Source organism: Microtus oregoni, unplaced genomic scaffold (assembly GCF_018167655.1).
Source record: "Microtus oregoni isolate MIOR12 unplaced genomic scaffold, Mior012 000028F_ref0000031, whole genome shotgun sequence".
NCBI classification, from domain to species: Eukaryota; Metazoa; Chordata; class Mammalia; order Rodentia; family Cricetidae; genus Microtus; species Microtus oregoni.
Window position 1 is genome coordinate 4,367,380 of NW_024543087.1, and position 137,794 is coordinate 4,505,173.

At 49.4% G+C, this 137,794-nt stretch overlaps 4 protein-coding genes, 1 non-coding gene and 1 pseudogene across 8 annotated transcripts in view; 3 read left to right on the plus strand and 3 right to left on the minus strand.

Annotated features, from left to right (window-relative positions):
* The window catches only part of Csrnp1 (cysteine and serine rich nuclear protein 1), an 11,897-nt gene extending 10,784 nt beyond the window's left edge, over positions 1-1,113 (plus strand). The window contains exon 5 of the mRNA XM_041677533.1: positions 1-1,113. This exon is cut by the window's left edge and continues 959 nt beyond it. Within this exon, the coding sequence (XP_041533467.1) occupies positions 1-19 (19 nt within the window). The 3' untranslated portion in view covers positions 20-1,113.
* A 1,919-nt stretch (positions 1,114-3,032) lies between these two features.
* On the minus strand, positions 3,033-37,301 carry Ttc21a (tetratricopeptide repeat domain 21A). Of its 2 annotated transcripts, XM_041677370.1 has the most exons (29): positions 37,275-37,301; positions 35,517-35,646; positions 34,324-34,434; positions 33,565-33,731; positions 31,271-31,393; positions 30,088-30,245; positions 27,622-27,706; positions 26,036-26,134; positions 24,509-24,701; positions 22,944-23,041; positions 22,601-22,801; positions 21,723-21,852; positions 19,966-20,123; positions 19,553-19,768; positions 15,473-15,711; positions 14,437-14,509; positions 14,228-14,338; positions 13,795-13,933; positions 12,777-12,883; positions 9,788-9,976; positions 8,518-8,628; positions 7,992-8,073; positions 6,727-6,877; positions 6,345-6,506; positions 6,044-6,236; positions 5,721-5,945; positions 5,115-5,235; positions 4,935-5,002; positions 3,033-4,859 (listed from the first exon to the last, which is right to left on the minus strand). In XM_041677370.1, exons 1-29 carry the CDS (start codon positions 37,299-37,301, stop codon positions 4,782-4,784), a joined length of 3,945 nt encoding a protein of 1,314 aa, XP_041533304.1. In that variant the 3' UTR covers positions 3,033-4,781. The 2 variants fall into 2 exon arrangements, with proteins under 2 accessions (XP_041533304.1, XP_041533305.1); XM_041677371.1 differs by lacking the exon at positions 31,271-31,393.
* Positions 37,302-37,465: 164 nt separating this feature from the next.
* Gorasp1 (golgi reassembly stacking protein 1) lies at positions 37,466-49,099 on the plus strand. 2 transcript variants are annotated; one of them, XM_041676849.1, is made up of 9 exons: positions 37,466-37,554; positions 42,602-42,682; positions 43,071-43,274; positions 45,696-45,782; positions 45,913-46,043; positions 46,261-46,474; positions 47,025-47,175; positions 47,507-47,659; positions 47,824-49,099. In XM_041676849.1, exons 1-9 carry the CDS (start codon positions 37,495-37,497, stop codon positions 48,039-48,041), a joined length of 1,299 nt encoding a protein of 432 aa, XP_041532783.1. In that variant the 5' UTR covers positions 37,466-37,494; the 3' UTR covers positions 48,042-49,099. The 2 variants fall into 2 exon arrangements, with proteins under 2 accessions (XP_041532783.1, XP_041532784.1); XM_041676850.1 differs by lacking the exon at positions 37,466-37,554 and adding an exon at positions 37,614-37,725.
* A 10-nt stretch (positions 49,100-49,109) lies between these two features.
* Wdr48 (WD repeat domain 48) lies at positions 49,110-82,791 on the minus strand. Of its 2 annotated transcripts, none has more exons than XM_041676848.1 (19): positions 82,724-82,791; positions 74,561-74,701; positions 72,812-72,890; positions 71,851-71,933; positions 71,620-71,749; positions 69,817-69,905; positions 68,875-68,976; positions 66,189-66,413; positions 64,752-64,826; positions 62,928-63,030; positions 61,810-61,907; positions 59,381-59,488; positions 59,006-59,102; positions 57,396-57,491; positions 55,978-56,083; positions 55,164-55,251; positions 53,069-53,145; positions 51,508-51,697; positions 49,110-50,933 (listed from the first exon to the last, which is right to left on the minus strand). In XM_041676848.1, exons 1-19 carry the CDS (start codon positions 82,769-82,771, stop codon positions 50,838-50,840), a joined length of 2,031 nt encoding a protein of 676 aa, XP_041532782.1. In that variant the 5' UTR covers positions 82,772-82,791; the 3' UTR covers positions 49,110-50,837. The 2 variants fall into 2 exon arrangements, with proteins under 2 accessions (XP_041532782.1, XP_041532781.1); XM_041676847.1 differs by lacking the exon at positions 82,724-82,791 and adding an exon at positions 82,369-82,609.
* A 9,631-nt stretch (positions 82,792-92,422) lies between these two features.
* On the plus strand, positions 92,423-92,529 carry LOC121464585. Its single transcript, XR_005976530.1, has one exon. It is a non-coding gene; the product is annotated as a U6 spliceosomal RNA (small nuclear RNA).
* Positions 92,530-98,111: 5,582 nt separating this feature from the next.
* Positions 98,112-99,032, minus strand: LOC121464519 (annotated as a pseudogene).
* Between the last annotated feature and the right edge of the window lie 38,762 nt (positions 99,033-137,794).

The following is a 137,794-nucleotide window of genomic DNA, read 5'->3' on the forward strand; positions in this document are numbered from 1 at the left end:
GGAGCCTGTGCCAGTGTAAGGACCAAGGTGCCATTTCCCTGCCCCCAGAGCCCTGTTGCTGCTTTTTGTGTGATTTTGGGATTCCCCAAGGTCTTTGTATGTAACGGTCTCCCATGGGCTGGTCCTGGCCATGGGTGCTGAATGCACCCTCTTATTTTTACATTAACACTCTGAAGTTATTTATTTTTTTATTCTATACTAAAGAGAGGGCAGGGAGGAGTGTCCCTCTTTCAATGCCTGGTCTCTTTGTATTCAAACAGAGGTCTTCCACCTCCCTGTGTGTTCCAGAAGGAGGAAGAGGGGTGGGGCTCTCCTGGAGCCTCAGGAACTGTCTTTCTGCACTGTGATAGGTTCCTTGTCCCAAGACAGCAACAGGGCTGAGAGCAGAGGCTTATGGGTTCCTCTGAAGCCTGGGAACTAGATCTTCTGGACTGTGAAGATGTAATTTATTCCTGTAATTTATTTGGGGACTGCGGGCGGCATCAGTGGTCGAGCCTCTCTGGCAGGTGGGCAGTGTTGGGGCAGAGCCCCTTCAGTGTACGCTGCCTGCCTGGGCCTTGGTGTGGTCTGCGTGGGTTGAGCCTGTTACCCACGTCAGCTGTCTGGCTCCTGAGCTGAGGGTGTGCGTTGCACCAGCCTTGACCAAAAACCTTTTTTGCCCCTGCCTGGCCACCACTTGTCCTGTGCCCGGTTCCCTTTTCCCCCAAGGCCATGGGTTATAGAGCCTGTTCCTGTAGGATGGGAAGCCAGAGGCCCCAAGGAGGGGCAACGGGCCTGCCTCAGGGCATGAAGCGCACCCCAAAGTGCGCCCCATCACTGTCTCAGGGCTTTCTGGGCACTGAACTCGACCCTTTGCCCACCATGTGCCCCTCGGCCAGTTGGCAGGGGGTGGCTCTTGTTGAGGGCTTTTATGCCCTTCATTAGCTGACGTTGGATTTTGTATGCATTTTTATATTGTCTCTAAGTGTCAGAACTATAATTTATTCATTTCTTTGTATGTGTGTGTGTGCCAAGAGACACAGGCTCAGGCCAGGAGGCCTTGCCAGCCTGTGTGCTTGTGGGAACACATTGTACCTGAGCTGACAGGTACCAATAAAGACGCTCTATTTTTAAGTGTGGTCTCTGTGGTGGGGTGGGGAGCATGGTGCACCCCCAGGAAGCAGTGGGGCAGGGCACTGCAGGGTAGCATGGACAGCGGCTGGCCGTGCTGATGCCGCAGGGCCAGAAAATTGGGCTTCCTTCCAGGCGGGCCAGTCAGCCCAGAGGCAGAAAGCCAGCTGAGAGGTTGGCTGGGCAAATGGACGTTTTCCCTCTGCGTTAACCCATTCCTTGGCAGTGCCGTCTGGGCCGCAGAGGGGAATTGTAAGGCGGCAGAATTGTCACTTAGGCTGGGCAAGGGCACCCTCCTTTGCATACATACACACTGGTCTAGGCCCTGGCCCAGAAGCTACTGTCTTGGTCCAGGAAGGGCAGAGCAGAAAGATGTGGCTAGGGGAGGCCTGGCCTGGTGACAGGGCTCGGCAGCTGTAGTCCCTGGGGACTTGTGCTTGCTCCGGAAGTGTCTCTACCAGCCAGACCTGTCAGACCTGTCCCAAGGCAGCCAGAATAGGCCTTAGGCCAGCGGCGCAGGCCAGGCTGCGCCCTACTCTGGAGAACCCCAGTCTGGAGCTTGAAGGGACTTGCACAGTCCTCCAGGGAATGACCGCAGGCCCCCCTGCTGTGTGCTACCCAGCTCACTCCCTGGTGAGGGGCTGTGCAGATTGCTGGGTTTCTCCAATCCCGTGCAGTGACTACTCTCAGACTGATCGATTCCTACCCGGGCAGCAGCTCGAAAGCCTGTGGTGTATATAAGCCTGTGAGCACACTGATACCCATTCTGTTTCTCTCTGACCTTTTCTTTTTCTTTCTTTGCGCTGGTGTTTTGCCTGCATGTATGTGTTAGGATGTCAGAGATCTTGAGTTAGACAGTTGTGAGCTGCCATGTGGGGTGCTGGGAATTGAATCTGGTCCTCTGAAAGAGCAGTCAGTGTTCTTAATCACTGAGTCATCTCTCCAGCCCTGAGACAGGGTTTCTCTGTAGCTTTGGAGCCTGTTGTGGAACTTGCTCTATAGACCAGGCTGGCCTTGAACACAGAGATCTGGGATTAAAGGCGTGTGCCACCACGGCCTGAGGGCTTGGATCACCGCCTACAGAGGGGCCACGCGTACTGGCTAGTTTATTTAACTTCTCAGAGTAGAGTCTCCTGGTCCATTCTGACCTCCCCGCCCCTTCCATTACCAGGGCCTGGAGACCCTTGTGCAGAGATGGCGCTAGCATGCAGCATTGTGTCTCTTCTGAGAGTGCGTGGTGACAGCCCCTACAGGCTCCTCCACAGACTCCGTCCCTGCTCAGCTCAGACTGAGGTCTTTAATTCCCATCTAGGGTCACAGGGTCAGTTCTGGGAGTTTTGTTTAAATGGAGACAGATAAAACATGATTAACATCAATCTCTTACAGCAGCACGCTCCCAAAACTCAAACACAGACCGCCTAATAAACCTGTCCCAACAACACTTGTCAAACAGCAGAGGAAAAGGACCGATCGTCCCTGTCGGGGAGGGTAGCATTCTAGATCCATGCACATAGTCAGCAGTGTCACAGAAAGGCCGGGGCTGGAGTGCACAATGGAGTACCAGCGGGCACCCTCACAGCCCTGCGTTCTAGCTCCAGCACCGGAAGAAAGATGCAAAACAAGATTTAGCAGCCACCCAGGCAACTGAAGGTCTAAAACGCTCTTGTCAGGTAGGTGAGGGTGACCTTGAACTCCTGATCCTCCTGCCAATACCTCCCAAATCCTGGGATTATAGGAAGTTGTCCCGACACCACATACACACACACACACACACACACACACACTCCCCCTCTGAGACAAGGTGTCATGCAGCCCAGGTTGTACCTGCTTTGTTGTGGACGGTGATGTTAATCTCCACTTCCCCAGTGCTGGGTTATATAATAGGTCATCCATCGCCACCACACATCTATGTTCTACCCACACTGAGGCCTTTATTTTGAGACTGCTTTATTCATTAATTCAGCCACTCTATTTTTATTTTCTGTATAAACATGAGCTTACGCATGCCGCAATTCTTGTGTGGAGGTCAGAGGACAACTTGTGCAGATTGATTCTTTCCCACTACATGGGACCTAGGGATTCAAGTCAGGTCATCAGAGTTGGGACAGGAACCCTTGCCTGCTCAGCTGTCCCACCAGCTCCAGTCTTTGGTCTTGAGATTGCAAGACCAAAGAGCCCTGGCTGGCCTGGAACTCCCTATGCAGACCGGGCTGGCCTTGAAGTTTTCTTTAGAATATAGCAATATGCTTAAAAGGGAAGCCCATCCTTTTTCTTCTTTTTGGAGACAGGGTTTCTCTGTGTGGTAGCTCACTTACTGGAACTCACTCTGTCGATCAGGCTAGCCTTCAGAGCTCCACCTGCCTCTGCCTCCTAAATGCTGCTGGGATTAAAGGCGCACACCACCAGCTGAGACCTATCCTTTTCTACAGCGCCCAAGAATTCCTAACTGTTGTGCTAGCTATCAATAAACATAGGTAAGCACATCATTACTCAATTTAAGGGTAGAAGGTGAGTTCAGGGGTACTGTGTGTACCTGGGGATCATGATACCCTCACTTCCAACCCATTATAAATAAATGATTTTCTAGATATTACTGGCAAAGGATGATGCAAGATTCAGGAGATGGAGTCTTTCTTTTTTGAGATGGGGTCTTACATAGCCCAAGATCACTCAGTTAGGATGAGCTTGACCTTCCAAAGTGCTGGGGTTACTTATGTGTGCTGGGGGTGTGTGTCAAACTCAGGACGTCATGCACACTGAACAAGGGGTCCACCAGCTAAGGGGGCCTGATCTTAGAATGGAGCACGTGGGAGAGGCCTCCAGATACCCAGTTCAGAGTCCCCACTTCTCCCCATCCCCCCAAGGCTGGACTGACCCATAATTCCATCCTGAGAAACAGGGAGAGGTGTACTGGGAACCCAGCAAAGGTGAGTTCTCTTACCAGGTAAAATGATCTTAGCATCTGAATAGGGACCGCTGCACTGTGCCTGCCGCCTGCCCGCTCAGGCATTAAATGGGTTCCTAGAAGGAGAGCTGGCTGGCCAGTATCTTTCACAAAATCCAAAGTGTGGTGATTGCAGGGGCAGGATGTGGCTGGTGGGAATGTGACTTGTCCCTACCAGGTGAGGTCCAGCTTGGGGGAGGTGGATGAATACAATGAAGACAATGGGCCTTGATAATCTGTTGACCCTCTTGCACAGGGTCTTAGTTCAGGCCCTTCTGCAGGTGGTTCTATGGTCTGAGCCCACTGCCAGGGCAGGCTCAGTGGACATCATGGTAGGGAGGGGTAGTTACTTCTCTAGTTCCGAGATACTGGGAGATACTGGGGCAGGGGACACTCTGAAATAGCTCTAGGGTGCTTTTTCCCAGCCATCGCTCTACTGGGAGATCTCTTTGTTCTGCTTCTTCAAGAGTCTGGCACAAAAGTGAGCTCCATGAGGAAGGGGCCAGAGAGCCCCAGGGAAAGTTGCTTCTTAGGCCTTAAAGACATAAAGCTTCTAGACACCTTCAGGCCAGATGAGGCATGAGTCCAAATAAACCACAGACAATACAGAAATGGCGAGAATATGTCATTTTCCCAATTCTTTCTCCACCGGTGCACTTCCTGCTTTCCCCCATGTAGTGTGTATAGACTGGTGACCTCTACCGGCTCAAGCCCTCTCCAGGCACAGCTAGGGCCTCAAGGACCCTTGGGCTTTCTCCAAAATTTCCTCTCTGATCTTGGGATAATTGGGGTACTCCGTCAGAACCTGGTACAGAGATAGACCAGACGTGTGGAACCAGGCAGGGGGTCCTGCACCATCCCACTTGTGCTGACGACTTACACTGTGACAGACTTCGATGGCATCCACAAATTTCTTGTCTTTCAGGTAGTTGAAAGCCAGTTTGAAACCTGTCCGGAGGTAGGGAGGATGCCTTGGTAAGGGGGAGCCCTCGGGCTCTGTCACCCCCTAGGATGTGGGACTTGGGCACTAGCCCCCGGGCACCTTGGCCTGTTGTCTTACCAATGGCAGGGCTGGCTTGGTGACTGTACTTCCAGGCCAGCTCATAGTTGGTGGCCGCATCCTTGTAGGACTGCTCTTTTTCCATGATGAAACCCATGTACTCATAGGCCTTGCAGCAAGACTGCAGGGAAAGCCAGTGAGCATGTCTGCCTGCCCCAAAGCAGCCACCATGGTCCTCAGGCTGGGACCAGGAGGGGGCAACGGGATGGCAGTGAGCCCTATTAACCCAAAGTACACAGAGACACCCAAGAGCACCCTCAACATTTTGAGGGTTTAACTGTGTACCCACTCCTTACTCAAAAGCTGGCACGACCCCTTCATAGAAAGCCCCTCCTCTAGCATCCTATCTGTCAGAAGCTAATCCTTGCGCATCCCTCAAGCCCACCGACCTCCCTCGCTCCTCTCCCAGCTGTGCCTGACCCCACTAAACTTGGCTTCTTCCTTGACCTGTGGCTCCTGGTTCCAGGTTTGTCACTGACTTGCCCCTCTGACACCGCCTCTTCCCCCTGACTCCACCTCTTCCCCCTGACTCCACCTCTTTCCCCTCTGCACCTCTTCCCACCATGCTCACACCTCCCTTATTCTCCCATCCCAGTGGATCCTTGCCTTGTTGTATTGGAGGCAGCGGCGAAGCAGCTCCGAGGCCAGGTCGAACTTGCCGCCTTGGCAATATATGTCAGCTAGCAGAAGCCAGCTCTTTTCCAGGTCTTCGGCCTCATCCAGCGTCCACGGGACCTTGGCGAGGCGCTTCAGCTGCGTGCGAGCCTTGGGGACTTGCTTCAGTAGCATGTAGGCCTGTGCCATGGCCAGCAATACAGGGATACTGTCCTTCTGCACACGCGCAGAAGCGTGAGTGGGACACTGGGGCACTTAGGCTATCACCCCCATCTTGACCCCTGCCCACCAGAACCCATCCCTGGCTCTCGCACCTCAGCCTGGGCCATCTCGATAAAGGACCCGAGAGCAGCCTCTACATTCGCCTTCTCCCTGGTGGCCAGCAGGCAGAGGCTCTGCAGCAGCCGCAGCTGGGTCTGCCTGGAGTCCGAGTGCGGGTAAAATTCCCGCAGGAGCTTCTCTGCCGTGCGCACCCCGTGTTGCTGGGACTCTTTCCTACTGATGGAGCTGTAGGCATGGGGCTCGGGCTGACAGCCTGCTTCCGTGGCCCTCACCTGGCCTGGCTGAGGCCCCTTCCTGTGCGCCCCCACCCCGTGCTTACCCCAGCCCTCTTACTTGCTGTCAGCCATCAGGCTCTCGAAGGTCTCCCCACCGACAATCTCGTTATCAGGGTTCAGACAGATCTGGACCATGTAGCAGGTGGCAATCTGGCCCCAGGTGCTGTCCTTTCGGGCTTTGTTCAGAAATTTCAAGGCTTCGTTGGGCTGTCCAATGTGCCTACAAAGAGTGCAGGAAATGCCAGGAGTCGGTCAGAGGAGCTGTGTAAGGCGCGTGGAGACCAAGGTGCGTGGACACATGGGGGGCACTCTGGATATCTGTTCTGAGCGTTTCCTGGAGGCTGCTCTCTGCTTCCCCTCTGCTGAGCAAGACCCTGGCTATCTGCTAGGGAGGCCTGTTATCCTACCACGGCCCCTCAGTATGCTCCAGGCTAACTCACCAGCAGTAAAGGCCTTGGCAGTAGTTAAACCCTGGCTCCAAAGGCACCCGGCTAGACACCTTCTTGGCCAGTTCAAAGAAAGCAGGAGCCTCTTCAAGCTTGCCACTCCGTCGTAGCAGATCAATCAACTTATTCAATACCAAAAAATTGTCTAGAGAGTGAGAGAGCAGAAATCTGCAGCATGCAGTGGACAACACCACACCAGGCTGGTGTTCTGAGGACTGAGGCGGGAGGAGGGAGCGCTGGACCTTGAGGAGGTCTCAGGAGACACTACTTGTTTAGGCTAATCAGAGACATTGCATACACAAAAGTGAGTAAATTATACAGTGCTTGAATATCGACATGCTTTGGTCAGGAAGGCACCTGCCGAACAAACACGAGGACTTGAGTTCGAATCACCAGCACCCATCGGAAAGCAAAGTGCGGCGTGGCAGACTTTGGAGGATTTCTGGGGCTTGCTGGCTATCTCCAAGTTCAGCGAGAGATCTTGTCTCAAGGGAACAAGATGAAGGTGCTAGAGCAGGGCACCCATGTTGTCCCCTGTGCGCTCTCTCTCTCTCTCTCTCTCTCTCTCTCTCACACACACACACACACACACACGCACCCACAAATGCACAGACGCAGCACTTACCCCCTACCTGGCTCTGTGATGTCCTACCTGTGATTTAACTACAGGGTTGAGCTCTCTTTCTGTCCCCGTTTCGACAGAAGGAGACGCTGAGAATGGAGGAGTGAGTAGGTTTTCAAAGGTTGCATGGCTACTGAGCGATACCAGGCTTCACACCCAGGCAGCCTGACTGGGAGACTCTGCTGCTAAGTACAACTGCTTGGCCTGTGGGGACCGCAGAGGCTTGGGCCTCTGGCTTGGGTTTCAGGTTTGACCCTTGAAGCTGCTGTTTCATTCAGTAGCAACTAGGGGTGTGGCTAACCAACCTAGAGAGAATGCCTACCGGCTTCCAGGTGGGTGTGACCATAGAGGGGACTGTGTTGAGCCCCAGTATTTGCGATATAGGGACAGACAGGCTGTCCTGGTTCCAGTGCCAAGCGCCTGGTTCCAGTGCCAAGCGCCTGGGTCCAGGAACTGGCCCCCTTGGACTCAGGAAGGGCTGCCACGTTCTGGGTCTTTATCAGTTTCCTGCTTCTCTGGAAACAATTGGGAAGGAAGGGGCTTCCTCTGCCCAGCCAGGAAGGAGGGGAGAAGGCCCACCCTTCTCTGGGATAGCCATCCTGGCTGGGTGGGGAGGCGGTCTTCTGGCCCCGGGTACCTGGAGCTTTCTCCAGCACTTGGCGGTAGAGACTGATGGCCGCTTCGTAGTTTTGTTTTCTGAACATCAGGTCAGCCAGCATCTATTAGAAGACACACAAGGGCGGTTTCGTGGGGGCTGGCAGGGAAGGAAAGTAGGAGACTCCCCAGGTAGCCTCCCTGGTCCAGAAAGCCTGTGAACCCCCGGAGGACTGCAGGTGTCTTTCTACCCTGCAAGGCGGAGAAGGCAGACCAGGGAGGGTGACTTCACAGCCACCCGACCTTCACCTTCACCTAACAGGGGGTGTGGTTTCCCCTTAAGTTGGTCCAATCGTGCCCCGCCCCCAGCCTAGCCTCGAGGACGCTGCTGCCCCCTGCTGGCCTTCCCATGCCTCCCCCCCCCCAGCTCCAAAAGAAGGACAGAGCAGGAGGCTGGGACAGGGCCCCAAAGCTCTTAGGGTGGGACGGTGAATTGTCTGAGGTTAAATAATTAGGAATCTGTCACGGGGCCCCTCGGGGCGGTGCGCAGCATGACAGGCAGCTCCTACCACCGCAGCTCTCTCGTGCGTCTGCTCCATCTGTAAGAGGGGGCCACAGCGCTGTTCACACAAGTCCAGCTGCCCCTGAAGCAGGTAGAGTTGCGCCAGCTCCAGCGCCACCTGTGCGGAGACCAGACAGGAAAACAAGCCAGCTCCGCGTTCGCTGCAGTCACCTTTGGCTCCCTCCGAACCTCCGCGTCTATTGGCTTTGAAAGCAGGCCTCCCTCTCACCTAGTTCCCCTGCCATTCTGTTGGTTTTACCAACGGAATGAGCTGGGGCCTGGCTAAGCCACTAATCTCATCCTTTGGCCTCTGCTGCTTCCTCTGGGGACTCCTCTGTGTCCTGGATTCCTGGACAGATGACAACGTGCTAGAATCTCCTTCTTGCTACTCTTTTCCTCTTGCCTGAGGCCAATCTCAGGCAAGGGTCATGCCCGCCCTACACCACAGTCACCAAGGCCTGTCAAAGGGTGAACAGTTACCAAGCTAATTTTTTTTATTATTATTTTTTCATACAATATGTTTAACTATGTTTTTGAGACATGTCTTTCATGGGTCATGTACCCTAGGCTAGCCTCCATCTCATTATGTACTCAAGGATGACCTCCTGCCTCCTGCCACATGCTGAGATGATAAGTTTTATGTAGTACGGGAGGAGGGGGCACAGGTGGGGGACACCAAACCAAGGTCACTCTTCCAATGTCCAGGCTCTTTAGAAGAGTGTGAACTTAGTGTGAACTGTTTCCTCATCTGGCACCACACCCCTGCCACGACTTGGAAACTCAGCCTGGGCAGGATTCCCACGCAGCCTGGCAACCACGCACCCCCACCAGTGGCACCCCCACCAGTGGCACCCCCACCAGTGGGAACTGACAAAGGCCAGGCCAACGAGACTTCCAGGGCTGTCTTTCCCTATTCTAGCCTTCATAAGTGGCCCAAAGCTGGCCTTCCTAGCCTTGCTTAAAGAATGGTAGCAGGTGAGGGTCTGGGGTCAGCCAGAGCCGCTTCTTGCCCCAGAGGCTCCAGTGGGCTGGCCTTCCTGCCTCCCCTCTGGCTTTATACCTGCAGCAGCTCGGAGAAGGCCTCTCTTGGCAAGGACACTCACCCCAAACTCCTGGTTCTGCCTCCACCTTCCAAGGGTTGAGGTTACAGTTGGGTACGACCCTACTTGGTTTGTAGTGAATGGTGACTGAAGCCAGGGCTCTGTGGGCGCTAGGCAAGTGCTGTGCCACTCGGCCACCTCCCCGCCCCCCACGGTGTTATTTCGAGGGCCATGCACCTTGTTGTCCGTTGGCGAGTAGGAGAGGGCATCCTTGTAGGATTTCACGGCGTTGTCGTAGTTTTTCTCTGTCACGTAATGCTCCCCGGTCTGGATGCAGATGGAGGCTGCCAGCTGCTTCTGGAAGGGGAGCATTTCGGGTTGCTCCAGGGGAACCCTCTTCAGTATCCGGGACTGGAGGTCCAAGGCCTGGGGGAACCAGTGAGGCTGGTCAGAGACCCCCAGCTCAGGTGCCAGGCCACAGGACTTCCCAGTGTGTTCTATAGCTGGCAATGTCAGAAAGCACCTTGAGGAAATCTGGGCCACTCCCTCAGCACGCGGGAGGGAGGCCTGCACTGCCTCCTAACCCGCCTGCCCCTGTCTGCCCCCCCACCCTCTGCCCAGGAGGAGCAGAAGTGGAGGGCAAACTTGTCTTCACTTGCCTGCCCTGCCTCCACCACACCTTGGGGCTGTGTGTCGATTTGCTTTGGGCTGTCTTGCAGGCTAGAGCAACATACAGTAGGTGCCCAGAGCAGGCTGGGCATTTGTTACTAGTGGTGTTTATTGCTTTGTTTTTGAGATGAGGTCTCACTATGTAGCCCTAGCTCATATGGAACTTGTTAAGTAGATCAGGCTGGCCTCAAACTCAGAGACCGTCCTGTTTCTGCCTTACAGAGCTGGGATTAAAGGCATGTGCCAACCAAGTTCAGGCTGGCTTTTTGTTGTTTGAGACGGGGTTTCATTATGTAGTCCTGGCTGATATGGAACTTGTTATGTAGAAGGGGCTGGCCTGAAACTTACAGAGATTGTCTTCTGCCTCCAGAGAGCCCCGGGCTGGGTTTTCATTGTTGTTTGAGACAGGGTCTTCCGTACTCATGCTGGCCTGGAACTCATTATATAATCAAAGATCCTGTGCTACCATGCGTGGTTTGTGTAGTACTGAAGGGAGAACCAAGGCACTTGTGCCTGCTACCAACTCAACTATGTCCCGGGGCTGTGCTTTGGCGGACACATTTGCTCTGCGTTTATCTCCCTTCTGGAAAATGAGGCAGTTCTCTCACATCCAAGAAGTGAATGGAGGAGGTGAGAAGCAGGAAAGATAGCCAAGTTGCAAGAAGTGTGTGGGAACTAGCGCTGGCTCCTTAAGGACAAAGAGATAAGTGGATTGGGTGGTAGACAAGATAAGGCACCTTATCAGGGCTTGACTAAAGGCGTGTCTTTAATCCCAGCACTTGGGAGGCAGAGGACAACCAGGACTGTCACACAGAGAAACCCTGTACCTCAAGTGGTCAGAGGCGGGGGAGCTCTGCCCTGGGAACAAGTGGGAACCTTTTCTTGCAGGTGGACAGTGAGGAAGGCCCGACAGGGCATGTGGATCAGGGCAGCCCCATATGGGAAGAAGATGTGTTGGTACAGGCCAGACTTCAATCTCAGTTCCATCTCCTTGACTTATGATAAACCCATTATAAGGTGAATACATGCAAGTAAAAGATGCATTGGTCCAGCTATGATATCTCTGTACTCGGGAAGCAGAGACGGATCTTTGAGTTCAAGGCCAGCTTAGTCTATCCCTTTAATAAAATTCCTTGTGTTGTGGTGACCTCCAACCATAGTTATTTTTGTTGCTACTTCATAACTGTAATTTTGCTACTGTTATGAATTGTGATGTAAATATCTGTGCTTTCTGATAGGTGACCCCTGTGAAAGTCATTTGACCACCATAGGGGTCATGACCCACAATGATCTACACAGTAAGTACTAGGTCAGCCAAGGCTATAGAGTGAGATACTGTTTCAAAAAAAAAAAAATTCAAAATTCTTGGGCTGGAGAGATGGATGGCTCAGCACTAAAGAGAACACACTGCTCTTGTAGAGGACCTGTGTTTTGTTCCCAGCACCCAAATCGGGCAGCTCAAAACCAGCTATAACTCCAGTGCCAAGGGATCTACTGCCCTGTTCTGCTCTCCACAGGCACAAGGCATGCATGCAGTGCACATACATATGTGTAGGTAAACAATTATATTGATAAAATTAAATCTTACGAAACAGCATTGACTAGAGCTGGGCAGTGGTGACGCAAGTCTTTAATCCTAGCACTTGGGAGGCAGGTGGATCTCTGAGTTTGAGGCCAGCCTGGTCTACAAAGTGAGTTTCAGGGCAACCAGGACTACACAGACAAACCCTGTCTTGGGAGAAAACAACATTGACTGTACCGAACGCCTTGAGCACCAAAGCTTAGCAAGAAGAACATTGTAGAGCACTGGGCAAGCCTGGCAGCGAGTGGCCCCTCGGAAGCTGTTGCTCGCTGCCACTGCCCACTGCTAGCATCTGCCAGGCAGTAGAGTGTCATCTATCTCTAGCCCAGGAAAAGTAAAAATTCAGAACTCGACCTACAGTTCTGAAAAGTTCTAGAACTCTCAGCCAAATCACCTCAAATCATAAACATCTGTACTTAGCTCTGGGTTTTAGTCTTCATGCCTTGAAAGGTTTTCTCAGTCAGATGGGAATGTCATAGTGTTTAGCCCAAAGCACCACTGTGAAAACTTAAAAAAGAGCAGAGAAGCCGGACATAGCGATGCTTCCCTGGATACCAGCACTCAGCCCGCTGAGGTAGGAGGACTACTGTAAGACCAGTCTGGGCTACATAGTGAGAGCTCTAGGCTAGCTGGGTAAACTAGGAAGACCCTGTCTCTAAAAGAAGGAAGGTAGGTACTGAGCTAGGGAGGGCAGGAGGAAGGAACAGAGGGAGGGAAGGAGAGGGGGACAAACATAGCTTCACAGAGCTTTCAATGCATGGCCTTGCTGCCACTCTCACGCCGACGGTCACCTCACTCTTCCTAAGGACAAAGTCACTATCTCCTGGCCCTTCTCAGCCCAGCCCAGCCCAGGGTTCTCAGATGTGAGTAGAGGGTGATGGGCCTCTCTTGAGGAAGGTCTGCACCCTGACAGGCCCATGGGCTGAGCCTCCTTCTCCCTGACATCAGGAGCTACAGAGACCTTGGGTCAGTTACCTGGTTCAGTGTTCCAACCACATCCTCTTTTTTATGGTTCTTGTAAACCTTTGCCAGCAAAAGCAAGCACTTGACCTCATTCATCAGGGATGGAATGTCCTTGACCCCTAGAGAGGGAGAGACACACAGTCAGCTAGTCTGGCCCCTAGGTTGGTGGAAAGGGCTGGGTTCAAATCCCTAGCTAATGTGGACAGGGGTCATGATGTGGGAGTGTCATATATCAATCTGTTGATTTCATTGCTTAAGCAATAAAGAAACTGCTTGGCCCTCATAGGTTAAAACATAGGCGGGAGGAGTAAACAGAACAGAATGTTGGGAGAAAGAAGCTGAGTGGAGGAGTCTCCATGATTCTCCCACTCCAGGCAGATGCAGGTTAAGATCATTCCTGGTGAGCCAGCTCGTGAGCTACACAGATATTAGAAATGGGCTAGTCCAGGTGCGAGAGTTAGCTGAGAAAAGGCTAGATATAATGGGCCAAGCGGTGTTTAAAAGAATACAGTTTCTGTGTAATTATTTCGGGTAAAGCTAGCAGTGCGGGCGGCCGGGTGCCGGGGACGCAGCCCCACCGCTCCTACTACTACAGAATGATGTGGGAGTGTCATATATCAATCTGTTGATTTCATTGGTTAAGTAATAAACAAATTGCTTGGGCTCATAGCTTAGAACATAGGTGGGTGGAGTAAACAGAACAGAATGCTGGGAGGAAGAGGAAGTGAGCTCAGAGAGAGGCCATGCTCTGCTCTCCCAGGCAGATGCACACGATGAAGCAAGCCGCCAGGTCAGACATGCTGAATCTTTCCCGGTAAGACCGGAGCTACACAGATTATTAGAGATGGGTTGATCGGGATATCAGAATTAGCCAGTAAGGGCTAAAGCTAATGGGCCAAGCAGTTTAAATGAATACAGTTTGTGTGTTGTTATTTCGGGGCATAAGCTAGCGAGGCGGCCGGGGTGCTGGGGATGCAGCCCCGCCGCTCTTATCACTACAGGGTCAGAGCGAGTTCGAACGCCGCCTCACCAGAGTCTCGTTCCAAGGCCTGCTTCAGCACCTTCTCTGCCTTGTGATATTTCTTCAGCTTCAGCAGCAGCTCGGCCAGTTCGCAGCACAGGAAGTCCTGCCCACTGATCTTCTGGGCGGCCTCATAGTAATTAATGGCCTTCGTGCACACGGGAAATACTGGCCTCAGCTTGGCTCTGCGTGGGGGTTGCTGACACCATGTCCCTCCAGCAGCCACCACATCAGATCGCCCCATTCCCGCCTCCCAGCGGGGCTCAGGCCTCAGGTGAAGCAGGGACGGCAGACAGTGCAGACTGGTGCGCTCACCCCCCTCCCCGTCACGCTCTCAGCAGGAAGCTGGAGCGAAATGCTGTCCCTTCCCATCTAGACCCCCAACTCGTGGGCTTTCTAAGCTCTTTCCCTGCGTGGCTGGCCCTCCCTAGGGGAGCCTCACCTTGGCGTACTGGTGGGTCTTCATGTAGGCTTGTCCGATCCTGCTGACCAAGGAGGCATCGTGAGGGTTCTTTCTATAGGCCTCATCGTACACCTCCAGGGCCTTCTCAGGCTGGTGGGGAAAGTATGGAAGGGGTGTCTTTCTCTCCTCTCACCAGAGAAGTGATCCTGGGAGCCAGTTAGCAAGGCCCGGAGAGTCTCTCTCCTTACCTCCTGAATGTTCATGAAAGCGTCGCCCAGTAGCAGGCTGCTGTGGGGGCCGGGCAGGTGTTCACAGAGCTCCCTACGGGAGAAACCAACTTCCTCTCTCAGGCCTGGGCCTGGCGAGTGTCCATCCGTTCATCATCTTGAGTCCCAGAGATCCTGGAGAGCACTAATAGCCAGGCTCGCACCTGCCGTCTGTCTGGGTCATGGCCGAGGGCCACCCCAGCCCTCTGGTCTTCTCCATGAACAGCCATACTGTTTTGCATGTTTGGACTTGGTTGTTTTTGAGCCAGGGTCCATGTCTCAGGCTGATTATGAACTCCTGGTTCTCTAGTTTCTACCTCCTAAGTACTGGGGTTACAGCGGCGGGTCGCCCCACCCGGTATTATGTCACACTGAAGACTGAACACGGAGCTAACGGGATGCTAAGCAAAGCACCCAGTAACTGGGCTACACCCCCAGTTATACTTCCTTTTCCTGAGACGCTGGGTTGGAACCCAGGTCGTGGGACATGTCTGGCAAGCACACAGCCACTGAGCCCCACCCCAGTCCCACACTGCTTCCCTGAAAGTCTAATCCCTGTTGGTCAGTTCCTACCATCCCAGCTCCTTGAGCCCCAGACTGCCTAGTTTTTCCCAGAGAAAGGGGCTGGGAAGGACCTCTTGAGGTTCCAATACCAAATTCTAGGAGTCAGGGTCGGTGCTTCCGACTTCCACGCTTTCCTTGCCCACCCCACACTGATCACCCCTGAGGCCCTGTACCAAGGAAAGGCAGAGAGCAGGGCCAGGGTGTGAGTTGTTCTCACGATTCCGTTGGCACCAGTGCTGGGATCCGGACCTATATGCTCCCACCATAATGTAAAACACACAGCGCAGGGGAAGGGCTGAGGTCCTCGGAACTCACCCTCGGCCAGGGAGATCTACGAGGTCTAATGTGGTCTAATGCACTCTGGAGACCAAGTTGAAGGCATATAACAGGAGGCAACCCTCCCCAGCCTCCAGGGGAAAGTGTGCCAGCCGCCTGCCGCGTGGGTGGAGCTTACATGTAGCAGCCTATGTAGAGGCGCATGTCCTTGCGTGTGTGTAGGTAGATGCTGGCCATCTTCTCCTTGGCTTCCGTGTAGCAGGGCTGCTTGGGCGTGATGCCTCTCAGCATGCTCAGGGCCAAGTCCACGTTGCCTTTGCTCAGCGCCAGGTCTACGTTGGCGACTGTGATGCGCATCTCCTCGGGCGTGCCGCTGAACTCATTGATGGCATCCTGCATGATCTTGGTGGCCTCGTGCTACAAGGTGGAGGACCAAACAGACCCTCTCTTTGTTAACATCTATTACAGGTGACCCGAGGACATTTATACCTCTGTTCCTGTGCCAGCCCAGGGGTGCGCCTGTGCCAAGAAGATACTCGGCTACCTGCAGAGCAGCTGTGGAGGCAATGGCTGGTCATTAGAACACAGAGATGCTGCTGTCATGACTGTGCCTCCTCTAATGGGGACAGCTCATCCAACCACACCTTTTCCACAGGAGTTTCGCTGGGAGGCCAGTCATGATGATCAACACCCACAATTCTAACACTTGAGAGGCTGAGGCAGGAGGATCATGAGTTTCATGCCAATCTGGACTACCCACACAGTTTTAAAAAACTCTGGTGAAGGGGTGACAACGCGGCTCAGCAGGTAAAGGTGCTGACTGCGCAGTTCAATCCCCAGGTGCATATGGTGGGAGGAGGGAGCCAACTCTCATAAATTTGTCCTCTGACCTCCACGCATGCATGCATATATGCATACATGTTCATATATGCATATATACAAAAATAAATAAGTGTAACTTTAAAAGTTAAAAAAGCAAAAGCAAAACTAAACAACCAACCAAGCAACTAACCAATCAACCAACCAACCAACTAACCAATCAACCAACCAACCAACTAACCAATCAACCAACCAAGCAACTAACCAACCAACCAACCAACAAAACAAAACTAAACAACCAACCAAGCAACTAACCAATCAACCAACCAAGCAACTAACCAATCAACCAACCAACCAACTAACCAATCAACCAACCAAGCAACTAACCAACCAACCAACCAACCAACTAACCAATCAACCAACCAAGCAACTAACCAATCAACCAACCAAGCAACTAACCAACCAACCAACCAACAAAACAAAACAACCAACCAACCAAACAAGCAACAACAACAGAAAAACCAAGTCAAACAACCCTAGATCCCCAAACCTCAAAGTGCTAGGCTGTAGTGAGAACACTCTTTGGCACTGTTGCCCCAGACTGCAGCCTCCTCTGGGAGTGCCTTTTAAGGAAGTTGGGCAGAACCCTGGGCTCTCAGCTCATGGCCCCTATCTTTGTCTGACTGCAGAACTGACTTTCAGCTTATCCCCTGCTTGTTCTCCTGAGTCGAGGATGGACGGAGGAAGAAGGTGGTGCATTTGAGACCTCTATCAGCCTGGATTGGAGCTGGCCACCCGAGGGGTGCCCCGTGCTCCCGGGCGCAGGGGGAGCTGTCTCACTCTATCCCGGGCCCCACTCCGTCCCCAGCCCCACTCCCCTACTCTCTGTCTCCAGTGGGAACATCTGGGTTTGTTGTCCTTCACCCAGTTCCCTTCCTGATGCTTGACAGACCAACCCTTAGCTTTAGGAACAGCTGAGCTGTCAGCTGACGTTGGATAGGCAGTTCCTGGTTCTGCATAGGTAGAGCATCTGTCTCTACCTGTCTTGTGTTCCTTTGGGTAGTTTTGCTTCCATGTTCACACATTTACCCAGAGAGTCGTGCGTGTGTGTGTGTGCGCGCGCGTGTGTGTGTGTGTGTGTGTGTGAATTACAGCTGTATGCTCGAGCACGAGCAGGCATACCAGCACATGTGACCACACGCCATGGGTCAATCTCAGGTGTCATCCCTAGGAGCCACCCTTTTGATTTTCTGAGAATCTCTCATGGCCCTGAAGCTTGCTCATTGGAGTGGGTGACTGGCTAGTGAGCCCCAGAGATCCTCCTAGCTCCACTTCCCCCGATCTGGAATTATAGTCATGTACCCCCAAGCACGACTTTTTGAACAGAGGGTTTCTCTGTGTAACAGCTCTGGCTGTCCTGGAACCTGCTTTGTTTATAGGCTTGCCTTGAACTCACAGAGATCTGCCTGCCTTTGCCTCTCCAGTACTGGTGTCTTAGGGTTTCTTTTTTTTAGATTTATTTATTTAATATGTACTCAGTGTTCCACCTGCATGTATCCCTGAAGGCCAGAAGAGGGCACCAAATCTCATTACAGATGGTTGTGAGCACATGTGGTTGCTGGGAATTGAACTCAGAACCTTTGGAAGAGCAGGCAAAGCTCTTAACCACTGAGCCATCTCTCCAGATTTTAGTTAGGGTTTCTATTGCTGTTAAGAGACACTATGACCACAGCAACTCTTATAAAGGGAAACATTTAATTTTGGTGGCTCACATAGTTCAGAGGTCTAGTCCATTATCATCATGGCAGGAAGCAAGGCAGCATGCAGGCAGACATGGTGCTAGAGAGGTAACTGAGCATCCTTACATCTTAGTCCAAAGGCAACAGAAAGTGAACTGTCTCACTGGGTGTGACTTGAGCGTATGTAAGTCCTCGAAGCCCTCCTCCACAGTGATGTACTCCCTTTAACAAGACCACACCTACTCCAACACCTCCCATTAGTGTCACTCCCTTTGGGGTCCATTTCCTTTCAAACCACCACAGCTGGGATTAAGGGCACATGCCACCATGCTGCCTCCCCGCTGTGGGACAATGGTTTTACCCTGTAAAGACTTGTTTCTTGTACTTGTTTAATAAAATGCTGACTGGCCAGTAGCCAGGCACAGGCAGGAAATAGAGGTGGGGCAATGAGAACAGAAGAATTCTGGGAAGAGAAAAGAGTCAGTCTGCAGTCGTCACCCTGCCACAGAGGATGCAAGATGTGACTGCCTCACTGAGAAAGGTACAAAGCCATGTGGCTAACACAGACAAGAATAATGGATTAATGTAAGATGTAAGAATTAATTAATAGGGGCTGGAGAGATGGCTCAGTGGTTAAGAGCATTGCCTGCTCTTCCAAAGGTCCTGAGTTCAATTCCCAGCAACCACATGGTGGCTCACAACCATCTGTAATGAGGTCTGAGGCCCTCTTCTGGCCTGCAGGCAGACATTGTATACATAATAAATAAATAAATAAATATTTTTAAAAAAGAATTAATTAATAGGAAGCCTGAGCTACCAGGCCAACCAGTTTATGATTAATGTAGACTTCTATGTGCTTACTTGGGACTAAACGGCTGTGGGACTTGGTGGGACAGAAACATCGGTCAGCACCTTCCCTTTCCTCCAGGATCCAACTCAGGTCCTCACACTTCCATGGCAAACACTTTACCTACTGAGCCATCTTCACAGTCCTTTGTTTTGAAGGGGGAAAAAAAACCCTTTCAGGCTAGTTTTCCATCTCAGTCAGGTGCATCACAAGGGAAGGATATGGGCCTTGGTCACAGAGATGGTCCAGGGCAGACCGCATCCTGTGAGCTGGCAAGGCTGCTGAGGCCAGGGTATCATACAGATTTCAGCTCCTCCAAGCCTTGCTCTTGCCTCTTGCGGAGGCAGGGGCATCTCTGCAGGTTTGAGGTCAGCCTGGTATATATAGTGAGTTCCAGGACAGCCGGAGCTACATTAGAGAACCCTGTCTCAACCAAACCAAATCAACAAACAAAAGGGCTCAGATCATAGCCCAAGTGAAGTGAACCTTAGACAAAATCAGAGCTTGGCCCCAGGCTGGTCTCCTGGGGCCTCCAATGTGCCCTGGCCCAGGGAATGGGAGCAAAGCGTTTTTTTTTCTTTGTTGTGTGTCTATGTGTTTGGTATGCACGCATGTGTGTATGCATGTAAGTGTTGGGGGGTGGAGGCGTGATTGTGCAGGTGCACACTCGTATGTTTGCATGAGCAGGGAAGAAATTGACATCAGGTATCATCCTCTGTGATCATTTTATCATCAAGGTCAATCTCTCTCACTGAACCTAGAACCCTCAGACGCACTGGGGGTTCTGGCAATCTGGACTCTGGTCCGATGCTTTCATGGCCTAATCCCCAGCCCCATGCAAGGCATTTCTCACCAGCTCCCCATTCAGTCGGAGGGCCTCTACTAGCTCCAGCAGGATGGATGCCCGCTCACTGGGCCGTACAGAGGGGCCTCTGTTCTTCCTGCTCTCTTCCGCCTTTGTGGTGGGCAGTTTTACAATCATCTTCAAGGTCTTTATGGCCTCAGCATAGTCACCAGTCTTGTTGAGGGCCCTGGCTCTGATGAAGTGGTAGAGGGGGTAGTCTCGGACCTAGGAGAGGCAGAGCGGAACTGGGGCTAGCTTACCTCCGCTGCTCACAGGGCAGCCTGGGGAGCTTCTCCGGGGGAACCAATGAGCCTGCTCTGCCTGTGGGCTAGCAGAGTTCCTATGCCTTTATATGCTCCCCCGCCCCAGCAATGGTCCAGAAAGGGGTGTTCGATTGGCCGCAGAGTGTAGAGAGCTCCCACCTGGAAGTTGTGGCTGACACCCAGCTCTAAACAGTGGGAACACATGGCAAAGTTGCCCTGAGCCAGGTAGATCTGGGACATGAGGAGGTGGGCATCCACAAAGGTGGGATCCAGTTCCAGGCAGCGCTGCAGGGTGCTCTGGGAGTTCTCCAGCTCTCCTAGGGACACAGAACCAAAGCCTGCATAAGAGCTTTAGGAGCCCCCGAGACCCAACAAGTAGAGGAAGAATGGGTTTCACGTATGTGGCCATTCGGAAATCTGGTATTTACAGAAATCTCTGTCAAATGTTGGTATTTTACCCAGTTTTAGAGAGAGAGAGAGAGAATATGCGGTGTGTGTGTATGTGTGTATTTGTGTGTGTGTGTGTGTGTGTTGCACGCCAGAAGCCAACTTCAGTACATTCCTCAGGAGCCATTCACCTTGTGTTGAGACAGGGTTGGTCTCTGGGCTGGAACTCAGCATGCAGGCTAGGCTGGCCAGCCAGCCCACCCCAGACTTCCACCTGTCCCTGTCTGCCTCTCTGGCACTAGGATCACAAGCAGGGATCAAGCTCAGGCCATTGCAATCACAAGAAACATGCTTTAATGACCGAGTTCTTGCTCTGCCCTGACAGGCCTGTTAAAGTCTGACTAGACCTAACATCTGCACGACCCTGTAAGTTTTGTTTCTGACCCTTGTATTTTATCTTTATTTTTTGTGGTTCTGGGAATCGAACCTAGGACCTCATGCATGTTAATGAGGCCCTATACCTGCTTGGGCCTTCACATACTGTCTTTTGGATATGGGATTCAGGATGTAGTCTTGTAAGCCAAGGGTCAAAGTCTTCATTTAAACTCAAGCCCATGAAGGTCTGAACTCCTGACACTAGACTTAGGTGCCCCCTCTGAAGCCAGGCAGGCTGTCCTGGTTTGATACTGACAGCTTAATGCCAGGGTGCAGAGGGCTAGGAGGGGCAGTTTCTCCTTCTGTAGCCAGGCCTCTCCATAGCTGCTGCCTAGAAGCCATCACCTGTAGGTGGGGATACACCTTTTTTGGGTCCCAAACTCCCTCATCTTTTCTTGTGTGCTGTGGAGAAGAGAAGAAGAGTTCACTATGGCAACCTCACCTCTTAGAGACCTAGCGTTGGTCCCAAACCTGTTCACTATGGCAACCTCACCTCTTAGAGACCTAGTGTTGGTCCCAAACCTGCTGGTAGCTGCCAGCACCTCTGGGACAGTTCTTCCCTGGCCTTGGACCCAGAAGACATTAAAACTATGAGTAAACCTGGCCCAGAGAGCCTTGAGGACGAAGTCTTAAGAGCCCTCAGGTGAGTGAAAGCCCTCAGTGTAGAGACAGTGGGAGACGTGGGAATAGTCAGTTCGCAGGCAGGGAGATGGTGCAGGCCCTAAGCAAAGTGCTTCAGGGGAGGGCTGTGTATCGCAGAGAACAACTGGCTGCCCACAGAATGTTCTTCCCTTTCCTCTCTCTGATGCCTAAACTGGGACACAGGAGAAGCTAGCAGACCTGACTGTGGCCTCAGTGAAAGCCTTGCCATCTGGGGCCTCATGGAAATACTCTTCCTATCCCACATGGCCTTCCAGTTTCCTCACAGCGATATTCTGTGTGCATATGTATGTACATACGTGTGTATGTATGTATGTATGCGGGTATGTGTGTGTGTCACATATACAAACAGGAAAAGAATCCTAGGCAAGGAGCCTGTGGCTACAACCTAAGGCAAAAGCTCCACCAGGTGTCTGCTAGCGTTTGCTGCTCACCTGAGAGGAACTTGACCTGAGCCGTCAGAAACAGTGGGTCCATCATGGCCGGGGCTACCTTCACCACAGGACTCAAGATCATAGCGACTTGTTTAAGAAGTGGAGACACGAGCTGGCCAGGTGACCGAGGCTGTGGGAAGATCAGAGGCTAAACGTGTGGCTGCCTTATTTCTTCTCCTACCTCCTTTTCTTCCTACCACCGCCTCCCCTCCGCCCTTCGCCCAGGGTCTAATGTAGCTCATGACAGCCTTGAACTCCCTGTACAGCCAAGGATGATCTTGAACTCCTAACCCTCCTTCCTCTGCCGCCTGAGAGCTAGGATTACAGCTCCTGTCAGGACAAGGACAGGTGCACAGCCGGCCGGTGTGCTGCCCCACCCAAATACGGAGCCTGTGCCCCAGCTTCAGACAGACCTGGGAACTTGTGAGAGAGAGGACACTGCGCATCACCTGGGACATCCGGCTCTGCACCACAACAGCCTCTGAGGTGATCTGGCTTCAGCCTGTTCCTGTTTGAAAAGACCTGGCACAGGCTGGGGCTGTCACTCAGGGGACAGAGCACTTGCTTTGTGGAAGCCCTGAGTTCCATCCATGGCACCCCATAAACTGGGTGTGGCGGTAGCTCTCAGGATATGAAGGCAGGAGGATCAGGGGTTCAAAGGGCATCCTTGGCTACACAGCAAGTTAGAGACTAACCTGGGCTACAGGAGACCCTGTCTCAAAAATAAGACAACAAATAAACACCACAGAAACACTAGATTCCTGCCTGCTTTCTCACAGTTCAGCAGGGCTTGGTGGCTAGCCAGGTAAAGCCCTTGTTTCTGTCCAATCACACCTGTACTTCAGGCCCCTGCCGAGAAGATGGGTCATCCCCCTAACCTGCTTGGGGCAGAAATGCAGATACTCCTTGGCAATGCAGACCAGAAAGAGGGGGTCCAGCTTTTCGAAGTACTCGGGGCTCAGGGCCAGGCCCTGCATGCTGGAGAAGTGCAGCTCCACTGCCTCCTTCAGGAGCGCGGTGGCCTCTTGCTCTGGCTTTTGCTTCTTAGATGCCACAAGGGCTTGCAGGAAGACCAGTACCTGTGGAAGAGAGGCTTGGGGCCTGGAGCCGAGCTGGCCCGGGAGCAGGAGCCAAGGCCGGCCCGAGCAGTGCGGCCTGCCATTGAGATCGCCCTCTGCTGGAGACTCCACAGGGAAGCCATCCTTGCCTATTAGCTCTGACCTCAGACTTCCCGAGGGACTGCTGCACCTCCTTGAGGAACTCCAACTGGTGTGCCGCCTCCTCCAGCTGGCCCTGCAAGATCTGGCACCAGATGCTCCCTGTAGATGGGACAAGAATGAAGCTGAGCAAGCAGCAGAACCAGCAGCTGGGCAGATTCAGGGGCAGACTGAGACGGGAAAGGGAGGGCCCAGGCAGGAGGTCGCCTCACATCTTCACAAACTGCAGGAGCGAGGCAGGTGTGGGGCAGAGAACTGAAGCGGAAAAGGCCGAGAGAATCATCCCCCATCCATGTGTTGGCTTAACAATGGCTCCAATGAGAAGCACCATTAACCATGTGTGGTTTAACCCTTCCCATGGTTTTCTGAGTATTTGTGACTAAAGTACACACAGCAACACACAACCCGAAGATTTACAGATTTAGGGGCTCAGAGCATAGCATGCATGGAGCCCTGGGTTCAGCTCCTAGCATGGGCAAGACTGTGTATGTGCAAGCACATGCGTGAGTTCGTGTGCCATGCGGTGCATGTGGAGGTCAGAAGGCAACTGTGGGAGCTGGCTCTCTGCTATGGGGTCCAGGAGACGGAACTCGGGCTGTCGGGCTCGAAGGAGGCCACTTTACTACTCAGCCATCTTGCCGTCCCTGCTAAGAATTTAAACATGTTCCAGAGGACCTGAGTTAGGTTTCCAGCCCTCACAACAGAGGGCTCACAACTGCCGCAACTCCAGCTCTGGGGGATCCAACACCCTCTTCTGACCTCTGTGGGGGTGTGTGTGCATACACATACTCACTCACACACGTACACCCCTGTCAGGTATACTCACAATGTCAAAGGACCAAAGGAATGGGTTCTAATCCATATTCTCCTGATTATTAAATAAACATATTTTTATATCTTTACGTTGGTGATGTTTCAATCACATTGGATTTGCTATTTGTAGCCCCCCTTCTTTTCTTTTAGGGTGACTGTTTCTATAGTGGTGGTGTAGTAGGGACTGGGGTGCTTACACCGGCCAGGCAAACACTTACTAAGCCATGCCTGCCTATTATATAGACTAGGATAATTAACTTGTTTTTAATGATTATTTTCGAGACAGGGTCTCATGTAGCCTGGGCTGGCCTCCAAAGCTCTACATAGCTGGGGATGACCTTGAACTCTTGATCCCTGGCTTCCACCTGCTGGGATGACAGGTGCACACCTACACACCCAGCTGATTGTGCCCTTTACTTAAGGGACAAAACAGAGTATTCCACAGGGGTTGGAGAGATGACTCAGGGTTAAGAGCACTGACTACTTTTCCAGAGGACCCAGATTCAATTCCCAGCACGAACATGGCAGCTCACAACTGTCTATAATTCCAGTTCTAGGAGACCCAACACCCATGGAAAAACGCCAAACTTCCCATCTTTGCTGATGTAGGATGTGGGTGCTCCAGCCACAACATGGATAAGTCCTAGGCTTCCATCTAAATCGGTGGCTTCACTGGAAGATCCCCATAGGACGGTACCCCCTAAACTCACACACAGTCTGGAGAGCAGGACACCACCCTGCCCAGCCCGTGGAGACCTGCCAAGGCAGCCAGCCGGTTCTCCTCTAGCTTCATGGCCTCCTTGTACCACAGGCATGCTTCCTTCATTTGCTGCTGCAGGATGAAGAGATAGCCCAACTCTGTGGCCACAAGGGCACAGGAAGGTGTGCTCATGAAGATGCGCTCCAGGAAGCTGCTCACAAGTCGCTGGACCGCCTGGTGCCTCCCGCACTGCCAAGAGTGGACAGATGGGAACAGAGAGTCAGTCCAGCTGCCTGTGTGAAGATAACGCCAGAAGTGGGGGCATTACAGCAGACTGGGAAGGACTCAGAGAGTCCAAGAGGTCCCTAGGATCTGTGTGTAGCTAGCTATCCATCTCCTGAGGAACCTGCCTCCAGTCATAGTGTCCTCCAAACACATCTTGGCTGGCCACAGTACTGACTTTTTTTTTTTCTTTGAGAGAGGGTTTCTCTGTGTCCTGGCTATTCTGGAACTCTCTCTGTAGACAAGGCTGGCTTCGAACTCACAGAGACCCACCTGCCTCTGCTTCCCGAGTGCTGGGATTAAAGGTGTGTGCACCACCACTTGGTAGTAACTAATCTTAGTAGTTACCAACAGGTTGCTTTGTGTTTGTGACAGGGTCTTATGTAGCTCAGGCTGGCCTTTAACTTGCTACGTAGCTGAGGCTGGCCTTGAACTCCTGATCCTCTGCCTCAACCTTTTGAATGCTGGGATCATAGGCATCACCACTCCCAACTTATTACCAGAAGGTGGGGTTTGGTTTTGTGGGTTTTATTGTACTGCATTGGTTTGTATTATATTATATTTATTTATAAATAGACTATTTATTTACATTTTATATGGATTGGTGTTTTGTTTGCATGTATGTCTGTATGAGGGTATCAGATGCCCAAGAACTGGAGTTGCAGACAGTTGTGAGCTGCCATATGGGTGCTGGGAATTGAACCCGGGTCCTTTGGAAGAGCAGCCAGTGCTCTTAACCACTGAGCCATCTCTCCAGCCCCTGTTTTTATTTTTTATCTAAAGCTTGTTGAAAAGCTATTTGAGTTTGGTGATGGGAAGTGGCTGTGATGAACCATGTCCCATGCCACATAGGGACACAGCTGAGAAACTTAGACACATACATGGAGGGGGACAGTCACCCAGCAGCGCTTAGCAACCCCGTTCTGGAGTGAATGTTCTTACAAAAGACAAGTTCTTTGGCAACTTTGTTTGGACCTTCGATGCCAGAGGTCCAGGTGGACTGTCCGTTAGGTCACTCCTATGAGAAGAATATGGATCCTGGAACAGGGCTGGCTTCCTTCGTTCTGCATGGCAGAGGCAGTGGTACCTTCCCCCATGGCTGAGCTATCACTCTAGAAGCCCTTCAGACCCCATCTCTCTGGTCACTGTAGCACCTCTGTGGGGCATCTTGGTGGAGGACATGTGGTCATATCATATCTCTGTTATCAGGGGAAGGGGAAGGGGTGGGTGCTCAGAGCACAGAGAGAAGCCAAGGTCCTCTCGTGGGGGGCATGGTCAGAAACCGGATGCTGCCCACTTACCAGTCTACTGACCACAAGAATCTTCTTAAGGTGGAGGCTGGGATTCTGGGGTTCTCCAGTCTCTAGTGCCTTGATGAGATTTTTAACATGATCGGTAGCCTGCAGGGACAAAACAGAAAACGTGGGGGGTTGGGGACATACCTTAGGTGGTTAAGTGCTTATCTAGCATGCATGAAACCCTGAGGTACACAGCATATAACCAGGCATGGTGGCTCATGCCTGTAATACCAGCACTCAGGAGGTAGAGGTAGCAGGGGGTGGGAGAGAGGGCATCCTTACTACACAGGAAGTTCCAGACCCTGTCTATAAATGGAACAAAGCAAAACTGAACCCCAAAACACAAAACCAGAGTTGCGCGGAACGTTTTTCAGTCTTGGCTGCACATTAGATGGGCGATTGGGTCCACTCCTCACTTAGCTCTGATGCCACCCTCTGGGATTCGGCTTTGCCTGTCCCAGATGACCAAGACAACAAAACTATTTCAAAGCCCCACAAAGTGGAGCCTGAAGGGTCATCATTCCCTCCAGGGGTGACCCCGGCCCTTGCCCTGAGGGTGAGAGGAAGCTGCCCTGACAGCCCCACCAAGCAGAGGCCGTCGCTCTAAGTGACCACACGGTTGCCCTTAAGTCCCTGCCTGCAGCCTGCAGCAGTCAAGTCCTCAGCTCTGTTCTGAAATGTGGGTAACAGGGCACCCCTGTTGTTCCACTGGACCTTCTACAGTGCTCTAAGTGGGTGTTGCTGTCCCGACTCCCCAGCACAGCAGAGGAAGGGGTTAAGAAATCTGGGAGGGGCACCCAGCCACCCAGGAGCTTCCATTGTGCATTTGACTCTCCTGCCCACACCAGGGGCTCAGAGGAAAAGTCTGACATCATGAGTTCTAGCCCTGGGACCCACATGGTGGAGGAGAAGGTTGGACACCCTTCAAGTTATCCTCTGACCGCTACTCATTTGCCCTCCTGCCCTCTGCCCCCTGCCCTGCCGGCCCCCAACACAGATCCAGAAAGCAAGAGAGAGGGAGAAAAATGGGGAAGAAGCCCAGATGGGGCTGCTCTCCTCAGTGAGACAGGATTAGAAGTACGCAGCCAGGGCAGCCAGGGAGCTTGCCCGGGAGGTCCCAGAACTTGAGGTGGGGGTGTAGATGGGGCACGAGATGCTGACCCTGTTGCTATCAGGCCTGGATGAAGGCCTGTCCAGGGTTTTCCGCTGGTACAAACTGTCCCTCTATGTCACCCCAACCCAGAGACCCACCATCTCAGAGCTCTGCCCATGGAAGGAACCAGAACTTCCTTCCTCCTATGGTGACCCTCTTAGTTTCTGCTTTGCCGGCCTCATCAAAGGATGGTGTATTTCTGGTTATTCCAAAGGCAAAGCCAGAGTTGGGGTGGAGCTGGGGCTACAGTGGGTTCCTCTTTGTATCCTGTCTGTCCGGTGCTCCCTTCTCACTCAGTGCCTCTCCTCCCTCCAGCTCTTTCTGTCTGTGGGGGTGGGGTGGGGTCTTGACCTGACCTCGTATCTGATCATCCTGCCTCAGCACTGAGTATGAAGACTCGTCCCTGGCTCAGCTTCTGAGCCGTGGGGTAACTCACCGTGGCCGTGTTTCCTTCCCTCGCAAGCTCGTGCACAGTTAGAATTTGCCAGGCATCAATATTGCTTTCGTCTTTTTCAAGGATTCTGGAATCGGACAAGAAGGACACGGACTGACAGTGTTCACAGCTCAGCGAGGATGGGATATTGGAAACATCTGATTGTCTTTTAAGAGCCATTCCTTTTCATTTTAGTTTTTTTTCATTTTAGTTTTATTATTTTGTAATTATATGTATGTGTGTATGCCTGTTTGATCCCCTGAAGCTGGAGCTACAGTTGTTATTGTAACTCAGGCTGGCTTCAAAATCCTTCTGCTTCCACCCTCAGAGAGCTGGATTACAGGTGTATGCCACCACACTTAGCTCAGGGTTACTCAAATTAACAACAAAATTGCAATGTGATTGGGGTAACCCACACTGAAAGAGGTCTAGCCAGGGCTAATGATTCCGAAAGCATGGAGACCCCAAGGCAGGAGCTCTTACTGTTTTTCCATTTGGAAGCCAAAGCCACAAAGCAAAGCAACACAACTTTTAGGTGGCTCAGGGGATAAAGGCAGTTGCCACACAAGAGAGGTTCTCTCCCTAATCCCCAGGACCCACATAAAGGATGGAAGGAGAAAGTCAACTCCACATTGCTGTCCTCTGACCTCCACACTTGCCATGGTACATGTGAGATTGCACACACACAAACACACACACACACACACACACACACACACACACACACACACACACACACACGAGAGAAAGAGAGAGAAAGAGAGAGAGAGAGAGAGAGAGAGAGAGAGAGAGATTACTGCAAGAGCAATCAGTGTTCTTAAACTATGAGCCATTTCTCCAGCCCATCATTAAACTATGGTTTAAAAATTGAAATTGAAGGGTTGGAGAGATGGCTCAGTGGATTAGGCACTGATTGCTTTTACAGAGGACTTAAGTTTGATTCCCAGCACCCACACAGTGACCCATAACCATCTCTAACTCTAGTTCCAGGGGATCTGATGTGCTCTTTAGACCTCAGGCACCAGGCATGCAAGCAGTACACAGACATACATGCAGACAAACACCTGCATGCATAAGATAATAAAGAAAAACCGTGGTGGCGCCTGCCTGCTGGTCCTCACGGTAGCTGCTCCCACGCCGTCACCACGCCTCATTTTGGTGGCTCAGTCTGCACAAGGCCCACAGCTGTCCCCCTTCCTCGCCCCTATACCAGGCTTTCTTTTGGGTCCACGGAGACTTCTTATCAGCTATGAATGCTTGGCCTTATCTTAGCTCTTATTTTATCCTGTTTCTCTTTATCTACGTTTTGTCTTTTTACCTTTCTTCCTTCCTTCCTTTGTTCCTTCCTTCCTTTCTTTATGTCTATCTTATATATATCTTACATTTCCTGCTGTCTCCATGTCTGGCTGGTGGCCCTGGGCATGTCCCTCTCTTTCTCCCTCGTTCTTTTCTCCTTCTCTCATTCCAAAATTTCTCTTCCTACTTATCCTCTCTGCCTGCAAACCCCACCTATCCCTCTCCTGCCTAGTCATTGACTGTTTAGTTTTCTATTACACCAACCGGGTGCCTTAGGCAGGCAAGGCGAAACATCTTTACATAATTAAACAAATGCAGTATAAACAAAAGTACCACATCTTTACACAGTAAAGTAATATTCTGTGGCATAAACAAATATAACACATCTCTAATAATCCACAACACACTCCTCCAGTCAGGACCCAGGAAGACGCAATGAGTCAATGTTAGCTGCTGCCCTCACCCCTCTGCCCCGGAAGCCGACCCTGTCACCATTCACAGCTCCTCTGTCTCCTCTTTGCCCCCTCCACTGTAACAGGAGCCACTTTGGAGGCAGAGCCAGGAGGACATTGAGTTCAAGTACAGTCTGGCCTTCATGTGATACCTTGTCTCAAAAGCATTAAACCTAAATCTAGAGAGAAGGCTCAGTAGGTACGGCATTAGCACAAGCCTGAGGACTTGAGTTTGACCCCCGGACCCATACAGTGGGAGGGGAGACCCGACTCCGGGAACTTGTCCTCTGACCTCTGCACACATTCACAATGTTGGTGATAATTAAAAAGCAAAGCAAAATTTAAAAAAAGAAAAAGAAAACCAAGCCAGGTGTAATTTCAGCAGGAGGATTGCCATAGGCTTGAGGCCAGCCTGTGCTATGTGGTGAGTTTCAGAACAACCTAGACTACAAACCAAACGTGAAAAACAGGCCAGTCGTGGTGGCTTAAGCCTATAATCATGGCTACTTGGGAGGCTGAGGCAGGAGGATCTGCCTAGGCCACAGAATGAGTTCAAGGCCAGTCTGGGCAACTTAGTGAGACCCTGCCTCAAAATAAAATTTTGAGAGGGTTGAGGCTATAGCTCTGTGGTAGAGTGCTTCTGTAGCTTGAAGAAGGCCCTGGGTTCCATCCCCGGCACTCCAGAATACCTAAAAGGCAGGAGGCCTGGGTCTTCCCTCACCTGTGTCCAGTTTCGACTGTCTGGTCCCAATCTTGTCGAGCCAGGAACAGCCTCATCTTCAGGACTAAAGCCGGCAGGAAGTTCCCTGAGGCCATAGTGACCTGGTTCACCACCTCCAGGGCCCCGGAGAAGTTCTGCTGTATCAGGTAGTATGTTGCCTGTGGGAGCCCAAGAGAAGAGCCCCCACCAGTGATGCAGGGGCAGGTTCAACCTCAGGGGATGGGGGGCAGGATGGGCAGTCCAGATCCTTCTGACCCGCCTAGAGCCCAAAGATCCAGAGTTTAACTGTAGGGGCCCAGCTGTCAGGTAGCCAGCTGGGAAGATGTTCATTCTGTGTGACCGGGGACTCAGTGTTCATCACCGTTCCCCTGGGGTGTCCCGCCAGGAGCTCTGAGGGCCAGAGCAGGACTTCCAGAGAGGCTTGAGGGCTGGGATGGTTCAGCTGGCAGAGTGCTTGCCTAGCTCGGGTGAGTCCCTGGGTTCTATCCAGGCTTGGTGGTGTCTCCCAGTCCCTCCTGTCCCTCTGTGATCTAATGATGATGTAGTCATTTTGTAAGGACAGACAGACAGACACATAGAAAGATAGTAAGACATCAGTTTTCTTCTCTCAAAGACGGAGCCAATGAAGGCCACAAAGGAAAATAAAAAAAATCATTCAAATTAAGATCAGGAAATGCAAAACGGGCAGAGTGCATGCCTCCCTTTTCTTGTGGCTGCTACGTCACTAACAAGTGTGGGAGATGGGGTAGGAATGGAAGGGGTGAAAGTCGGAGGTGGAAGAGGCCAAGAGGAAGCGGCCTGACCCGTCCCAGGCAGACGGAGGAAGGTACTGCCAGGCCAGGAACTCAGGGCTAGCCTTAGCTACACAGTGAGTACAAGGCCAGCCTTGGGTACATGAGAGCCTATCTCAAGACACCAAACAGGGACTAGAGATGTAGCCCAGTGGCAGAGGGCTTGCCTGGTGCGTGCAAAGCCCTGGGCCCAATTCCTTAGCATCCAAAACAACACAAAACAGAATGAGGACTGCCACTCAAAGCAAGGACGAGTGGGCTCTGGACTGGCGTGACCGTGGGCTGGGTGCTGGCCCTTTCTGGGCCTGCATCTCGGATCTAGCCTGAGTTCACCTGGCAGCTCTCTGGCTCCAGTGAGCCAGCCAGAGACTCCCCCACTTCCCTCTGCCCACCTTGCCCATCAGCCCCAGCACATCTTTGGTGTCCTGAGTTCCTTGTTCCAGGTACTTGATGGATTTCTTCACGACGTGGGGCTTATTGGAGGTGAGGTCCACCCAGCCTTTGAGCACATAGCCCTGGGGAGAACAAGCGGGGAAGGTAAAAGTCCTGGGTCCTTCACAGCCTCTACCCGAGCTAGCTCCTTCCCGCCCTCTACCATCTCCACATCGCGGGTGGGCATCACCTCGTGCAGATCCCAGGGGGCTACCTCCTCTGCCGGGTGGTCACTCCTGCCTGCATTGCCTGTGATATCCTGCCGCCTCTCACCTTCCAAATCAGTCCGCATCCATCTCCTAAGGACTCACGGTTTAGTCTGGCAGCTCCCCCCTCCCCAGGGACCTCTCCTTCCTACATCCCCCTTGCTCTCCACACCCCATAGCTCTCTGTCACTCCTCACTCAGGCCCCTTTCCCGTATCTGCAGGGACTGGCCACCACAGTCAGGTCATCAGCCCTGGGGCTAGGGCAGGGGCTGCTCTTGGTCCTCCGACCAGCACACAGCTTCTTCCAGTCACAGGGAGGGCTAAGCCTGGGAAGCGGCATTGGAGGAGAGGGGCACTTGGGAAAAGCCCGGCCTTGAGCACCCCTTGATAGTCCAGGGCAATGCTTCTCTTTTCTCTCCTAAGGAGACAATGCCTCCCTCTAGAGCTGCGCACAGTGCATCTGTTCCAGACATGTCAGTTCTCACCCCTCCCCACAGACGAAGGCTTACAATCGTGAACATTGCTACGAGGTTTCCGAGAATGTACAGCCTGAAAGGCTTCCAGTCTCAGCATCAGCACCAACATGAGGTACTGACCACTCAGGTCCATCAAGACACTGCAGAGAGGGCAGAGCCCAGGGTGTCTGACAGCTCACTTGGGTTTTCAAAAGAACCAGGGAACCTGGACTTTCCCTTCTTGCTTCTTTCCTTTTGAGACAGAGTCTTGCCCTGTAGCCCAGACTGGCTTCTTGCTTGCCTCTCAGGTGCTACGGGGACAGGCACATGCTACCATCATGCCATGCCTGATTGCCTATTTAAATTTTATGATTAAAGTGTTTTATTACATTCATGTATGTAAATATGTATGTATATATTAGTATGTGTGTGTATGCGTGTGTTCACACATGTGCCACCATACGGGTTCCAGAGATCAAACTCAGGTCATCAGGCTTGGTGGTAAATGCCTTAACCTACTGAGCCACCTTGCTGGCCAAATCGTCTGATTTTCTACATGTCAGCGACTAATTCAGGATATTTAAAGAATACGGTGGCAGAGGGTGCTCGAGAGATGGCTTAGTAGTTAAATGCATTGGCCTGCTCTTCTAGAGGACCCTGGTATGAGTCCCAGGACCCACATAGTAGCTCACAATCATCTGTAACTCTAGTCCCAGCCATCTAGCATGGTGCACGGACATAACAGTGGTCAAAATATCCATACACATAAAAAAATAAGTTCAAAACAAAAAATAAAAAAATGTTGTATTGGGATGGGTACATACGGCATGGTGCCTGCCTTGGTTTCATTCATTGGATGAGTGCACCTCCAGCGCTCTGGAGGTGGAGGCAGGGGAGCAGAAGTTCAAGGCTATCCCTGGCTACAGTGTGAACTACATACAACCTTGTCGGGCTGCAGGGTCAGGCTTTGAGTACAACAGCCAGTGCCACCATCACCAGAAGCAGCTGTAAGTGCTTCTCTCAAGAGCAAGGCTGTTGTGTTTGCTCACAGAAGGGGTTGGGAGCCTCATGTAGACCAGCTTGCACCTCACTGCTGGGTGCATGTCATTTTGCCCTAATTGCAGGTGGCCTTGTGGTCATGGGAGGTGCTAAGGTACATATTGGGGGGGGTCCTTTCAAGAGAGACTCCGTCTATGCGGTTATGGGGGATTGGTCATTCAGGCTGTGGTGAGGTTGTTTTGATTTGTGTGGCTGCTTTGGGGTCAAGCCCAATAGACTCACTGTTCTACCAAGTTGGACTTCAGAGGATTTGGTACTTTGGTCTGTCCTTGATGGGTGAGAGTGTGCTTGTTTGTGTCTCTCAGGAAAAGTTTATGCACAGACCCTGTCTCAAAAAAAAAAAAAAAGATAGGCCATAGGAAAGCAGTCTAGAAACAGGACGCTGCGCACGAATGTGACGTGGCTTTAGACAAGGTACAGGTGTGAGGTTCAGTGCCCGGATGTGGCCCTGGTCCCAGGGCTCTCAGGGAGTAACCCTGATGATGTGTCTGGATACTGCTTTGCTTGGCTGTGGCCCTGAGATGCTCTCGTACCTCTTTGGAGCCATTGCAGACCTTCAGCATGTGGTCAACATATTCCCTGGCCTTGTTGTGGTGGCCTATGAGCCAGAGGAAGAGGCTGGCGTAGTACAGGGCAGTGTCACTGGCCGTCTTGCGGATTTCCTTCAAGCTACTCTCCAACTCCTGAACTGCTTCTCGGTCTACATCCAGAAGAGAAAGAGGCCGAGTGGAGACCAAGGGGTTCTCATCTGCACAGGCGATGACTGCCCCACGGGAGTGTGTACGTGTGGGCTCAGCTTACTGTCTGGAAGGCACCCCTCCCCACCCCACATTCATTGGTGTGCTGAGCAGACCAACTGAGCCCGAATCCCTAACTGAGGTCCATGCCCTATCCTGAGCAAGAGATGGGAGTCTACATTGGCACTTCTCTCTGACCTAGAGACTCGAGATTAAAAGCACAATTATTTAGAATGGCTGGCTTTCTTTCTTTTCTCTCTCTCTCTCTCTCTCTCTCTCTCTCTCTCTCTCTAAGAATCTTGGTGAAGAATGAAGGATGCTTTCTAATGCTTCGTCTGGAGGGATGACCTCTCCTGTTATGCTTTCTGCTTGCTCCCTTTCAGGTGGTTTCAGGTATCAGGTCTTCTCTGAGGCCTGTGGGGTGAGCATGAGAGATGGTCTGTTTTGGCTGCCTAACAGCAGATCCAAGTGGGCCGGTATATGCCCCTCCTTCAGTAGCCCTCCAAGGGCTTTGTCTGTGCAGTGGCTTTTCACCTAGGGGCCCGGTCCACTCACCAATGGTGTCGCAGCACTTGTGAGCATAAAGCAGAGCCATGACAGAGCACAGGGACATATCTGGGTGGCTTTGGATGCTCTCCAGCTCACTGATGGCATCATGGATATGGTCTGTAGAAAGAGCATCATACACTGTTCTGCTCTGGGGTCACAGACAGACAACAGAGGACCCTCTTCGGTAAGTGCTACCTGCATTCACACACACAATCTAGGGACAGACTGATTTGAAAGGTCCCCAAGAACCCACACTTCTGGAGGGTGAAACTCTCTGAAGGCCATCGGCTTTGTGGTCCAGGCTGTCAAGGGGAGGTCTGTGTGTGTGTCTGTGATTGGAGGTCAGAGGATGACCTTAGGTGGCTTGGGTTTTGTTTGTTTGTTTTGTTTTGGTACAGTGTTTCTCTGTGTAGCCCCTGGCTGTCCTGCAACTTGCTCTGTAGACCAGGCTGGTCTCAAACTCACAGAGATCCGCCTGCCTCTGCCTCCCGAGTGCTTAGGATTAAAGGTGTGCACCATCAACGATCTGTCTAGTAAGTGCTCCTTACTGGTGAGCCATCGTCTCTAACCCCCACTTTGTATTTTGTCTTTGAGAAAGGTCCTCATGTATGTCAGGTGGCATGGGACTTGACTTGTAGCCTAAGATAATATTGAACTTCCTAGTGCTAGGACAAGCACACATCACTACGCCTGGACCACCGGCTAAGAGCCTTGGAACCCAGAGGTGTGCCGTAGAATGAACCTGGCAACCCTAGGGGACTGGAGTCAGTTCTGAAGAGGGACAGGGCATTCTCAGTTCCGTTTATCCTGAATGTCCCCAACATCGGCCACAGGCTACTCAGACAGGTCTCAGCATCGGGGCTCTGTTTAAGTCCCGCCCTCTCACGTCTATGCCCCGCTTTCCTGTGCTCAAGCCTCCCACTTCTTTCCTGAAGTTCCAGCTCTCAGCTTCTGAGCCCAAAGAGAATTCAAGTCATGTAGCCCCCTCTCTAACAACTCATTCTGCAGATAGGGAAACTGAGGCTCATGGCAGGTACAGTGAGCCAAGATCTCAAAATCCAACCTGAATACGGACTTCACGGGTTGGTTATCAGCAGGACTCTGTGGGCAGCGTGAGGCTGTTTCCATGGGAACTAGGCATCGGGATGCTGCCGGAGGATAAGGGCGAGGATGGTACCGGGGTCAGTGCAAGGCCTTACCTTCCCCGAGAACTCCATAAGCTTTGAAGAACTGCAGTACAGGGTCATTGCTGTACCTCTCTAAGCCCACACTCGCAGCCTGCTGCACATGGTGGAAGTACTTTTCCTGGCTGTAGTAAATGATCGAAGCCTATGAGGAAGACATGGTTGGAATAGCATCGGTCCCCGGTCTCTGTTCTGACCCAGGCAGGCCACACTCCTCTTCAGTTCTACACTCAGGAAGGGAAAGGCAACAACCAGGCCTTGCCTTCTCCTTCTGCAGCCCCAGGAGTCGCTCCAGGTAGTTTTTGTAGGACAGAGTTTATAGGTGATTGGGTGTGGCAACAGATTCTGGCTAAGATGCAATGTAAACAAACTCAGGCTTGTTAAGGGTAGGGGGAGGAGTACGGAGCAATAATTGAAACGAACGTAGGAATAGCTGCAGGGACAAGCTAGGGACTGTTGTCATGGGCTCTATGTCCATCATCGTCGTAGTCAAAGAAGCTGAAGGCCAGGGAGATACAGCTCCACAGAGATCACACTGAGATTTCAAAGTCAAGTCTCACTTCCTCTAAGGTTTGTGGGTGTTGAATTGAGGATAGATGTGGTTGGGTCGCAAAAGCCTCACAGGCCATTTGAAAGAGCCTAGACATCAGCTCAGGGCACCAAACAGGAAGCAGTTGGGAGGTTTAAGCAGGGGAGTAGTGCTCTCAGATTTTTTTTTTTTTGGTTTTTCGAGACAGGGTTTCTCTGTGGCTTTGGAGCCTGTCCTGGGACTAGCTCTGTAGACCAGGCTGGTCTCGAACTCACAGAGATCCGCCTGCCTCTGCCTCCCAAGTGCTGGGCTTAAAGGCGTGCACCACCATCGCCCGGCTTGCTCTCAGATTTTTAAGATTGTTTTGACAGAGTCTCCTTTTGACAAACTGGCACCAAACTCAGCTACTTAACCGTGCATGACCTTGAACTCCCGACCCTCCTTCCTCACCTCTCAAGTGCTGGATTTTCAAGCTCGTACCACCAGACCTGTTTTGTATGGTGGTAGGAATAAAACCCAGGGCTTGTTGCATCCTCTAGAAACTGAGGCTCCAGGCACCTCAAATGTAAAGAAATGAGTCAACGTAGGGAAACCAGGTTAGGGGTGTCTAGGGGAGACATGGCGGCTCTGGCTTAGGAAATAAAATCAAATAGGGAACCTTGGAGACATCTGGCTTGTTGGGTTAGGACTAGGGTTGAGAGGTGGACACAGAAGAGAGTAACAGCTCATAGCATCTACTGAAACGGGGCGGGGACACGGGAGAGGCTTGGGAGGGAGGCTAAGAGGAGGATATGACAGGATAATGGATATGGGTTTAGTTTGGGGAGCACAGGGACAGGGTCAGGTCAGGGCGCTAATTTGAGGCTGGGGGTACAGAGGACACAGGAAGCAAAACATTGGCTAGGGAGTTGGGGAAGATAGGACGACTCATTGATGCTGTCAGAGGAGTGGACAGAGGGGTAGGGATGGTTAGGGGTGGAAGTGTCCAAGAGTAGAGATGGCCTGAGGGTAGCAGGGCGTGTAGTCAGGCAGAGGTGGGCCAAGAGCAGATGATGAGGGAGCAGAGAGGTGACCCCGGAGTAGAAATGGCCAGAGAGGAGAGAGGTGACCCCGGAGCAGAAATGGCTAGAGAGCGGAGAGGTGGCCCCGGAGCAGAAATGGCCAGAGGTCAGAGGGACAGGCCAGGGCAAAGCTGTCTTGGCAGCAGAAGACGCCCGGGCACAGGCGGCCCAGCGCTCACGCACCATGAGGGAGGAGTCATCGCTGCTCATTGCTGCAGCCCGGCTCAGCTGATGCCTGGCTGAGCAGGATTCCCAGCTCTGGCTGCCCAACTCGCGACCCGGCTCGCAGCCGGAAGTCCGAGGCGCGCGCGTCCTTGGTAACCTGTTGCTAAGAGCTGTGACATCCGGGAGGGCGTGGCCTGCCCCACGTGACCAAGCCACGCAGCGGAGGGAGAGGGCGGCCATGGGGCTCGGGGCGAGCACGGAGCAGCCGGCGGGCGGCGAGGGCTTCCACCTGCACGGGGTAAGCCGCTGAGTCGGGGTGGCATCTGGAAGGGTTGCACAGCTCCGGGGCCCGCGGTGACCTCCCTGCCAGCTTGAGTAAGTTCAGTGCACCCGAGACCCGAGGCCCCTTCTGGGAGACGCAGTGCAAGGGGCTGGAGGAGCGCGAGGGCTTCAGGAAGACTGCAGGAGGGTGAGGTGGCCTGACTGGAGTCAGGGTGGGCAATGGGACCCCAGAGTGAAACACCCCGAGACTTGGGGGAGGCCTTACGTGTCACTTTCAGGGAGGTACGAGCGAACAGGCTTATGGGAAGTAGAGACAAAGTGGTTTATAACCTGGTTGGTAAAAGAGGTGGAGAAATATGGTGTTGGGGATAGGAAGGGCTTTGAACCCAGCTCCCACACTCCTCTTCCTTGAAAAGTGGGTAGATGCAGAGCTGTGTGCAGGCAGGCATGTTTATCAGGTTGGTGCCCGGCTGTTGGTCAACCTGCCTGCCTGCCTGCCTCTGACAGGGTCAGTATTTGTAGCTCAAGCTGGTCTCCAACTCTCAGTGGCCTTCCTTTCTCGGCCTCTTTTACATTTTATTTATTTATTTTTATTTGCGATGGTTTCACTATGTAGCCCTGACTGGCTTGGAACTTGCTATGTAGAACAGGCTGGCCTGGATGGGACCTACAGAGATCCACCAGCCTCTGCCTCCTGAGCCACCGTGCTTCTCTGGTCTACGTCAAAGGAAGGCTGGCATCAGGGCTAAGAAGTGGTTCCTAGCAGGAAAGCCGTGGTGGCTTCGCAGACTGAAGGAGACAAGATTTGTGATTGGGGATTGGCAGACATTGGAATGCATCCAACCAGGGGTGTTTTAAAGCATATTCACACAAGGGATATGGGCGGTGAGGTTGTGGGTGCCAGGGAAGGCAAGTGGGGGGGTTTGTGGAAGGGGGACAGGTTGATATCATCAGAGAATGAGAACCATTCACAGAGGTGTATTGTGTGTGTGTGTGTGTGTGTGCGCGCGTGCGTGCGTACACACACACACACACACACACACACACAAGTGAGAGTGCCTGTCCAAGTTGGAGTTACAGGCATTTGGGAGCTGCCCCCCTTGTATGCTGGGAACTGAACCTTTAACTCTTTAACTGCTGACCTGTCTCTCCAGTCCCTTTGTTTGTTTGTGTAACCAAGGATGGCCTTGAACTCCTGGTCACCCTGCCTCAACCTGAGCACCTGTACACCTAACTATAGACGTGTTTTTGAACATATGCTCTGTGGCAGGCAGAACTTCAGGCACTAGAGGAAACACGGGAGACAGAGCATGTCTATTGGAAGCCAAACTCTAGAGGAGGAAGGTGGGGTGCGGGGCTCACCGCTATCATACTGCTGTTTAGAGGTAAAGGCAGGAGGACTTAACGTGTGAGGACATTCTGTGTTATACATGGAGACTCTTATCTCGGAAACATACACGGTAGGCTGAAGAGATGACTCAGAGTTAAGAACCCTTGCCTTCTGGACAACCCAGGTTCAGTTCCTGGCATTGTGTGTTTGCACAAGCAAAAGTAACTACACTGGGTTGTTCACATCTTCTGTAGCTCCAGCTCTAGGGTATCCAGAGTCCTCTTCTGGCTTCCATAGGCATCCACATACACCTGGCATCTGCACACACGGGTGTACAGGCATGTGCTTGTGCACACGTGCACACAGATCTTAAACATACAGATAAACATGTGCTACATGGTAACTGCTAGCAAGAAAAATAGCTTAGGTTAGGGATGAAGAGCGGTACCCAAACGGGAAAGATGTCTGCTCAATGTTTGAAAGTAAAGAGTGGAGGGGAGAATAGCAGGGGGCAGGTGGCGAGAAATCACACCGACACTGGCTGTGTGCAGCGTGGTGTGGTCAGGGGAGTGTGGAGGATGAGGTCAGGCGTCCTAGGCCTTCCATGTTGTCCTGAAGACTTGGAGAGCCTTTGGTTTTGCAGTGTGGGGGAATCCAGCCTAGGCCTCCTGGATGCTGGGGATGTCCTCATCTAAGTCCCCAACTTTTGAGCTCCTGGATACTGGGGATGCCGCTGAGCTAAGCCCCCAGGTCCTGAGGTCCTGGATGCTGGGGTTCCAACCTAGGACTCCTGGCTGCCCAGGATGCCGCCCAGTGCCTTCCCCAGGTCCGGAGACTTGGTTCTGTATTTGGAGATATTGGTTACTGTTTTAGATTTTATTTTCATTTTTATGTGTAAGAATGTGTGTATGTGCCTGGTACCCACAGAGACCAGATTCGGGTGTTTGGTGCCCTGGAACTGGAGTTGTGGATGGTTGTGAACCACCTTGTGGGTGCTGGGAACTGAACCCAGGTCTTCTACAAGAGCAACAAGTACTCTTGACCACTAAGCCATCTTTCCAGCTCCTCTCAGAAGATTTTAAGTGGGGGATGAATTTACCTACACACACACACACACACACACACACACACTTTTTTTTTTTTTTTGGTTTTTCGAGACAGGGTTTCTCTGTAGCTTTGGTGCCTGTCCTGGAACTAGCTCTTGTAGACCAGATTGGCCTCGAACTCCCAGAGATCCGCCTGCCTCTACCTCCCGAGTGCTGGGATTAAAGGCGTGCGCCACCACCGCCCGGCACACACACACTTTTTAAAGGGCTTTTTTTCACTTGTATTTGTGGGTGTATGTATGCATGTGTGACGTTTCATGTATATGTGGAGGTTGGTGGAATTGGTTCTCTCTGTCCACCATATGGGTGCCAGATTTGGTATCAAGTGTCTTCACCTGCTGAGTCACCTCACTCCCTATTTATGTATGTATGTATGTATATCTATGTATACATATATGTATACAAAATATATAAAATTTTATATATATATCAGAGACAAGTTTCTCTATATAACACCCCTGGCTGTCCTAGAACTTGCTCTGTAGACCAGGCTGACCTTGAACTCACAGAGATCCACCTGCTTCTCCCAAGTGCTGGGATTAAAGGTGTGTGCCACCACCATCCAGCTGCCATTTATTTATATTTTTAAGAGCTGAAGAACGGGGAGGTAACGTGTCTGAATTTTGTCATTCCCGATCTTCCCAGGCACGCTGGTGATGCCCTTGCCCTCAGCACTCAGGCAGTGCGCAGTGGTGGACGATTCACACACACAGACAATGCTGCTGTCACTAGGTTGTGTTTTCTAGGCTCAGATGGTCAGGTTACATCTCATCTATAAACTGGAGCAGTGAAACAGCCTACAGACCGCTTTAAAGCATAGGAGACGTTAGCATCTGGGATACTTGGCACCCAGCTCCTGTCGATAGTCTTTCCCAGTTCATTCCTTAGGGTCCTTGGTTGGGAGGTAAGGTGTGGGGTTAGGAAAGGCTGAGCATGCTGTAGGCTGGGGGTGGGGTGGGGGCAGGGGCGCACTGGGAGGTGTCAGAGCAGGGTGGAAAGGCAGCGGGTTTTGCAGGCACAGGTTAAGTTGGGCAACAGTCTAGATCATTTCAGCGGTTGGAGCTCTAGTGGGCAGTGTAGACAGTGTGGAGGACAGATCCACAGGCCTGAGTGGGTGGAGATCGTAGATGGGCAGGGACACCAGGGCTTCTGGACCCCTTTACTGTGGTGGGTTGCTCACATCATGTGAAGGACAGTGACACTTGCCTCTTAGGAGCAAAGTGGCCTTACCCAAGGGAGTTGGGGTGGTTTGGAAGTGGCCCTGCTTTGGGGGGACGCCCCAACCTCTAATATATTCTAGTCCTGTGGTCTTCCAAAGCCTCTAAAGCAGTGGTTCACAACCTGCAGGTCGTGACCCTGGATGGGTTGAACGACCCTTTTATAGGGGTCTCCTGAGAGCATCAGAAAACAGATACTCACATTCTGATTCATGACAGTAGTGAAATTACGGTTCTGTGTAGCAGTGGAAACAGTGCTATGGCTGGGGTCAGCACAACATGAGGAACTGTGTTAAAGGGTCACGGCATTAGGAAGGCTGAGAACCGCTGGTCTAAGAGGGGCAGAGGGCAGATCTAGAAGTAGGGCCCCCAGAGGGATGGAGCAGGACTTGAAGTCCCTAAACAGGCCAGGGGCAGCTTGCCCTTGGGGATGGGCCAGCAACCAACATGGGCTTACTCCCATTGGCAGCTGTGGCAGCTCAAGGAGGTGGCACTCAGGGACTCAGCTGGTGCTGCCGTTAGGAGGGGGTTGCCATGCCAGGGCGCAACTGGCCTTGAACTGGAAGCACCTCAGATACTGTGTTCTTATCCGGCTCCCGGAAAGTTCTCCTTCATCCTGGGGAATCCAGTGAAGCACCAAGGATCTGAGGTCACACAAGTCCTGTGCCTTGTCACCTGACCTGTCATCTTGAGGCCTGGCTGATGCCTGGCCCAAGGAGTAATCAAGTGTTCCTAGCAACAGGCTGGAGCCAATGGCTTTGGTGCATCTTTAGGATTCAGGACCTGAGGACAAAGGCTGCATTGAGCAAGGCACTGTGAGGGTGCTTGTTGTGTGTCCGGGGACAGCTTGAGATGGGGAGCTGGCTGTACTGGCTGATCTTTAGTGAGCTGGTAGTGGAGATGGGCAGGGAGCACCCAAAGGGGTGGGGAACTCCTGGAGCTGAACTCATGTAGAAGCTGATCCTGTCCTGTCTGGTCCGAGCCTGGGATCTGCTTTCCTTCCTTCCCCATCAGGCTGCCGTCCTTGCCTGCTGGACAGGAGCGAGGCTGGCCACTCAGGGACCAGCAGGGCCTGACAGCATTTCTCCTGCATGTCTGGGCTCTCCTGGCCAAACCCCCTGACCTCCTGGCCAGCTGCAGCCCAGATTTTGGGTGGGAGGCCGTATTCCCGGGTGTCCCTTACTCCCAGGGCGGTGGGAGTCTTTTCTGGAATCATCTGTATGTCACAGTCAGGAGAGGTCATTTTCCTCAGAGGAATCTTGTGTCTGAGGAGGTAGTGAGCGGGAGCTGAGGGGAACCTTGGCAATGGCCAGAGAAGTTATGCATGCCTGAGTTTTTTCCCCTGGAGCAGGGCTTCTGGAATCTGCGTGAGTCGGGGCGGGGCCATGACTTGCTTCTGCCCTGTGACAGGTACAGGAGAACTCGCCGGCCCAGCAGGCAGGCCTGGAACCCTACTTCGACTTCATCATCACCATTGGGCACTCGAGGCTGGTGAGGGTCCCCGCTTCTCCCTATCCCCACGGGATGCCCAGCCTGCTTCGTCGTGGGTGGTCAAGGGCCAGAGGGACTTCTGGAGGTAGCCACCAGCCCTAAGAAGGCGCCTTTCAAGGCATACAAGGCCTTTGTTCATGGGCCTACGAGGCCTTTTGCTTGCTTTGTTGTGCTTCCTGGCAGGCTTAGGGAATGAGGCTTGGTAGGACTTGGGGTGCCTGGAGCTGGGTAGTGACAGTCATGGCCACAGTGGCTGCAGGCCCAATCCTAGCCCATGCAGCTGGACCTAGTATTGTTCGAGCATGCCCTCACACAGGCCCTCCACGTCCTGACCTGTGTGGAGGGGTGGGCAGCCTCAGACTGAGCCAGCCCCTCCTGGCCCATGCAGAACAAGGAGAATGACACGCTGAAGGCCCTGCTGAAGGCCAATGTGGAGAAGCCGGTGAAGCTGGAGGTCTTCAACATGAAGACCATGAAGGTGCGCGAGGTGGAGGTGGTGCCCAGCAACATGTGGGGTGGCCAGGGCCTGCTGGGAGCCAGCGTGCGCTTCTGCAGCTTCCGCAGGGCCAGCGAACACGTGTGGCATGTGCTGGTGAGTACCGGCAGGGCGTGGGACTGGGCAGGGCAGGGGCATGCAGGGGCCGGCTGGCCAGGGCCGGTGGGTGGGGCAGGGAGCAGAGGGCAGAGCAAAGGCCTGGGATATGGCTTTGCCCCAGTGTCCCTGTCCCCAGAGGACAGATGAACATTGCTTCTGTTAGCTGTGTGACCTTGGGCATTCCGGTTCCATTTTGTTGTTTTGGGACAGGGTCTCACTTTGTAGCCCTCACTGGCCTGGAATGTATCGACCGGGCTGGCCACAAACTGCACAGACCCATCAATCAGCCTTTCTCGCCCGAGTGCCAGATTAAGTGTGCGCCGCCACCACACCTAGCACCTTTGGGCATTCTTAACTCTGTACCTTAGTTTCTTTCTTTTAAATTTTGTTCTATTATTTTGTGTATATGGGCGTTTTGTCTGAATGTATTATCTGTCGTCTATGCGCCACGTGTGTGCAGTGCCCCTGGAAGTCAGAAGAGGACCTTTGGTCCCCTGGGGTTGGAATTACCAATGGTTGTGAGCTGCCATGTGGGTCCTGGGAATCAAACTTGGGTTCCCTGTCAGAGCAGCCAGTGCCCTTAACCTCTGAGCTGTCTGTGCAGCCCCAAGCCATGGTTTCTTTTGAAGGGTAGGGCAGAATGAGCTGCTGGAAGCCGTCCACAGTATTGATGGTTGCTCCAGGTGGATAGGGACAGACTACATGGTAGTTTCTGTGACCCGTTGCTGTATAGCAGCCACGTGAACCAACCTCAGTAACAGCCGCCCCAGATGTTAGCGTTCGGTGACAGACACCCACGCACACCTGGCACCTGTGTGCTTCGGTGGCACCCGAGTTCTCCGATGCTCAGTCTCCCGAGTTGGCAGAGGGAGTGCCCTGATGGAAGGTTTGCTGGTTGGGGTTCTAGCTGCCTCCCACGATTTCTCTGGGGCATCTTTGCAGTCTGACTGAAAAGACAGCTGTGTAGGAAATGGGCCGGTAAAGCAGCCACCCGAGCACTCCTTAGGAGCAGTGGTGACGTGTTCAGGGGTGCCCGGCTTTTCGTGTGGGTTTTGGAAGTGCACCTCTTTCTTTTGTGGTGTTAGAGCTTGCTTTTGTTATCTACGAAGCTCACGCTACCAAACCACAGCCTGGTTACAAAACAGCTCATAATTAGTGCTTTTTTTTTTTTAAATCAATCTATCTATCTATCTATCTATCTATCTATCTATCTATCTATCATGTATATAACATTGTCTGTGTGTATGCCTGCAGGCCAGAAGAGGGCACCAGACCCCATTACAGATGGTTGTGAGCCACCATGTGGTTCCTGGGAATTGAACTCAGGACCTTTGGAAGAGCAGGCAATGCTCTTAACCTTTGAGCCATCTCTCCAGTCCCCTAGTGCTTTGTTTTTATTCACAAATAGTTACATTTATTTTGTGTGGGTACAAGTGGGCACATGTGTGCCCTGGTACACGTGGAGGTCAGGACAACACTCCTTCAACCACGTAGGCTCCTGGGGGCAGAGCTCAGGTCCAGTTTGACATTCTCTGCACTAAGCTGGCTCGCTAGCCAATCCTATATATATATGGATTTATATGGATGTATATGCACATGGATACGTACATGCTCATTTGTGAGTGCACGTGGAGGCAGAAAGACAATCTTGGGTTCATCCCTGGGAATCTTGTTCACCTCCTTTGAGGCAGTGTCTCTCGCATTGGCCTGAGCTCAGCAGCTGGACCACACTCCTGGCCTGTGAATCCCTGGGCTCTGCCTGTCGCCACCTCCCTAGCCCTGGCGCAGACCACCTGGATGCTAGGGCTTGAACTCAGGTGAAGCCAGTGATTTACTGATGGCTCCACTCCCCACCCCCTAATAGCTGTCCTGGGCCACATGTGGCCATAGGCCATGGGCTGGACACCCGAGCTCCAGTGGAACTCTCCTAGGAGGAAGGAAGGAGCCACTTTCTTAGTCCTCATGTTTCCAGACTCTGTCTGCAACACGGGCAACAAGGCAGCTGAGCTCAGGGCGCCAGGCTTTGTGGCACATACTTTACCTGCTGTGGCAGCCCGGTGTCACACCGGCACCTTTTCTCTCACGCAGTTCCTCCCTTCAAACCCCGGAGCTCATGCTTACACTCCACCCACAAACCAGCTCCCTCGCCCCTGGCTTTCTTCTGTGGTTCTGTGGCTGGCTCCGTAGCGTTTTCCCAGGCAGTGGCCTGTGACTGGTGTGGCTGTGGAGCCGCAGGTCAGGTGCTGCCCTCTGCTGGCTAGACTGTAAACCTGGGGGAGGCAGAGAAGTGGGCCCTGTAAGAAGGAAGTCTCTCTTGAGGCTGTGCTTGGCAACAGAGGACAAGGGTCCTTCTTCCTAGAGAGACAGCCCCCTGCCTCTTCTCTCGGCTCAGCCGTGAGTCTTAGTTTTTCTCCTCAGGATGTGGAGCCCTCTTCACCTGCTGCCCTGGCTGGCCTGTGTCCCTACACAGACTATGTGGTTGGCTCTGACCAGATTCTGCAGGAGGTAAGGAACCCGTGCAGTCTGTTTCCAGGCCCCCTGAAGGGTCGTGGACAGATGTGTTGTGCATAGGTGTCTCATTTGAGGCTTCCAGGCCAGCGCTGGGAGCAGCCCTCAGACGCTGTGTTTCTCCTAGTCTGAAGACTTCTTTTCACTCATTGAGTCCCATGAGGGGAAGTCCCTGAAGCTGATGGTGTATAATTCTGAGTCCGACTCCTGCCGGGAGGTGACTGTGACTCCCAATGCAGCCTGGGGTGGAGAGGGCAGGTACTTCCTGGGGTCACGGGGCTACAGGGCTAGATGGGTGGGCAGTGGGCTTGGGCTTCTTGCATTCCTTGGAGGAGACGGAACTGTACCCCAGAGTCCTGAGGTTCATCCCTGCCCAGGAGTGTCCTTGCTCAGTCATGGTTGTGGGTGGGGGTGGTATAGGTAGGGAGGGCTGTGTTGTGGACAACCCTGATTGAATGTCTGTGGCCTTCCATAGTCTGGGGTGTGGTATCGGTTATGGGTATCTACACCGAATCCCAACACAGCCCTCCTGCCACTACAAGAAGCCAGGCGGGACCTCCCCGTCTGGTACTCCAGCAGCTAACACTCCACAACCTAGTGACGTGCCTCTTGGTGCGCCACCACCGTGGCCCATCCTTCAAGATTCTTCCAGCCCAGAGTTGGGTTCCAGGCACAGTGACTATACGGAGGTATGTGGGGAGACCTGTCATGGTAGGGATGGGAGGAATTTCTGGGGAAGCCTCCTCATGGGCCTGTGAGCTTCTTGTGCCTGGAGGAGGCCCATCTGCCCCGGTATGCAGTAGAAGCAGAGAGGCTCTGCTTGGGTTCAGGGAAACACACTTCTGACTCAGTTGCCCTGGGAGTAGAGACAAGGCACTGGTGGTCATTTTGTGAGTGGGAAATTGAGACCCTGAAATGGACAGAACCTTGTGCTGCAGTGAGGGAGGGATGGCCCGGCCAGTGGAGGACACGTTAGGATGCATGGTCGCCATGTGTAGCTGGATTCAAGTGAGGCTCAGGGAGTATTCCCAGGTATTTGTGGATACCCCCCAGGGTGTCAGAAACCTTTCTTAGTGTGTCTGTTGGAGGATCTGGCCTGACCCCACCACTCATAGAAACCAAGGGTGATACTATTTATAGTGCCGGGGTGGGCCGCAGTCAGGCTGGACACCTGTTTCTATATTGAATCTTTATTGGTACTGTCTTGACTCCCACTTTCTTCCTTCCTGGCATCTCTAGGCCCTGACACAGGTCCCCAGTGGCTTTACGGAAGGGCAGCTCCTTAGTCCTGAGAGTCCTAGCCATGGTGCTGCTGACTTTGGGGGATGCCCACGTTCCATGGAGAGCCCTCTTCAGCCTCCACCTCCAGTGCAGCGGGTCATGGACCCAGGTATGGGACAGGCTCCAGGGGAGACTGAGGCAGCTGGAGCCCTGGTGCTGAAGTGGGCTGCAGGCTCAGGGTTACTCTCGTGTAGCAGTGCCCCGGCTTTCCTCAGAACCTGCTAACCTGTGTCGTCAAGGGTAGACGGATAGAAGCAGAGAAGGGTCTGGGCCCATTGCCATGGTCTACCCCATGATGTTCAACAGCCTCCGTAGGGTTTGGTGGAGGGTATTGGTAGGGCCAAAGGCAAGTTAGGAACATGGCAGGGGGAGACAGGCTCCCAGATTTCCAATAGTTGGGGTTTTATGTGAGCAGAGAACTGAGCTGCTCTCTTCCCCAGGCTTCCTGGATGTGTCAGGGATGTCTCTCCTGGACAGCAGCAATTCCAGTGTGTGCCCCAGCCTGTCATCCTCCATAGTGCTGACCTCCACGGCTCTCTCAGCCTCGGGACCAGAGGACATGGGTTCCAGTAGCAGTTCGCACGAGCGGGGTGGTGAGTGACCTTCAGTGACGCCCCGAGAAACCCTGGTTTTGGGGAGGGCTGCCCTGAGATTCGAAGGTGGGTTAGGGGTTCACATGCTGTCTAACCTCCACCACAGCCTGAGTGCAGGGGAGTGACCACTGAGCTTGGGCCTCCTTGGCCCTACTCTGTTTCAGGGGAAGCCACATGGTCAGGTTCCGAGTTTGAGATCTCCTTCCCGGACAGTCCCGGTGCCCAGACCCAGGACCACCTGCCCCAGCTGACTCTCCCTGACGGACTCATCTCTGCATCCTCACCGGATGGGCTGTCTGCAGAGCTGCTGGAGGCACAGACTGAGGAGCCAGCAGACACAGAGACCGAGGGGGTCACCCCAGAACCGCAGCCTGGGCTGTGAGAAGGGTCCGTGACCTTTGGTGTTGCTTAGCTTGTCTGTGTAGCTCCCAGAGGCATGGGTTTTGCCGCGGTCTCCTAGGGTCCCACCTTTACCTCAGTACATGGTCCTTGACTGAAGGGGCAGGGAAGCTGGGAGCAACAGCATTGAAGCCTCATGGGTAAGGAGAGGCAGCAGGGCCCGATCTTGAATGAGTGTGAAGACGAGGGACAAGAGAGGCTATGTCTTCCAGCAGCCCCCCCTGAACTGAGGTGGGGTTCCAAGTCCCAGGGTCCTCCCTTCCCATTCTAATCTTTATGCTGGAGGAGAGAGGTGTATACTTGGCCACTTTCTTCTCAAGTTGGAAAAGGCCCTTCTCAGGGATCTACCTGTGCTAGTGACACCTTCCCCTCCCCACAGGAGGGCACACACTCTAGCTGTGGTGTCCCGTGACCCCTCCTACCAGGTCCCACATACAGACAACTGCCTGAATGCAGAAGGTATACAGTCAGGTCTGATGGCTCCTCATCGAAACCCCTCTACCTCTTTGCTAGAGACCAGGTGAGAGTGGGTACAGGCCTTCTGTCTGTCCTTAGTATGAGGGAAACTGTCCCGAAAACTCTAGGCGCCTTGAGTTTAGAGGTTGTGGGCTCTGCTGGCTTTCTACAGGTGGTGCCAGGCATGTCCTCTGCAGCTGCAGTCTCCTGCCTATCTGTGTCCACAGACCGCATGTAACTCTTATGTACAGGGCACTCACTGTGCTCAGAGGCACCGGCCCAGGTCCCAGATGGGCACTAGGAATACATTTATAGCCAGGTCTATGAAGGAGGCATCCCAGGGCCTCATGGTGAGTGCCAGGAATGTGGGCACACAACAGGGCCTCCACCACAGGGCTGCTCTGGGGCCAGCTCACTTTAGCTCTGTAGCTAGGCACTCTGACCCCTGGTTGCCCTAACTGGAAGATTCTGTTCCCCGAGAGACCCCCATGAGCAGGTTAAGATGGATGCTGAGGGTGTTTTTTCTCCCCGTAGTCTGCTGTGCAGGAAAACGACAAGTGGAAAATAAACGTGTAAGACACCGAAGTGTTTTAACTAAAGCTTTATTCTATACAACCTGAAATACAGACTCTGACCCTTCCAGCATTGCAGACTGTCCAATTTTCTGGAAACTTATTACTTATTCTGACTAGAGGGGAAAAGAAAGTACAACCATGCTGGGAGGTAAAATCCACCACAGGGGCACAGCTGCCCGCCGCTCACTGCTGGGCCATGACCAGTAGAACCCTTAGTGCAGAGGCCCTTCCTGCAAACAGTGCTGAGGGCCAGCACCCCACCCCATCCCTTGCTTTAGTTCATGACCGTCACTAAAAACACGCACCCCGAGTGCACTGTTCTGTCTAACACAGACAATAAGGACTTCAGTAAAAACGCTGTCAGTTGCTCTGAGGGAGAACATTTTAATGCCTGGGAAATGTCTTTGCTCACCTGAAGGTGTGGGGGCCATGGCATGTCTGTGCTCCACAGTTAGCAGTAAGGGGACCCCGTTCTGCAGTTGTGCGGATCAATGCCTCAATTTGTAAGGAACGGACCTGGACCCATCAGCTGCCCCCAGCAGAACCGGTGAAGATGTAGAAAAGCCAGCCCTCCCCAGTCCCTGCTCCTGTGGGGGACAGGCCACGTGGTAAGGAGGCCACTGGACTGGAATAAACTGCCCCTGAAGGCACTTGTGCTTCTGGCTTTGTTCAAGGCTGTCTTCTGGAGTAGGGAGGGTGGGACCATTGATTTGTCTGAATGAGAATGGCCTTGGGAAGAATCCAGAGTTGAAGTGTTTATCCCCAATAAGTTAATACTCTGTACAAGATCCAGTGAGTCTACGAAAGCTTTTGATTGTTAGAAAGACAGAGGAAAGATCTGGAGGCAGGTATAACAAAAGCCCGCGTATAAAACTGGAAAAACAAACATGGATCACGATATAAATATCAAACCAACTCACTGTGAGATCTCTTTACTCTAATAACATAAACTCTAGGTAGCATTCAAATGAAACCGAAACTTGAGCATGGCCTTAGTTTTGACAGCGTCATGCTGCTCATCCAGGGCAGGAAGCTGTGGCTCCCGCTGGTTCTGCCTGTGAGGAAGACTGGGTGCTGGAGGAGAAAGAGTGGCCACAGCTGCTTGTGCTGTTGTGCGGCCAGGTGACTACGGGGCAGTACTTCACTACACAGGCTACTGCCTGCAAGTCCGAGTACTGTGCCCTAGCCTTGGAGTGGCAGGTCTTCCTACAGAGCAGAGCTGAGATTCGGTATTTCGTGGCCATCTCTCCTGAAATGGGCTGGCTCTCGAACTGCGCAGCAAGCAGTGATGGTTCCCATTAGAAATAACTCTTACATGATGATGAAAACAACTTTTGTTCTCTGTAATGACAAATTTGGAAAAAGCCTTCATAGGTACTGCATGAGTGGAATGTACTTAGAAAAGTTGCAGAACTCATGGGTTTGAAACTGAAACGTGCTGACAGATGGCCCCGCTGATGTTCTCTACCAAGTGCTAAGAGACAAAGGTGGGTCCTTCCAAGGAGTCAGCCAAGTCTGCACTGGCCTGTTGCAGGTTCTCTGTACATCTCGAAGTGTCTGTCCTTGCACTGATCCCTGGGGACACCTTAACCTATGCATGGAGCCTGCTTCTATATTACATCTCGATTAGTCACGTCATCAAATCGGCCGGCGGAGCTCCTGCTCCCAGTAGGGCTTGGCGGGCTTCCTAGGACTACTCGGGGCCACAGAGGAAGGTTGATGAATAACCCAGGAGCACGGCCCACTCTTCACGTGGACTTCTGACGGTAATGGAGCGTGAGGTCTCCACCACTCTTCCATATGAAGTGCTTTACTGTTCGAAGGTCCATATTTGGGTCCAAAACCTGAATAGCCAAAGTGCATTGAAAACATTAAGGTCACTAACAGCTAAAGGCATCCTTAACCAGGGGCTCTGCCAGGTGGCCCAGCGTGCTCCCCACTGCCCTGTCTCTACTTCCATCCATGGAACCCGAAGTTGTTTCTGCTGCTCCACCAGCAGCACCGGCTCAGCCCTGCCTGAGGACACACTATGCGTCTTGCTTGTAATTCCATCTTTTCTCCACCCACCTCCATTCCAAACTCTTTAACAGGACAGATGCCACCCTGCAAATCAAGATGCCACTGCCTTGGTGGCGGGGAGGAGGCAGAAATCTTTAATAAATAAAAAAGAAAAAAGATGCCACTGCCTCTGTTAACCAGGCACATTACAGATATGGGCATCTGTAAAGCTGGGTCCTCTTCCTATGCATCTATTTCCTTAAGGTGTGCTGAAGAACTTTTCCGGGAGACATGGCGGGGAGCGAGAGGCTCTTCAGAGCCCCTGGAGGCCAACGGCTTAAGAATCTAAGCACCCGGTATTGGACTTTGTGGTTATCTCTGCAGGGAGATGACGAAGCTATGCTCTTCAGGTCCACTCACCTGGTCCTGGCACAGAAGTTCAATTTTTTCCTCTGCCAACACAGCAATATCCTCTTCCTTCTCCTGCTCTGGCTTTTCGTTATTAGAAGAGCTGGTGGTCTGAGACTCGTTGTCCAGGTTGATGATCTTCTCATAGACATGCTCCATCACCTTCCGGACCTGCAGCATGTCACTGGCAGAGAGTCTGTCTCTAGAAAAGACAATGACATGTTTTGACATCACGAAAACTCCTATTTTTCATTGTGTCAACAACTAAAGTCACACAGACATCTAAAATCAATATATGTATTTAGTCATGGTCTTGATCCATTTGAGAGCTGTCAGAGTTCCTATGGTGCCCTCTAGGGCTCATGCACACACAATGGCTACCTGCATTTTACTCCAAGTACTGCCTGAAGCGAGGGCAGCCCTGGGTAGACCCACCGATTAACTACCCAGGGCTCAGTGTTACTTCCCACTGCTGTGCCTTCAACTAGAAGCAAACAACAAACACCCCAGGCTAGACACTAAGCCACAGCCTGCTCCAGACCATAAACCCAGCAGCTGGCTTGTTGTAAATTACACAACCGGAAGCCCTTTTTACTAAGCCCATATCTCTGGTATGAGTCAATCATCAAACCTCTCAGCAAGGTTTAAATTCTTCAAGGAGCCTGAGGTTCAGTCATTAAGTCTACTTGAAGTGATGTCTGCATATTGTGATCCAGTGTGTGCACGTGTGCACGCAGGCAGAGGTACAGATGGAATAGAACATTTAGCCACATGGTGGTCACTCCTCAAGTGTCTTGATTGGCCAGTGGGAACTGGTTCCTCTGTGTGAGCTCGCGAATCCAGTGACAGTTTAGCAGTCCTGCTGGTTGTGCTTGCTAGCACATACGCGCTCATGGTTCACACTTCCTTGCTAGATCTCAGCCTCTCTGCAGTTAGCCTCTCTTGGAGCCACATCTACCTATCAGGAATTTCTGGTGTGTGTCATGGCACGCTCTGCGACCTGGCACACAATCATGTCTTCCTACTCCACCCCGAGCGGGAACATGCACCCCCATACCCATTTTTGGTATCTTGAGGCTGTTTCTGCTTGGGAATTGTGTCTTTGGCAGTCCACCCATCTGTACATGTTCTGGTGATTCCTTCTAGAAACCTCCTGGAAAGCTCTGCTCAGAAGCTGGTTATTTTCCCATTCTCTTTCCTCCCTAAGTATCTGTAAAAGCAGCTACTACACACAGGTTTGTCCTTTAGAGACAGTCTCCCATGGCCTTGAACTGATCCTCCTCTGCCCACCTCCGAAGAGCTGGGATTACAGGTGTGTGCCGCCACATACGGCTTGCTTGGTCTCGGCTGGGCTGGAGCTTACTATATTGCCTCGGCTGGCCTCCTGCCTCTGCCTCCAAGTGCTGAGACTACAAAGGCACGAATCAGCAATTATGGGCTAATCTAAATTTTGGCAGGAGACTAGCTCCACAATAACCAGCCTCCGACCTAGCACCTGTCTCCCTTGTTACGAAGCGACCATAAGGACAGAGGCATCTGCAGTGACTGGGATAAGGAAGCAATAGTTACTTACTTTTTTAAAGTTTTTGCTCCTGAAGATGCATGAGGTTGGAGGTAGAAAGGAATTTTGTTGAATTTGGGCATATTTTTCTGAAATATTAAAAGTTGAAGAGGTATAATACTTTCTATTAGCTGATGAAACTAAAATGCTGTCAATAGGGAAACAAGATTTACAATGACTTGATGTAATCTATAGTAAGTTATCAACTGAATGTGCCTTAAGAGAAAAACTTATCACCAAGTATGTTTAGTTTATAGTAAAAATAGATTAAGACAAATTATATGCAATATTTGTGCCAAAAATAGGTTTTGTGGCATGGCCTTTCTAAAATTATTATGCAAGGCATTACAGGAAAACAAACCTAAAATTTTAAAGCTGTATAAATCAAAACATTGGGGCTGACGACTAAAAGTCCAACCAGAAGCTTAAGCGTCCTGAGAGAGCCCGAGAGCCTTCACTTGCTGCATGGGTGGCCGTCACCAGTGGGGGCTCTTCTGCTATCCCCCTGACAGACAGAGGTCTACCATGAAGAAAATACCCATTCTCAAATGATGGCTGACATCATCTGGTCATCCTTCTAAGGGCATAAGCCATGCCACAGGGTCAGTAACAGTTCTACATTCAAAGGAAGCAGTAGTTTATGGGAAGCTTGGACAGAGAAGGCCACAGGTGTAACATTGGCTTTAAGTTCTTGGGGTTGTATATCTGGGGTAGAAAGCAAATTTTTGAAAGCTTTAAGAGATTAAATCCCTTTTCATATGGCTTTAGGAATATACAAAATAGTCAAGAGGATGTAAAAACATCTAGAAACAGACTGAGCAGTGTCTACAGGAATTTAGTGCACGAACTGACACAGCTTCCAGATTAGCAGAGACAAGAGACTCCACAGGCTGCACCGGCACAGTTAGAGCCTTACCGTACACCAAACACAAGAATAAATAACATTACAGAGCCAGGCAAGACAATGAGAAGGTACAGAGCCTAAGAAAGGAGGCTCTCCCACCCCTATCCTGGATTAAGAAATACCTAACAAAACACGGAAGAACCCAGAGTTATAACTTAACGTGATTACACAAAAACCAGGTTTCCACCTGGGAAGAACCTTGAACAAAGTAAAAGTTTAATGAAGGCACAGAGGAGTCAGGTTAATATGCAACGGAAGATCACCTACAGGTCAGTCGGAGAATGACCCCATTAGAGGGACGGCAGAGAGATAAACAGGCAGGAGATGGGGAGATGCAAATGGCCAATATGAAAGACTCTTAACCTCACCATGAATAAAGGGAAACACCACATCAAAGTCATCAGACAGTATTTGCCTATCGCACAGCAAAGCTAAAGTGTCCAGTGTTGTGTGGCTGTGGGAACTGGACATTCGCACACTTGGCTCAGAAGTAAATTGCCTTTGTGAAGGGCAATCTGGCATTATCTATCAGAATTTAAAATGTGCATACCCTTTGATCCAGCAATTCCATTTCTAGGAATTTATCCTAAAAAGCACACAAAGATACATGTACAAGGACATTCACTGCAGCACTGTTTGCAACAGAAAACATTGGAAACAACCCAAGTCCACTAATAAGGGGCTGATCAAATAAAGAATGCTACATTTACACAAAAGAATAGGGTGCTGTCATTGAAAGGGAATAGTCCATTGAGTACAGGCCTGAACAGATGTCCAAGACACACTTTTAGTATAAAAAGTTGCAGAACACTGTAAGAGATCTTGTGCAAAATAAAATGAGCTCTACACTTGCACATGCACACATAATATATGCTCGTGTAGGTGAAGAAAGGAGCCAAGGCTGTGTCAGCCTCCTAGAAGGTGCTGGCTCTGAGAGGAGGGTGGGTGGCAAGAGGCACCTCACCCCAAACACCAATCTTATAGAATAAGCATATATTATCATCATAACTGAATCCTGACAAATAAAAATCGATATGCAAACCATTATCAGATGCATCTACAACTTGAGAACTTCAGAAAAGCAGAGGGACTCCACTTGACAGGTGACTTTTGCTACAGTTTAAGACTGTGCTGTCTACAAGAGTCCTTAATGTCACAATCTGGGAAAAGTCAGAGGGCGAAGTGGGGGTGGGGGACACTTACATCCACAGTGATGTCAATTACCCATTGTGGTACTGTTTCATTGAGAAGCATCGCCTCAGTCTCGCCCCCGGAATCCCGGCAGAGCAGCCTAGACACAATCCATCAGGTAGTCAGTGTCATGACAAGGGGACATCAGAGGAGGAACCCTCACAGTGCTCACTGAGGACAGCAGAGGTGGCAGTAGACAGAGCAGGGAGACTTGGGTCACCTTAGGGCCTAACCAGTGCCATGGTGCATGACACGGACTTCACCTGCATTGAGGGCTCTAGTTTGGTTACTACACTTGGACAGGACAGACATCTTCCACACTTCTGACAACTATGCAACACTAGTGACAGTTGCCCAGCTCCCCACAGCTGTGCTGGGTGAGCCACATCAGCTTTTCCTTTCCTGGGGGGGGGGGGGGGGGGTCCAGAGAGGATTTCCCCGGCAGCCCAGGTTGAGTCAGCGCAGTTAACGGTTCCCAGGAGCAGCCCAGCCTGTCTTGTCTGGTCCAGTCCCCTGTGGGCAGGAACTGCTGTAATGCTTTCTGATCTCTGCCTGGCAGTCAGGAGTGAGAGGAAGTACCACCAGAGACGCCGCCTGGAGGCAGGAATCTGAGGGGAAGGGGCTGTGACTCTTGCCTTGGCCCTTCTGTCGCATCACTCACTGCACCGAGCATTTAACTATCTCAAGCAGACGGAAAAGCCAACTCCAGACATTCTTACAAGTTAGTGACACACTGCTCACGTCTGAGCCAGCACTTCCTAGCAAAAGGGTTGGACTATCAAGCAAGGTCTTTCTCAGGCAGGCCTCTGGTCCTTCTCATCCATACCTGAACAGTGTGCGACCTCCAGCTTCGCCAAAGATCACAGGGGTGTGGGGGGGCACTTGGAAATACCCATTTCCCTTCTGGACTCTGCTTTCCTGCTCCCCGCTCACTAGGAAAGACAGGCAGGCTGTTAGTGCTGAGACCACAGCTTCTGAACACTCATTACAACAGGCTGTAAACATGGCTCAGTGGTTAACAACACTGACTGCTCTTCCAGAGCACCACAACCACCTGTAACTCAAGTTCTAGAGGACCCAGTAGCCCTTCTGTCCTCCATGGCACTAGGCACACAGTGCTGCACATGGACTCTAGCAGGAAAACACGATACATTTCAAATTAAAAGTCAAAAAATTAAAAGTTAAAAATCTTGTTACTTAGAGTTAGAAAAATTGGTGGAGGAAGCTGGAAAATGGCTCACAGATAAGACTGCTCTTCCAGAGGACCTGAGTTCAATTCCCAGCACCCTGCAGCTCCAGGGGATATGATGCCTTTGTGTGGCCTTCACATACATTCCCACATATGGCATACACATATAAAAGTTTTTTAAATATTAAAAAGAGTAATAAAGGTAAAAAAACAAACATTAAATTCCTGAAAATAAGAATTTGTATTTTATATTGACTGTATTTTAGAGGATCTGATCAGAAGTCAGCATGCTACCAACTGTAAATAGAGTCCCTTTGAAGGGTTTTAATACAATGCAGCTGACCCACTGCCTGCCCTGCAAGCATGTGCCCTGCCAGCCTCCAGCCCCCTGTAAACCGGAGCACAGTGGCACCACCTGCCATCCCAGCACTTGGGAGCTATAGGTGGGAGGAGCTATGGCAACTGCGAGCTAGTCTGGACTACAAGAGTCCTGTCCAAAAACAGGAAAGAAAAGAAAAAAAAAGGGAAGGGAAATATTATTTATAAATAGTTGTCTTGCCAGGCAGTGGTGGTGTACACCTTTAATCCCAGGACTTGGGAGGCACAGGCATCTCTGGGAGTTCGAGGCTAGCCTGGTCTACAGCATGAGTTCCAGACAGCTAAAGCTACACAGAAAAACCCTGTCTTGAAAAAAACCAAACCAAACCAAACCAAATCAAAACTAACAACATACCAGGAGTCTTAACTGCCCCCCGCACAGAAGGAGCTGGTCATGTTTCTGTTTTATTTTTGCAAGGATTAAAGGTGTGCACCCCACCACCACACAGCATGTTTCTGTTCTGAATATCAAACATGGGGTTTCTTTCACCCTGTGAAAGCTACACCCCACAGTGGTCTCATCTCTGTAAGCTGTCTCAGTCCACTTGACATTCACTCTGGTGCAGAAAGGAGACAATGAACTGGGCACACCACAGATACACGTCACACTTCAGCACACTGTGTTAAGTACCCTTTGACCCCAAGCAACTCTTGCTTTTGTGAACATACACACTAACCGTGGTTGACTTCATTTTCTTCTTCGTCCATGGGAGTCACATGTGTTCTTGGCCAGTACTCCAGAAGTGCCTGTAGTAGGAGTCCTCCTAAGTTCACTGCAAGTTAACGGGAACAGGAGAGAGTGTGTCATCTCCAAGCTCAGACAAGGAAGAGCGATGTTCGGATGTTACATCTGATGTTGGAGAAGCCAACTACAGTCAGGGCAGGCTAGGAGCAGGGCAGCTGGAGACACCCAAAGGGAGAGCAGGTTCTCGGGAGAGGGGGCGGCATTGAGTGCCTACAGCATTCCACACAAATCTGGTGGCTTTTACAGTGGCACTGTCTTTTTTTTGTGAGTTCAGCCTGGCCTTCGATTTCTCATCTTCTTTCTTCCTACCCCAAGTCCAGGGATGATTGGGAGGTGCTTTCATGCTGGGGTGCGGATGCAGGGCTCAGCCCGAGCTCCGCTCTGAGATGCTGACGCAGGGGAACGGCTCTGCTCTTCACGAGTCACATGGTCTACACAGTAGCTAAGGCTGCCCTGGAGCTCACACTATTCTCCTGCCTTAGCCTCCTGAGTACTGGGATCACAGGCATGAGTCACTATGCCTGGCTTAGCTATTCCTTAAAAACTAAATAACATGATGTTATTTACGGAGATACTCTCCTGACACCGGCAATACTTTATCTGTACATATGTGCTGGTTTCTATACACCAAGTTCTTACAAGAATGCTGAGGAGGGGCGGGAGAGATGGCTCAGAGATTAAGAGCACTGATTGTTCTTCCACAGGTCCTGAGTTCAATTCCCAGCAACCACATGGTGGCTCACAACCATCTGTAATGAAATCTGGTGCCCTCTTCTGGCCTGCAGGCATACATGCAGACAGAACACTGTATACAAAATAAATAAATAAATCTTTTTTTTTTTAAAAAAAAAAAAGAATGCTGAGGAAGATACAATAATTGTCCTATGATGTGGGAGTGTCATATATCAATCTGTTGATTTCATTGGTTAAGTAATAAAGAAACTGCTTGGCCCTGATAGGTTAAAACATAGGCGGGAGGAGTAAACAGAACAGAATGCTGGGAGGAAGAGGAGGTGAGCTCAGAGGCCATGCTCCTCTCTCCTGGGCAGACACGATGGAGCAAGCCGCCAGGTCAGACATGCTGAATCTTTCCCGGTAAGACCGGTGCTACACAGTTTATTAGAGATGGGTTGATCGGGATATCAGAATTAGCCAGTAAGGGCTAGAGCTAATGGGCCAAGCAGTGTTTAAAAGAATACAGTTTGTGTGTTGTTATTTCTGGTGTAAAGCTAGCCGTGCGGGGGCTGGGCAGGACGAAAAGCAGGCCTGCAGCTCCCTCAACAGTCCTATATGCTGGGCAGTGATGGAGCACACTTTTAGTCCCAGCACTCGGGAGGCAGAAGCAGTTTAATCTCTAAAGTTAAGGCAGCCTGGTCTAAAGAATGAGTTCTAGGACAGCCAGGGCTATACAGAGAAACCTTGTCTCAATCGAACAAAAAAACAAACAAAAAACCTCACACCAAACCACAACAAAAAAGGGGGACACTACAGAGATGACTGGCCAGCAATCCCTGCCTAGCTCCACCTAAACACTTAACTCACATTTTGGGTCTGAGCCGTCGGGACTGCTGAAGCCAGCGTCTTTTGCAGAAACCCAGGCAGCAAAGCAGTCACTTTCATCCAGAGTAATCGTCAGCATCTGCCAGAGACAACAACATCAGTGCACGCCCTCCCTTCTGCAGCACCTGAACCTGCAGCATCTGCACACTAGACTAAGGCATCAAGCCATGCTTCCATGGGAATCAATGCCGCTATGGCTCACGTTACTCAAATGTCAGAGGCTTCAATGACAGTTTATTAACATGGGGGAAAAGGAATTGCACATTACTTAAAAACATTAAACTCCATCAGAATAGTTAGGGTGTGCTAGGGATCTGCAATTATCCAAAATTACACAAATACTGATTGCTAACTCACCCCTGTTTTCAGATCTACTGAGAACCAATTTGGAACATACACCATTTTAAATCTTTTCTTAATTTCGTCTTCGAAGTCCACTTTGCCCAAATCTTCCACTTTGCATGCCTGCACAAGGGAGCACAAGGTCAGGGTGGAGTAATGGGTGGAGTAATGGGTGGAGTAATGGATGGAGTAACGGACCCAGTGACGCTGCACACTTCCAGATTTCACACTTGTTTACATAATCCTAAAGTGTACTTTAAGAAGAACAGAGCTAATGGGCAGCGTGGTGCACACCTTTAATGCAGCACTCGGGAGGTAGGGCAGGTGGATCTCTGTGAGTTGGAGGCCAGCCTGGTCTACAGGCCCCTAAGCTACACAGAGAAACCCTGTCTTGAACTCCTCCCTCACCATAGGAGCCGATTTCTTTTATTCTAAGGTCTTTAAATAACTACCTGTTAGTAAAAATTTAAACTAATGAGCTGAAGAGATGGCTCAGTGGTTAAGAGTACTTGTTGGTCTTGAAAAGAACGTGGTTCAGCTGCCAGCACCCACCTGGCTCACAATCATCCAATTACTCCAGGTCCAGGGAATCTAGTGCCCCCTCTCATCTCCCTGGGTACCAGGCACACACGGTTACTCAGACATGTATGCAAGCAAACACTCATACACATTAAATTTTTTAAAAATTTTTTGAAAATGAAAACAATCTTTTCTAGGGGGTGGGGCTGTAACTTAATTCTGCTAACACTAAACTGCCTTCACATTCATCCAGTGCCACAGTCGGCTCCTCACGGGCAGGCAGACATGGACTCTCCCACATCCCACTGCTCCCTCCCAATGACCTAGGGAGAGCTCACACCACGGCAACGTACTCAAGCCCCGGGAACGTCAATTTCCCAGAAGTCTGTCATTTACTGCACTGCACACACACTCCTTGATGCAGGCCAGCACCCCATCCCCAGACCATCTCCTTTCCTCTCTGGAAACCCAAGTCCTGGCTCCACTCAGATGCAGTCATCACAGGCTCTTGTCTTCATCTGAGCTACAATAATGCCCACACGGAGAACACACAGGATACACTGCCCGTATACCTCCACCACATAAAGTCTGCAGCACAACGGATCATCCCTGCTATCTGGAAGAGCACATGAGTGCACAGGCAAGCGTGGACAGAAAACCTTCTGTCTTTCTCCCAGCGCAAGAAAAAGGTGCCCTTCTGGGTGTGTTCTAGCCCTTCCTTCCTGGGAACCTGTAGAGCTTCTGTTGTTGTTTCCCCTCCATGTCAAGGTTTTTCAGTGTAGTCCTGGCTGTCCTGGAACTCACTCTGTAGACAAGGCTGGCCTGAAACTCAGAGCTCTGCCTGCTCCTACCTCCTGAGTGCTGGGATTGCTGTGTTGTTCTATCTAGTACCCCGAGGACTGCGCGCTGTCTGCCCACGATAGCTCACACCATTCTGTCCCGAGAGCTGGGCTGTCATCTTCTCCCTCTACCACTCCACCCTCAGCAGACCCTTTCTCCTTCACACTCTCCACTTTCTTTCTTCCCATCCTCTTTCCCACCCATTTTGCTGCAGCAGAATGGTTCCTGTGCGCTGAGCTCTGTGTTGCAGGGTTCTGAAATATGCACTTGACATCACTAGGAAATGGGTAAAAGCCATTTTGGGGATAAAGTCCAGCAGATCATGTGACTGGCCACTGGCTACAGACTAGAACACAGCTCTGCCGATTCTGCCATGTCCCCAGGCTTCCTTGTCTTCTTTACCCCCTTAGGTTTAGGATACCAGATCATGTGACTTCAAACCTTTCAAGGTTCATTATCTGGACATGGGAAGCTGTTCACACTAGCTCAGAGCTCCACCCAAGCAGAGAACTAGATCTCATTCGGACAGTAGGTTTCTGCTGAGAGCAGCTAACCAGACCAAGAGTGGGCAACTGAGGCCACACACAGAAAACCAGTAGCTCAACTTTACAGAGATGCTGTTCTGACAAGACTCTCGGGTGCCATGGAAATAGTCAGTGCAGGGCAGCATGACCTAGGGTTGCACCGGGGTGAGGTTAGGTAACCAGGGAAGAATCGAGCAGTTTTACCGATGAGTGATTGAGGCTTCTCTGGATCTGCTCAGCTACATGGGGCCCCTTGTGAAAGAAAGGGCAGGACAGAACACCCATCCCTACAGTCAATGAATTATGCAGCCTGAAATGCCAATAGCACAAAGGACAAGAACTCTGGTGGACCCTTTTAAAGTAAGGCAGCCTTTTTTTTTTTTTTTAAAACAATTTATAATATAGCAACCAGGGAAATGGTTTAGGTGCTTAAAAATGTAAACTACCACATCATGCTATACCTAAAGTATCCACCCCAAATAAATCTTGATTGTCATGTACAAATAAGGAAAACTAGGGGGAATGCATGGTCCCATAACCACCAATTTCAAAGATGCTTACCTTCAACACGTCCCAATATGCCACGTTGTTATTTGTATCTTTGGTTAATATATGTCTCTTATCATTAAGGATGTGACATTGAATGATACTAGCGCCACCTAAACAAAGAAAAAAGAACAATTGGTGAAAGAAAAAACAATGCCTTTCTACTCATCCTTAGAATGTATGTGGTCAGGTGCCAACTCTGGAGCTGGTTCTCCTCTTCCATCTTTATATGGGCTCTGAGGAGAGAATTCAAGCTGTCAGGCATGAGCAGCAAGTACTGGTCAGCGTGCCAGCCTGGCATGTGCTCTCGCTTCTTTCCGTCGTCTCGTTCAGTCCTTCTGACCAGTTTCTACCCATTCTTATCTAGCGGGAAGAGCTGTAGGAGGCTAACCCTGGAGCTAACATTACATAGACATTTTTTTTCCTCAGCTAGCCAAAGCATAGAATTTGAGGCTCACATCTGACTATCTGGTGTGTGCTGTGCTGAAAGACAAGATGAGAGGTATTTTACACGGCTACTGTACAATAGGGTAAGAGACGAACTTGAGAATGGTGCCAAAATACACATGGCATGAAGCTCTGGGGTATACTGAACACAAAACTTGTCATGCTCTGTTTGCAGCAGTCAGAACTGAAGACGCTGTGGCAAACACAGGCAGAACACCATAGCTGTCACTCACACAGATCAAACACACAAAGCCATCACTGAGTCTGGGAAGGTGGCAGAGGGAGGCCAGATCTCCTCAGTGCACATGCAAGTACTGAAGCCCCACAGAAACCCCTGATCTGCACTATTCTAGACATCACTCAAAAAAAAAAATTCACAACCACACCCCTGTGCACATGGGTGGCACTTATGGGACCAGGAGGTGACTAAAGAAATCTTGCATGGGAATGTGCTGAGGTAGTGTCCAGCGAGCAGGAGAGATGATCTGGGAACGGACAGGATGAAGATAGATGGTACACGTGTATGAAACTGTCAAAGAATAAATCAAAAATATCCTTAACACCTCCCCCTTCTCATCCTAAGCACACGTCCCCAGCAACACTGCAGTCACAGAAATGCGGTGCCTTTATTTCCACCTCTCTTGACTCTACCTCATCACAAGTGTGTGCTGCTGTGGTCTTCTTACCTTTAATAACCTGGTCGGGCTGTGTGCAGAGGGGGGTTATGGGATTTGTACAGTCGTTGTCATAATCACCAGAGGCTCGGAAATTATGAATTCCCTTCAGTGTCTAAAGGAACAAAATTATCATGTCATCATTTTATGCTCTCCAGCTTGTCACTCTGAGTCAGCGAGGAGACTGAGAGCCGCAGAAGCAGCAAGCGCTCAGGGGTCACACTGATCAGAGCACACCATCACAGCAGGGAACCACAGGGCCAAACAGCAAGAAATCCCCAGCAAACAGTAATGAGGAAAAAAGACAATGAAAACAAAAACAAAACCCAAGGTCCCTGTGCTGGTCTGAGTGAGAATGTTCTCCATACACTCATGTATTTGAACTCATGGCCCTCAGTTAGTGGAACTCTTTAAGAAGAATTAGGAAGTGTGGCTTTGTTTGAGTCTAAGTGTCACGGGGGGTGGGCCTTGAAGTTTCCAAAGCCCACACTAGGCCCACTCTCTCTGCCTTCAACTTTTAGACCAGATGTGCACTCTCAGCCACATGTGCCACACCTGCCTGGCACCACATTCCCTGCCACAACTGGCCCCCCATAAACTCACAGGGAGAGCACTACCAGGTGTGGCTTTGTTGGAGGAAGTGTGTCACTGTGGAAGCACACCTTGTCAAGCCATGCCCAGTGACAGTCCACATCCCGTGGCCTTCTGATGAAGATGGAGTCAGGACCATGCCCGCCTGCACATTGCCTCTCCCCCTCCAGATGATAGTGACCTCTGAAACTGCCAGTGAGCCACTCCAATGAAATACATAAGAGTTGCCATGGTAGCTGGGCGGTGGTGGCGCACACCTTTAATCCTAACACTCGGGAGGCAGAGGCAGATGGGTCTTTGTGAGTTTGAGGCCAGCCTGGTCTACAACATGAGTTCTAGGACAGAGAAACCATGTCTCAAAAAAACAAACCAAACCAAACCAAACAAAACAAAACAAAACAAAAAACTCAAACAAACAAACAAGAGTTGCCATGGTCATGGTGTCTCCTCTAAGCAATAGAAACCCTAACCAAGATAATAGTCATGGACTAACCTCTTGTAACTAAGTAAGCTTCCAATTAAATGCCTTCTGCTCTAAGCTGCCCTGGTGTTTATCACAGCAACAGAACAGTAACTAAGTCCCAAGCAGGGCTGTGTTCCAGCGAAGACTATCACTGATGGGCACAAGAACAGGCACACAAGCAAGGTAGCTGATCTGCACATAAACCCTTTCCACTAGCTCCCAGAGTCAGCTATGCAAAGCAGCTTAACTCCTTCACTTGGACTTGGCTGCCCGATCTCCTTCTACCCCTGCTCTCTATGCCATGAAGACAGGAAATGAGTCAGAAGCCAACTTCCTGCTCTATTACCTTTAGAAAAATGGGTATATGGTCTGCCTACTTCCTTCCTTTTGTGTTTAACTGATACAGCCAGCGTCTTGCTATGTAGCCCAGGCTGGCCTTGACTGTGCAGCATTCCCACCTGTCACGTGCTGGGCTATAGCTGTGCGCCACCACAGCCACTCTCAGGTGCAGCTTAGAGGCCAGCACCGTCTAACACGGACAGCTGAAATCAGGCAACAGTCTCTGCTAAGCACAGCAAGCACATAGCCTAGCTGGTGACAGAAAAAGAAGCTTAATGTCATCCAGGAAATTTCAGGGTTACTCTCACTCTCAGGGATCACGCCTGAATTCACAGAGGCACATGGACAAGGCCACACCAAGTCTCTGCTGCTGCTAACTGGCGTATCTGGGATAGCAAACCAACCACGCCTACAGACTCACCACAGCACAGTCACACACTTACCCACTTGTTTACTGTGGACTTGGTTGTTGCAACCCAGACTGCAGGAGGGGGATCTGCTGATCTGTCAAGCTCCATCTGAAAGCCAAACACAAAGTCTTCTTTGCCAAGAGCTCATGCCTCTGCTGTTATCCCAGAGACGAGCTATTAGCCTGGTGACACACCAGGAGTACCAACCAACTCCTCAGCCAACAACTAAACAGTGCCTGCACAGGCTTCTGGCAGTGAGCTACAAACACACAGGGAAGGGGGTCTCCACCAAAGGAGTTCAGTCTGGTAACGAGAAAGTCTCATAAGACTTATGTTATGTTAGGGCACGCAAGTATCCCTCGCACCAGTGAGCTACATACAGCTGTCCACTCATGCCTGCGTACATGTACACAGTTAGATGTTTTTAGAATCTCACTATATCAGCCAGGCTGGTTTTGAACTCAGAAGCCTCCTGCAACAGCTGGTATATAGACAGGTACCACTGTGGACAGGCTTAAGATTTCAATTTAGATTAACTGTAGGGACCTAAGTGGACACACTCAAAAGGATGAGGGCTTTCTGGAGCAAAAGCAACACTGTTTCTGCTATTCCAGTTTTTATATTGTGTCTGTGTGCATGCACACGTACACAATTCTCTGAGACAGGCTCTTGTTATGCCCTTAAAGCTAGCCTGGATGGCCACCATGCTTGGCTTACATTCTTCCCTTAAAGGCAAATTATTTCTTTCTTTTTTGAGACTGTTTGTAGAAAAAAAAAAATCCTAACAACAAACCAAATGCGAAATTAGCCCTTGCTCAGGGAGGGGCTCACCGGGATCCCATCAGCACATGCGCTCTGGTCCTTTCAGAATATCGTACATGTAAGATGTCTATTTATACTAAACAGAACCACTCTTCTTCCTACAGCAGGAGACTGCAGCTGAAGGGGCAGGAGACATTTCTACTCGGTGTGTGCCACCTTCTTCAGCCTACTGTCCCCACACCTGCAGTGCTCACAGGGAAGAGGCTCTTTCACGCTTGCTACCTCCACAGCCTTAATGCTCTGCTCCCCAGAGGATGGTTTGCTGGTCATCAAGGCACCACCCAGATCACGTCTCCTGCCCACTCTAAGCCTTGTGGGCTCTTCTCCTGCACGGCTCTTCCTTTCCTCACTGAAGAGGCTGGAACCTTGCTGTCCGTGGGACGGCAGGAGAACTCAGCAGCATGGCTGACATGGTATCACCAGGATTTAGTTACCAGCAGGAAGCCATCCATCCATGTGCCAGGGGTGTGCCCCAAAGTCAGTTTGCCGCCTTGCTGGCCTGAGGGTCTATATTGAGACACTTTCCTACCCCGTTGAGGATGGAGGGTCTTCCCACCCCCATGTCTGGTCAGTGAGTAATGCAGATTCTGCCGCACAGGCCTAACCAAGGTCACAAACTCAGCTGGAAAACTAGAAAACTCAACACACCTTGAGAACTGGTGCCTTTTCTTCACAAATCAGCACCCGAATGTCAGGGTTTCTTAGGTCTGTGCAGTAAATCTTCCTGTCCCGTCCTCCAGAGTACACATGTGTGAAGGCATCGTTGACTTGGAGGGCCCAAACGCCTTCATCGTGTACTCGGTATGTTGCTATACATCTCTGCTGGCCAAGGGACCACAGGCGAATTGTCCCATCAGAACTCCCAGAGAGGCACTGTGAACAGAGAAACAAGGTGAGGGTGCTCCCAGGAGCATGCCAGTCCGAAATAGCCACAGATAGCGTGCACACTCCATCAGGGACACCTGAGGGACCTGTCCTAGTCCTCTTTAGCCAGTGCCTGCTGATTCTGTAAACCCTAAGGTGAGTTGTGTTTGGATGCTCAGTTACTGAGGCAGACAGAGTTGGACAGCAGCTGAAGGCAAGGGGGTGGTGAACTCAGCATAACACCATTCCTGGGAACTTATTAAAATGTAAACTCTCAGGTCCCACCCAGACCATGGAGGCAGGACCACAGCAGGTCCAATAGATGCCCAGCAGGTTTCCCGGGTAACTCCCATGCTCTATGGCTGACGGCAGTGCTCTGGCCAGAGAGCCTTTTGGGATCTTGTGTCACAGTTGTCTCCCCCTCTTGCTCACGGCTCTGGATTTCTTGTGGTTCAGACAGGAACCAGAAACAAGGTCTAGCCAAGGACAGCACTGACTCCTGTGATTCTGAATGATTCTCACATGAGTTGTGAGTCAACACTAGTGGTTCTGAACATTCTCAAGGTCCAGGAGAATCATCTACAGACAAGTTGGAGGCACACAGATTAGGGATGAGTACACTGAGTTAGACAGAAACAGGCTGACTGAGTCATCCCAGAGCCATACTGGGCATGCTCAGTATTCCTAACTGGTCGCTGTGACAACTTGTAGAAAGCATAAAAACTTCATTTCCCTGGGAAAGGACAAAGCAATTGCTGGTGCTGGAGGATGTGACTAAGCAATAGCTTCAGAGGAGCGCAGCTGCGGCCCAGACTTGGTGGTTCTTAAATAGATGGGTGGGGTAGATTGTTAACGTAACTGCTCCACCTCTTGACTTGAGGAGCCTGTGAGACCGTGGGCAGGTGAATTACATCAACACTGAGTAGAAGATTCCCTCACCAACTGCCAGGAGCACCAGAAACTTAGTCACCTCTTCCAACTAGTTCACAAGGGGATGACTGATCCAACCTGGGTATGGGAGGACTCAGACGTTCTTTGGGATAGAGCTAAGGAGGGCTTCCTAGGGCAGAAGATGCTACTCTGACGCGGCCAATCTCTCAGGAAAGCTCCAATCCCTCAGATCCTAGAACATACGCCCACAGACAGCAAGGTCTGGCAAAGACGGTGCTCTGGAAGTCCAGACACTGAAGATGTGCAACAGTTAGTTACCAGATGCAGACTCCATGGTGGAAGCAGAGGAGGAAGCACAGAGGTTGGGTCACATGAACACACAACACAGAACAATCGCAACAGCAGCCAGCACTCTGCGGCTACAAGGTGAGCAAGCCACAAGACAAACACAACCTGCTAATAAAGAGCCACCGACACCCAGCACGAGGCAGGGCTCAGGGATGCCCAGTGCTGTAAGGACCCCCCTCCTCAAGGTCCCTGGTGACACTCCCTGTCCTATAGGAGCTGGCAGGACCCATAAACAGTTCCCACCCTCCATTTTTACCTCTTTCCTTCCACTGGCTAAGAATGTGAGCTATCCAACAAGAAATTATTTCAGACAAATCCAACACTCTATTAAACCAGACGAACCCCAACCAGACATTCCTGTCTCCCAATGACAGCAGTAGGAGGGGCCTATGTGTAGGGGACCTGGCTACTATTGGAAAAGTTGCCTGACATGATCCCAGACCCCTAAGTTAGGTCTAAAACTTGAATTACCAGAAGAACCCTGCGGGTGACCCACCCTAAGAGCAAACTGGTAGCTTCTAGAACTGAGCCCCACTAACATTACTGGTCAATAGCAAATACAGCTGACTTTAAAGGATCTCCACCCGACAGTTAAACTGCCCCATACAGAAGAACATTACATATTACAAAGAGGACACAGGACCCAGACTGCAGTGGCTAGGAAGAGCTTTAGGCTTCTAGCCACTGCTAGAGACTTAAACCTACAGACAACACAAACAACAACAAGGCAACTGCCCGAGCCAGACAACCGAGACCCTCCACTAACAGGCAGGCCAAGGCTTTGACAGCAAGGCTTCCTCCTGCCTACAAGGTCAGCACTTCAGCTGTGGGGGCCTCCATGCAGTTACAGCTGCATTATGACTGGACTCGGTAGCTTTCAACTTAGCTTTTTATTTTTTAAAGATTCACTTTATTTTTAGATGTATGTGTATCTGTGTGAGTATATGTCATCTGTGTGCAGTGCCCATGGAGGCCAGAAGAGGGAACCAGATCCCCCCAGAGCTAAAATTACAGAGGGCTATGAACCACTGGACCTGTGTGCTGGGAATAGAACTCCAGGACTCTGCAAGAGCAACAAGACTCTGACCACTGAGGCACAATTTAGTAATCTACAGACCAAAAATTAGGATATAAATTACACATGCAGATTTTGGTTCAGGTCAGCCTCTCCAATCACGCAGACAGAGGAACTTCCACTAGAACCGTCAGCTGGGCCTGAAAGCACGCCTACCTGCGTGCCGTCCCTGTTCAGCAGCAGCGCCTTCACGTTGTCTGTGTGCCCTTTCAGCTTCATGAGCTTCGCGCAGGTTCTCGGATCCCACACTCTTAGAACCTGGCAGTGTTTATAGAGTATTATACAAACCGAACACAGATACAACCAGCTTTTGAAAACAGCCGACTTTCATATCAAATGTCAACTATTAAATTCTAAGGAGGAAACACTGCTGCAGCCAATGTATGCTGTCCAAGGCTGCTAAGCTTAAGGACACCTTTCTAAGGCCAAAAATCACAGTCATCTCCCCACGCCACGTACAGCAGTTGCGGTTACACTCTGATGTATACAAATAACGCTTCTTTGATCATCCACTGGACAAAATCACTGTCTTTATTATTTTATTCTTTAGCTTCTTTTGAGACAGGAATTGGTTGTGAATTTCTGGACTCAAGCAAAATCTTCCTGCCTCAGCCTCCCGAGTGCTGGGACTACTGCATGCTACCTCACCCAGCTCTGGGCATGTTTTATTTATTTATTTATTTATTTTTTTGTTGTTTTTCGAGACAGGGTTTCTCTGTGGTTTTTGGAGCCTGTCCTGGAACTAGCTCTTGTAGACCAGGCTGGTCTCGAACTCACAGAGATCCGCCTGCCTCTGCCTCCCGAGTGCTGGGATTAAAGGCGTGCGCCACCACCGCCCGGCCTTTTTTTTTTTTAAAGATTTATTTATTTATTATGTATACAATATTCTGCCTCCATATATGCCCACACGCCAGAGGAGGGCGCCAGATCTCATCACAGATGGCTGTGAGCCACCATGCAGCCGCTGGGAATTGAACTCAGGACCTCTGGAAGAGCAGCCAGTGCCCTTAACCACTGAGCCATCTCTCCAGCCCTCTGGGCATGTTTTTAAGGACTTCATTTTCTTAGGTTCAGAGACACTGGCCAGGTCATCCTTACCTTTTCAGTGGACCCTGATACAATGATTGTTCCCAGCTGGTTCATGGCCAGGCTATAAATGGAATCTTTGTTCCCACTTAATGAAGAAGCTATTGAGGATAAAAGGATTTGAGTATTAACAAAGTGACCAGGTGTTCAGCAACTTGTCAGCAAAGATCACAAGCTTACACATTTGACCCAGAAACTTCACAAACACTTTAAGGATGTGAAATCTATCTATACTAGAGATAATTCCAAATAACAGTATCATCATCAACATTTGTTTTTCTGGATTTGCGTATGTGTAGTGTTCAATATCTGTCAAGTGGAACTGTACTGCCATTTAAAACTGACCCACATAAAAGCAGTGTATTTCCAAAGATGGGTCTGACTTGTTCCAAAGCCACTGTTATTCAAAGAAATGCAAAATGAAAACACCATTTCATACACAAATCAGATTAAAAAAATAAAAACCCAAACCCCCAAAATCTAAAGCAACACTTTTAGCCAGAATCATGTCCATACCCTTTGATTTGGAAGCCAAAGCGAAAGTGTTTCCATGGTAACTGGCTCACAAATACACACCCAGTGGCCCGAGGAGCAAGCACAGGTGAGAGGTTTAGAAATGCCTGCTTGTAAGCATTTCAACAAAGGTAACTATGATTAGCATGGGTTCTACACTCATAAACCTGAGTGACAGCCTCCCTTACAATCTAAGTAAGCCCAGCTATGGCAGGATCTATGTTCACTAAGGCCAAGTTTCTATTCCTGTGTACCTTAGAGGCAGGCCTTACAAAGAGAGGCCTAGGACAGACCAGGCAGGCCTACCTGCTGGATCCCTGAAAAACAAAATAACCACCAAACAAAAAACCCCAAGGGAACAAGAGGCAGAGCCCCTTTAGATCCACACTACTGGGAAAACCAACACTGAACAAGTTGTAAACGCAGTCTCTCTAGTGGTCTTCCCAGCAGGCTTGGTCACGCTGTAACTATCTCAGCCAAGCCATGGGAGCACTGGAATAACATAAGCTGAGACCATACAGCGCAGAAACCTCGCTGTCTGAGTCTGTGTCTTCAACACCTCCTCTGGTGGAAGTTAGGCCAAACTCTGCTCCCATAAGAAGCCCTCAGACATTTAGTCTAGAGGCTTCCATAGGCTGGGCTATTGTAGTATCGAACTTCAAGTCTATATCTGTGTAAGCCTGACCTGGAAGTTTATCAAACAGCCACAATGAACACCTCTACATCCCTCTAGAAGCACCTGAGTCTTACTGGGCTTTTCTAGAACTGCTGGATTCTTTCAGGCTGCTCTGAACAGACTTCTCAGCTGGTATGGGAACATTCTCTTCGGGGTATTTCTCATCTTGGCCATGAAAAGCTCATGAATACAGTAAGACTCTGAAGTCAGAAAAGAGCCTGCATTGCCAACTATCGCCTTCTTCAGAAGACTGGCTGTGTATGTCTGAGGCAGCAACACTATGGGAGGTATACGGTGTGACAAGACAGATTCTTCTGCCTGCAGGGACTTACACCATAGCTATGTAGCTAAGAAATACACATGGAATAGTCAGGTTCCATCTGGAGAAGCTACTCAGTCTACAGCGCAGCCATGGGCTATCTCCTAGTTCAATCACAGGGCTGGAGAGATGGCTCAGTGGTTAAGAGCATTGCCTAGTTCAATCACAATTCTGGGGGCTAGAAGCTGTATGCAGAAGTACTCTCAAAATATGAGCCACCATCTTGACGCAAACGTATCAAAGATGTTGTATAACATTCTTTATGTCAACTTAGATCTCTTTCAAAAATGTTTTTCAAACACCTTACTTGTGACAGTGTTATTTGAGGCAGTCAATGCTGTCAGAGTATTCACATCCCAAAGGAATATTTGTCTGTCCAACCCAGCCGATGCTACCAGCTCTTTATCCTTGGCATATGCTAAGGCCTTTACATAGTCCTATAACAGAACAGACACACTATGATCTATGCTGTAAGAACACGAGTCCCACAAAGAACTGAGCTCCCAACACGACAGGAAGACTGAACCGTGGACATTACCTTGTGTGTCCTGAGTGTGGACATGCAGAATCCTTTGTGTGCATTCCACACTTTGACCGTCGTGTCAGAGGAGGCAGATATTACTACAAAAGACAGAGTCGAGCAAGGACTTACTACAGGGGCTTGAGCTTCAGGCCACTTAACAGCCAAGTGATGCTACCACAAATACCTGCTCATACATGCACGCTTAAAAGCTCTTCTCATATGTAAATGCACGCACGCACGCACACACACACACACACACACACACACACACACACACACAGTATTGCTTTTAATTATACTGGTTTTAATTATACAGAACAAACTGTTCTAATCTCCCAGGTATAAGTCCTTAATTTAATTGAGAAATTCAGACTGCAAAACCAAGAAATGGAACTCATCAAAATAACAAAAACGTAATACTAAGGCTAAAAAAAATTATATATAGTATAGAGTTCTATTTATCTATAGTTCAAATTTGTGTCAAACTAATGTGTGCTCATGCTGAAGAGCTAAAAGGAAGGTCTGGAATGGCACAAGGAGGCATCTGGTAATCCTGTTATATTTCACTGTGGTTTCAGTATGTGTGCACTTTTCTGCATGTATGTTGGTGTCAGTGAAAAGTCTTACAGGGGCTGGGGCATGGCACCAAGTAAGCGCCTCCTGTGTAGGCATTAGGCACTGCCAACACCCACATAAAAAACTGAGTGTGGAAGCACACACCTGAACCTCTTATAACTTCAATGCTGGAGAGGGGTGGGGGGGGGTGGGGTGAAAGTAGCAGATACCAGGAGCTCAGGAGTTAGCTAATCTAGCAATCAGTGAACTCTAGGATCAGTGAGAGCATCATGGAAGATGACACTTGATACCCACCTCTGGTGTCCACACGCATACAAACCTGCACACATGCAGACTTACATAAAGAATGAAAGTCATATAAACAGAATTTAAAACTTCAAGACGCCCGAGAAGCACTTACACGTTTTCCCATGGCAACAGAGTACGACATCATTCACCCAGTCGGTGTGGTGCTCCATGGATGCTATGTATGGATCTTGCTGAAACGGAAAACCAGAGTGTACAACAGAGAGCACAATCTCGACAAAGTAGAACCAAGCTCAGATTCTTCAGTTAATGTGATACCATACTTAAATTAACTAGAGTGACACTCCCCTAAACAGGCGATGCTTCCAGAGACTTGATGATTTAAGCAAGCTTGTTTCAGGATATTAACCATAATAAAAGCCTAGGCTCCCAAGGTTAAGTTTTATAACTTGTGGTGGCAAAATTGACAGTTCTGGGCTAGGCATGGTACAGGGCACAGAGTGCCGGAGGACAGGTAGGGATTTCTTACACCAGCACACCTGTGGTTTTTGAGTCTGGCCTAAGGGCTTTTATCGGTGAGTCCCTATACTGCTTGTCCTTCAGAGAAGGAGACAAGGTGCAAGGGCACCGGCACCCCAATCCAGTTGCCAGACTCCTACCCCCTGGCTTTTACCAGAGCCTTTTAGACACAATATCAAGTTATGTCCCACACCAACACAAGCAAGTTTACACACTTCAGGGGCAAGGGAATGGCTCTTTTGCATATCTAAGAACTTGTCATAAAGACCAGGAAAAAGATGTTTGAGTGTAGGCCAGACAGACTACCAGATTCTAGGTAATCTGCATTTTCCCTTAATTTGTTCTAAATACTGGAAATTCTCAAAAAGTTAACATTATAATTCAAAGAATTTCTACAGCACAGCAAAGGTAACACACTTTTCTTATTTTCATGCCTTTGACACTGTCTTCGTCTCCTCGAGAACTCAGAGCCTGCTAGATTGAGTCCACTACAAGAAACCTTATCTGGCAGCTGTGCCGACGACTCCCTGACTGCAGTGAATACCGGTTTGTAGGGCTGGCTAAAAAGACACAAACTTAAAAAAAATTCAGGTGCTGGCACCAGGGGTCTGTGATTAGGCTGAGTTCCAGTTCACTGCCTGTGAGTACAAGGAACCACACAGTTGAGAGTTGTGTAAATGCTCCTTTCCCTCCCCAGTGCCATTCTCTGTATCATTCACAAAGCAACACTCAAACAAACCCTGGAGTTCCCTCCCATTCAACTGCAGACCCCTTTGCATGTCAATATATTTGAAAAATCTCTTGATTATGATGCTGAAAATAGAACAGAATGTTGAATTATGTACTTTTACAAATATTTAATTTCCTTATAAAAAGTGATTAAGGTCCCTACAACATGTTAGTGTCTTCTTGGCTAATGGCGGTGTGAAACCATGGAGGCTGCCCTCTCCTATCTCTCCTCGGGCTTCTGCAGACGTCACTATCTGTTTTGCAGTGCTGAGCATCAAGCCCTGGGCCTTGTGCATGCTGGACAAGCACCCTGCCACCCGAGCTACACCCCAGCCTTGAGAGCCTCGTACTTACACAGTGAGGGACTGTAAATGCACAGTTATCAAGAGACTTTCCAAGTTCATAAAGACACCAAAATCCTGTGGAAGTGCTCATTCCCCACCAGCCAAATATTTCTGCTCCTTTGTGGCAGGGGACTCTTAGGGCAAGATAATTTATGGAGACCCTGTGTTAATAAAGGCATTTTCTCACAGCCTTACACAACTCTGTGGATAATGTCTTCACAGAATATATTATGAAGCTCAGTGCTCAGAGATTAAAGCCAGAGCTGAAGAAGAAGCCCACCAGACAAAGCCACTGGTCCAAGCCACCTCACCTTGTGCTGATTGACACTCCATATTCTGATGATGGAGTCCCGCCCTGCGGTAAAGAGCCTGTTGAGTGCTGGGTCCAGCTGCAGGGCATTAACTCCATTGCGATTGTACTTCTCCACTTCATCTCGAATAACATAGGAAACCTGGCAACAAGAGCCAGGCCATGGTGAGGTGTAGCCCACTAGTGGCTAGTTCCAATAGCAAACTAACAGTTTCTGTCTTTATCTTACTCCACGGAGACTACAGGGCACCTCGAACCCAGCTCAGGATAAGCAGGGCTGCCGCTGCACCTGGACAACTCCCCAGCCTCCTGTCTGCCTGTATCTGTCTAATCCACTCCACCAACCTTCAACCACCAGTACCCCTGAGGAGGACAGTCGGTCAGGAAAAGGAGGAAACGTGGGAAGAGAAAGCTGCCCCCAACCCCTCCTAGTTTGCCTATCGCTGGCTGACAGATGCCAGGACAAGACCTGTAGTCCCATTCTGAGAAGACTGTGCAAAGGCTGGTGCACCGAATGCTCTCTCCCAGCATGCCCTTCTCCAGCGGCCCAGAGGGAGAGATCACCAGAGCAGCTTTTCCCAAAGCCTAGCACAGGTGGAGCAGCTTCCTGTTTTTCTAGGCCGGAGCTCTCACTGCTCCTAGCTCAAGGGCGCCACCTTGCCTCACTCCGTAGTTCTGGGAAAAGTGAAAGCACACACAGCCTTGGGTGACTGGAAAGGTCTCTCTTCTCTCTCACACTTGAAGGAGACCAGGAAGTTTGGATACGAGGGCTGACTGAGAATTGGCTGGCAAGTGCAAGGCACTGGGTTCTGCCTCAAGCATGACAAAGAAAAAACACAGGGAGGCAGAGGCAGGCAGATCTTTGAGTTTGAGGCCAGCCTGGTCTACAGAGTGAGTTCTGGGACAGCCAGAGATACACAGAGAAACCCTGTCCCGAAATAAAAAAGAAAGGAAAAAGAAAACCAAAGGTAGATGTCCGTGCACAAATCCTCCTTTAGCTCCCCCAGCACAACAATTCCTGAGCCCATGCCTTCAGTCTCCTTCAAAGCGGCCTCATTTGTGCTCTATCCTGGACACCTTACTGTAAAACTCCACCGGTTCTGTTCCTGCATTCTACTTGCTACAGGAACTAGGCTGAACATTTAAAATCATACACACACAGACAGAGACAGACAGACAGACAGACAGGGCCACGGGGACATCCTTGAGACAAGAGTGCCCCTTTTCTATATAATTATGGGCAATCTCTCAGCGGTCCCTTAGTTCCCGATCTTGCTGAGGGCCTCCACTGTCAGACCAGTTGCACCTGGCAACTGGTGCTAATTACTTAGAAGTTGTTGAGAGTATTGGATGTCAGGCCTGGGCACCTACTGCTCTTGCGGAGACTCCACTTTAGTTCCTAGCACCCATGTCAGGCAGTTCACAGCCACCTGTAACTCCAGCTCCCAGCACCCTCTTCTGCTCTCTATGGACAATGCAGTCTGAGCTGGTGGCCGTTCTACTCTTCAAGGTTTTAGTTCGTGGGTTACTCGTCCCTGAATTCACTTCTATACTGTTCAAGCTGTGGCTGACTGAAGACACACACAGGGGACAGCAATGAGGAGGAAGGAGCGTGTGCCACACTGCTCCTTTGCTCACAACTCGCTACTTCTCACCGCACTCACAGCTTACTACCACATGACGCGGGTCTCTGACTCCATCTTCTACTCCTCTTTCCCCAACCCCAGGCCTCTTTACTGTCCACAAACAGGCCGCCATTCCTACCTCAGGACACGTTCATTGGATCGTCTCACTGGAGTGTTCTTGGTCTAGACAGCTTAGAAACTGTCTCACTGCCTTTCCTCCAAACCCTTTCCTCATGCAGAGCTTCTCTGGTGGCACAGACATGAAGGCAGAGACAGGAAGGCCTCTGAGTTTCAGGCCAGCCGGGCCCACACAGAGAGCCCCGTCTCAAACCATCAGCACCATCATCACAACGTGTTTCTCCTACTGCTTACCATGATCAGCTGTTTGTTTGGTAGCCTTGGATGCCCTGGAACTCACTCTGTAGACCAGGCTGGTCTTGAACTCAGAGATCCACCTGTCTCTGCCTCCCAAGTGCTGAGATTAAAGGTGTGGGCCACCACCACCCAGTTATTCCATGGTCAGTTTTTAATCCTTGGGGCCTATGTACCGTTGGAAAGAATTCTACAATGAAACAGCACATGCCCACTCCACACACGTCAGCTGACACTGTCCACATCTGCTTTATGAATTCTACAATGAAACAGCACACGCCCACCCCACACACTTCAGCTGACACTGTCCACATCTGCTTTATGAATTCTACAATGAAACAGCACACGCCCACTCCACACACTTCAGCTGACACTGTCCACATCTGCTCTATGGGATCCACCCCTGCACTCGATTCATCTTACCCTCTCACATCTTTCGGACAGCAGCACATCAGGACACCTTTCTCGAGACATTGAGGCATACGTGCCGCTGTCTAGTTGCTTATGTTTTTACTGTTTATATATAATTTATTTAAAACAAAATTCACAGCGAAACACATCTAGATACGTGACAAATCAACACACCTGTGCAATACAAACCTTACAAAGAGAACATTATCACGCCCTACAAAGTTCCCAATTTACACACTCCATCCTTAGACAATCTAACTCTAATTTTATCACTACAACAACCTGTTAGTAGGATCGCACAGCTCCTGAGCAAGGCTATTTCTAGAAAGCAGGTTAGTCTAGTTGAGTCCAGGAAAACCTGGCCAACTATAACCATGATCTCACAACTGTTCCTCTGTCTAGTTCCATAATGACTTTCTATTTGTAACTCTATTTAAGCTGACTTTTAAAAAGTATTTTAGGGCTGGAGAAATGGCTCAGTGAGTAAGTGGCATCACTTGCCACAAAAGCATAAGAATGCAGTAGAATACCCAGAAACCATCAACACCAGGCCGAAAAGCACACATCTGGAATCCCAGTGCTTATATAGTACCACGGGAGGTGGAGACAGGAGGGGACCAGGGCACTCATGGACAGCTAGATAGCATGTGCATTGGTGAATGACTGTCACAAACAAGGTGGGAAGTGAGTATGGATACGAAAGGTTATTCTGAGCTCACATGTGTGCTATGGCACACCCATGTCTACAGTCACATACACGGGGACACATGTTCATATTCTAACACACACACACACACACACACACACACACACACACACACACACACAGTCTCTAGTCTGCCCCTTCTAGACCAGGGGTTAGCAACAAGTGCCTGATGGACAAATCCAGCCTCAACCTTCTTTCTGTGAACTGGGTGTGCTGGAGTCCAGCCATCCCTGTTCATTTACAGACTCTCCATGGCTGGCTGAGAGCTCTAAGGGCAGATCCAATGCTTATGGCGCAGAGCTGAATCCTTTAACACCACAAAGCCCCAAGAGCTGAAAACACTCCCGCCTATACTCACTCACACAACACCTGTACTTGTTGAGTACTCTTTGTGGGTCCTTCTTCACTGGCTACTCAACAACATTAAATCACAAGGCTTGTCTGTAACTTGACTTTAGAATTCAAGGTACTGTTTTCTCATCGAAGACACAGTCAAGAGGCAAAATACATTCATTTCCCCACCTTTCCCAAAATGGAAGGTTTTATTTTTTATCATTTACAAGCATAAACATAAAAAATGCATGTAAAGTGACTGAAAACAGCGAATGGTGATGCCTGTAATTAGCACTCAAGGGGCTGAGACAGGAAGACCACCTGTGGTGTGCAGGCAAGACTACACAGTGGGGCCTTGTCTCCAAATAAAACGAAACCAAAAATAAAAATCCGAAAACACACAGCAGCAACAACAAAAATACTAAAGTATATACGGGGAAATATTTAAAAAAAAAAATTTATGTGTATGTGCCTGAGTGTATGCACATATGTGTTCCACATGTGTGCTGCAGAGGACATAACAGGAAATCAAATCCTTGGCGCTGGAGCTACAGAAAGTTGGGAGCCACCCTGTGGATGCTGGGAATTAAATGCAGGTCCTCTACAAGCACAGTCAGTGCTCTGACCTGGTGAGTCATCTCTGCTGCCCCAGAGGTGCGGATCTTTACAGTAAATGTACCCCATGTCCTTTTGACCCAGACCACAGAATATCACTCCAGGGAGCAGCACTGACACTCTAGATTTTTTACTTGTTTGAGACAGGGTTTCTCTGTGTAGCCCTGGCCATCCTGGAGCTCACTCTGCAGGCTGGCCTTGAACTCAGAGCTCTGCTGGGACTAAAGGCATGCGCCACCACATTACAACACACTGTCCAGTAAAGCCACTATCTTACTTTTCAGAAATGGAAACATATTGTGTTAACTTGCTGCTCTTACTTCAGGATACCTTCCTGTTTTGATTATATGGAGAGAGAGAGAGAGAAAGAGAGAGAGAGAGGGAAGGAGGGAGGGAGGGAGGGAGGAAGAATATGCACATGGAGGGCTGAGGCCAAGTATCAGCACCTTCTGTTTTATTACTTCCATTTTATTTTATCTGAGGCTGACCATGGTCTCTCAGACTCTGGACTTTATCAGTTCTTCAAGACTAGATGGCCAGCAAGCTCCAGTGCTCTTCCTGTCTCTGCCTTCTCCATACTAAGATTTTGGCACATGCCACCACACCTGGCTTTTTTTTGGGGGGGGTACTGGTGATCTGAACATAGACCCTCATGTGGCACGCACTTTACAAACAACACAACCTTCCCAGCCTCTAGTTTACTTTTTGATAATTGCAAAGTAACCCACTACATGAATATTTCATATTTTGTTTGACAACTATATACATTGAGATTTCCAAACATGTTTATTTACACAATAACAAGACTCCTAAAAAAATAATCTTATATAAGTAGAGAAAGATAAAGACATATGACATGGGATGTCCTGTATATGTGTTGCTTTATTGGTTGATGAATAAAGCTGTTTTAACCAATGGCTGAACAGATCAAAGCAAGGCGGGAAATCTGAACAGAGATATATAAAGAGAGTAGGCAGAGTTAAAGAGAAGCCATGAAGCTGCCAAGGAAGAAAGACATCAGCCAAAACCTTACCCGGTAAGCTGCAGCTGCATGGCGAAACAGATTAAGAGAAATGGGTTAATTCAAAATATAAGAGCTAGCTAGAAATAGGTTTGAGTCACTGGCTAAACAGTGTTGTAATTAATATAGTTCCTGTGTGATTATTCGGGTCTGAGCGGCTGGGAAACAAATGAGTGGTCTCCGCCAACAGATATATATGTAATTTTTGTAGAATAATTTCTTTTAAAGAGATGGTCTCACAAAGTAGCCCTAGGTACCTAGAATGTGGTATGTAGATCAGGCCTGCCTCGGCTTCCCAAGGGTGGGGATGAAGGGGCGTGCCACCAGGAAAGGACAGAACACATTTTTATAGTAAGGCACTGTGAACTAAAGGGGCTGCCTTTAGGTTTTGTCAAGGCAGGAGACAAAGCAGTAAGTGCTATGGCTCTGTTTAAAGTAAGATGTCACATAAGTCAGGTAGCAAACTGGGAAAGCACAGGCATGGCTCTCAAGCAATGTCACTTCTACCCTTACAGGAAACTTCTGACTGGAGAGGATAAGTCCATCCAGTGGGCAGGAGTCAGGGGATCCTAAACAGCTTACAGGACAGGACCCTTAGCTTCTTCAGGGAGGACTGAGCTAACCTGAGGTGCGGAGAGTGGAGCCCTAGGGTGATGCAGGACACAGTTGCTGCCTTGAGAGAGTGGAGGACAGCAGGACAGGACTGCTATTCTTGCAGTGGGCATACATGTCCCCACTTCTCTGCACAATGAGATGAGATCATCTCTGTGGCTTCTAGACAAATTCTGAACTTTCTCTTCAGCAGGCTAACTTCACTCTTGTTAGGAAATAGTGTCTAGTTACAATCTGCTTGTTGCTGAACAAAGTGCTGAACACCACACTCTAACTTCATTCTGAGTGGTTAAGAGCAGAATCATCTCCTCCTTCACCCTCCCTGCACCAACCACCACCTCCTCCCTCTCATTGCATGCACTGGCCTATACCCAGCACAGCTAAACTTGTTTTGTTTTTGCTTCTGCCGTGTTTCATTTTCATCTTTACTCTCCTTGATCCCTATTGTCTTACTTTTTTTTTTTTTTTAAGATGCTAGGGACTGAATTCCAGGGCCTTGTGCAAGGCAGATGAGTGTTCTACACTGAGGCATATTCATAGCTTTGTCTTTTAGATGCTTTAAAGCATGTGTGTATGTGTGTGTGTGTGTGTGTGTGTGTGTGTGTGTATACATGAATGATGGTGGTGCCACAAAGTACCTTTGGAGGTCAGAGGATAACATGGTCAGTTCTCACATTCTACCATGTGAGTCCCAGAACTCAAGTCTTCAGGCTTGGCAGCATGCACCTTTCTTCCCCAAGCCATCTTCCCATCCCTTGTCTTTTAAACCTTTGCCCCCAAACTGAGAGAGGTGATAATCCTTACTCTATTGAGAACCAACATCCTAGTGTGCAGAACATGGCTAAGTTACAGCTTAGTTGGAAACGGCATTCTCACCACCTGGCCTGGAAGCTGGGGTTACTGCAATCCCATCACGAATGCCCTTTAAGAGAAAAACAACACCTATTCAGGGAAAGCTAAGGGATTTTAGATTGCTCTAATTTCACTTATTCTTTAATTTTTTTTATTATTCGTGTGTGTGTGGGGCGGTGTACAGCACATGCAGACACATGTATGTACACGAGTGTGGAGGTTGGAGCTTGGTTTGGGTATCTTCCTTGGTTGCTCACTGTACCTGGAGCTTCCTGACCAGCAAGACTAGCTGGCCATGAAGCTTCGGGGATCCTCCAGTTTCTGCCTCCCGAGAGCTGAGATTACAAATGTCAACCAACATGCCAGGCTCCCTTTTAAGTGGGGACAGAATTTTAGATTACGTTTGTGCCCTAGGCCCTTTACCAGACTGAACCATCTCCTCAGCCCAACTGCAGTCACTGTAACAACCACCTACTGAATACATAGGGACACTGAAATGGCCAGTGAGATCAGGAATCTAAAGAGGATATTTATTCAGAAAATTTTACAGGTCTAGAACCTTATGTTGGGGTTACTGTCCCCTGGTCCCCTCTTCTGTGGAACTCTTTCAACCTCTTTCCCTCTTTGGGCCCAATCTATGTACTCAGTACTTGTCTGATGACACAATGCACCTTTCCAAGCCGCACACACTCTACCTGCAAACAGGACTTCAAAATAAATTCCTCCATCTTTAAGATAAAAGGTAGCAGATAACATTTTTTTTTTTTGAGCCAGACTGATGTGTAGCTCAGTCTGCTCTCAAACTTGTTAGGTACCAGAGAATGACCTTGAATTTCCGACCCTCTAGCCCTCAACACCATGCCCCTTGACCCGTGTTAGGTGCTACTAGTAGACGCGGCAGGCAGGTTCCACCGGCCTGGTTTCCTGTGGTGCAGGGGGGCTGACCTTGCTCAGGACAGGAAGTACTGTCAAATGAGCTCCAGGACCCAGCCCCAAAGACAGCAAGCAGAACTCAAACGTACACCACACCAAAGCGATTTAGGGAAACCCACAACACCCACGCTGTGGGTTAACGAACTCATCACCCGCTATGCCGACGCTACGGAGACAGGGACTGGAAGACGCACAGGGAGGACCGTGGAGGGGGAGGCGAACCCCACTGCAAAGGAGGAGAAACTGTCATTTCTTCCAGCGCACGCTCCCACGTGCGGCCCAGTCCCGCCACGCCCCCGCAAGGCCCCTCGCTGTCGGGGCTCACCCACCCGCGGGCACCGCGTGGCCTCCGCCGCCGGATCGCGGTCGCTCCGAAGGAAGGCGGCCGAGAGCAGAGGCAGGTGAGCGGGCAGAAGGCCCATGGCGCCGCCGCAGGCCCGCTGTCCCGGGACGGTGGTTCCCCGGGACGGCGGCTCCCGGCGACCGCTTGCGAGGCCCGCGCGGGCGCCCAGTCCGCCCAGCCGCCGCCTCGGGCCGTTGGCGCCGCGGCCCCACCCCTCGCGAGCCTGCGCCCCGCCCCGTCATCCTCCGGCCGTCGAACCCCGCCGGTCGCGGCCCGAGGCATCAGCCCGCCCGCGGCGGAAGCCGACCCGACGGCGGGGCTGCGGAGCCGGGCCGCCATACCTGCACTTTCCTCCGCCCGGCTGTGTTCTGCCGGTGATGGGCCGCCATCTTGCATGTTGACACTCCGACGTCACTTCCGGGAGAGGCTCGGCGCCGGCGGATGTCCCTCCCTGTTCCCTTGGTTGGGCATAAGGTAGGCAGGGCGTAGGCTTTCCGGCCGCTTGCGCCTCGGAGTAGGAGCCACGTGCGAACGGTAACGCTGATGGAGGCAGAGCCGCCGCAGACGCCAGCATGCAGAAGAGAGGCCGCCCCAGCTTTATTATGAATATTTTTTAATTTAAATTTTATCGCTTATTTGTGTTTTGTTTGAATGTATGTATGTGCGGTGTGTGCACGCAGTACCCAGTGAGGTCAGAAGATGGCGTCGGATTCCGTGGACCGGAGTTACAGTTGTTCGTAAACATTGCGTGGGTTGTGGGAGTCGAACTCAAGTCCTCTGCAGGAGCAGCTAGTGCTCTTAGGCTCTGTGCCATGTCTTTAATTCATCTCCATATTTGTAGCTTTTAAATTAAAAACAAAAAAACAAAATCAAAACTTTTTTGTTGTTATTTTCTGAGGCATGGTCTTACTGTGTAGAATGTGCTGGCTAGGGTGTGGTATGTATGTATGTATGTATGTATGACTTCAGACTCATTCGGAGGTCAGAAGACAACTTGTGGGAGCCGGTTCTCTCCTTCCAGTATGTGGGTCTTTAGGCTCTAACTCTGGTTTGGCAGAGGGCACCTTTACACAGTGAGCTATCTCACCAGACCCCAAACTCTCAAGTGCTGGAATTACAGACTTGTGCCACTATAGCTGGTAATACGGATCTTAGAAGTTAAGCGAGGTAATGTTAGCATTGTCCCTGATTGGAGACAGTCAAAATATTTCAAATCATCACCTTGGCTAGGAAATACAGCCAAAGTATTATAACTGTGGGGGCCAGCCATGATAAGCTAAGTAGGGACAGGTCACCCAAAGGAGGTTCTTTACTTCCAACCATTATCACCTGCCAGAGTAAAACTCGGTCATCGATAAATTTAATAAGAGGCCTGAGCTGGCTGCAGAAAGAACCCCAATCTGAGATCACCTAGCACCACCCAGAACAGACCATTCAAAGGAAATGCCTGGCATTCCAACCGCTGTAGACAGGACCTCCTGCCAGCACACACTCACCAGGACACCCCTAGACAAATGTCAGCCAATCAGGGGTTCTAAACTTCAGAAACCCCTCACTCTCACCTTTACTACTATAAATACCCAATTTCAGGGGCTAGAGAAATGGCTCAGGGTTAAGAGCACTGACTGCTCTTCCAGAGGACCCGGAAATTGCATTCACATGGCAGCTCACAACTGTCTCAAAATCTAGTTCTGGGGCATCTGACACCTTCACACCAATGCACATAAAATAAAGTGAAATAAATCATAAAAATTTTAAAAAAAGATCCTGAACAAAATAGTAAAAAAAAACCCCAATTCTAACTGAGCTTGGGGCTCTCTGGTTGTTCCAATGTGTTGGACATGCAGAGAGACCGAGTTTGCAAACTTGAGTAAAATAAAGGCTCTTTGCTTTTACATATGGGACTCGGTCTCCTTGTTGGCTTTTGCGGGGACTTCATGGATTTGGGCATAACAATAACCCCTATGGAAACCTACTGCCCTTGTAAACTAATTTAAAAAATAGAATGGGTCTGGAGAGACAGTTGAGAAAATAAGAGCACTTGTTACTCTTGAAGAAGGCTAGGTTGGTTCTTAATATCCCTCCACCTGGGCACTCCTAAGTGTCTGTAATTCCAATTCCAAAGGCCCTCTCCTGGCTTCCACAGGTACTGCATGCAGATGGCATACCCACATATGCAGGCAGAACACTCATACACATAAAAGAAGTCAATCTTCAAAAGAAAATATATATACAAAAAATAGAAATTTGAATATAGGTACCCTGCATCAATGGATGATTATTTTCCCAGAAGACATGGTTTATTAAATGAAAATCTCAATACCAGGCATGGGAGAGTGTTGAAATACGGAGCGGCGGGCTGTGTCCCGCCACCTGGCTAGCTTTACCCGAAATAATTACACGGAAACTGTATTCTTTTACACACTGCCTGACCCATTAGTTTCAGTTTCTTATTGGCTAGCTTTTACATATTGATCTAACCCATTTCTATTAATCTGTGTAGCCCACGAGCTGGCTTACCAGGAATGATCTTAACCTGCGTCTGTCTGGAGTGGGAGAATCATGGCGACTCCCTGACTCAGCTTCTTTCTCCCAGAATTCCATTTTGTTTACTCCGCCTACCTAAGGGTTGGCCTATCAAATGGGTCTAGGCAGTTTCTTTGTTAATAAGAAATCACTCCCACATTAGGAGAGCTTCCTTTGACTTAGGGTGGGGAAGCCCTAGAGGCCCTCCAAACAATACAGGCTATTGCTACTGTTCTTGGTTGCCCACCAAAACTAAGTAGTAAGACACTATTGCTGAAGATGCTATACACTTTGGTAGCTGAACGTAGGAACATCCAGGCAGAACTGACCTGGAAATTTCCTCCCTGGCATTGTGCAGGCTGTAAGGGAAGAGAGAGCATCCATGATATCCCCGCAGATAACCCTGCCAGGCAAGATGTGCCGCTGGTGTGGTGGTGGCATGACAGTTATGGGGGGAACCAGCTACTTTTGAATTCAGGCCTGGTCCTGTGAACCTGGTCCTGTGAACCTGGTCCTGTAAATCCCCTGGCTCGGGCGGCCATGGCCCCAAGGAGGAACTTGCTACTGCTGTTATTCTAAACTACAAGTTGTCATACTTCCTTCTGGATGTTTCTGTCCAGGAATTGGGACTGTCCTCAGCCATGGCCAGAGGCGCCTCTTTTTGTGGTGAGCAACAGTTAAAGCAGAGACTCAAAGAGCGGGCAATAAGTGACTGTTAAGTGCTTAGCCCTAAAGAGACGTCTGACAAAGGGTGGAAGGAGCTAAGAGCTGGAGAATGGGGCAGAGCCTGCGGAATGCTGTCTTTTGGCCATTGCCCGGAGAAATCGCTGCAGCTGTAGCTACTGCAAAGGTCTGCGAACATTCCAGCAGGCGGCGCTGAGTGTGCTCAGTTGGCCATCAACACACGGGAAGGACATGGAGGCGAGAAGTGTGCTGAGTGTCCAGAGGAGTTGGGGAAGGACATAGGGTCCCTGGGAAAGTGGGAAGGAGGAGATGGGGTTCCTTGGGGGGATGGAAGAGGTGCGTTGGGGCTGCCTAAAATCAAGACAGCACACATGAAGTTGTCTAAGGGTGAGTAAAACGTACTCTGTTAAAATGATCATATAATTGCGTAGCATGTGCTTGACATGTAATAAGTGCAATAAAATTACTGCCTCTCAAAGTGAAAGTGGGCTAGTGATATAACTCAGCGGGAACTGAACTCTGGTCCTCTGGAAGAAGAGCCAATGCTATTAACCACCGAGCCATCTCCCCATCCTTGTGATACATCCTTTAGATTGTTTTTATTTTGCCCACTTGATATGGGTCCCATCCCCTGCAATCTCCGTGTTTTCCCACAGAACCTCTAAGAAGACACTGGAGATGTTTGTGTACAAACGTAAATGTGTGATGTTTTCGTCTGTCAGAGAGACTTGCTTTAAATGCCATCTTGAAATTTCCCTTCCAAGTGAGAAGAAGCCAGTGTGCAGCAGCTAGCTTATTCCTGAACACAGCCACTACCTCGGGGCTGGTGTCGTGAATGCTCAGTCCAGATCTCCCACTGGAGGGCAGCAGAGAGCCACCCATGCGGTCCCTGATTTGGAAGTCACTGTCTGGGACAGACCTTAGAATGTTGGATACTTGTTTCCCACAGATGAAAAGTCACAAAGTACCCCAACAAGAAATGGATTTTCTTTCATAAAAATGCCATAATTTATTAGAAGGACAAGCTAAGTGAAAATAAAGCATACTTTGGTAAGGTCAGCAGGTCCCGTATCTATAGGTGTAAGCCACTCAGATTAACAGTGTCTGGAAAAAGATTGCACATTCACCAAACACATACAGTTTCTTTCTTACCATTATTCGTTAAACCAAACAGTTTTTACATAGCATTTGAATTTTACTCCTAGAGACGGTTTAGAGTGTACAGGGAGCTTCCACACTGTGCTTTATAAGATCCTTAAGCATCCCAGAATTTTGGTACCCAAGGGAGGCTTGAAACTTAGTCACCATAGATAAGAGGAGTAACTTGATGATTTACCAAGGAGACAAAATAAAAACAATGTAACGACACTGCCACAAATGTTCTCTCTTTGGCTGTGGTTTTTATGAAGGACTTGAATGGACTAAGGCTTTAAAGCTTGGGGCAGAAACGTGTAGTAGGTGTGAATTTTACCCACAGACTTGCACATGTCCAAGGAGATGCCATAGCAGGTTATTAAACTTAAGTGTAATTCTGGGCCATCAAGAGGGCTTAGCAGGTAGAGGTGCTTGCTGCCAAGCCTGATGGAAACCGCATGGTGAAGGAGAGAAATAACTCCTGCCAGTTGACTTCTGACCCCCACATGCGTGCTGTGTCGGCCCCAGGTGTCAGGGTACATTTTAAAACTCAAACTAAGTGTACTTTGAGGCTCCCACCTAATCAAAATGATGGGGACTTCCTCCTCAGTGGCAGTCAAAACACCTGTGGCTGCAGCAATTGTAAGGTCACATGTCAATCTCAGGATCACACTTGGGGGCACCAAAAACCCTGAAAGCACAGTGTTTAGAACCCAGTGCCTCAGAAATATGGTCCTTTGGAAGTGACAGGCGAACCAGTAGCCTTTTCTTCCATCTGGAGTGGCCATTACCAGCACTGGGAATCCTAGAACCGGTAGAGCTAGCCCCAATACCATTATCAACCTGGGTGTTGTCTGTGATACTCCTGGTTTTCGTTCATTCCGAGCTAGCCCCGAGCACCAGCATCAGCATGGCTGCTGTCTGTGATGCTCATGGTTTTCGTTCCTTGCAGCACCTTTTTACTCTCACTGACCCCTCCCCCAGCCTCGAAAGGGTGAAAGGGCGTTGAGATGTCTTCTGGTGCCTCACCCCACCCTTCGTTCTAATGGACTGTCTTCAGTGGTCTTGGCTTTCACTAGAGTCCAGATGAGAACATATCCTGAGGAGTTCCTGCTTTTTGTTGGGCAACATAAACCACCCCTGAGACCAGCAAGCTCTGTGGATTAACGACCATCAGTGGAAGCTGAGGAAGGAAGGAAAATTACAAGCAGAGCTGAGACCTGCCAAATCTTCAACAAATCAGCCCTCCCCCGAAGCTGGAGTCTAACACTATTCTGTTCCTCGTAATCTCCCAGCAGAAGCCACAGGCATTCTTCGTGCCTCCGAGCACCTTCAAACTGCATTGAAAACCAGGCCCACAAGTCTGGAAATCTCCCTTCACTAATTTGTTGTACACAAATGCCCAAAGAAGCCTTTGAATGGTAAATGCGGTGGGAGGGGCAGTTTCCATGGCAACAGTCCAATGCATCCTTTTCTCCCGCAAGCCAATTAGGTCTTCATTGCTGAGCTGCTGTGCATGAGAAGGTGAGGGGCCGAGGGGCCGGGACCTTGTGCGAGGAGGAGGGGTGAAGTCCTGAGCACCTGGAGCTGCATCCTGAGCTCACTGAGCTGTGCTTTGGCCTCCTTTGGTTGCCCTGGACCACTTGGGGAAATACATATGCAGCACACACAACAAAGAACTGGTTTCTTTAATAATACAAAGAATGATTATGAACTAACACAGAATACATCAAAACACAATAGAAAAAAAATGAGCAAAGGACATGAATAGGTACCGTGCAGAAAAAGAGATGATTGAATTTGTATGGGAATGTCCTTAATCTTATTCAAAATGAAGAAAATAATGTGTTTAAGGGAGCACCACTTTTCTCCTACAGCTCAGAAAAGACCTGAAGGTTTCATGAGACACTGTGTTCAGGTGACGTGGGAAAGCCATCGTTTACATATTCAGAGGGTAATTCAATATAATCACCCAGAAAGTGACTTAGCGGTTCCTTTTCTAGCAATTTATCCTCCAGCTGTACTTACAGTTATACAGGAAAAGCATTGTTGGAGAAAATGACGGGGACAGATCAAAGGAATGATTGGTAGGGTTGTAAAGATGCAGACAGCCAATGTGCCTGTCACGTACCAATAATGCAGCTGAGGGAGTGGTAGGGAATGGCCAGCCTTCTATCTTAGTTTAGCCTGAGACAGGAGTAGGATTAGTTGCTTTTCTCTTAGTTAAATACCAGACAGATCCTGGGCGTGGTGGTATATGCCTTTGATCTCAGCGGCTACGAGGAAGCAGGCAGAAGTCTGTGAGTTCGAGGTCAGCAGTGTCTACATACATAGTTCTGGGACTGTCAGTCAGCAGAGAAATCCTGTCTCAAAACCAAAGCCCGACACCTGACAAAAGCGACTTGAGATAGAAGGGTTCATTCTGGCCACAGTCTGAGGGATGCAGTCCACAGTGGTGGAATCCACGCTGGTGGGAGAGTTGGTGCAGGGGCCTGAGGGCACAGCCGATTACACTGGGTCTGGAGTCGGGACCCAAGCCCACGTGTGGGGGTCTCTCCACCCGAGTTAACCAAATTTGGACCGTCCTTCCCAGACATGCCTAGACATTTGTCTTTTAATGATCCTGTCAGGTTGACAGTCAGGGTCACAATCAGCTTAAGATGCAATCTCAAGTGAGTATAAAGAAGATGCCATGTGCAGCTGAAGGAAGAAAAGTCTCCTGAGAACTGGTTCTAGGTCCCCAGTTGGCTCCATAGTGTCAGGGTATGGGTTCTAGGTCACACAGTCGGCTCCATAGTGTCAGGGTATGGGCTCTAGGTCACCCAGTTGGCTCCATAGTGTCAGGGTATGGGTTCTAGGTCCCCAGTCGGCTCCATAGTGTTAGGGTATGGGTTCTAGGTCACCCAGTCGGCTCCATAGTGTCAGGGTATGGGTTCTAGGTCACCCAGTCGGCTCCATAGTGTCAGGGTATGGGTTCTAGGTCACCCAGTTGGCTCCATAGTGTCAGGGTATGGGTTCTAGGTCACCCAGTCGGCTCCATTGTGTTAGGGTATGGGTTCTAGGTCACCCAGTCGGCTCCATAGTGTCTCCTCTCTTCTTCCGCAGGAATCCATGACTGACTCCAAACATACTAAGGCAGATCTTTAGTAAGACTATCCTGAGAGCTTGTAAGTGAGCAGTTGGGTGGATTTCAGTTCTAGAGGGTGAGAGGTAAGCCGGCCACAGCAACCACTTTGGTGAAACTATGAGGCATGCTGGGAACAGATCTTGTACCACAGTTTTGGAATAAGAGTTTGGTGTACTTAGCCGGGCGGTGGTGGCGCACACCTTTAATCCCAGCACTTGGGAGGCAGAGGCAGGCGGATCTCTGTGAGTTCAAAACCAGCCTGGTCTACAAGAGCTAGTTCCAGGACAGGCTCCAAAACCACAGAGAAACCCTGTCTCGAAAAACCAAAAAAAAAAAAAAAAAAAAAAAAAAAAAAAAAAGAGTTTGGTGTACTGTCTAGTTTTATGTCAACCTGACACTCGCTAGAGTCATCAGAGAGGAAGGAGATTCAGTTGAGATCTGGTTGTAAGGCATTTTCTTAATTAGTGACTACCGGGGGAGGGCCCAGCCCATTGTGAGTGACGTTATCTCTGGGCTGGTGGTCCTGGGTTCTATAAGGAAGCAGGCTGAGCAAGCCACATGGAGCAAGTCAGTAAGCAGCTCCCCTCCATGGCCTCTGCATCAGCTCCTGCCCCCAGGTTCCTGCTCTGCTGGAGTTCCTGTCCTGATTCCCTTCAATGGTGGACTATGATGTGCGAGTGGAAGCCACATAAACCCTTTATTCCCTAACTTGCCTTTGGTTATGGTGTTTTATCACAGCAGCAGAAACCCTAACTAAGACACTTGGTGAGGATTTTCCATAGACTAAATGTGTGGGGAGTACCTGGGAGAGAGGCAGCCTGGGGCTGTGCCAAGTCTCACTCCAGAAGGAATATTTGCAGGGTGGTTCAGTTGGTAAAGTGCTTGCCTTGCAAGCATGAGGACCTGGATTTGATCCCCAGAACCCACATTTAAAAAGGTTACATGTGGGGGGCCACAGATGTCTCGACAGGTTGGAACACTTGGTACCATGCCTGACAAACTGAGGTGGATTCCCAGGACCCACAAGGTAAGAAGAAAGAACCAGCTTCTACAGGTTGTCCTCTTACCTCTTTCTCAGACTCCATCATGTGTGTGTGCTTGCTCCAGGGAACATACGTGGTGGAAAGAACTGACTTCTACAAGTTGTCCTCCATACCCACTCCATGCAGTGTATGTGCTCAAGCATATGCATGTACACGCGCACGCACACACACGCACACATGCACACGTATAGAGAGGTACATAGGTAGATAAGACAGATAGACAGTCACACAGATAGGACCAGGCTTGGGTTCCACACCTACAATTTTAGCACTTGGCTGGTAGAGGGAGGAGGATCAGGAGTTTAAGGTCATCCTTGGCTACCCTGTGAATTCAAGGCCAGCTTGGGATCCATAACCCTTTCTCAAAATAAAAGCAAATGAACACACTGAATCCCTAGACCCAAAAGGAACTAACCCTTCCCAAATAACTTACTGGTATTCCAGAGCAGAGCCCAGGAATTCAGGGACACAGAAATATCCACTGACATGTGCCAATGTCAATTTCACAGTTGCTACCTTCCCGCACAAAGTGGCCAGGCAAATGGAAAGGCAAGAAAATATGACCCATAGCGATGGTATAAATCATGCCGTTGAAACACCCGGACTGGACAGAGATACTATAATTAAACAGAGAAGCTAAGGTAGTTATTAAAACTGAACACATGTGTTGGGAAAATTAAGTACAGATGTGGAATATACAAAAAGGGTCAAACAGAGCTACAGTGTGGACAAACTGGAAGGAAAAAACCTAGGGCAATGCACCAGGCTTTTTCTGTTAGGCCACCAGCCAGCTCCCAAGTCATGAAATGGAGACTTTCTAGTTTTGAACGCTCGGTCTAGCTTGGGCTCGTTTCTGGCTAGCTCTTTTAACTTACGTTAACCTGGTTCTCAGCCCCTACCTTATGCCTCGGGCTTCCTCCCTTTCCTGCCTCTGTATTCTCGCTTTCACTGCTTCTGCCCTCTGGCTGGCTGCTCGCTACTGACTTCTTGCCACAGGTGTGTCCCTCTCTTTCTCCAGCGTTTTCTCCTCCTCCCGAGCCTAGACTTCTCCTTTGATTTATCCTCTCTGCCCACCAGCCTCACTTATCCCTCTCCTGCCTAGTTATTGGCCATTCAGCTCTTTATTAGACCAATTAGGTGCCTTTGGAAGGCAAAATGAAACAGATGTGGCACATCTTTACATAAGTAATTACCCATTCTTACATCGTTAAAAAGTGCAGCACAAACAAATGTAGCAGATCTCTGCCGGGTAAGCAAATGTTCCACAACAGGGAGCACAACAGGAGCGCCCCAGGAGAGGAGAGTGGAAAACTTTGGAAGGGGCTGGAAAGACGGCTCAGCAGCTAGAATGCCGGCCACTCTTGCAGAAGACCCCAATTCAGTTCCCACCACCCACTTAGGGAGGTTCACAACCACCTGTAACTCCAGAGGATCCAAGAACCTCTTCCAACCCCCACAGACACTACACTTCCATGGAGATACCCACACCTCTCCCGGATGAATAGATGATTAAAAATAAATAAATCGTGCTCGCTTCGGCAGCACATATACTAAAATTGGAACGATACAGAGAAGATTAGCATGGCCCCTGTGCAAGGATGACACACAAATTCGTGATGCATTCCATCTATAAAAATAAATAAATAAATAAATAAATAAATAAATAAATAAATCTATCTTTAAAAAAAGTTGAAGATGCCATGTTGAGTCAGGAGGATTGCAGGTTGCAGATCAGCCTGGGCTGTGTAGTAAAACCCTATGTGAAAAAGCTAAAGAAATAACGAATGAACATTCCACAAGGTTGGTGGAAACTAGAACTTTATGGATTCAAGATCCTCCAGGAATAGCCAAGTGTGCACATACACACACACACAAAACAACCTGGAGGATACCATAGTTACTTAAAACCAGTGATACAGCTGGGTGGTGGTAGCGCACACCTTTGATCCCAGCACTCAGGAGGCAGAGGCAGGCGGATCTCTGTGAGTGCGAGGCCAGCCTGGTCTACAGAGCAAGTTCCAGGACAGTCAGGGCTACACAGAGGAAACCCTGTCTCAAAAAACTAAAACAAAACAAAAAACAGTGATAAAGAGAAAAATCTTAAGAGCAACTTTAAATTTCAGGTATCTTGTTTTTAGAAGCCATTTTCTGTGCATGTGTAGTGTGTGTGTGTGTGTGTGTGTGTGTGTACACTTGCCATAGCATGGATTTGGAGGGCAGAGAACATCATTGGATGTAGGTCCTCACCTTCTACCTTGTTTGTAACATGGTGCCCTGCTCACTGTTTCTTCCCTTACACTATGCCAGCATCCAGGAATTCTGTCTCAATCTTACTGCAGGAGGCCTGGGAGTACAGGTGCTTGTTACAAACCCTAGCTTTCAAATACTCTGTTTGAAATAATTCTAACAAAAAGATAGTTTTCTTAGGATAGTTATTGTACATGGGATGACTCAGCATTTATTACGGGTCTGGAGACTGAGAAGTTCAAAATCCAGGCAGATCTTCTGACCAGGCGTCAAGACTAAACTTGGCAATGACTGGCCGTCTTTGTTTCTACTCCCTGCGTGACCTGCTGCCTGGAGCGGAGACAGATGGCAGACTTCTAGGATGGCAATCTGCGCTGTGATAGCAACATTGTGACGGGATCTAGAATCACCCAGCAGATGCATCTTGATGTATGTCTTTAGGGAGGTTCCTCGCCTGGGTTTACTGAAGTAGAAAGATCCACCCTAAATGTGAGCAGAACCATTCCAGGGACTGGTTGCTCCAGAGTGAACAGAAATTAGAACGTGAGCCAGCAGCAGCGTTCATCTCTGCTTCCTGACTGCATTTGCGCCATGACCAGTCACCTGCTGCTATACCTTTGCAACCTTAGTGGATTGCACCCCAAAACTGTGAGCCCAAATAAATCTTTCTTTTCTCTGGTGCTTCTGCCAGGTGTTTTATAACATGGAGGAGAAAGCAACTATTGCAGTTCCTTCTCAGATGGTGGCATTCTGAACAAATCATGGCTCGAACGTCTAAGTCCTCCTCAGAGCTGGTGTCTGAGGAACACCTGTCTCAAGTCTGCGGCTCTCACTGTATCATCTCACACAAAAAAGATGGCAGGGAGAGAAGAAATAAGCTCTCTTGTGTTTTATTTAAACATTGGCTTAGCACACACGCACACCCATGTACACACACGCATACCTGTGTGTGTGCACGCACGCACACGCGCATAGATTGTAGTTGCCTTCCAAAGACAGAAGATGGTGTAAGAGGTCCGGAGTTGGAGTTCCAGGTAGTTGTGATCCATTTGATGTGGGTGCTGGGAACTGAACTCTGGTCCTCTGTGAGAACCGTAAACCCCCTCCCCCCCACTCCGTGTTTCCAAGAACGCTAATCCTATTCAATTCCTAATTGTTCTTCACTGGTTTCCTGATGCTCTCACCAGAGCCTTCCCGCTACCATCATATTAATGTTATGAACTCAATATTTAAATGAGGGAGACAGAAGCTTCATCCTATGGATGTGGCTGGGCAGGGGAGGGGGGAGAGCTCTTGCTTTGCATCCAGAAACTTCTTTCAGACATAACCAAGGCTGGAGCAAGTTAGCTCCAGTACCTGACACGGTGGTTGGAACATGGAAGGGTGCCCTGCGTCAGAAGGCAAAGAGCGCAGGGAGCAGGCGCTTCTACTGCTTCTGTGTACAGACCCTGAGCTGAAGTAGGTGCTGCAGCCTGCACCCCGCACTTCATCTGCCGTAGGGATTGCCCTCCAGCAGCTGAGGACACCCTGGCCACTGAGACCTGGAAAGCATGCTGTTTGCCTTCCTGACCGTGGCAGCCCGGGACCAATGTCTGACTGGGTTGGAGGAAAAGCCCTGGCCTTTCCCAAGGTGGACTCTGTGTTACAAACTGCCTTATGGAGCTCCTGTGGGATTGAAATGAAGACTAACCTCTTCTGAAGCACATTATTCGCCCCCCCCCTCTCTCTCTGTGTGTGTGTGTGTGTGTGTGTGTGTGTGTGTGTGTATGTATGTGTAAGACTGTGAAGGCCCAAAGAGGCCAAAGGTCAGAGAGTTTGGGACTTGTTTTTAGTTCATTGACAATTAACTCAAACAAAGGTTTGAAATCAGAGTTCTGCTCAGTCAAGGCTATTGTCAACAGGTGTGGCTAGTCGCCAGACCTTGTGCTCCTGAAATAGGGAAGTAGCTGGTTCCTGCCTAAAACAAAAGTCTAAGGATCCAACCAAGTTCCAGGTCCCTTTATGGAAATAACTTGGGATTCCACGCAGGGAGTGGTTTGCCTACGGAGTGTTTGGTCTAGGGCCTGAGTCAAGGGCCTGAGGGGTGACTGTACCCCAAGACTTTCAATTTGTATGTTAATGCAGTCCTTTTGTTCTGCTCCTACCTTTTGAAATCAGGGGTATATTAACGAGTTGAAAACTGAACACAGACGAATTTTCAGTACTCACAGAAATTCCCTCCTGATACTACCTTATATGTTTCTGTGTTTTATTATTTTCATTCGTGTCTTTGTACTCTTTACTATATTTCTAAATTTCCATGCCTCCACTCTGGAAGAAAGGTAATTTTGTCGAGGCTGGCCCCCGACATAAGACTGAAGAAGGAAGGAAGGGAGAACACAGGGCTTTTCTTCCTCTTCCTCTCTGCCCTGGCATTATCTCCAGCACAGGCTGGGCTCCTCCACAGCTGTCATGTTGAAACACAAATTCCATGCAGGGGAAGCTTTGTGTGTCCCACACCTTTGAAATTGCTTTCTGGGACACTTGGGTTGATCTGTCTGCCAAGGCAGAGGGTCGGTAGCCTCTGTTAATGATGTCACCTATTAAAGGCAGTTATCTCTAAGTGATGAATCTCCTTCATTTTGGTCCTTTGTTAAAAACGCAGGGAATGTGCCCCTCACCTCTCCCGCGCTCTCTGATGCGCAGTGCCAGCCTTCACCTGGTATTTATTTTCGGGAACCCCTAATTGCAGCTCATCAAGCATTTATCTTGCATTTACAAGCTCTCGCTGCAGGTACATTTTTAGCCGTCCTCAGGAAAGCAACATAATTGCAGGAGAGACTATAGAAATGAGCGAGAGAGAAAGCAAGCAATGAGCGCTGTAGCTTCTTAAGCACGGTGACCTACACAGAGATGGACGGGAGAAAACAGCTTCTCACGTTGGATGCAGAAGGCAGGGAAGGAGCTTCGACAGAAACCACTGAGGTGCGCAGAAACCAGCACAACGATTTTATTCAACAACAGGATGCTGTATTATTCAACTCATGCATCTCAAAGCCCCAATTAGGTATGCTTTCCTTCCCCCAAAAGCATTTATTTCTGTTTTGAAGGTGAAAAACTTTGTCTGCATGGATCGGCTTATAACCTGCCTATGCTGTCCAGGATGTAACTGGTTAAATTCAAAATAAGTTTTGGACTTTAATGATCAGCTTAGTGATAGCAAGCGCAGTTCTCCTGTCCCACAGGGAGCCGAGACCAAGGGCTATGCTGAGTCAGGGGGATGAGCGGCAGTGCTGGGAACTCTGCTGTCCTTGCTGCCCACGGACAGGAGCAGGAGCGGCCTCACATGAACAGTGGGGCTGTTGTTCCTTCACTTCGAACCACACACACCCTGCCTAAGCTTCCCGCTTCTGTTCTTTTTGGCTCTCATGCTCCCCAGATGAGAGACATGCATTATCACCTCCCATCTGTCAAGTAAAATTGAAAATCTCAGTCTCGCTGTGATGGCATGAAAAGTCAAGGTGCTAGCTCTCTCCTAAAATTTTTTGTTTTCCTCCCAAAGTTTTAATTATATATGTACAGATGGGAAGGGGTATGTGAGTATCCTCAGAGCAGTATATGGAACCCCCTGGAGCTGGAGTTACAGGTGGGTGGGAAATATCTGAAATGGGTGCTGGAAACTGAACTTGGGGCTTCTGCAAAAGCAGGAAGTGATCTTAACCACTGAAATACTCCAGCTCCATGTAACCATTGAGCCAGCCCGGCCAGCCCAGTGTGTCCACTCAGCCACCCCCTTCCAGCCCTGTGTATCCACTGAGCCACCCCCTTCCAGCCCTGTGTATCCACTGAGCCACCCCCTTCCAGCCCAGTGTGTCCACTCAGCCACCCCCTTCCAGCCCAGTGTGTCCACTCAGCCACCCCCTTCCAGCCCAGTGTGTCCACTCAGCCACCCCCTTCCAGCCCAGTGTGTCCACTCAGCCACCCCCTTCCAGCCCAGTGTGTCCACTCAGCCACCCCCTTCCAGCCCTGTGTATCCACTGAGCCATCACCCCAGTCCCATGTGTCCACTGAGCCTGTGTGTCTACTGCACCATCTCCCCAGCCCCAAAGTGGGATCTCTTACCGTCCCCTTTTTTTTTGTGTGTGGTGTTGGGGATAGAAGCCAGGACTGTGTAAGTGAGACAGGTGTTCTGCCGCTAGGCTATAGTCCCGGCTTTCTTTATTCTAATCTGTTCTCCAGATTCTGATCTTTTTTTTTTTTTCTACAGGGGAAATAATAGATTACTAAGTAAATAGTTTGTCTTTGACAATCCTAAACACATTACATGGTATCTATAAGATAGGGAATTAAAAATAACTTTGAAGGTGCTTGTGCAAGGTGTGAGTGGTACAAGCCTGTGCTCTCAGCTCCTGGGAGGATAAGACAGATGGGTATGCATCCAGGTCAGCCTGGGCTTCATAGCAAGATCCTGTCTCAAAAGTGAAAGAAGGGGGCTGGAGAGCTGGCTTGCTTTTTGTTCTTGCAGAGGATTTGAGTTTGGTTTTCAGCACCCCCATGGTGACTCGCAACCATTTGTAAGTCTCTTTCTAGGAGATCCACTGCCCCCTTCTGACTTCTGCAGGCACCACACATGCGCAGGGTATATATACAAAACACTCATACACAGAAGCAGGATGAGAAAAATGGCCCAGTGGTTAAAGACACTTGCTGCCAAGCCTGACAACCTGAGTTTGACATCGAGGTATCACATTATAGAAGGAGAGAACCGACTCTTCCAAGTTGTCCTCTGGTCTCCACATGCATGCCATTGTACACACACACATGCACACACACACACACGCACGCACACACACCCAGGATATAGGGATATCGCTTATAGTAAAAAGAAACTGTCTGGAGCCCACAATAGGAGACTGAACTTTCGATTTTGAAAGACATCAGCTATTTTATTTTATTTTAATTTTTTTAACAGACTTAATTCACTTTTATTTTCCTTGTATAAAAACCCTTATGTGGTAGCCACAGCTGGAGCCTGGGTCCTCTGAACAGAGACTCTGGTGTGGGTTTTCACAAGATGGTCAGTGAATTCCTGATAAGGAGACTTGGTGAACACAGTCTCTTTCCAGAGGTCAGGGGTCAGGTAGCTGTAGGTCTTAGAGATGGCATCAAAGGTGGCCTTGGCAAAGTTGCCCAGGGTGGCAGTACAGCCCCTGGCTGATCTGTAGCAGTCATCAATGCCAGCCATCATCAGTAGCTTCTTGGGCACAGGAGCAGAGACTATGCCAGTGCCTCTGGGGGCAGGGATGAGATGTACCAGCACAGAACCACAGTGACCTGTCACTTTGCAAGGAACAGTGTGGGGCTTGCCAATCTTGTTCCCCCAGTAGCCTCTCCGCACAGGGACAATGGAAAGCTTGGCCAAGATGATGGCCCCTCAGATGGCAGTGGCTACCTCCTTGGAGCACTTGACACCGAGACCTACGTGACCATTGCAGTCCCCAATAGCGACGAAAGCCTTGAACCTGGTCCGCTGGCCTGCCCTAGTCTGCTTCTGCACGGGCATGATCTTCAGAACCTCATTCTTTAGGGAAGCTCCCAGGAAAAAGTCAATAATCTCAGATTCCTTAATGGGCAGGGAGAACAGGTAGATCTCCTCTAGGGACTTGATCTTCATGTCCTTAACCAGGCAGCCCAGCTTGGTGACGGGAATCCACTCCTTGTCTTCAGCTTTACCTCCGCGAGCCCCATGGCCTCGCCTCGACCGTGGCCGTGGCCCCTCAGACCACTGCTGAATCCTCTGCGGAAGCCGCCACGGCCTCCTAATCCTGGGCCTCCGGGTCCTCTGCCCCCCCCTCCCCGCTGCACCGGTGTTATCCACCATTTGGTGTTTTTCAGAAGAAGAAGCGACATTAGCTATTTTAAAGGGACAAAAATTTTAAAGTGTTTGAATTTGTAAAGACTGTGGGACTTTTATAGTTATGTATGTTTTAAATGTGAGATCTTGGAGATGGCTGAGAAAGGAAAGGTTGTGGCTGACAGTGATGTGTTTGTGTGTTGAGTTGACAAGGGGTCAGTTGTGCTGGCCGGTCTTATGCCAACTTGACACAAGCTAGAGCTATCTGAAAGAAAGGTACCTCAAGTTAGAAAATGCCTCCCTAAGACCCAGCTCTAAGGCATTTTCTTAACTAGCGGTTGATGTACAAGGTTCCAGCCCATCGGAGGTGGTGCCATCTCTGGGATTGTGGTCCTGCGTTCTCTAGCAAAGCAGGTTGAGCAAGCCATGGGAAGCAAGCCAGTAAGCACCACCCTTCCATGGCCTTTGTAACAGCTCCTGCCTCCAGCTTTCTGTCGTGTTTGGGTTCCTGTGGCTTCCTTTATGATGAACAGTGATATGGAAGTGTAAGTCAAATAAACCCTTTCTTCCCCATCTTGTGTTTTGGTTACGGCATTTCATCTTAGTAATAGAAATCCTAACTAAGACACTGGGATTACCAAGTGTCACGGCTACTTCATTTCTAGACACATTATCTAAAGAAAACAAGTGTATGTTCACACAAAAACTTGTCCATAGAGTTTTAGCAATTGTAGTAATAAGGGTGGCAGGGCTGCGTCCCCAGCACCCCGGCTGTCTGGCTATCTTATACCCGAAATAACAACACACAAACTGTATTCATTTAATCACTGCTTGGCCCATTTCTATCTAGCTTCTTCTAGGCTAATTCTCACATATTTATTTAGCCCATTTCTAATCATCTGTGTAGCGCCCCTAGGTGCGCTTACCAGGAAGATTCTAGCCTATGTTCATCCTGGGTCGGAGCTTCATCGCGTGCGTCTGCCTGGGTGCTGGGAGCATGGCATCTCTCTGAGGTGTCTGCTCCTGAGAGGAGAGCTGTGGAGTCTGAGCTCATTTCCTCTTCCTCCCAGCGTTCTGTTCTGTTTACTCCTCCCACCTATCTTCTAACCAGTGAGGGCCAAGCAGTGTTTCTTTTTATTTTACCAATGACCTTCCTCCATCAAGCAGTATTATCTACTTTAGCTAAAAGGAAGAAACAGCTCAAATGGCCATCAAGTAATTAGTGAATGGATACACCAAATGCATATGGCCAGATGCAAAAGGCCATGTAATGTGTGGTCTAATTTATGAGAAATATCCAGAAGAAGAAAATGAAAGGGCTAATGAGGTGGCTCAGTGGGCTAAGGCACTTGCTATCGAGCCTGACACTTGAGTGTGATCCACATAATCACGTGATATGATCCACAGGCCCCATGTGGTGGAAGCAGAGAACCAACTCCCAAGAGCTGTGCTCTGTCCTTCATCTGAGCACTGTGGTGCACACATGTGCACATGCACACACAATAAACAAACATTAAACAATTTAAAAATGCTACCACTTGGGGGGGGGGAGGAGAGAGAGAGAGAGAGAGAGAGAGAGAGAGAGAGAGAGACATAGAGATGAGCTAATTTCATTGCTGCCGAGCTGGGAGCTGAGGAGCTGAGGGTTGACTGTTATGGGTATGTGGCTTCCTTTTCAAGTGTTTTGGGCTAGTGTAGTGATAATGCTATGTGACACTTTAAATACATCAAAAACATTAAATACAATATAATGAATTGTATATTTTTAAAGTCATTAAAAACAGTAAATTTTATGTTGCATAGCTTTTACCTCATGGTGGCATGTGCCTTTAATCCCAGCTCTTGGGGAGGTGGGTCTCTGAGTTCAAGGCCAGCCTGGTCTACAAGAACTAGTTCCAGGACAGACTCCAAAACTGCAGAGAAACCCTGTCTCAAAAAAAATTTGAGTTCAGAAGATTGACATAACTTTGATGAATCAAGAACCCTTTGGCATGATCATGGTGCCTGTTCATTATTTTAAAGACAGGGTCCTAATATACAGTCCAAGCTAGACTTGAATTTGTAAACCTCCTACCTTAGCCTAAATGCCAGAGTTACAGGTATGCACCCGGAACCTGTGTGCACATCGGCACCTGTGTGCACTCTGCTCCTGTGTACACACCTGCACCTGTGTGTACCCTGAACCTGTATGTATCCCTGAACCTGTGTGCACACCTGCATCTGTGTGCACTCTGCTCCTGTGTACACACCTGTACCTGTGTGCACACCTGCATCTGTGTGCACTCTGCTCCTGTGTACACACCTGTATCTGTGTGCACACCTGCATCTGTGTGCACTCTGCTCCTGTGTGCACACCTGAACCTGTGTGCACATCTGCATCTGTGTGCACTCTGCTCCTGTGTACACACCTGCACCTGTGTGTACCCTGAACCTGTATGTATCCCTGAACCTGTGTGCACATCTGCATCTGTGTGCACTCTGCTCCTGTGTACACACCTGTACCTGTGTGCACTCTTGTATCCATGTGCACCCTGCACCCATTTGTACCCTGCACCTGTGTGTACCTCTGCACCTGTGTGCATCCTACACCTGTGTGTACCCTGAATCTGTGTGCACCCTGTACCTGTGTGTTCCGGGACCAGCTCATTGGGGCATGGTCTCTCTCCCTTTAAAAAAGCGGCCACTTCCCTTCTTGTTCTCTCTTACTTCCTGCTCCGCTTCTGGCGACTAGACTCCCTTCCTGATTGTGCAGAAGGCTGTTGTCTGGGACTGTGATCTGTAAGTTTTTTCCCCCTTTAAATAAATAACCATTCTATTAATCATAATTCTAAACTGGTGTGGGATTGTTTTTGACTTACGCCTTCGCCTTCACCTGTGTGTACTCTGCTCCTATGTGTACTCCTGTACCTGTGTGTGCTTTGCACCTCTGTGCGCCCGCACCTGTGTGCACCCTGCACCTGTGTGTACCCTGCACTTGTGTGCACCCTGCAGCTGTGTGCACCCTGCACCTGTATGTATCCAGGAATCTGTGTGCAACCTGCATCTGTTGCATCACCGCACCTGTGTGCATTCTACACCTGTGTGTACCCTACACCGTGTGCATCCATGCACCTGTATGTATATCTTCACCTGTGTGCACCCTGCATCTGTATGCACCCCTGCACCTGTGTGCACCCTGTACCTGTATGCATCCTGCACCTGTGTGTATCCCTACACCTGTGTGCATCCAGCACCTGTGTGCACCTACACCTGTGTGCACCCTCCACCTGACTGTTCATTCAGTGAGTGTTAACTCAACACCCTCAGTGCAGTAGGTAGTAGGGACATATGCTAAGAATAAGTACTGATAGTCCAACCTGGACTCTGTTATCTAGAGGAAAACGGATCACTGAATGTTTAAGGTATAGTGTTGGGACATAATCGGTAAAATTTGATGCAGAGGGACACACACACACACACACACACACACACACAAATGAGAACAGCTTTGGGGCATTGAGGATGTCTTTCTAGATAGGACGTTTGACTTTGATTTTTTTTTTTTTTTTTTTTTTTTTTGAGACAGGGCTTCATTGTGTAGCCTTGGCCAAGGCTTGTAACTCACTATGTAGACCAGGCTGGCAGAGATCCTCAGGACTCTGCCTCCCAAGTGCTGGGATTAAAGGTGTGTGCAAGCCATATCCGGCCTGGCTTGACCTTGATTTTGAAGAAGAGTTTTCTTCAAAGTGCGAGAGAAGACTGAGCTAGCCTAGTGTCAGGAGCACTTGTTGCTCTGACTTGGGTTCAGGTCCAGCACCTACCTGGCAGCTCACAATTATCTAATTCCAGTTCCACAGATCTTACAGAGTCAGGCACATGCATGGCTCATGAACACACATCCAGGAAAACACCCATATTTATAAAATAAGATAAAATAAAGTAGGAGGAAGTGGGGCCGAGGGTGCAGCTTTGTTGGTAGCGTTTGCCTCGCTTGCACAAAGCCCTGGGTTTGATTCCCGATCTACATAAACCCGGCGTGGGGACCCAGGTCTGTAATCTCATTACTTAGGGAGGTGAATGGAGGATACATTTAAGGTTATCTTCAGCTGTGTAGGGGGTTCAAGATCATCTTGAGGAAGGGATTTGAAGCCCTCTTAGTGCTTGCAAAGTCTACACCCTGTGTATAGGGAGGTCGGAGGTAAGTGCACTCTGGAGTGAGTCCCAGCGACGACGAAGTTGGTAAAGCGCATCCTGCTCAGCAGATGGCAGTAGTGCTAAGCAGTTGTTGGCATTCTTTACACTTTCAGTGTCCTAGCTTTAGGTGTGGGACGCAGCTCCAGGGTTCAAACCTCCAGGCTCTGCCTGAAGGAGAGCCGCCTAGAGCAGACCGCCTTCCTGCGGTGAGCCTGTCTTCAAACCTCTCCCCGCCGAGCCTTTTTACCTGGAACTTGCAACTGCTAAGTCCTATTTCTGAGCACAGGGAACCTCAGTATTGGGCATTTATTCTACCCATAATTACAAGGCAGGACGCAGGGGTCAGCCCCCGTGAAATCTTCACTCGCGGGCAGATCTTTGCACAGCTGACTTCAGTCACAGCTCTCTGTAGCTTCCTGTGGCCGCTCTCGCCTGGTACTGTGATCACGATGCCAACCAGCCGCGAAGTGAAATCGCCCGTGTGACAACAGACACAGGGCTTCCCCGAGGGAGGTGACAGAGATGTTTCAGGGATGATGCCGCAATTATTACAGTCTCCAAGGAAATGAGGGTCTGGCAGAATGTCTGCTTACAACCGAAGGAAGTCAGGCAGAGACAGAAGAGACCCTTGCTTCAGAAGGAGGGTGTTTCCCTGGAGAAGCCCTTGGCCATTTTGCAGAAGCTGCCTTTTTTTAAAAGCTGTGGGAAGCCGGAGATAGTTGAGGATGGTTCCTGACACCCACAGGGCAGCTCACAACTATCTGTAACTCCAGTTTCAGGGGAGTCAATGCTCTTCTGGCTCCTATAGGCACTGCCTGCTCATGGAGCATATATACACACTCAAACATCCATACACATAAAATAAAAATAAATAAATCTTAAAGAACTCTTGTTGGGAAAGTCAAATACACAGTTAGTTATCTTTTTAATTATGTGTATATGTGTGTATATGTGTGTGTCTGTGTGTATATGTGTGTATGTGTGTGTATATGTGTGTGTCTGTGTGTGTCTGTGTGTGTCTGTGTGTATATGTGTGTGTCTGTGTGTATATGTGTGTATATGTGTGTATGTGTGTGTATATGTGTGTGTCTGTGTGTATATGTGTGTATATGTGTGTGTCTGTGTGTATATGTGTGTATATGTGTGTATGTGTGTGTATATGTGTGTGTCTGTGTGTATATGTGTGTATATGTGTATATGTGTGTGTATATGTGTGTGTCTGTGTGTGTCTGTGTGTATATGTGTGTATATGTATATGTCTGTGTGTGTCTGTGTATATGTGTGTGTCTGTGTGTATATGTGTGTGTCTCTGTGTGGGATTGCACTTGTGAAAGCAGGCTCAGTAGAGGCTGGAAGGGCCCATCGGACCCCTAGAGCTGGAGTTAGAGGTGGTTGTGAAGCCACCTGACATGGGACAGGGTGGGCTTTTGACTGTTGCTCCCTCTCTCCATCCCTATAGTTAGCCATGTTGTGTTTGTCTTCTGGAAAAGTGAACCCCAAACAAGTCTTGATTTACCTTTCTATCCTTTAAACACTGCCCCAGAGGTAAGTATAATAAAAATATAGTTAAATTGTAAGCTTCAGTTTTTTTTTTTAAGACCAAGCCTCCATCTGCCCCCTCAGTCTCACGGCTTATTATAAAACGTCACCTCCCATTAAGTAGATTTGTGTTAAGTGAACTTTTCCCCAGGACATATTTTATCACCAAATAGACTTCCTCTGAGCCTTAAATCTTCTCCATCTGGGCTTTTAGGGCCCACGAGGCATGGAAGTGCCCTGGGTATGTTGTGTGTGTATCGTGGAGATTAAACCTTTGCCTTCAAAATCATAAACCCCACCCCTTTGTAGAGCAGAGAGGAGCCTGGAGGGGTTGAAATTTCCCTTCTCTCTTCTCCCTGGGTCACTGAGGGACCAGTGCGGTGGGGCTCGCTGAGTCCATGCTGGGGCCAGGGCTCCTGAGGTCAGGGAGGGATCTGGCTCAGTGACAGGGTTGATGAGTGTGGGCAGCAGGGAAGGAGGAAGGCGCAGGAAACCCTCAGGGCGGTACAGCCAACGCTAACTGTGGACAGGACAAGGTGAAATGCACTGCGGTGTCAGCAAAACCCTCTTGTCCTTAAGTACTGAGAACAAAGGACCAAGCTAGATTCAGGCCCAGCTGGGAGATGGAACATTTGGTAAGTTACCCACCCAGCCTGTGCCTGATCCCCTGTAGGGAACAGAGCAACCATGCCACTCCCGGGGGGTGCTGTAAGGTTTGAGATTGTATCGAGGACTGTAGTATACACCTGTAATCCCATCACTTAGGAAGTAGAGGTAGGAGGTCAGGAGTTCAAAGTCATCCTCAGCTACTTAGTGAGTCAAGTCCAGTCTGGGGTACATGAGACCCTGTTTTAATAAACAAACAAACAAAAACCCCAAACAAGACAAAACGAAAGGTTTAAGGGGCCAGGGAGATGGCTCAGGTGTAAAGGTGTCTTCCATCATGACTGAGGACCTAAGGTAGACTCCTGAGACAAATGGGTTAGAAGGAGAGAATTGGTTCCTGCAAATTGTCCTGTGATCTCCACACCCGTGGTGTGTTATGCATGCTCACACACATACACTACATCCACACAAAATAAATGAACCACTATATTAAGATGTTTTAAAGGATTGAAGTTGGGCTGGCGAGGTGGTTTTGTGGGTAAAGAAATTTTGCTGCCAAGCCTGATGAGTTGACTTCAGACCCTAGTACTACAATGGTAGAAGAGGAGAACCAACTCCCACAAGCTGCCCTCTGACCTCCACAGGTATACACGTGCGTGCACACATGTATACACACAAACACATATTAAATAAGTACAATAAAAAAGGATTGCGGTTAAAGGTACAAAAGCACTTTTGTAGGGTATGGCAACCACGGGGATGGTTTAAAGGCTATGAGGACATTCAAAAGGAATCAGGTTAACAGGTTGGAGTCGGGCACGTAGCTTAGTGGTTTAGACTACATGCTTAGCATAAATGAGATCCTGAATTTAGTCTCCGGTGTGTGGGGGAGAATGATGAGGGAGTGCACATGTACAGAAAACCGCAGGTAACGATACCAAAAATGTAGCTTCTGCTCTTTCTGTGGTTGCCACAGACACAAGGTGTGAGGTGTAAATAGAAGCTCTGAGAGAGGGGGGAGGAGAGGGGTGAAGCTGATCTCCCCAGTCTGGAGCATGGTGCTCTGAGTTAGTAAGGCTGCCCCCCAGCTCCTTCTGCATGAGCAACCCAGAGCTCACCTTCCCCGCATACACCTGAGCCCAAGGCGTGGCTCTGGCCAGTTCATCTGCCGAGCGCCTGCTTGCCTTAGAGGACTTGTATTTTGTGTTTGCTGCCTTCTTGGGGTCAGACACGTGCCCTTCACTCCAGTGCATCCCAACAGACTCCATGTCAACTGTGGCCAGCAACTCAGCGAGGGTTGTCTGTCTCTGTCCAGCTCTGCCCCGACCAGTACAGGTCAGCGAACAACAAGGATCCAAGACCCCAGGGGTCCTCCACTCCAGTGTTTAGGGCAGGAGAGAGAACCCTTGCCTTACTTTGGCTCCCTAGAAAGGGCTCTGACAAAATGTCGGCTATGATTTGGGAAGCACTCTGCCAGCACCAGGGCCCCACGGGCTGGCATGATGCTTCTTGGCACTTTCCCCTGCTCCCCGGGGAGCTTCTGAGATCATCTCAGTAAAACTTTAATGCCTGGAAGTCAATTAGGGTGGAGCATTGTTCTGTAATCAAGAGGCGAAGCTTTTATTGGAAAGGTGCAAACTGCGGAGGAAGGAGGCAGCCAGGGGAGGCTCTGGAGCTAATGGCTTGGGCTGGAGAATGTTTTTGACAGAGTCAGGGTGGATCTGCCAAGGCGGGGAGCAGAAGGCAGCTTCGCAACCATCCTGAATATGTCTGTACCTTTGCTTTCCCACAGTTCCATCGAGTAGAAATCATCCCCTGACTCTAACTTTGGAGAGGAGGGGCCGAGGCTGAGAAGTTAAATTTGGAAGCAGAGTTCAGCCACTGGCAAACCCACATACAGAAACCAGCCCTGGATGGAGAGGATGGATGGAGAGGGCTTCCCCCCAAGTCTGTTTTCTCTAAGCGTGGTTCTCCCCAAACACCTTTTCATCACCTGCTCGGGGAATCCCAGCGACTGTGTGAGGATATCACGTCACCAAATCACCCTGACCTCACTGTCTTTGAGGAACCGCTTTATTATACACTTAGATTCTCTGGGTCAGGGGTTCCAGCAGAATGGGGTGGAGAAAGTTGAACTCTCCTTCAGGGATCCTTCTGGGAAGGTCAGCTGGGACTACAAGCTAAATCCTGCCTGGTTAGTTGCTCAAGGTAGCTCATGGTAGGGGTCTCAGCTGGATATTTAGATGGACCAGTGCACCAAGGTGAGGTCTCAGCATGCCAGACTTAAGGGTACTTGGGTCATAGTTCAAGGGAAGGGACACAGGCCTCCATCTCTCAATGGTGCCAAGAACATGCAGGCAAGTTTTTTGGAATGGTGGTGGTTAGTGGGGGTGGGAGGACACAGGGTCTCATATATCCTCAGGCTGTCCTAGAACTCACTATGAAGCCAAGGATGCCATTGAGTTCTGATCCTCCTTTCTTTACCTCCTTAGTGCGGGATTATAGGCACGTGCCATCACACACAGTTTGTATGGTGCTGGGACTTGAACCCGTGGCTTTGCGCACACCAGGTAAGAACGCTGTTGACTGAGCTGCACCCCAGCCCCCAATGATTTTTTTTTCTCTTTTAAAGGTGCTGTATTGTCTTATTCCTTTATGCCTGTCCTTATTGCCCCTACGACCCCACCAGTCCTCCACCTTGGCTTTGCCACCAACTTGCCGTGTGGCCTTGGGTTGGCCACTTAGTCCATCCTAATCTGTATTATCTCATTTTATAAAATCACAGTTGCGATAAAACTTTTAAATGCCTCTCACCGCTTACCAATGGTCTTTAGAATACAGTCGCCCCATAAACCCAGAACAAGATTGTGCTGAGGGTCGGAGGAGAGGCTGGACCCTGCCGAGCAGGTACTCGAGACCACAGAGGGAGCAATGGGGGGAAGGCTCTAAAGGTGAGGAGGTGGAGTAAGAGACGGAAGGAAGAGGTGTTTGTGAAGATGGCCGGAAACCAGAAGAAGTAGGAAGGACCTTCAGGGGAACAGATGTGAGCTGAAAGATCACACTCTTGTCAGAGAGTGGAGGCACGGGCTAGACTAGAGGAGACCACAGGTTCTGTGCCTGGCCCAGGGGGTGTGAAGAAGGCAGGAGTGGGCCCAGAGAGTGTGCGAGAGACTGAACGAAGAAGGCAAAGTATTTCTCCTTCACAGACCTGTGTGGTCCAGGTCAAGACTGGACCTAACTGGGAGAGCGTTAGCTGGTGTAAGGTTGTGGACTCAGGAGAAGTCACAGGCAGGTGGGGCTCAGGTGTTTGTGTGTGCATGTTGTGGATCACACGGGGCACACAATTAGAAGGGACCTGTGCTTGGTTTAATACAGTGCTCTTACTGCTTTGAAGTTCTTAATTATATATGAAGAAGGGGCTTTGACTTGCTGTTTGCATGGAGCATAGGAAGGATGCTGCTGGCTTGCAGGCCGGATAGTCTGTTGCCTTCAGGCTTACTCCTAGCGCTCAGCTGGAGATTTGGTACCTAGTCCCTTATAGAAATGGAATGGCAAGGCCGAATTGTGAACCGGTTCCACGGGTGTGGGCTGCAGGCAAGGATAGGGCGGGATGGGGGAGATATTCCAACACTTGTGAAGTCAAACAGGTGTGGGCTCTGGCCGCAAGTGAACAAGATTCCTCCTTAAGGATGCCACTGGGAAAGAATGTGCTGGGGTGGGAGGCCCTTGGGAGAGCAGACAGACAGACAGACCTTTGCCTGCTGCTCTCCAGGCAAAGGGTGCACGACTCATTGGAGGGACTACAGTTGAAGGAGGAGTAACCATAGTTTGGAGAGGTCAGTCTACGGAGATTGTAGTGAGGAGGATTTGCTGTTTAGGAGCAAGATTGCCTGGAGATCCCCCCCCCTGCTGTGAGACTAGAGTGTCCCACCCTGAGATCCCCCTGCTGTGAGAATGGAGTGTCCCACCCTGAGATTCCCCCTGCTGTGAGAATGGAGTGTCCCACCCTGAGATTCCCCCTGCTGTGAGAATGGAGTGTCCCAGCTGCCACCCAAGCCACAACTCCAGCAACAGCCCTTCCTTTCACAGATGACAAAGGTTCCTACAAGGCCCTGGCTCAGTCCAAGGCTAAAGGCTCTCCAGGTACCAGGATCCCTCCTTAGGAAGTGAGCTTACATCAGGGGGAATTGGTGGGCACACATCTGGCCCCTAACCCTCTTCCTTCCCTGCCACTTGCCTGGTTTTAGGCATGTGCTGTCTGTTGTAAGGAGGGCCGCTTGTTTGTTTCCTGGCAGCTCAGACTGAAATAATGACACAGAAATTATATTACTTAAAACACTGCTTGGCCCATTAGCTTTAGCTTCTTATTGGCTAACGCTTACATTTTAATTTAATCCATCTCCATTAATCTGTGTATTGCCACGTGGCTGTGGCTTACCAGGTAAAGTTCCCAGCACTTGTCTTTGGCAGGGCTACATGACTTCTCCCTCACTCTGCCTCCTTTCTTTCAGCATTCAGTTTAGTTTTCCCCACCTAACTCTGTTCTACCCTCTCAGGCCAAGCCAGTTTCTTTACTCATTAATGGTAATCACAGCATACAGAGGGAAATCCCATATCACCTTCCCTTTTCTGTTTAAGTAAAAAGGAAGGTTTTAACTCTAACACAGAAAAATTACATATAACAAAACAGGTGTCAAGCAAGAATTACAGTTATAACATTTATATCTACTTTATCTTTTATTATAACTAAGGAAAATTATATTATTACTATCTATTCTTCAACTCCATCAAAGACTCCAGAAGGATATAATATTACCTAAGTAAACAGGAAGTGCATTGTAAACAACTTCCCAAACTCTAGAATTGACAGAGACATCTTGCTGCCTGGACAGTCACCCAAAGTTCTTCTGTAACATTGGGACATCCATCTTCAGTCTACAAGCCCATAGTATCCAGCAGACTTTTCCATGAAGCAGGAAATTTCAAAGACAGTTCCACCTATATTGGCAGTTTGTCAGTAACTTTCTTCTGTGTCCTGCAGAACATCTGGAAATCTCTTTCTTGAAGCGGGAAACTTGAAGGACTGTCTCACCTTCTTTATGCAACGTCAGCAGTCATTTCTCTGTGGGTCCTGCATGTCCAATTCACACAACACTACTACCAACCAAATGTCTAGCAAATTCCATAAGGACCCTCTTCTGTGCTCATCATCCTCTTGAAGTAGATTGGTGCTGTCAGGAACAGATGAGTCTCGTTGTCAGGAAAAGTCCTAAGGTTTTAAAACATTTTAAATGTCATATTCTGTAGGTCTCTGAAAGATTTGAAGAATATCTAACTGAAATAAATCTCTGTATATCTAGAAAACCTAACTAACATGACTATAAGCTTGACTATTATAGATGATTTTCTATTAACCTATATTTCTTAATTATATATTACATTTTAATACCTTAAGATCAGAAATATATATATATACACACACACAGTATAACAAAATTGACCTTAAATTTGTATCAATAAACCAAGATCCATACCAATACAAAGTATTCATTCTATAGCAGCTGTCAAACCTCCTCCATCCTCAGAAAGCCATAAGAAGAGATCCCCACTTCTGCAATAGAAGCCATGTTTCCTCTCCTCACAGCTCCTGCCATGCTGTCGTCCTGTTGTCCATCTGTCTGTCTATGACATTAATAACTCTCCAAATAAACTCCATAACCCCACAAACGTCCCTCTTGAATCTCCCTCCAGGCCATTTTAGCCTCCTCCCCTGTGAACTGGTAGTTGGCGTGGGGTGTGTGAGGGAGGGTGGAGAGCTGAGGAAGGTGACTGGCGTGGACACCGTCCCAAAGCAGTGGGATGAAGAAGAATTAGGGACGTCCTCAGCAGGACCTCACTTAGCCAGTTCTCTTGGGAACAAATCGATGAGCTGATGATTCCTATCGCCAGAGACCAGTTTAGAATAGCACAGGACTGAGGCCTGCGGTGTAGAACTTTGTCTCCAAGTAGCTTCCCCCTGACTCCCTGTGGAGAATGCCACACTGCCCAGCTTAGGCAGAAAGGGTTTTGTTTTCTCTTCATGGAATGGCAAAACTGACATTAGGGCCAAAGGATTAAAACCAGAAACCTGACAGTCACAAACAATTCAAAGAAATCTTTGCTGTGCCCCTCCCAACCTCCTCACAAGGCAGGAGCAGTTTTTAAGTTCAGACGAGGGGTGCAGAGGTTCATTCTGTAATCCCCTTACTTGGGAGGGAGAAGGACCAGGGTCAAAGCCATCCTACATAGCGACATAGCAATTTGTAGGGCAACCTGGGCTTTCAAAGACCCTGTCTCCAAACAAACAAACATTTGAATGGGGAAACTGAGGGATGGGTATGTTAAATAATTTGCTTCTGTGAGACCCAAGCACCTGACACAATTTGAGAGGGCAGGCGGCAGAGGGCCCAGTGTCCCCTGCGACTCCATTCCACATCCTTCCTCAACTCCCAGTGTCCTTCTTCCTCTGAGTCCTTGGAGGGGGGGATTCCCAAGTCCCAGTACCTTTGCCTGGGGTTTAACCTTAGTGATCTGACCACCTTGGGAAAGGTAGAATTAAACAAAGAGAGAATGCCAACTCACTGGGGTGGAGGAGAAATGACTGAGGTCTTCTGTTGTAGGGGCCTCAAAGCCACACACTCAGGTACCATAAATGAAGTAAGCTATACAATTGACATGGCTCCTGGGCTCACCTGGAGAGTTCACTCCAATTGGGTCTGCCTCAGTGCTGACATGTCTCACTGATTAGATTGCCTCTTATTCAAGGAGAAGCCAGATTTTATTTTTTTCTGTGAGATTATCATAATCACTAATTGAAGTAACTCACTAATGGTGCTCAGAGTGGGTGGGCGTGTGGCTCAGTGGCACACACAGACCCCGGGGTCCATCCTCAGCACTGTACAAACTGGCAAGACTGAGGGTCATCCTTGGCTCACAGAGAGACAGATACAGAGACAGAGAGGAGAAGAAAATAAAAACAAGTGCTTGGAGTGTTTATGGCATGTGGGGGCACCTTTGTTCAAGTGCCAGCCCAGCGAATACCCAGCCCAGATGGATTCCCCTAAGACCGAATAGATGGTAGTCAAGGGCATATGGCTTCCTGGCTCCTGACCCTGGGCGTAGGCACTTCCTCCCTGGGTGATTTCTCCAGACGGATCTCACCCTGTTTCTCGCCTGCATTGCTCTGTAGTGGCGCACATTTCAGGGGACCCCATCCTGCCTCGCGACTGTGGCTCCTGCCTCGCGACTGTGGCTGCTCATCTCTCGAGCAGATCCCCTGCTCTCAGAGACATTTTCTTCCTTTAATAAACAAAGCCTTTCGTTAAGCCTGCGTCAATGGAGCAGGCTGCAGGGTGCTTTCCTGTCTCTGGGTTCCTGGGGCAGTGGAGGCTCTGCAGCAGCTCCCACCCCACTTATTAGCGCTGCAGGGCTGTATTGTACCAGCTCAGACTTTCCCCTTTCAGCCAGGGGCTCACCTACTGTCTACTCCGGGCCCATTAAACCATTAAGAAAAAAAATGGTGCCTTCAGGAGCCGGAGAGACTTGGGCACTTTGTTGGAGAGGAAGTCAATTTCCCTTGCTCTGTGCAAACAAATGCCCTGCACACCATTAAAAGTTCCAGGAATTCTGGGGCGTGGGGTGGTCCAGGTGTGGGGATGCGGAGTGGCTGCCATTTCATTCACGACACTCAGCTTTTGGGTCCTCACAATGTCAAACAGGGCCCAGAATAGCTTCAGTGTGTGTGTGTGTGTGTGTGTGTGTGTGTGTGTGTGCGCGCGCGCGCGCGCGCACGCCTGCGCGTGCGTGTGTACGCACATGTGCAGATAGGTGAGAATTCACCCGTGTCTTTGTGTGGAGGTTAGAGGCATCTTTCCTTACTGTTCTCCACCTTACGTTTTAAAACCGTCTCTCACTGAACCTGGACCTCATGGATTCAGCCAGACTAGCTGGCCGGTGAACTCCAGAGATCTGTCTGTCTCCCTTCTTCCCAGGGCTGGGGTTACAGACCCCTGCCACTGCATCTGGCTTTTAATGTGGGTCTTGGGAATTTGAGCCCAGGTCCTCATGCTTGCACGGAAGGTGCTTCACCGGCTGAACATCTCCTCAGTCCAGTAAGCCAATTAAGCAAACACCTGGCATTGAAAAGCAGAATGAGGAGATTTATTCAATGTGGTCACATTGAGAAGAGGCACAAAGAGACCTAGTGACCCCTCAAACCCATCTCGAGGTCCTTATGTGAGGTTTAGGGTTAGATATCAGGCAAGAAGTTGCATAGCTAAGCAGTCCTGGCCCCACTCATCACTGCTGGGGTCCAGTCTGTCTTGCAAAGTTGTTAAAACCGTGTGCCATCGTTTCCTGGGGGATAGGCTCCCCCCTTGCCTGGCACGAGACTTTGGCCTTTTCTTCCTCCCAGCATGGGATTCCAGGAGAAATTTCAATTATTTTAATAGTCTGACGGCCAAAAGGAGGGGCACAGCATATCTTTAGACTGCCCACTCCTGCCAGGGTGGGTACAGCACTGACCTACCGTGCTGGCCACTGTGGCTGCAGCTCAGCCTTTCACCAGCTCACAGAGCTAAGGTCACATTGGAGCCAGCTTCAAGTCACTTCCAGCTTTCAGAGCGACTTCTTGGAAATGTAATTATAGGTCAAAAGGAGACAGTTACTTTCGGAGTCTGTCCACCAGGTCAGGAAGTGACATTCCTGAAGGAACACATAACAGCTGAGAGGCCCCCCTCAGGGGAGGCCTGTAAACGTGGTGGCTCACATTAGCACTTCCTGAATTAGGAAGACAAGAGAACAAAATCAAGAGCCCCGTCAGATCAACGGTAGCCTTGGAAACTGGGTTCCTGGTAAAGAATGCTGGCCACTGTGCGTGTCTTCCGGAGGGTGGCCGAAGGAGGCTAGAGAAAAGCGCAGTTGTCCGGCCACCGCTGAGAGAGTGAGCTGCTGCATCTGGGCATTAGACAGGCCATCGCTCCCTGCAATGGGAATTTCAGGTTTCAGATATATTTTGGTTTTAAAACTATGTCTAAAGCTGAAGAGACAGCTCAGTAGATAAAGCGCTTGCTGTGTGATTCTGGGGACCGGAGTCTGTCCCCCCAGAACTCATGTAAAATCTGGATGTGGCAGCACATGCCTCTAACCCCAGACCTAGGAAGGCTAAGACAGGAGAATCAATGGCCAGCTGTTTGGGTCATCCTGATCAGCTTCAGGTTCTGTGAGAGACCCTGTCTTGGAGACAATAAAGGGGAGAAGAGAATGGGGGAGACATCCTGGCATCAATCTCTGTCCGCAACACTGGCCCATGTCAGCAAGTAAATCTCCTCCCTCAACATGTGTGCACACATGCACACACATGTGCATGAACACACACAACGCACCCACACGCACACATGTGTGCACACATGCATGTGCACACACATACACACATGCACATGCATACACACACCTGTGACCATCTGAAAATCTGTTTTGATCCAGCTTCGACCTCTCAGAGAGCAAAGCTCTGGTTATACCTTTGACTCCTTGGTAAATTGAAGTCTCCTAGCTGGAGTGAAGATACCCTCTCTTTTATTTATTTGTGTTATTTTGCAATTATGTGTATATATGCTTGTGTGTGGATACGCGCCTCTGAATGCAGTGCCCAAGAAGGCCAGAAGAGGGTGTAGGGTCCCCTAGAGCTGGAGTTACAGGGGCTGTGAGCCCCAAGACTGTGGGTGCTGGAAACTGAACTCAGGGTTCTGCCAGAGCAGCAAGCACCCTTAACAGCTGCACCATCTCTCCAGCCCCCTGGGGTATAGGTGAAGAGATGGTAGCTTTGACCGTCAGACTACACAGACAATGGATATCAGGAATTGAAACTCACCAGAACGCTTGTGCTGGTAGGGGAAAAAGTTGCAGCCTCGGACTAGCCAGAGAGAGGACTGGTCTCTCTGGGTTGACAACTTTACGGACCTCCTTGCAGGACAGACATTAGGACAGGCCAGGACAGAGCAATGATGGATGGGAACACACGATGACCAGGACAGCTTAGCTGTGCATACCACTGGCTCTCTGTGTAAACCCAAACGGTGAGAACCAGGAGTGAAGCAGAGACCCCTGCGGGCTGCTGCTGTTGCGCTTTACTCTTTGTTGGCATGTGTGAGGGTCACATATGACTGTGTGCATAGGGTGAGAAGGTGGTGTCTGGAGAAAGTCAAACTGCTTGACTCGTGGGTGGGAAGAATTAAAGACCTTGGGTTCAAGTGGGCATCACAGGCTGGATGGAGCAGGGACAAGCCAGTGAGATGTGATATTGGGCCACAGATGACTAGTATTTCTGTAATGAGACTTTCATGTCATTTCCCCAGACATTCCTGAAGTCTGAGACGTTTAAAGTGTCTTCAGGGGCCAGAGAGATAGCTCAGTAGTTAGAGGGCTTGTTGCTCTTCCTAAGGACCCAGTTTAGTTCTGGTACCCAAGGGATCAGATGCCTTCTTCTGGATGCAAGCATTGTACACACGTCGTTTACACACACACACACACACACACACACACACACACACACACCAAATCTTTAAAATAAAACATGACTTGCAAGATGCTGTAGGGCTGAACCCCAAAGAACGGCCCTCAGAGGAAGTGTGTGAGTCTCTACATTTCTATCTTCTTCTATGTTAATTGTATTGTATGGAAGGTGATAACTGGATTTTTATTTAATATTACTTATTTGTCTTGTGGCACTGAGGTTCAAACCCAGGACTCTGTATGACAGACAATCCCTTTACCACTGAGCTACATCTACAACCTAAGGATTTAAATTTTGAGTAAGATTTAATACTGTCGTTTGTAATCAGGTTGTTCAGCTATTTACCCTCACATACTTTCAGATCTCTTATTATGCGGTCTCTGCAAGCAGTACCACAGACAGGCTCAGTGGTGTGTCTCCCAGGTGGTTCCAGATGCCAGCAAGCTGACAGTGAAGATGCTTCACACGTCTTATTTCCAAGTGTGGAGTCTGAGGGGGTAACCTGCACAGACATGAGTGTGAGATGAATTTCCTGGCTTGCATTGTTCAGTATGGAAACTTTGTAACCACCGAATGACCTCCCACCCTCCCCTCTGCCCACACTCTGACAATTGCCATCATTCCACCACTTTCTACCTATCAGAATCTCCCTCCCTCCCTCCCTCTCTCCCTCCCTCCAGGGGGCTCATGTAGAGCAGGTAAACTTGTTATGCAGCTGAGACTGGCCTTGAACTTATGACCAGACTAAAGGGGTCTTACCTGCTTGTTAAGTAATAGTGTTTTTTTAAAATATATATATATTTATTTATTTATTTGTGTTTGTGTGTGTCTGTGTGAGTGTATATAAGTGTGTGTGTGGGTACATGACCTGTACATATGCTCAGAGGCCAGAAGGGGGCGTTGAGTGTCCTCCTCTATCCATCTTTGCCTATTCCTTACAGGTGGGTCTCTTCCTGAACCCGGAACTCAAGTTTCCTTGGCTAGACTGGAAGGCAGCAAGCCTTAGTGATCCTCCTGTCTCTGTCACCTCTCCTGTCTGGAGTTACAGGCTTGCATGACATGTCTGCCTTACTATGTGGGCTCTTAGAGCCGGTCCCCAGGATTGCAGAGCAAACCCTCTTAACCATTGAGTCCTTTGCCTAGACCTTAGTATTTGCCATTTTGTGATGAGCTCATGGCTCATTTCATGTTGCATAATGCTCGACAACCCCCATGTCTAATATCTTTTCTTCTTGTTATGATTTCCCTCTCAACATGCTTGGAAAAAGCTATACAACCTCTGTCTATTTCTTTAGCGACTTACTTTAGCATGCTACAGTCTGTATGGTGATCCTCCTGCCTAATTAGACAATACAAAGGTTCCAGAATGCTTCAAGGCTATTAACCTCTTGCGACTAACATATTTTTGTCATCCTGTATTGTACGTCTGCCAGCTTTCTTGAGCCTCACATCAGATATTACTGTGGCTGCTGGGGTTGTCAGCAGTGTGTGCTCAGCCACCTCCATGTGCTAACATCTTTTTCCTTGCCCTCCCCCCATCTCTCAGACTTACCATGTAGGAAAGTTTTTCTTCTGCTTGAAGTATCTGTTTGATTATTTTCTTTGGTGGGGATCTTCGGGTGACTCAACTTTCCTTAGCTCCTGACTGAAGTTGTCTGTATCTCACTATTGTTCTTGAAGGATGGTTTTGTCAGCATGGAATCTCAGGTTGACAGTCTTGAATGTCTCCCCCTTTCTCTCGGCACATTAGGCATTTTACCCTATTGTTTTACAGATTCGGCTGTTGCTACTGGGACGCCAGTCATCAATTAAACTGCCAGTCGCTGGGACATGATCTGTCTTTTCAGACTGAGCTGTTGAAGTCCTGAGATTTCACTCTCAGAGGCATTGTTATTCATTTCTTAAACTGGTCGTTTGGTTCAGGATTTATTGAGTGTCTTGGATCTGTAGGGTGGTGCTTTTCTATCAGTTCTGGAATGTTCTCCATGACTATCACAACACTTCCATACTGCGTTTTCTTATGCTCTCAGTTTTTCCCTCTCCATGCTCCTTAACTGTTCTTAAAATTTTACATCAGGGGCTGGAGAGATAGATGATGGTGCATACTGCTCATGGTGTGTACTGTTCATGGAGTGTGCTGCTCATGGTGTGTACTGCTCACGGTGTGTACTGCTCATGGTGTGTACTGTTCATGGTGTGTACTGTTCATGGTGTGTACTGCTCATGGTGTGTACTGTTCATGGAGTGTGCTGCTCATGGTGTGTACTGCTCATGGAGTGTGCTGCTCATGGTGTGTACTGATGGAGGAAGGTCATTGGCTAATAAAGGCACTGCCCTGGCCCATTTTATTGGTTAGAGGATAGGTGGGAGGAGAAAACAGGACAGAACACTGGGAGGAAGAGGAAGTGAGGTCAGAGACTCCACAGCTCTCTCGGGAGCAGACGCCTCAGAGAGAGACGCCATGCCCCGCTCCCGGGATGAAGCTCCGACCCAGGATGGACTAGGCTGGAATCTCCCCGGTAAACGCACCTTGGGGTGCTACATACAGATGATTAGAGGTGGGCTAAATTAATATGTGAGAATTAGCCTAGAAGAGAATGGGCCAAGCAGTGTTTAAATGAATACAGTTTGTGTGTTGTTATTTCGGGCATAAGCTAGCCGAGCGGGTGGCTGGGGTGCTGGGGTGCTGGGGAAGAGGCCCCGCCGCCCCTAATACTACATATGGTGCCCACGTGGACAACTGCTTCCACATAAAGCCTGAGACAGCTTGGGAAGTAATTCTTGAACAAAATGAAAGCATTGTGCCTGGTTTCTTGGTAGCAGCAATTTCTCGGTTCTACTCTGCTTGCTAGAGGCAAGCAAGCGCCTCATCTAAGAGAGGCTTCCTGACTCAGCTTTAGCTGCAAAGCCTGCAGCTCATTAAGAGGTCCTGCCACGAAACACTTAAACGGTGTTGACGAAAAGCTGAACACATGCTTTTCGGTTTTCAGCAGCAGCAGGAAAAAAGCTGCGCCGTTTAAAAATGCCAGCTTTCTGGGCTGTCCTGCCAGGACAAACTCTGACTCTTTTACACAGGCGGTTCGTGTGGTTTGCAAGCAAAGGCTGCTGAAGCTCGCTTGCTGGCAGGAACCTTGAAATGTCATAGAGTTGTCGCAGTAAACGTGGCTACAGCCAGTACCTCAGCCATGAGGCTGGAAAGCTAAGGAATGGGCTGGATCCAGCCGGCAAAGCCACGCCTTTAATCCTACTGATATTGCTTGGTAAATTAAAGATTCATGTGGTCAGAAAAAGAGAGATATACAGTAAAGAGAGATTCAAAGACAAAGAAAATTTTTAAATGGTTTACAGTGTGTTAAAAATATATGCAGACTAAAAGTTGAAGTTCTTAAAGTAAAAAACAAAAAAAGAAAGAGAGTTGTGTGTGGTAGCACACGCCTTTAATCCCAGTGCCTAGAAGGCAGAGGCAAACAGACCTCTGTGAGTTCAAGGTGTAGTAGCTTACACCTTTAATCCCAATGCCTGGGAGGCAGAGACAGGCGGATCTCTGAGAGTTCAAAGACAGCCTGGTCTACAGAGTTACTTCAGGTCAAAGACACAGAGAACCTGTCTCAAAAAGCAAAGAGTTAAAAGTAAAAATAAACGAAATCGAGGTTAAAACAAAGCTGTACAAAGATGGAAAATACACAGAAAATTTTGATACTGTATGCTATTATGCTCTCTTTAAATTATTTAAATGCTGAGGAAGGAGCAACAGATGCTAAAAGATATTTGTTTATAAATGCTGCTGAACTAATCCAACATAGATACTTTGAAAATGCCTTAACTTTGAAATTTGGATCTAAGGACATGATGCTTTGGAAAGGAGTTTCTTATTTTGTTTTCACAGAGGATGAGACGCTGTTCATTTCTTCTATTCCGATTTGGTATGATGGACCACGTCCTCCTGAATGGTTCCTGTGCACGGCTTCAAAAAATTGCTTCGCTCAACTGCCAACTGAGATGAGACTAGCACACAGGTTATACCATGAAAGACCTAATTAACGACGCCCCCATTCAGCAGGAAGCAGTTTGGAGAGAAAAAACTGCGCCCATGTTCCCAAATATGGTTTATAAACGTCCTTTTACATTTAAAGGGGGATATGATATAGATATGAATAATTTACATTAGTATAGATTTTGCTTTATTGATAGAGATTAAAGGTCAATTTTGTTATATATATAAGTGTTTCTGATTTTGATTAAGGTATTGTGATTGTGTAGTTCATTTAAATATGTACGGTATAATTAAGAAATATAGGTTGTTAATGGATAATCGATAATAGTAAAGTTTGTAGTCATGTTAGTTAATATTTTCTAGATGTGCGTAGATATATTTTAGATAGGCATTCTTCATATTTTTCAAAGATTATAGAATATGGCATTTTAAATGTTTTAATAACTTAGGACTTTTCATGACAATGAAACACTCTGCTCCTGGCAGCACCAATCTACTTCAAGAGGAAGATGGGCATCGAAGAGGATGCTTATGGAGTTTGATAGCCATTTGGGCAAGAAACTGCTCTTACCTGGACTATTGCATAAACTGGACACAGAGAACCCACAGAGAAAGGACTACTGAACTTGCCTAAGGTGAAATGATCTTTTGGGGGTCCTGATTCATGAAAGAGTCTGCGAGACATTCTGCAGGACACAACAGATAGTGACTGAACTGACTTTGAATTTTCCTGCTTTATGGAAATGTCTGCTGGATACCATGGGCCTGAAGGTTGAAGATGGATGCCCCAACGGTACAGAGGAACTTTGGGTGACTGTCCAGGCAGCGAGATGTCTCTGTCATTTCTAGAGTTTGAAAGTTGCTTTTTTCTTGTTTGCTTAGGTAGTAGTATATCTTTCTGGAGTCTTTGATGGAGTTAAGAATAGTTAGTTATAGTTTTCCTTAGTTATGATAAAGATTATTGTAACTTTTACTTGATAACTGTTTTGTTATATGTAATTTTGCTATGTTAAAGCCTTTTTTTTTTGTTTAAACCGAAAAAGGGGAAATGATGGAGGAAGGTCATTGGCTAATAAAGGCACTGCCCTGGCCCATTTTATTGGTTAGAGGATAGGTGGGAGGAGAAAACAGGACAGAACACTGGGAGGAAGAGGAAGTGAGGTCAGAGACTCCACAGCTCTCTCGGGAGCAGACGCCTCAGAGAGAGACGCCATGCCCCGCTCCCGGGATGAAGCTCCGACCCAGGATGGACTAGGCTGGAATCTCCCCGGTAAGCGCACCTTGGGGTGCTACATACAGATGATTAGAGGTGGGCTAAATTAATATGTGAGAATTAGCCTAGAAGAGAATGGGCCAGGCAGTGTTTGGAGGAATACAGTGTCCGTGTAATTATTTCGGGGCATAAGCTAGCCATGTGGGCGGCCGGGTGTGGGGGACGCAGCCCTGCCGCCCCATATTACTACAGTGTACTGCTCACGGTGTGTACTGCTCATGGTATGTACTGTTCATGGTGTGTACTGCTCATGGTGTGTACTGTTCATGGTGTGTACTTCTCATGGCGTGTACTGTTCATGGTGTGTACTGCTCATGGTGTGTATAGCTTTTTTAGAGGACTAGAGTTTGACTCTCAGCACTCATACCTGTTAGACCACGACTGCCTGTAATTCCAGCTACCTGGGGTCCAATAACTTTTGCTTTTCATGAACATGTGCACACACACACACACACACACACACACACACACGAGAGAGAGAGAGAGAGAGAGAGAGAGAGAGAGAGAGAATAATAAAAACATCTTTAAATTTTTGTGTTTTTTGTGTATCTGTGTGGTATTTTCACTTAATTTACTTTTGTCAACCTTCCAGATTACTGATTTTCTCTTCATATGTGTCTAATCCGGTATTTAAGTGTGTGTGTGTTTGTGTGTGTGTATCACTTCTTGTTACTATGAGAAAATACTCCAACAAAAGCAGCTTAAGAAACAAAGGGTTTACTTGACTCTCAGTTCCAGGAGACAGTCCATGGTTGTAAGTAAGTCACACTGAAACCGAACTTTGTAAGATCTTTACGGTCTCTTGTATTTTATTTTTTTGTTTTAAAATTTTCCATCTATAATTCAAATACTGAGTTATCAGAAAGGACCTGTGCTGCACCCTCAAGCCTCCCAGAGGCCCCTGGGCACTTGTTTACCTTCCACTCCAGGTGTAGCCCGTGACATTGGACTCCCTTAGGCATTTGATTTTATTTAAGGACCCTGGGATTTTTGCCTTTCTTATCTTGTGTAGTCACCTGAAAGGAAGCATCCAGCACTCAGAGCTTGACAGAGGTGTGCCAGGTAAAAACTGTTTCCGACACATTCATTCAGCAAGATGTGGCTCGTGCTAGTATCAACTCACAGAACGCACAATCACCTGGGAAGGAGGGCTCCATGAGAGACCGTCCAGATCACAGGGGTCTATGTCTGTGCAGAGACAGACTCGCTTGTTAGCTGAACCAGCCCACTGTGGGCAGCGCCATTTCCTACGCAGAGGATCCTGCACTGTGTAAGAGTGGAGGACGTGGGCTGGACAGATGGCTCAGAGGTTAAGAGCACTGTCTATTCTTCCAGAGGTCCTGAGTTCAATTCCCAGCAACCATATGGTGGCTCACAACCATCTGTAATGAGATCTGGCGCCCTCTTCTGACCTGCTGTCATACATAGAGACAGAATACTGTATACATAATAAATAAATAAATATTTAAAAAAAAGATTGGCGGATGTGAGAAGCGTGCAAGCATTTGTGTGTTAACTCACTGCCCTGTGCTCTTGACTGCACATGTCTTGTAACTAGCAGCTTCACGTACCCAGCACGGTACTTCCCCGGCATGAAGAACTGTCCCCTGGATTGTGACCCTTTGCCCTGTAAGTCGCTTTTGCTGGGTTATTTTAGCATATCAACAGGAAGTAAAACTTAGATACAAAAGCTCCTGCTTCTTTTATAGGTTGCTCTTTAAATCATGGCAGCTTTTAAAATGTTTCAAATTTTCATCTTTGATTGCTTTATTCATTGTGTTAGTTGTTTTGATTTCAGGAATTATTCGAAGTACTTAATTCTCCATTTTGATGGAAATATAATTCTGGGCTCTTTAAGCACCATGGTTTTTAAATATAAAGTTATTCTCTTACCCGCCCTTCTTTGTTAGCATTTTAATTTGCGTGTGCGCACACACACCACACACACACATCACATACATCTGGTATTGGTGTTGACTTCTGATTTACAAGGAGAGGCTGTGAGCCTCTAATTAACAAGCTTGTGAGAAAGCTTTTTCTCCTGAAAAGTGAAAGCTTTACTCAAAGGATTCTGGTTAATGGAAATGTTTGACTGTTTTCTGGTGATAACGCGGAAGGTTGGGAATAGTCTTTAAACGTGAGATTAAATATGAAATGTGAGTGAAAACTCGGGTCTTTGACCTTACACCTGCACCAAATCGCAGCGCCCACCTCCTCTGCTTCAGCAGTCACAGAATCGCCTCTCCATCCTGTTGGTTAAACAGCTCTCAGGCACGCTGATCTCAACATTTTGATGTGGACTTCAAGACGGTGTCACTCAGACTTTTCAAGGGTTGTCAGGTAAACATCGTGCTCAGGATGTTTTTTCTGTCAGCCAGCTCCGTGTTCCCGAGTTTCCCTCTTTGCTGCTGATGTTATCAAGTGTTCTCCTCCCGTCCATCACGGGGTTGGTAATAAGATTCAAGACTGGCAGGCTATCGTCAAAATCTCCTCCCTCCTTTTTCCTTTGTCTCTTCTTTCTTCCCTCCCTCCTTCTCTTTCTTTCTTTTCTTTGTTAGTTGTACAACTCAAGAGTGTTACCTGGGGCCTGGAGAGACGGCTCAGCAATTAAGAGTGCATACTGCGCTTTCCTGAGTGTCTGAGTTCAATTCCCAGCACCTACACCAGGCAGATCACAATCATCCAAAATTCCAGCTCCAGGGATCTGACACGCCCCCCTCTGGCCTCTGTGGGCACTGCATTCTCATGCAAATACCCACGCATAGTTATATACATAATTTTTTAAAAAGTAAGAGGGGGATGGAGAGATGGCTCAGTGGTTATGGGTGCCTACTGCTCTTACGAAAGACGTGAGTTTGGCTCCCAGAACCCACATTAGGCAGACTGAAACCACATGTAGCTCTAACTGCAATGAATCTGGAGCCTCAGACTTCCAGGGGCACCTGTGCTCAAGTTCACATACCTACCCACCCCCACATAATTAAAAAAAGAACCCAGCATTAATTGCATATATGCGGATGTACGTGTGTGTGAGGTCACGCATGTACAAGTACGCATATGTGTGTGGAGGACAGAAGACGAATGTGAATGCTAGTTTTTAACAAACAGCCATTTGTTTGGTTTTGTATGTGTATGTGTCTGTATGAGTATAGACACAGGTGTGTATTCCAGTTTGTCTGCCTGTGTATGTATGTGGAGGCCACAGGAGGGCATTGGGTGCCCATCTCTGTCACTTTCTGCCTGGCACTTTGATGCAGGATCTCTCTCTGAACCTTCTGACTTGTGCTTTCTTGGTTAGACTGGAAACCAGCAAGTTCCAGCGATGCCCTGGTCCCTGTTTCTCTTGGAGCCAGTGTCGCAGGGAGTCCGGGGCACCTGGCTTGCTTTGTGAATGCTAGGATCTGAACTCTGTGGATGTTATTAATGTCACTAGATGCTTCAAATTCCTGCCACTCTGACGTCTCTTGCAGTGATGGAGAGCTACCGGGAATTGTGAGCAGTGCTCTTGACTTCAGCCCCATCTCACCAGTATCTACCGTACTTCGGGTCTCTTCCTGTTCCAAAGAGGCCGGTGAGCCCTAACCTGTCCCTGGGACCCTGGGGATCCAAGCATGCTACCGCACCCTGTCTCTAATGTGGACCCCGAGGACTGATAGGTGTTCATGCCTGCATGGCGGGCATTTGACCCACTGAGCCGTCTCTCTAGACCAGCGCTTAGCTTTCCTTAGGTGAGGCAGGGTGGGGCCCAGCCAGGGGACGGAGGGTGCTCGGAGCCAAGAGCATCACACTACTCCCATCCTCTTTTCTTTGGGCCACTCTGTCTTCAACGGCTCGAGCCTTTTAGGGAACCAGAGTGCAGGTAAATGGGGTGTGGCCCCTGCTGAAGCTGGGAACTGAGCCGTGGTCCCGGGGTTAGCTGTGCCACCAGGTGGCTGCGTGGTCCTTGAGAAACCACAGCCAGCGCCTGCAGGAGGTTTTCTGTGTTCTCACCTCCACCCCGCAGAGGCAGGCCCAGCTCCGAGGTTTTTCTCCAAAGCATTTTTTTCCCTCCAATTAACTGCTCATAATAAGAAAGAGCGCAAGCAAGTGATTTAAGTAATAATCTCTCTTATTCAGTACGCCATTAACAGCCATCTAGTGTTTCCTTCGCCTTTTAAATAAGCTCTGGTTCTGATGCTCAGTTCTTCTGCGCATAAGCTTTTAGCCTCCCTCCCTCCCTTCCTCTCTCCTTCCTTCTGCTCCTCCCCACTCCCCGCCGTCTTTGAGTTTCAAGGCACTAGCGTTTTGTGGAAGCAGCTGCACCGTGTCTCACCTAATGGCTTCTGTCCCATTCAACATGAAACGTGTTAATTAATTAATTAATTAATTATTTTTTTTTAATGAGACAGGGTCTCATGCAGTTCACGCTGGCCTCACACTCCTCACGTGCAGAAGATGACCTTGAACTTCTGGCCCTCCCTGCCTCCACTTCCTGAGTGCTTGGATAAAGGATGCAGTCCACCGTGCCTGGTTTTATGCAGCACTGGGAATTGAACCCAAGGCTTTGTTCATACTGAGCAAATACTCTACTAAGTAAACCATGTCCCTAGTCTCTGTGGATTGACTTAGTATGAACTCCAGGCTGCGTTTTGAGAGATTTGGGGAAGAAGATACAGTCTTTGTCCTGGACCAGCTTTTAGCCTAACCGGACAGACAGGGTGTGGTGTGTATCAGGGTCCATGATGTAGGATAGGCTTGGAGCCCGACACAAGTCAAATGTGGAGCCGGGAGGTAGTGGTGCATGCCTTTAATCCCAGCAGGATTAAAGGAGGAGGAGGAGGAGACAAGTGCACCTCTGTGAGTTCGAGGCCAGCTTGGTCTACAGAGTGAGTTCCAGGACAGGCTCCAAAGCCACAGAGGAATCCTGTCTCAAAAAGCCAAAAGGAAAAAAGAAAATAAAAAAGAAGTCAGATGTGGAAAGAGATGGTTTAAACTAGCAAGAAATGTTAGCGTGAGTGGTCAGCTGGTTCCTGGAACAGAGTCAAAAAACGACTAACCTAGATTTTTGGTTCTTCTCTCCCTGGTAGATTTTTGGCTCTATTTTTCCTGCTAGAGGGGTCTTTCATCTAGCGTGTGTGAAGTCCTGGGTTCGAGTCCTGGTGCCACATACACGAGTATGGCGCTGCATATCTACTGTCCTAGCAGTTCAAGGCTATCCTCAGGTACTTTTCAAGTTAAAGGCCAACCTGGGCTACATGAACCCTTGTCTTAAAAACAACGTTAGGCTGGAGATGTTGAAAGACATATGCTTCATTGCCGAAATGGAGGAGGGTGGGAGAGAGTAGATGAACTGGAGGTCTAGTGGGCGTGGGGAAGGTCGAGAAAGATTCCTTATTTGTCTGCCTCCCACAGAAGCTCCTGGGAGAGCCATGCTGTGTCTTACTACTGCCGTGGAAACAGCAGGTCAGAAGAGAAGGTGTCAGGGGTGGGTACGGAAGACATTACAGGGACAGTGTGCTGCCCTGTGATACTCAAAACATCTTTGTAACATATTTGGTCACAGCCACCCCTCACATTCACCAACTCTTCCCTGGCCCCTTCCTGTGTTCATGGGTGTAGGACCAACTACAGGAGCATGGGCAGCCTAGCAGGGGTCACACCTCTGAAGGAAACTGGCTGTCCCTGACCCAGCAGGATCGGCTCTGCCATCAAGTGATTAACTCAAGGCTGAGAGAGAGCTGGAGGAGGGACTTCCAGTCAGTCTGTCTGAGACCCTAATCGTCCTGCTGCTGCCCTTGGACCTGAGTTTTCGGATGTCTCTGCTGGTGTACATGAGTCACCGATGCACTCCCAGATGCCGTTAAATTTCCCCCAGGAGTTCTAGCAGTCAAATGTGTTTCTTCCTGTCACTGCAGCCCAGTTTCACTGTGTTCCCCAAGGAGTGGTCCCCAAGGTATGATGTCATGGCAGGACACTGAAGAAGAAAGTTGGCGTGTGTGTGTGTGTGTCTGCTTGAGCTCCGGTGCATGTGTCCTCACGTATGCACGCCAGAGCCCACTTTGTGCGTCCTCCTCTATTCCTTCCCTCCCTGTTTTCCCACAAAGAGTTTGTCACTGTGCTCAGAACCTGCCTTTGTGGCTAGGCTGGTGGACCAGCAGGCTCCCCGATCCTCCTGTCTCTGCTGGGTGGCCCCCACCTTGATACACCCACTTTTATGTGCTGCCCCTTTAAGACTCCACCTCCCCCACCTACCCAGTTAGGGCCAATCAAGAAGAATAAAGCCAGAGTAAACTGAAGAAATATTTAAAGCCCATTTAGCATGGCAACAAGTTTATTGTGATTCCTAAGCTGATTATATCCCTTTTGACTTCTAGCCAGTCCCTTCACCGGGCTTCCGTATAGACTTGGGCATCTAGCTCAGCCGCAGGCTGGCGGCACGCCTGTCTGCCTGCATAGGCCCAGCTCTCTTCCTCCAAGCAGCTCTTGCCCGCTTGGCTCTCACACTGATGGCTAGCCCACTGCAGCAACTGTTCGTTAGACGCTGGTGCGGTGGGCATAGAGAATGTCGAGTGTGTGCTGGGAGGTGGCTCCACAGGTAACAAGCGCTTGCTGGGTAAGCATGAGAACCAGAGTTCAAATCCCCAGAACCCACATAAAATAATAACAGTAACAGTAAACAGTTGTGGTCACACACATCTGTAATCCCAACACTTTCTGGCCACCAGCCTAGATCCAGGTTCATTGAGAGACTCCATCTCTACACATGCACACAGGCACGCATGCCCGCCAAAGATATGGAATGTATGTAGAACATTTACCTCCGTAGAGTGGGGCTGTGATGCTGAGTAGATCATACATGTGAACATGTGAACGCTAGCTTTCAACACGGCCACAGACATCTTGCCCTTGTTTCTATATATACCGTGAACCAATGAATCCATTGTTACCTGATCCTGTGATCATTTAAATCTCACAAATTTAGATGTTATCACTGAAGAACCAAGACCGAGGCAGCAGAGCAGCGCGGAGTCAAGGCTGGGTCTTATTTTAATTCTGAATTCTGTGTCTATGCGTTTTGCATCTACTTGTCTGCTGGCCAGCTTCCTGTTGCTGTGACAGATAAGTCAGATACATCCAAGATAAATAACTTTAGCAAGGAAAGGGGCTGGCACGATGGCCTATCTGGTAAGGGTGCTTGCTGCTAATCCCGATGCCCTGAGTTTGATCCCTGGAGCTCATCTGGTGGAAAGAGAGGACAATTCCTGGGACACGGTCTTCTGACCTCTACCTGTGTGTCAGGTGTGGGTGAACATGCACACAAACAAAATAAGTGAGTAAATCGTTTCCTTTCAAAGGAAGATCCTTTCTGTTCAGGGCTTGGAGGTCTCAGTCCACATCTCTTCCTATTGCTCTGGGCCCATGACGAGGAGGACACAGAGACAAGCGTGGCAGAAGAAGATGTTCATCTCAGGGTGGCCAGGCCACGAGGAGAAGTGGAGGCGGGGTTCCGACAGCCTTCCTGGATGCTCTGTGTTAGTTACTTTCCTTGTTGCTATGACAAGACACCCAGCAGCAGCAACTGGAAGCAGCTGAGGGGATACAGTTGGCTGTGGAGGGGAAGCCGTGGTGGCTGCGGCTCTGCCTGTGGCAGCAGAAATTCACAGCACAGTCCTGTAGATCAGCACGCAGAGGGAGTCCCGACTGGAAGCCGGTTGGCTCGTACCCTGCAAGGCCCATCTCTTGGTCACCCACTTCCTTAGCACCTGTGAACCAAGTGTCCCAACGTGGCGAGTCAGTGGGGACATTTCATATCCAGACCACAATATGTCCCTAGCCACCTGTTTTCTCCAGATAGACCTCATCTCCTGAAGGTCCCTCACCTCTTAGCGGTGTCATAGCCTGGGACAAAGCCTACAACCTTGTGCTTTGCAGGGGTCATTTAAGATGTGAACCATGAAAGGTGTATTAGTGCTCAAATAAGAGCCCAGCTGTACCTTGTTTAACCTTGTAAGGAGCAGAGAGAATGTTCATGCTGCCTCCTTTAATTTACAGTGGGACAATATTGCCATTTCGGATTTCTCTTTCCTCCATTTCCTTAATGTGAGTGTGTATGTGTGTGTGTGCGCTCATATTTGTGTGTACACTTGTGTGTGCATGTTTGTGGAGGCCAGATGTCAGTGTCTGGTGTCTTCCTTAATCTCACTCACCGTATCATTCTTTAAAACTGTTATTTGTGTGTGTATGTGCCATATGTGTGTGGGTATTGTGTAGCAATTTCCTTCAAGATAAAAATCTGCTCATCTTTGAAGAAAGCTCGTTAAGGCATGGGGTGTTCTAAGAGGAGGTGAAGTATCCCATCCTGCAGGGAAACTAGGAAGTACACAGCTCAAGGGCTTTAGGAAGTCCCTGAAACCAACTAGATTCACTAGACCCCTCCCTCCCTGAGCTTATAAAGGCTCTAAGAACTGCTAAGAGATACGCCCAGACCAGACAAGCTGAATAGCTGGAAGAAGCAGACACCAGACCGGCTGCCTGGAAGAGGCAAAGAACAACGGACACACATGGAAAGGGCACCCTCCAACCTGCTGAATGCCTGTAGGCTGTGCAGTGTGCTCCATGGGTCTAGCTTTCGTGAACCATTTGTTGCTCATGTGCTGGGTTGGGCTTCTTGTGAAGCAACTGTCTTTGAATCATTTCCATTTGTGGTAGTTTGAAAGCAAATGGCCCCCATAGGCTGATATATTTGCATACTTTGTCCTCAGTTGGTCAAACTGTTTGGGAAGGATTAAGAGGTGTGGTATTTTTGGAGACATGTGTCTTGGGGGATGGGTTTTTGAGGTTTCAAAAACTGACTCCATTTTGAGTGTTCTCTCTCTCTCTCTCTCTCTCTCTCTCTCTCTCTCTCTCTCTTGTAGATCAAGGTGTAAGCTCTCAGCTACTGCTGCCTGCCTGCTGCCTGTCTGCCTGCCTGCTGCCATTCTTGCTATCATGCTGGTCAGGGACTCACCCTGTAAGACCCTGTGAGTCCCAAATAGACTTTCTCTGTAAGTTGCCTTAGTCATGGTGTTTTATCATAGCAATAGAGAAGTAGCTAAGACAGGAGTTGGTGCCAGGGAGTAGACTAGTGCTGTAACAGGCCTGACCATGCTGTTTTTAGAAGAACGTGAAAGACCTTGGGACTTTGGACTAGGAAACCAGCTGACTAACCAGCTGAGTAAACAGGAACTCCTCACCCATACTCCTGTAACTAATCCCTTTCAAACTCATTGACTTGCCAAGTTGGGCTTCAGTGGTGTTCTTACTCTGGTTTGTTGTTGATAGTGGATATCTGTGGTTGCCAGAGCAGTGTATCAGATTCATGGGAGCTGGAGTTACAGGCAGTTGTGATCCTGTGGTGGGGTGTTGGGAACCAAATGTAGGTCCTTTGGAAGAGCAGCAAGTGCTCTTAACCACTGAGCCATTTCTCCAGCCCCACCGTCTTTGTTTGTTTTGTTTTTTGGAGACAGGGTCTCCCGCTAAACACAGAGTGCATGGATTTGGGTAGACTGGCTGACCAGCAAGCTTTCGGGACCCCCATGCTATCTCTGTCCTTCCCAGCACTGAGCTTAGAGATGGGCAGTGCTTGCACCTGGCTTTTTAGTGTGGGTTCTGGAATCTGCACTCAGGTCAGCACTACACTGTCTGAACCATCTCCCCAGCACCCCCACTTGAATTGGGGTTTCTGTAAGAGAATTTCTTCCTAATCCTTCTGGTGGTGCACAGCGTCCTGACCCCATCTCCCTCCCTCTACACATCGGCTCAGAGTCGGGCTACCAGTCAGTCCCTTCTCTAGGAGTTTTGACCTGGAAGTGACAGAGCTGGACACATAAAGACCACAGCAGAGGGTGCATGTTTCTGTTAGGTCTGACAGGAGCACAGCGAGGCAAGAGAGCAGAGAGGCCATTGCATAGCTGCAGAAACAAGAGACAAGCAGAATTCGAATTCAATCCAACAAGGACCATCGGTTTCGTTTCTCTTGGCTTCCATATCACACCCCAGTTCCCTGTAATGAAGTCTCCATTCTGTATTAGCTAAGGTTAGGCATCAGTAACGTGCAGCTGGAGGAATCTCTAATAATAGACACAGCAGCTGGAAAGTGGAGTGCACAGAGCTTTCATCCAGGTCCAAGGGATGAACTGTGGAGTCAGGGGATGGAGCAGTTCTTACTGTTGTACTGCAAGGAGTTGTAGGAGCTGGGGTTTGATGCCTTGGTTAGCACTGGAGTGCAGGCACAGCCATTTAGGAGACCCCGTATACATGGAAACTGCCGTGTGTGTGTGTGTGTGTGTGTGTGTGTGTGCATGCACGCAGGTATCTGCAGAGGATGGAAACTAGTGTGTGTGTGTGTGTGTGTGTGTGTGTGCGTGCACGCAGGTATCTGCAGAGGATGGAAACTACTGTGTGTGTGTGTGTGTGTGTGTGTGCATGCACGCAGGTATCTGTGGAGGATGGAAACTAGTGTGTGTGTGTGTGTGCGCGCGTGCACGCAGGTATCTGTGGAGGATGGAAACTACTGTGGAGGTGTGTGAGTATGTGCATGCACGCAGGTACCTGCAGAGGATGGAAACTATTGTGTGTGTGTGTGTGTGTGTGTGTGTGTGCACGCAGGTATCTGTGGAGGGCAGAGTACGGTCTTGGGTGCCATTCTTCAGGAGCCATCACCTTTTGTTTTGAGTCATGTCCTCTCACGGGTCCTGGGGTTCCTTGGTCCCGACAGGCTGGCCAGTGAGCCTCTGAGATCCTCTGTCCCTGCCTCCCCACTGCTGCAGCTGCCATTCTTTTCCTTGTTATTATTTACTTTTATGTGTGTACATGTGGAGGTCAGAAGAGGGCACCAGATCCCCTGGAACTGGAGCTACAGGTGGCTCTGAGCATCCTGGCCTGGGTGCTGGGAACTGAACTCAGGTCCTCCGCGGCTAGCTTTTTATATGGATCCTTGCTGAGCTAGCACCCAAGCCTCCTGTAAGAACTATCTTCTGTGGTGTTTCTGAGTACACTAGCTGTCTTCGGTGCCCCTGCAGCATTCCCTCAGCTTGTCATTGATTTTGGCTAACCCCATGCTGGCTAGCTTTCTTGTTTACTAAGAGCCTCCCACTCTGAGGTTTGCCTTGTGTCCCTTGGTTTTCTGTCTCAGTGGGTGCTTTCTGCAGGCTTTGAAAGCTCAGTCCTTGAACAAGGACAACCCATGGTTTGGAAGGAGATAAAGCTCCCAAGGTGACTTACTCATGTAGCCTCTAAGTTGGCTCTGGCTGTTGTCAAGAGGCCTCAGTTCCTCCAGCTGCAGACTCTGCACAGGGCTAAGTGTCCTCACAGTCTTGTGGCTAGTTTCCTACCAAAGCAGGCAGCCGAGAGGGTGGCACAGAACAGGCCACTTCTACATCCAAGCTTCAGGGACCACAGACGTTCATGTCTTAAATAGTGTGTCAGTGACATGGGTCAGTCTGTTTAGTTTGAGAGGATACTACTTAAGAAGATGATACTCTGGACATTAAGACCATTGGCATCACTGTGGAGGTTGGGGACCATTGCTCCACCGCCACCAGAGAATGTGAGTCAGAGGATTAATGTCCCAGACTCCTACTCTGCATATATATTCTTCATGGCTCCTCAGAGGGTCCCCAGAGAGACTGATCACCATATTAGCCACAAAGACACATCATTATTGGCTTCTGCTCCTTCGCTGGGTTCCTTCTCTCTCTCCTTTGGTCCCATTTCCTGTACACATCTTCTGAGTGAGTGCCTGCACACTGAAATGTTTGTCTGATGCTTTAAGAGGAGCACAGCCCTGAACCGAGAGGGAAGGTCTTGAAGGCTTTGGGAACGGAATGGAACTGACTGTTACAATGCATGCTGCACTAATTAAACATGGGCGTCTCACGGGTTGTCTCGGTGTCCTGGCTTCTTTCTCACTGCTGTGCGAAAAACACCCTAGCAAAAACAGCTGAAAGGGGAAGGCGAGACACAAGGCTCCTTGCTCAAGTGGCGTGTGCTTGTGTATGTCTCTTCCTGTCACTAACCCTTACACTTGAAGTCATTTGCCCTTACCTCAAAGAGGAATCTACAAGTATTCTCTGAAACTTCAGGAAGCCCAGATACAACTTAATAGCTTGGAAAAATATTTGAAAAGAATTGGTATTAAAAAAAAAACTAGGGGAGCTCTTTAAAGATAATGGGCGTGGAGGCCTCCTACCTCTCATTCACGTAAGAAATGTGCCTAGTGGCTCTGAGTACGCCTCCTCTTCTTTACCCTCCTCTTATTCTGAGAGCTGTCCTGACTCACACAAAGGCTGCCAGTTCTGATTCATTCTTTAAAAGCCAGGCTATGTGCACCGTGTCAGGACACAGGCTGCCTCCATGTCTGAGCTCTCAGTTCTTATCCTCAGGACCTAGGATGCTGGGTTGGTAGGATGAGAAAGCAATGCTCAGGCAATGGATTGGAGAGATGGCTCCGTGGTTAGGAGTGCTGCTGTTCTAGAGGACCCGAGTTCAGTTCCTAGTACTCACACAGTGACTCACATTGTGTGTAACTCCAGCTCCAAGGGATCAAACGCTTCTGGCCTTAGTGGACACCTGCACACATGTGCACATACCCAAATGCAGAGACATGAACATGTATGCGTGATTACTGGTGGCACACGCCTTTAACCTGGCAGAGGCAGAAACAAGTGGATCTCTGTGAGTTCAAGGTTAGCCTGGGCTACATAGTGAGACCCTGTCTCAAAAATAAAAAATCTTAGAAAAAAAAAGCAACAAAAATCCCTCAAAACCCAAATCAAAAAAACAGCCAACAAAGCCAGGGGTGGTGGTGTATGTTTTAATCCCAGCACTGGGGAGGTAGAAAATGGCAGATCCCTGGGGCTTGCTGACCAGACAGTCTCAATACTGAGCAAGATCCATGCAGGTGAGAGATTGTCTTAAAAGAAAGGAAGAGAAAAAGGAAAGTGGCCAGTGCCTGTGGAATGACATGAGATGTTATCTTCTGACCTTTACACACAACGCGTGTGCGCACGCGCAAACACACACACACACACACCTAGAGTCTGTGAGGTTGCCAGGTGTTTGCCAGTTACGGCCATATTCATTCCCAACAGAAGATTTGAAAGAGTCATCCCATTTTACAGGGAGAAAACTAAGGCTTGGGAACTTCAGCATCTGTCTAGCATCTCAGGTTAGAAAAGTGGGGAGAAGGTGGTCTCCAGAGTCTCTGGGGCATTTGTCCAATTTCCTTCACACCCTCCTTTGGGCAGCGGCTCCTGTGACTGTCTGCTGGTAGAAGCTAGCTGTACATCTGCTGGTCTCCTGACTAGGACAACCCCTGAGAATGGTTTATAGAGGGACATGTGCCAGGCAGACTTTTCCATACATGAATACACTCCGTTTTGATCATTTTTACCCCCAGTCCTCCCCATAACTCATTCCGGATCCATCCTCACCCCTCACAGCTTCATATCCTCATTTTTAAATTAATTTTTTTGTTATTGTTGTTTTTCAAGATAGACTTTCTTCGTGTAGTCTTAGCTGTCCTGGAACTTGCCCTGTAGACCAGGCTGGCCTTGAACTTAGAGATCCACCTCATTTTTTCTTTTAAATTTAATACTCTAAGTGCAGTTTGTTGGGCCTATATGCTCGTGGGTGTGTGACCACTCACTGGAGCGTGGTTGACCCATCAAGGACCACACCCTCTCTTTCCCAGCAGCCAACAACTGTTCCTATCTCCTGAGCCCCTCCCACCTCCACCCTGGAACGAGGATTGGCTTGGTCTTGTGCAGACAGCTGCTCTGAGCCCATCAGTTCTGTCCTGGCCAGGGAGCTCTGTTTCCTGTGAGCATCCCTGGCCTCTGGCTCTTACAACTTTTCCACACCCTCTTCTTTGATGTCGCTGAGTCCTGGGCTTGGGGGTGTGACATAGACTCCCCCTTTGCGGATTCGTAGTCCCTGACACTTAAACTCTGCACTCTGACCAACTGGGAACCTCTGCATTAATCTCCATCCTGTGCACAAAGAGCCTTCTCTGAGGAGGTCTGAGAGCTGCATGAATCTCATTCTCCAGAAACTAAAAAAAATGAAAAATAAACAATAAGAGCAACAACCACACAGTCCAGCAGCTTACTTGGAAGTCTTGGGGCTTGGTGACAGGACCCCTGTAGAACTGGTTTGGTAGCCAAGGCTGTCATCTTGGCTTCTCTGTGGTTCCCACATAAGCAGAGTATATAATTCTCCAAGGTCTAGATGATGGTATAAACGCACAAGAAAAAGAAAGAGGGCAGAAAGCTGACTGGACCCCTTGCAAGGGACAACATGAAATGTAGGTTTCAACAGCTAGGCTCAGGTGGCCCGCAAAGGCTCAGGTGGCCCACATAGGCCTAGGTGATACAGAGAATGGTTTTTCAGAGAGAATTTTCTGTCTTCTCTCACACTCTTGGATGAGGCTAAAGAGAAAAACCAACCTGTTTCTTTATTAATGATGCTCTCTGCAGAGTTAGATTAAGCACTGATTAAAGGCAAGATGTAAGTACCCTCTCAGTCACTTCTCTGTTTGCAGGGCTTCCTTCTCGACTCTTTAGAATCACTTTGGCTCTCTTCCCAATTGCTGTCCTCCTCACGCTCCACCCAGCTTCCCAGCTGCCCCTCCCAGAGCTGCAGCCCACTGCCAAGAGTGAGAGTCTCTGGAGCCGGACTCTGCCGTGAGCCTCCTCACAGAAGGACAGGTAAGCCGTGGGCTGGGGCTACCCTGATCCTCTGTCCTTTTGGGCTGGGTCTTGTCATCAGAGAGCTTTGTTTGTGTGTGTGGGGTTAGAGATCAAGTCCTTTTGTGACCATACCCCACTAAAACCAGAGGTGAGACCAGACAGGAGATACATGGTCAGGTGACAGAACCCACCAGGTGCTTCTCAGAGAGTCTGGGAGAAGGAGACAGGAGAGGCTGCCATGCTCTTATGGCCACTCACCACTCTAGGGACTTGATGCCAGCAATTGGGGTTTTCTAGAGAAGGTATGCATCAATCTTGTCTCACATTTAAGAGACTCTGGTACAAATCTCCCAGATATTTTCTGGGTCCCCTATGGACTTTAACCAGAAACTATCGAGCAGTGTCTTTTTTGAAGAGCTAATCTTGTGGTTGGCTTTCTATGGGGGCCATTGCGTGAGCATCTGCCTACACTCACTTCCTGGCTTTCTTATGGAATCTATTAATGGGGATGGCATTTTTTTTTGCTGTAATCCACATCAATAAACATGGCTTAAGCGGTCGCCAAAGCTGAGAACGTGGTCAGCACCATCACCCAGCATGGACAAGGAGGCACCATTGGAACATACTGACTGTTAGCCTACCTCCCTGGCACATGGGTGAGCATGACCTGTGGGGGGCAGTGGGATGCCTGGGACAAACATAGAAACAGGAAGGTCCTGGGAGGCATGTCACACACAGTGAAAGAGCCGTAGGCCTTGCTCAGTCCCACTGGAGGCGGTATGACTTTCTCCTCCTGATCGCCTCCTCCTGCCTTCCTTGGGTTGAACAACTAGGTGGAATTACAGGGCAGCTGACAGTTTGAGACCTGGCAAGTGATTGGCTGGGCTTGAGGTTCTCGAGAACTTGCTTACAGGACCCTATGCAAGGTTCTTGGTTTCTCTAAACCCCGATGCCTACTGCTGTCAAATTGCCATGTTGTAATGCTGCCTACCTTGTAGATTTTCAGAAATAATCCATGACGTATTGGGTCGACCTTTGATATTCTGGCTATACGGAAAGGATTCCATCCGAGATGTTCTTGGTGGGCAGTTGCAAACCTTTTGTGATTTCTTAGTCACTTCTACTGGCTGTGGTGAGGGTCTGACCAGTCAGAGAGAAAATGAAAGCCCCTAGCTGAGAGCCCCTCTCTCAGATTGTTTCGAGAATGAAATGGGATTTGCACACCCACAGTTTTTACCTGGAACTGAATAAGCACCGTTAAGTGGTTTTACGGCTGTTAAAGTGTTTATGATCCAGGGCTCAGTGAGAAGATGACCACGTATAACGGCGAGCAAGTGACAATGACAGCCGTGTAGAACATGAGCCTGCAAAGGAGACTGACGAGAAATAGGCCGGCACATTGACCCTGCATGTGTTTGGTGGCTGTGGCCTGTGGGAGACAATTTCCTTTCTGTCCTCTCCAAATGCTATCGAATGGGTGGCTTCACCAGCTACAGCAGGAAACAGATGGCACTTTCAAATTGGGCATTTGGAGAATGTTTTAGTGAAGGGATTTTGTAAAAAGGTGCAGGGAGGTCCCAGTCACGGAAACAATCATGAGTTCTTCCTTGGGGGGCTACACCCCATATCAGAAGGGGTAAGGAAAGGCCAGCAGGACTGACTGGAGAGATGGCAACCTTCCAGTGTGGCTGACAGCCAGCGCCAGGAAGGAGGGAAGAGGATATTCCTGACCCTCCTGTGCTAGTCACTGTCTAGACACAGCCAGAGGACAAAGGACCCCAACCGTGAGCGAAACATGGGTCCCTTCAGGGCACTGAGCGGGGCTGAGGGGATGAAGGATGCAGCAGGGCTGAGGGGATGAAGGTGGTGTACCAAACAGTAGTCATGTCACTTTGATAAACTTTATAAATGGAGCCCAAAGGCATTGTGCAGGCACAAGTGTCTTCATGCTGTGACTCTGGCTCTCTAGGGTACCA

What these genes read in the sequence shown, in the direction of transcription:
- Gorasp1 (XM_041676849.1), top strand. Translation starts at nt 37,495, where the DNA reads ATGGGGCTCGGGGCGAGCACGGAGCAGCCGGCGGGCGGCGAGGGCTTC. An exon ending in CCATTGGGCACTCGAGGCTG is followed by an intron (nt 42,683 to 43,070) that starts GTGAGGGTCCCC and finishes TGGCCCATGCAG; the next exon opens with AACAAGGAGAATGACACGCT. An exon ending in GCAGCGGGTCATGGACCCAG is followed by an intron (nt 47,176 to 47,506) that starts GTATGGGACAGG and finishes TCTCTTCCCCAG; the next exon opens with GCTTCCTGGATGTGTCAGGG.
- Wdr48 (XM_041676847.1), bottom strand. Translation starts at nt 82,461, where the DNA reads ATGGGCCTTCTGCCCGCTCACCTGCCTCTGCTCTCGGCCGCCTTCCTT. An exon ending in TATCAGGGTCCACTGAAAAG is followed by an intron (nt 68,977 to 69,816) that starts GTAAGGATGACC and finishes AAACACTGCCAG; the next exon opens with GTTCTAAGAGTGTGGGATCC. An exon ending in AACTTCTGTGCCAGGACCAG is followed by an intron (nt 50,934 to 51,507) that starts GTGAGTGGACCT and finishes TTGGCTATTCAG; the next exon opens with GTTTTGGACCCAAATATGGA.
- Ttc21a (XM_041677370.1), bottom strand. Translation starts at nt 37,301, where the DNA reads ATGAGCAGCGATGACTCCTCCCTCATG. An exon ending in CCGGCTGGCTGCCTTGGCAG is followed by an intron (nt 23,042 to 24,508) that starts GTCTCCACGGGC and finishes TCCCATCTACAG; the next exon opens with GGAGCATCTGGTGCCAGATC. An exon ending in AGACCCACCAGTACGCCAAG is followed by an intron (nt 13,934 to 14,227) that starts GTGAGGCTCCCC and finishes GTGTGCACGAAG; the next exon opens with GCCATTAATTACTATGAGGC.